Here is a 144,179-nt window from a genome sequence, read left to right as displayed (position 1 = left end):
CAACAATTACTACCACCCAGTTTTTGGCAGACCCATCATTTCAAGGTACCGCGTCAATGCCACGAAGGAGGCACTGAGGACAGGTTCTGGGGTAACCTTTAAAGAGTTCATTCAATATCTTCTTGATGTCCACCGGCCTGTGGGCATGGATATTCACTGGGACCATGTCAACAGGCTCTGCAGTCCGTGCTTGATAGACTATGATTTTATTGGTAAATTTGAAACCATGGAGGAAGATGCTAACTTCTTTTTGCATTTAATAAATGCGCCACAAAATTTGACTTTTCCTAGGTTTAAAGACAGGCATTCTGATGAAGAGAGAACAACCACCCAAATTACACAGCAATATTTCAAACAGCTCTCCCCTTCTCAAAGGCAACGTAGCTACGATTTCTATTACATGGATTATCTGATGTTTAACTACTCAAAGCCTTTTGAAGATCTGTATTGACAGTGGCAGAGGCACTGGGAGCTACTGTTGTGGTTCCTCATATGCAAGTCTGTGTAAAATAAGTTCCAAATAAACTGTACCCATTGGCAAATAAGCTAAGGACATATCTACACCACAGGTACCTACACTGGTCACACAGGGGAACCTGGGAAATGTGTTCAGAGAGGGTGGGAAATAGGGACTGTTGACAGCAGGGACCCCAGACTACAATTCCCAGGATTCTTTGTGGCAGAAGTCAGGGAAGTTAACCTGTTATAACACTAAGACAGGTTTCTAATGTAGAACCACCCTAAATTTACTCCCACATTCAGGACAATCGTTGCTACACTCTGGAAGCACAGCGTGCCCTTATGTTTTTCAAGAATCATCAACCTTGCAGTAATACACCTATCCATGTTGTTGGGTTTTTAAAAAATGATTTTGGAATTAATAAATATAAAGAAAAAGATGTCACCTCCAACTTATTCTTCAGTCTGCAAAGCTTGATGGCACATGCTAGGCAGAGCTATGGAACAATCGCAGCATAAAAAAAGAAAGAACAATAGAACATAGCTAACAATTAGGGAAGGAAGACGAATCAAATTTAAATGGGTTTACACACAGAATTTAGAGGTTCTGATCCGATCAAGATTTGTCCCCCAAACCACCTCTTGCATCAAGCACTCACCTATATCCAAGCCACTAGTGCATTGTTGGGTTGTGGCGTGCATTTTTCATATATATAAAAAAACTCTGGCTAATTATATGCAAAATTATACAGAAAATTATATACATATGGAAGAGTCACATTCCACGTGGTGCTATATTATCTGCAGCATAATTTGATAAGTATCCATACATAAGTATATTTATATAGTAGTATGTTTATGTGCTGGTTGCTATAGGAAATGTGTATATACATATCTTATTATATGTATAATAATGCATATAGAATCATAGAATTGTAGAGTTGGAAGGGACCCTGAGGATCATCTAGTCCAACCCTCTGCAATGCAGGAATATGCAGCTGTCCCATATGGGGATCAAACCTGCTACCTTGGTATTATCAGCACCGCAGCCTAACCAAATGAGCTATCCAGGCTCAGTTTTTTAACCAGTGATCATTGTTCATATCTTTAATGGAACCAGTAAAAGAACTTGTTCGCTTTTCATTGAGATGAAGGAGCGAGACAAAAATTAGAAAAAATATCTGTGGATAAGCTTGATTCAGACATTTTCAAATAATTCCACCCCTGCTTGCAATTGGTTATATATACACCCCTTAATTGTCTCCATCCCATTATAATTTTATCTATTATTTCCCCCTTTGGTATATTTCTACATCCAATGGCAGGGCTTTCGCACATGGGGTTGGGGGGGGGGAGGTTCCAACAAGAGTGTAGGTGTTTGTTTGCATCACACAGATACAGAATGAGAAGGGGAAAGTATAGATGGTTTTGTGATACTCTTTCTTGAGAAGACAGAGAAATAGGATTTTGCAAAAATATGGTTAGTAAAAATTTGCTTTATGGAGCTGTTTTCAGTTGCCTTCTGGGAGTACAGAGGGTGAAGGGAAATCTTTCCATATTAAAGTGTGATTTCAAGGATGCACGAATGGAAGGCAACTAATATTTAATGAACACATGAGTGCAAAATTAAGCCAGATGTTACAATTTGCAGAATATGAATACATTCTCTTCCATCTACAGCTCCCTTATGGCACATTCATCTGCAAGAAAATGAAACACAGCACATTTACATCTTTATGCACACTATTAAAATTCTTTTAATCCTTGGCATTAACATAAATCTTTAGTTTAATCTATGTAGTCTCAGGGAATATCAAATGTTGCCTTTAAAGTAGCAAATAAATTTAGATTCCACTTCCTGCCCATCAGGGTCCTTTATTTTTAATGGTTGCAAACAGTTTATTGCCCCCTTACAAGCCTCAGAGCACAGTTCAAGGTGTCACTTTTGTCTTATAAAGCCGGAAGAGATTTGGCGAAAGCCTCTTAGCACATCTGGGTTGCACACCCACCTAACACCCTGGTTAAATCAAAAGCACGTGATGACTACAGATGGCCGGATCTGTCAATTTTGGTTACTCTCAGTTTCTCATTTTTCCAATCTTCTGTTCAGTTTGCCACATCTATGCAGCGGTTTGCAAGTTAAGAAACAAACAGTCCGCTGACAAAAATTCACCAGCATTTTAGTGTGCCTAACTTCCGAAAAACCATTTTAATGCAAATTTGCCTAATAAACACATTTTTGGCAAGACATTTCCCTAATATAATGCATTTTTAGGAGTTCCTATTTCCAGGTCCCAGATGCTTCTAGACTAATTCTAGACCCTCTTGGACAAAGATGACTTTACCCCTGTATCCCATGTTATAGCTGCCATACGTCCATCACCAGGATTTCAAAGGCAGAATTGACACCTGGGGGGGATTTCCAAAATGTGGAGCTTTGTCCTGTATCTTAGACTACTGCGGTGCCCTCTATGTGGGGCTTCCCTTGGAAACTGTTTGGAAGCAGCTGTTGTTGCCGAATGCAGTAGCCAAGATTTTGACAGGGATGGATGCAAGAATGCATATGACATCTGGACTGAAGAAACTGCACTGGCTGCCTATTAGCTTCCAGTCCTAATTCAAAGTGCTCACATGGATATTGAAAGCCCTTAAAAAATCTGGGCTCCAAATATATGAAAGAGCATCTCCTTCCTTATAGACCAGCCCAGGAATTAAGATCAGTAGAAGAGGACCTCCAGGTGTTTCTGATGTTTTCAAATTTGGGGGGAAGAGTGTTGTGAGGGGGCTTTCTGGGTGATGGCCTCAAAAATGTACATCTGTCACCATCACTTTGCAGCAGGAGCTGGGAACTGGGACCTGGCTTCTTATTTCCACCCCCCACACATGCTAACTTTGACAGGTGGGCAGAGCTGCCCATCCATCAAAATTCAGAAGGGTTTGCTGTAACTGTCAATACAGCAAATTCTTTCTGAAGCCCAGTTACAGGAGCAGTTTGAGTCCCAACCGAGGCTGAAAATCTCTTAATGCTCCTCAAACAATCCAGAGAACGAGAAAGAGAAATGAACCCCTTTAGAAGACGTTTGTTGTTGTTACGAAAAGAAGTTCTCTAATAAAACAGCAACAGGACTGAAGAAAAGAAGTTGTGTTTGAGTAGTGATTTGAGTACTGGGCTGATCCTTCCAGGTGCTGAGTACCTTCAAGTCTCTTCATGTTGGGAAGAGAGAGAAGCTCTGCAACCTGCAGAGCTGGGCCCTCAGGGGAGCAAAGAAACATGAAGATATACAGTGTGGGGGATTTGTTTTAATGGGAAAAGCTTTCATGCAGACGCTGATTCCTACATCCCAAAGTTGTGTTACTTGAAACATAAAAGAGCGCAGGGACCCTCTACTGAAGCAGTAGCCACAATAGTCTTATAAAACAGGATGTTTTATGCATGTGATTATATGTTTTATCCTTTTTTTTTTTTTACCTACTTTAGGAGATTCAGTTAGGATTGCATGAATTTGAACTAAATATATTATGCTGATTGCTGACACTTGTGGAAAGAGATTTCTCTTACTCTTTTTGCTGTGCCAGCTCCAGGTTGGAGCAGCAGAAAGGCCGGGATGTTTGAATACTCCTCCATGGAGTAGATAGGGATGAAGGATCTGGCAATTTCAGATATCTCAGTTTTCCATTTTCCCCAACTTAAATTCCATTCTACACATTTGCTCATTAAAAAAAAAAAACCTCATGAAAATTCATCAGCATTTTTGTGCAAATTTCCCCGAATAAAAGCATTTTTGTATGCAATTTTGTTTCTGCAAGTAATCTATTCTATTACTTTCCTTAATATATTCATTTTATGCACGCTACTCCCTAATATATGCATTTGTGTAAACATTGTGTAAACATTACACAAAACATTGTGTAAACAGCGTATTGAAAAATTTTGATAAGTGCAAATTTCAATCGATTGTTGTGTCTTGGTTCCCACGTTGTTTTGGAAAGTGAGAATTTGATATATTGACTTTTAAATAAGAACTGAATCAAATTTCACCACCATCTCTAACCCTGTATAAATTGAATATAAGCGCACTGGAGGGAGGAATCTAGGGTGCGACCTATTGACTCTCATTTTGTACATGCAGAAAAACAAAAGGGTTTCACACAGACCATTCCTTCCCCCCATCTTTCAAATGGGGCTGCCGTTGCCAGGGCAGCCAGGTTCTGCCACCATTTTGTGCATTCCCTTGGTTGCAAAAATTTCCAAAGGTGAGCAAGGAAGGATCTGCCTCAGCCTTTGCCAAGTACCCAGAGGGTAGTAGGTTGCTGAAGACTGAGCTGGCTGCTGCACAGAGCAAATCTGCTTGTCAGTTCCGCACCGAAATTCTCCACTGACATGGTCAAGAGAACTTCCTGATCAAAATCCCTGAGCTTTCATCATTTCTATTGCCACTGGCACCTGGCCTTGCTTTCTGGAAAGCTGCCTTAACAGCCCTTTCATCTCAAAATATACCTTTCTAACGGCACCTTTTTATCTCTGTGAAAATACATTTCGGTTCCTGGTTCCTGTCCTTGTTCTTGTTCTGAGGTGGTCAATTTATCATAAATGCAAGGGAAACTAAAATGAGCATTAAGATGTTTTTGGCATGATATATTCCACAGTGAAAAATAATGTACACCCAGGACTTACTGAGGCACAGGTCCACACGTTAAAGCAGGGATCGGCAACCTAAGGCCCATGGGCCACAAGCGGTCCATGGGAGTCGTTCAACCGGCCCATGGACCCCTGCCACCTGCTTGGGAACCCCCGCTGCCTGCTCGGTCGGCTCCCATGCGCCACGCAAAACCGGTGCAGAGCAGAGCGGGGACCTCCTTCTGCAATGCTGGCCGGCTTCCCATTGGCTGCAGGAAGCTCCTACAGCCAATGAGAAGCTGCGCGCGCCTCCTCTGTGCCAGAAGGAGTGCTGGAGATAGCATTTGCACATGCATTCGTGCACACACACTCTGGCCCACCGTGGAGTCTGCAGGACCGTGAACCGGCCCAAGCCACAGAAACTTTGCCGACCGCTGCATTAAGGCTTTGCGTCCAAGCATTCTTTTTTTTCCCTTTTGCTGCAGAGCTTTCCACACACAAAACTCACTCTTTAACATGGAGCTTTAAGGCATGGAATGTGCCTGGAAAGCATGGAGGGCAGATAAGTGTGGCTGAGCCCTTGGTGTGTTAGTCCTCAACAGTTTGAAAGAACCAGCAACTGGAGGAGAGAATAATGCAAAGAACTCGCTGCCAGGAGATGTCGTTCCTAAAACTGTTGATCATTAGCCAAACGGCATAGATCAAGATCTTTTTAACCAGCAGCGCTGCAGTAACTGGAGAGGGCGACTAAAGTCAGCGATCACAATTTTTCCTGTAATTACTGCATAATGAAACTAATTTCTTTTCACCCCAGATGCCTTTCACCTCTTGCCAGCAGCACATTCCTGTAGAATATGAATGCTAATAATGAAGTGGCTGGAGACAGGCAGTGCTTTCAGATTGGAGGGCCTGACTTTTTAATAGTGTTCTGAGCATGATGCCAAGAATGCAGGGATCGTGCTACTACTACTGTCCCTCGCAGAATCGTTTGGGGTGGGGAGAAACAGGTCACAAAATGAATTTAGGGCTCTACGGCATGTTTCTATATGTTCCTTTTCATCTCTGATTTTGCACTGCAGCGAAGGAAAGGATAACGTTCGTTCTGAGCCTCCCTATTAGATGTTCTCTCTCTCCTAATTGCCGTGTCTTGGGAACTCCTTTCAATGATGAGCCAGGAGTTCTCTTCAGATGAAATGAATTGAAAATGGGAAGATGTATATCATGCCTCGCTTCTTAAAATCAGAGAACTGTAGAGTTGGAAAAGGTCCCAAGGGTTAGTCCAAACCACTGCAATGCAGGAATCACAGCTCAAAACCCCACCAACAGCTGGCCATCCAATCTCTGTTCAAAAACCTCCTAGGAAGGAGAGTCCACCACCTTCTGCTCCACTGTTGAACAGCTCTTACTGTCAGGCAGTTCTTCCTAATGTTTAGTCAGAATCTCCTTTCTTATCATTTGAACCAATTGGTCTGGGTTCTGCTCTCTGGAGCAGCAGAAAACAAGCTTGCTCCATCTTCCATGGGACAGCCCCTTTAGCTATTTCTTTATTTTTTTAATTTATTATTTATACCCCGCCCATCTGTCTGGGCTTCCCCAGCCACTCTGGGCAGCTTCCCAAAAAATATTAAAATACTGTAATACATCAGACATTAAAAGCTTCCCTAAACAGGGCTGCCTGTAAAAGTCTGGTAGTTGTTGTTCTCTTTGACATCTGGTGGGAGGGGGTTCCACTGGGTGGGTGCCACTACCGGGAAGGCCCTCTGCCTGGTTCCCTGTAACTTGGCTTCTTGCAGTGAGGAAACCACCAGAAGGCCCTCAGTGCTGGACCTCAGTGTCCGGGTAGAACGAAGGGGGTCGAGACACTCCTTCAGGTATACTGGGCCGAGGCCATCACATCATTTCTCAGTCTTCTCTTCTCCAGGCTAAACATACCCAAATCCCTCAACTGTTCTGCATAAGGCTTTCTTTCCAGAACCTTTATCATCCTGGTCACCCTCTACTGCACACATTCCAGCTTGTCAATATCCTTCTTAAATCAGTGGCGATGGATTTTGTTTTCTGCCACCATTCAATATCCCAACATACCCACTGGGACTGACAAGTTTTTACTAAGGAATTCTTTTAAGGTCTGCTGACCCAAATCTAGTGATGCTCAGAGAATTCCCCCCCAGCTCTATTTTTCCACCTAGCCTGAGGTTCTATATGACCTTCTCTTGCTGGTAAATGCACATTGATTCAGCCGTCCAGCAAGTAAGCACTTAGCCCCTCTTCTCTTTCCCAATTTCCTGTCTTCCTTCAGACCAGCCTTTGCTAACCTGATTACCTCCAGATGTTTTGGACTCCAACTCCCACCAGCCCCAGACAGCATGCCCATGCTCCCATCAGACATGCCGGCTGGGGCTCATGGGAGTTGTAGTCCAAATCATCTGGAGGTCACCAAGTTAGTAAAGACTGATACATGTAGATGTTGACACAGCGTTCAGCTTGTGCCTTTTTCTCCATTATTGATACGCAGGAGTGTCAGTGTTGATTGATTAAAATGCCACCGGAAGAGGAATCTTTATGTGTGGGTTTTATTAATAGACTTCTGAAAAGATGCAGCCATTTGTAATTGAGTTTGATCTCTTGCATTGAACGCAAGAAAACTAGGGATTAGCCAAAAGAAATTCAGCGCAAGTTTCTGCTTGAAATTAGTGATTTCATGGTGCTGAGGTGTAACTCCCCCAGGCCCCTAATTTCTACCTTTTTTATGGCTGTTCTCCCATGTTCATAGCCAATTTCCCCCCACCTGGTTCATTCCTCCAGAAGTGATCCCAGCTAATCAGGGATCATATACTGGATGCCATGATATTATGCTTCTGTGCAGTCGGAATAATATTTGACTGTTTCCAGATACCAATAGAAGCAAAATGAGCTTGGGTATATTGAGGACAATGCTGTCCACAAAGGTCACATAAATGATCCTAGCCAATAAAGGATCCCAGAAGAATCGTTTGTGTCCAGCTCTTTCACAAAGATCCCTGAGAAAAAGTAACGACAGGGGAGCCCTTTTTCTATTATTATTCTACTGAAGATTTTTGCGAAATGCCCCCTACTTTGCTCAGCTTTAATAAAATCTTTCCTAAAGCGTTTTGAACCGGTGCATTTCTAATCCCTTTTTAGAGATAAGAATAGTTTACAAAAACTTCTAAGTGGAGTTGAGCCCGCTCCAAAGCAATTATACACATGTTCTAAATATACACTTACAGAGATGGGGCAAATGAATGAAAAAAGTTGATGGGAAACAGCGAAAAAATTAGAAGTAATGAATACTTTAACTGTTTTCAATGTACAAATAGCAGGTTTTTAAAATTTTCAGATCTTATAAAAATAAAATTTAAAACATCCCAAAGTTAGATGGCAATGTATACAATCAAAATAATGTTGTGTTTAATGTAAGGTTGAGATGGATGAGGCCCACCCTAGAGGATGGAGGGACACCATAGCCAAAGGAACGTTCCACTCTGTGGGGCTGGTGGCTAGGCAGACCAGGGTTGGATCTTGGCCAGAAGATGACCCTCCAGCAGGGGCTTCACTGACAAGAGCTCCCTGGGCTGCCTCCCCATTTGTAGCCTGCTTATTGTTCACTCACCTCTCACTCTGGTGTGTGAGTCACTGAGAGGGAGAAGGGGTGTGATTTGGAATACAGTCGTACCTTGGAAGTCAAACAGAATCCGTTCCGGAAGTCCGTTTGACTACCAAAACTTTCGGAAATCAAACCGTGGCTTGTGATTGGCTGCAGGAGCATCCTGCAGCCAATCGGAAGCCGTGGAAGCCACACCGGATGTTCGGCTTCCAAAAATCGTTCGAAAACCGGAACACTCACTTCCGGGTTTCAATTATTCAGGAGCCGATTTGTTTGGGAGCCAAGGGATTTGAGATACAAGGTATGACTGTACTGTGTCCAGTTATGGTCACTTCAAAAAGGATATTTTAAAATTGGGGAAAGGTTCAGAAAAGGGCAACCCAAACAATCAAGGGGATAGAGAGAATCCCTGTGAGGAAAGGTGGGAGTGTTTAGAGAAAAAGGGAGGGCTGTGGCAGCAGCTGAAGCTTTTCCTCCTGCATCCTTCACTAGACTTCCTTGCCTGAGGGAAATGCTGCTCTTGTCTTCTCCCTGTTTCCATGGCAGTGCCAGAGCCTTCCGGCTGAGTCCGTGCTGTGTCTGAGGGGCCTCTCGCAGCTCTCCAGCAGCTTGCCAGGCAGAGCTTTTTGTGCGTCTGTGTGGTTGTTATTGTCCTTCGGTCTCTTCATCTCCCTGTCAACACCTGAAAGAGCACCTGGATTGCTCTGTGTTTCTGACAGCAGCAGCCATAGATCCCCCAGATTAAAACAACAGGGGGCGAGTTGGGTAATGGGAACACGTAATATGATGCGACCATTTCAGAGATCAAAAATGCTGGTGACTGTGAACAGGGAAGAAGACACTCTGTAAGTTGTTGTTATTTCTTGCATTTATATCCCACCTTTTTCTCCAAGGATCTCAAGGTGGTTCTCCCCCTACTCATTGAATCTGCACAATGACCCTGTGTGGTAGGTTAGGCTTAGAGGCAGTGACTGGCTCAAGGTCACCTCATGAGCTACGTGGCTGGGCAGCAATTTGAACCCTGGTCTCCCAGGTCCTAGTCCAACACTCTAACCACTATGCAGCACTGCCTCTCTAGGGATGGGTGAATCTGTTTTGGTTTATCTCCATTTTCCCACTTTATATTTGGTTCACCACATTGTCACATCAGTTGTGAACTTTCAAAAAAAACCTCACAAAAATTCACATGCAATTTTCATGCCAATTTGAGAATCACAGAATCGTAGAGTTGTAGCGCTGGAAGGGGTCTCAGGGGTCATCTAGCCCAACCCCCTGCTTTGCAGGAATCTCATCTACTCGTATTATTTATTTATTCAGTCTTTCATTTTATTTACATCCTGCCCTTCAACCTGGAGGTTCCCATGGCAGCACACAACAATTCATCAAATGCATACATCAATATGAAGACTATGAAGCCAACAACTCAAATAAAACAGAAATTAAAACATTCAAACAGCAAGTCAAAAGGGAATCCAACAACAGCTTAGGGCTCGCACATACTTGCATGCAATTTTGCCTAGCTATGGGGTGCCCCCTGCTCTCTCCACTTGCCATGCCCTCATCCCTCCTCTTCCTCCATTTCATTTCACCCCCACCAATGATATCAGCGCCATCTTTTCTTCCTCCTTTTTCCCTTTGCCCAAGCTTCCCCCAAACCACCTCAGCTCCAAGGGGAAGGAAAAGAAATCACTGCGTCAATTGCTATTTCACAGTTCCTGGGAGAGAGATTTGCTCCGAAACCAGAATTTTCCCTCTTGGGGAAGTGTTGCATGCAAATAAACCACCTGAAGATTGTTTTAGGTCAACCGACACACACCTCCACCACAACTGACTGGATAGTATCTCCTACCAAACACCAAAGAAATCCCTTACTTTGATTTTAGGGGTCAAAAAAGGAAGCAGATTTCTAAGGAAGAAAGGAGTATTAAGACATTCTAGTGTTAAACATGAAGCAATAGTGGCATCCAGTGGCACAGTTTCATTCATAAAACACCACACAAAACACTTGAAATGTTACATTTTATTGCGCCACCTGTTCTGACAAGGCCATTAGTTCATGAGCTGGCCTGGGTACTATTCTCCAGAATCCCTGAAGAAACATTTTGCTTCAACGACTTAACTATTACTGGGTCTCGAAGGGGAGATGTGGGCCTCCTGATAAAGACACAGGTTGTGATGCTCACTGCTTGTGCCACCACAGCTGTTCAGGAATCAAGATAACCACAGCCCACCAGACATACACAGGCCTCGCTGGGTGTTTGGTTATGGTGAACGTTTTCTTTTGCTTCCTTTGCTTGACAGAAATAGGGTGCTGCTTGTCAGGCAAGGCTGGCGTAGGCTGTGCTCAGCTTTCAAGCCCCAGGCCCAGCTGGAGTTCCAATCCAGCTGTTGTTGGACTACAACTCCCATTATTCCCAGCTAGCAGGTCAGGGATGATGGGAGTTGTAGTCCAAGAAAAGCTAAGGACCCATGTTTGAGAACCACTGCTATAAGGCCTATGAGGAGCCACTCCAGATCTTGGCCTGGGAGGAGCTTGTGAGAAAATGATGATGATCATACTTAGTGTGCATTCACATAGCAGTTTATTCTGTTTCCCCAACATTTTCCTAACTGTTAGTTTTCATATCATGTTTCATGCAACATAAAAGCCGCTTCTGGGAATCTAGCAAAATGGAGTGGGCATTCAGCATGAACTTCTGTGTTAATTGCTTCCAGAAATTATTTCCTTATTTTGTAAGATTTAGACACTGCTCAATTGTAAAGAAAAACCATCAAAGCAGTTTACAAATATTTACAATAAAATTATCAATACAAAAAAATTAACAGTAGTTCAAAACTTTTGAAACCTTAAAATAACTGTAGACTAAAAATAGGTTAAAACCTACACCAACATTCTAACCATCTGGACTGGCTTGCTGAAACAAGAATGTTTTTGGCCAGCACCAAAAGAGTGCCGTGAAGACGCATGCCTGACATCAATAGGCAGGGAGTTCCAAAGGGTAGATGCAAAGTGTAGCTGCTACTACACTAAAATGTCGTGTTCAGTGGCACTGATAGCAGTGCTAATTACATTGATTGAAGTGGTCAAGTTGGTGTATATAAAGTGATCTTGTAGGTAAACTAGTCCCAAATTGTTAAGGGCTTTAAATACTAAGCCCAGTAGCAAATGGGCAGCCAGTGCAGAACTCTGGGTGAATGGGTGAATATTTAGCGCAGCCCTACACTGCATGCTTACATTCCTGCCGCTAACGCAGCCACTCCTCTAGATCTCTGCAAATCTGAGCACGTCAGAAAATTAACTTCCGTTGAAACCATGTCTAGCCAGTCTTAATAAAATGTTGGACTTTTCTTTGCCACTAATATCCACAAGATGGCAGCAGATACATTGTCAGTGCTTGTAAGAAGTGGATGGGCAATAGAAGAAAAATGGTCAGGTTAAAAGTACCTCCCTGAATTTTCATGTAGAGGAGGATTTTTTTTTCATTTTTAGATTCAATATCTCTAGTCAGGAAGAACAAGGCTTCCCTTCCTGATATTGCTAAGGAGCTGTCACAGAGGTTGGTTAACCTACATCCATTTCTTGATTGTCACTTAAAGGCATCCAGTCACTGAAATAAAGAAGTAAACATATCTACTCCTAGCTCTTGTAGGAATGGCTTAGGCGTTAAGATTAGGTAGAGAATGGAGGCTTATTGTTGTTACTCTGTAGCTTCTTAAGAAATGTTCCTGTTCCATGCGCTTTCCCTCAAACCAGCTTCTATCCAATTTGAAAATGCAAGGCGCTGTTAATCTGAGGTGTGTACAGTTCAGGCAGTCATCGCACATGCCCAGATAACACTTCAGTTAATTGGAATTTTGCATGGGGAAACCAATCAGGTACAGTAATGGGTGCTGGGCACATTCCAGCAGATTATAAATACAGTGGTACCTCGGGTTACATATGCTTCAGGTTACATACGCTTCAGGTTACAGACTCCGCTAACCCAGAAATAGTGCTTCAGGTTAAGAACTTTGCTTCAGGATAAGAACAGAAATCGGGCTCCGGCGGCGTGGCAGCGGCAGGAGGCCCCGTTAGCTAAAGTGGTGCTTCAGGTTAGGAACAGTTTCAGGTTAAGAATGGACCTTTGGAACGAATTAAGTACTTAGCCTGAGGTACCACTGTAATGCTGAACTCATCCTTGTGATCCACTATAGACCTATAAAAGATTATTGATAAAGAACCAAAATGGACCAAGGATGGAAAGGTCCTTGCTGAAACAACTGCCACGGGATTCAATCTTACTAATTTGGGTGATGGAGTAAAGACCCTCATAGAGGGGAAGCAGAAATACAAGAAGCTAAGGAAGACTAAGGAACAATTAATTCAGAAATAAGTTGGAGTGAAATTGAACATGCAGGTGGTGGTTGTTGTTGTTACTATCACAATCATCTGTAACATGCCACATAACATGTTCTCTGATGGCTTGCAAGAAATGAAAGAACAGAATACAATATTGAAACACAATAACAAAACAAATAAATAGCAACGCAAAAACTTTCAAATCCTGCAATCCTCCAGTCCCTGGGAAGCATATTTTCCTCTCCAAAGGCCAACAGAGAGACCCGATGTGAAACACTGCTCTCCTCACTGCAATGGCAACTACCTGTTCTAAATGGGAGGGGATATAGTAAATAAAATAAGTGCTCTGTGTTATGTTGTGGGTGAACATATCAGACTACACAGCGATTCTTCAAACAGCTCTTGTTTATTCACAGGCCAGAACGGAACGGAACTGAAGGGTTCAGCCAGCCTGCTTATATAGAGCTCCACTAGAATGCAACAGTAACCATTTTCTGTAACTATCCAATCACTGAACGTCACTTGCGATCCATTATTTGCATATGTGGACCTGAACTATCTACAGTATCCCCCTGCTGGCCCAGGGTGAGAACTTCAGTACATAACACTCTGCTCTTACTGCCTCTCTGCCAGCAGCACCCCAACAGGGGATTGGCCAATGAAGTTTCACCACCTTAGGTTCCCCGTCCTCTATTCTTCAGGATTGGATCATAATCCTCAGAGTAAAATACAAAACCAGTTATATATCAGACACATCAAGAGCCCAGGCAGGCACAGGCAAACTTGGGCCTCGAGATGTTTTTGGCCTACAACTCCCATGATCACCATTTAAAAAGAAAACATCCTCCAATTTTTCAACTCCACTTTTTGGAAATTAGTTCAGATTTGGTTGCCCTGTATTTCTGGCCAGCTGTCTCCCAAAATGAGATCACGAAGCTGTGATAAGGCACTTAATGAAGCCAGAATTCTGGCTTAACACTTAGAAAGGCAGCCTCACTTAGTGGATTCCAGGGATTAACTTTTTTAATTCTACAGGATGGGGATGGAAGTGCCACCATTCCTATTTACAAGACGGGAAATGGAAACCACCCTTGTAATGATTCCCCCTTTACTCAAAGGGTAACATAATCCCAAATTGTGCTGAATTCCTACTACACAGAGTAGAAGATTTGAAAGCAATGAAAAGAACAAGTTGGATTTGATGTGGGCTTCTGCATCACAAATAATTGCTTTATTTCGAATCATTTTGTCATCAAATGTTCTGTGCTTCTGTGCTGCCTTTCTAGATCTGAAGGCTGCCTTCAGTTCTGTAAATGAGGAAAGACTGCGCTCCAAGCTTCTAAACACCAACTTGGATACTTGATGTTGGAGCTGACTTTAAACTGCTGCTATTGTGAGGCAGCAAATGGGCTTCACAGGTGGTGAAGTGGGGTGCTTATTTCGCACTCTCAAACTAACAAACCTTTTGGAAGCAAATGTGCCTCCCATTTTAACCCAGAAAATAAGAATAGTCAGCTATCAGAAGTTTGGGAAACATTGCAAAGGTGCTCTGAAAAGCAGCACGACATCTGCTGTGAATACAAACCATATTATAGACTGGGAAGGGAAAAGGTTTAAAGGGCAACCTAATCGCATTCCTTATTTTCAAAGGTATGGAAACAAATGCAAATGAGCCAGATGATCGTGTGCCAATTTGAAAAGTCATCCAAGTTTGCAAGAGAATGGTCTTGAAGATGTCCTCCACTGATTCTCTCTCTCCACCAGATGTCACACTTTTCTTTTTTGCCTTACTTTCAACCTCCATCATTTGCTTTTGCCTGCATATCCCATTCGTAAAAGGAAAGGTACAATCCTTCTGACTCCACCTGATATCTCTTTGCGCCGGCAAGTACTTGAAATCAGCCGTCATTGTGTTCCAGCCTCACATAGCACCCCAAACACCACAAGAGCAATTCGTGCAGGGGAAGGTTTTCCAGCTGAGGAAAAAAAGGGGGGGAGCAAAGGATTGTGCTAAACAATGATCTGGAGAGAGAAAATGAGTGGTGAAACTTCTTAAAAGGCCATCCCCGGAATCTGCCCAATTTCATTACTGCCAGAGAAGCTGTCCAGCAGGGCGGCAGCATCACAAATGCAGGAGGGATTTTGTAACTTCATCCAAGGGAACAAAGAAAGGAACTAATGTGGCATTTTATGAAAGAGGATATTTTGTTCTGATACCTCAAATGAAGCCAAGAAAGGGGGGAGAGTTGGTTTTCTTGAGCTGAAGCCCCTTTCCAGGTGTGGGGTATTTTATTTGCTCCTGACCTGTTTCTGGGCAGTAAAATGAGGATGAGATGAGAGGGGATGCGGTTAAAACCATAGAGACCCAATCCAGAAAAGTTTATTTGTGCACTGACTAAGGGTGGCATTCAGCGCTAGTCCTACTCAGAGGAGACCCACTGAGGTTAATGGCAGTGACTTGTATTAATCTCAGTGGGTTTACTCTGTGTAGGGATTAATTGCATAAGAACAGAAGAAGAACCTGCAGGGCAATGGTCCATCTAGCATCCTGTGCTAACAGTGGCCAACCAGATGCCTCAGTGGGAAATCTGCCATCAAGGCCTGAGCACAAGAGTTCTCTGCCCTCCTGTGGTCTCCAGCAACTGCCGTTGGGCGGCATTAGTGCATCCGACCTTGGAGACAGGACATAGACACTGCAGGTAGCAGCCATCAATAGCTTTATCCTCTGTGTACTTGTCCAGTCCTCTTTTAAAGGCAGCCAAGTTGGTAGCCATCACTGTTTTCTGTGGGAGTCAGTTCCATGGCTTGAACTATGTGCTGCATGTAGAAATACTTTTCCTTATCTGTCTTGAAGACAACCCTTAGTCACAGCTTCCTTAGGAATATTAGGAATCTTGCTGGATTGGACCAAAGGCCTCTTTCCGAGCACAATTCAAAGTGTTGGTGTTGACCTTTAAAGCCCTAAACGGCCTCGGCCCAGTATACCTGAAGGAGCGTCTCCACCCCCATCGTTCTGCCCGGACGCTGAGGTCCAGTGCCGAGGGCCTTCTGGCGGTTCCCTCATTGCGAGAAGCAAAGCTACAGGGAACCAGGCAGAGGGCCTTTTCGGTAGTGGCGCCTGCCCTGTGGAACGCCCTCCCATCAGATGTCAAAACGATAAACAACTACTTGACATTCAGAAGACATCTTAAGGCAGCCCTGTTCAGGGAAGTTTTTAATGTATGATATTTTAGTGTTTTCTGGTTTCTATGGAAGCCGCCCAGAGTGGCTGGGGAAACCCAGCCAGATGGGCGGGGTACAAATAATAAATTATTATTATTATTATTATTATTATTATTATTATTATTATTATTATTATTTAGCCCAGCATCCTGTAAACCACAATAGGCCTACTAGGAGAGAACTGTACACAGTATGACATGAAAATCTCCTCCCATCGGTATTTTTGTGAAGGCTGATGTAAAGTCTCATTGCTTTGGATGGAATGGGATGTCCGTCAATGAACACTGATTCCCTCCCCCTTTGTTCAATGAGGCTTAATCTCCAGTACAGTGGTACCTCTGGATGTGAACGAGATCCGTTCCGGAGCCCTGCTCACATCCTGAGCAGAATGCAACCCACGCCTGCGCGTCTGCACATGCCTGGGTCGCGATTCACCACTTCTGCGCATGCGCTTGATGTCATTTTGAGCATCTACGCTCAACCTGAAGCTTCTTTAACCCAAGGTATGACTGTAGTCCTTTTTAGGACCGGCTCTAGGCAAAGTGTGATCTTATGCAGAGCATTCTCTGTGGTGGCCCCTAAGCTGTGGAACTCCCTTCCCACAGAAGTGCATCTGGCACCTTCAATATACATCTTCCGGATGATTCTGAAGACGTAACTCTTTATACACCTGGCTTTTAACACTAGAGGCGTGTCTTTTTATCACTGTAAGTTGTTTTCAATGGTTTGTAAAGTTGTTTCATTTTGTTGGTTATTTAATAAAATGTAAGGTGGGTTAAAGCACTGAGCCTAGGGCTTGCCAATCAGAGGGTCGGCAGTTCGAATCCCCGTGACGGGGTGAGCTCCCGTTGCTCGGTCCCTGCTCCTGCCAACCTAGCAGTTTGAAAGAACGTCAAAGTGCAAGTAGATAAATAGGTACCGCTCCGGCGGGAAGGTAAACGGCGTTTCCGTGTGCTGCTCTGGTATGCCAGAAGTGGCTTAGGCATGCTGGCCACATGACCCAGAAGCTGTACACTGACTCCCTCAACCAGTAAAGTGAGATGAGCACTGCAACCCAAGAGTCGTCTGCGACTGGACCTAACGGCCAGGGGTCCCTTTACCTTTACCTTTAAGGTAAGGTAAAAGGTAAAGGACCCCTGGACAGTTAAGTCCAGCCAAAGGCGACACTGGGGTTGTGGCGCTCATCTTGCTTTCAAGCCGAGGGAGCTGGCGTTTGTCCACAGACAGCTTTCCAGGTCATGTGGCCAGCACTTCTGACATAATGGAACACCATGACGGAAACCAGAGCGCAGGGAAACGCCATTTACTTTCCTGCCACAGCCGCTTGATTGTATGAGAAACCTCACAGCAGTTTACAAAATGGGTAAAGCAATAGAATTGTCACTAAGAACAACTTACAACAATCATTTAAAACATACAAAAAGTTAAAGCGCCACAATAAACAAACAAACTAAAACTTGCATCAACTTTCTGAACATCTGGGTAGGCTTGTCCGAACAAGAGCATCTTCAGCAGAAGCCAAAAAAGGATACAGCGTAGGTGCCTGCCTGATGTCAACAGGCAGGGAGTTCCAAAGTGTTGGTGCTGCCACAACAAATAAAGTTCTTACAAATGCTATGCAGGTATTATGTGGCCCCTGTAAAAGTGCCAAATCCGCCAATCAAAGTGGTCAAGTGAGTGCATGTGGAGTAAGGTGATCTTGTGGGTCCCAAGACTTTATATACTAATAGTAACACCTTGAACTTGACCCAGCAGCAAACTGGCAACCAGCACAGATCTCTGAGCAGGGGCGTTATATGCTGCCAAGCCCCCACTTCTGCCAGCAATTGTGTTGCAGCATTCTGCACTGTCTGCAGCTTTAATGCTGCAACCTGCCCTGGGACTTTAGGGTGAGGGGCTGAGTCATAAAGTAATCATAATAATCTTTACTCAGAGATGTGGTCCAATCAGCCTAACTCCCAGGTAAAGCTGCATTGGCTTGGGGCCCTTAAGGATGACCTTAAGGCAAGCATGAATAAGACTCTGCTGGTTCCCTCCTCATTTCCTGGTTTCTAACTTCACATGCTTCCCTTCCCAGTTATCTGACAATGACCTATTTTTAGACACACATCACCATGACTGGGAATGTCACTTGATAGAATACCATCCTGAAGATTCAAGTCTGTCACAGATAAACACGCACAGCAGACTGGTACGCGGTAGTTGCCTCTGAGACCTGCTTCCCTGTCCGTTCCAGGATGCAGGAGATGAAAATCATTTCAAATGAACAGCGACTGGTCCCTGTCATGTCTCTTGAGTGAAGACTGAACATTATATTTAAAAAAAAAAACCAAGAAAAAGAAAATATGAGCTTTTTTCAAACTGACAGTCTAAGGAAGGTAGCCGAGGAGCAGGAGAAAGGCAGACCTTTTTCTCAACGTGGCTTGATACTGATGCTTTCCTCTGCCTCCGTCCTCCAGTCCTTGCAAGCTGCAGGTCACCAGAATGTGTGAAATGCCATCAGATTCATCTAAAACAGACACACTGATACACACACACACACACACACAGAGAGAGAGAGAGAGAGAGAGAGAGAGAGAGAGATTCCATTTTAAAATATGTTAAATATGTTAGTATTTTACATGGAGATTGTCTTTTTCTGCAGAATCAGTGTCCTTCTGTAGCAATAGTGAGTCCTACAATGGACAAATTGCTTTATCACGTACAGAGCAAGATCTGGCTGTTTGCTACCATTAAGAGTTTTCCCTGTCTCTCTACTTTGTCACTTGCCATCCAAGGCCAGCTTGCCAGAGGCTCTGGTGGTTCTGACCTCAACAAGGCAATTTTCTCACTGTCTGCTTCAAAACATTACTCTCCCCCTTCCCCTCTCACACACAAATATTGAAAGCTTTGATATATCTGCAAGTTCCATCTCTCTAAATATGATGCGTTTGCCATCAAGGAGGAGATTTCCCCCCCCCATTCGCCTTGCCCCACCCTCCAGCCTGAAGCGAGTTGCTATATATATATATATATATATATATATATATATATATGACATAAATGTTTATGCATGTTAAACGAACTGTTCGTTGCTGATCATCTTTTTATTTTAGTTTATTTTGCCGTGATATTATATGACTTACAATGTAGTGCTACTGCATTATTGTAATTTCGCAGACTTCGTGTGCATCACTTTGAGCACAGTTTTACTTGTGGGAAATGAGGTATGTTGATAAATTAACCATTTATCTAGTTATTTCATCACATTTACACCCCACATTTTACTCCAAAGAGCTCAAGGGCATACATGGTTCTCCCCATCTTCACAACAACCCTGTGAGGTAGGTTAGGCTGAGAAGCAGTGACTAGCCCAAGGTCTCCCAGTCAACTTCATGGCCAAGTGAGGATTTGAACCCTGGTCTCCGAGTGCATGGTCCAACACTCTAACCACTACACCACAGTGATTCTCAGTGACAAAAAAAGTGTGCGGCAGATCAGGATGTGGCTACCAAGGAACCTTTGAGAGCTTAAAGGTAGCTCCCAATTGTTCCATTCCAAGCCGGGTTTACTGGCAGCAAGTCCTGCTGAGATCAGCCAAGCACTTTTGGTTGCTAGAAAAGCTGGCAGACAGTTAAGGCCTATAGCAGGGATGAGCAAGCAGTGAGCAGATGTTCCCTCACTGTGAGGTTTCAGGGAACCAGGCAGAGGGCCTTCTCGGTAGTGGCACTCGCCCTGTGGAACGCCCTCCGATCAGATGTCAAGGAAATAAATAACTACCTGACTTTTAGAAAACATCCGAAGGCAGCCCTGTTTATGGAAGTTTAAATGTCTGATGCTTTACTGTGCTTTTAATATTCTGTTGGGAGCTGCCCAGAGTGGCTGGGGAAACCCAGCCAGATGGGTGGGGGAAGAAGAAGAAGAAGAAGAAGAAGAAGAAGAAGAAGAAGAAGAAGAAGAAGAAGAAGAAGAAGAAGAAGAAGAAGAAGAAGAAGTTGCTGTTGTTGTTGTTGTTGTTGCTGCTGCTGTTGTTGCTGCTGCATGTCGCCATTGACCAAATTTCATGTGGGTGGCCAGGGTGCAAGAACAGCATAAAAGGAGTGGCGGAAAGAGAAAAGTCCATATGTTGCATTTTGAACACTAGATGTCTTTCATTAAATCTTTCTTTCTTTCTTTCTTCTTTCTTCTTTCTTTCTTTCTTTCTTTCTTTCTTTCTTTCTTTCTTTCTTTCTTTGTTCCTTTCTTTATGAAGAATAGCTTAGTTGGTTAGAGTGTTGGCTAGCCAGTGCTTTTTTTCTGGGGTGACACCGGGGTACGCATATCCCCCCCAAAACATTTTGTGAATCTTTGTACTTTTCTCCATTTACTGTTTTTATTTTTCCCAATTTGAATTATAAAATGGTGATTTTCTTGAGTCAAAATGAGAGTACCCCCCGAAAACCTCTTTTTTTAAAAAAAAAGCACTGGGGGTAGCTGTATATTCCTGCATTCCAGAGGGTTGAGCTGGATGATCTTCAGGGGCCCTTCTAACTCTACAGTTCTATGGTTCCATGAGCCTATCTTCTGGAGCCATACCCGGCTTGCTCTTTTATCAGTTCCACGTGTTAAAGCATCTTAAACAGATGGAGAGGGAGGGAGAAATGCAAACAACTTCACAATTCACAATTGTGGTGGCTGAGGACAGAGCATCTATTTCTGGGAAGCCAAGTGTCAGTACAGCTCGAGCAGCCCTCCCGAGAAATTCAACAGTTGAAAGAGGTTCAGTGCACTTTGCAATGCAGCGTGAAAACCCAGAGCTGGCTGCTGTGGTGTATTCAGCCTTTTTTACAGGCTTCATTTGGGTCCTGAGGTCTCTTCACTGTTTCCCTGCTTCCGTGGAGATCAGAGGAGAAGGAAAAGAGAGCTTTCTATTAATTACAAAATGGAGAGTTTCTAAAATTAATTTTATAAAAAAAAATGTTTTAATGAGCAACGCATTCTACATAGCTAGCAAGTCATTGTCACTCAGTAAAAGCCCCTCTCATTCTAAGCAATGGAGAGCGCTTATAAATAACCCCTTGAACGCGTGTTGAGGGAGGGGCTATTTTTGAAAAGCAGCACAAAACTGATATACAGGAAAATAATAAGACTCCAGATTAGCTGAATGTTGGGAGATTCAGGACAGACAAAGGCGGAAATGCTTCTTCATATGGCACTTAGTCAAAATATGGAATTCGCTCCCACGATATACAGTGATGGCTCCCACATTGGACTGCTTTAAAAGGGAATTAAACAAATTTGTAGATGAGGAGGCAATCAATGGTTACTAGGCTGTAATTTCTGCATTTCAGAAGGTTAGACTAGATGGCCCTTGGGGTTCCTTCCAACTGTACAATTGTATGATGGGTATATATAGTCTCCGGTATCAGAGGTCTCTGAACACCAGTTGTGGGGGACCACAAGTGGAAGAGGGCTATTCCATTCATGCCCTGTTTGTGGGCTACCCAAAGGCATTTGAGTAGCTAATGTGACAGCAGAATGCTGGACTTGGGTTATGGTTTTCATGATCACATTTCTCTTTCTTGCAAGGAGCTCAAGCTTGGCATACATCTGGCTTAGGCTGTGAGACGATGACTGACCAAAGGTCTCTTCAGAAGGCTCTGGTTCCTGAAGATTCAGGAAGTTGATATGCTTTCACCTGGTGTCTGGGGCCCAAGTACCACTTATTGTATGGTCCTAGCAGTGTGTGTGTCACCAGCCTGAGATGGATGGGCCAGTTGTATCAGTGACGTTGTGTTTGGGAGGGATTGGATTCCTCTAGAATGGGTCACCAAAACCCAAGCACATGTCGTGTGAATGTGGTGTCGTGCTTAGAGTGTTGGATTGGAGCATGGTTCAAATCCCCACTCACAGAGCTATGGCTCCCCAGGCTGTTTAATGGTCAATCCCAAGGAAAGGTAGATCTGTGAAGGGACTAGGAACCTCTGAACAACTCTCAGCACCCTTAACAGAAACACAGGTCTCATAATTCTTTGAGAGGTGTGATACTGCTTTCAATATATAGAGCAGATGAGGTTCTAGGTGGCAGACTGAACAGGCAAACAGGTCACCTGGGCTCAGTTTTCTCCACAAAGATCAGCTTTTTATTTAAATTATAGCGATGATTTCCAAATTTGCAACTAACTCTGTAGATAAATTGGCATATGCATGTTCCATGCATTCTTGGGGGCAATGAGGAAGCTGCTACCCTGACAGTTTCTGAATGATGAAATTGTCAAGCACACTTGCTTTTCTGGTATAGACATCGCTAGCTATAACGGAGGAGGGGTTGTGTTGTCCCCTCCTTTCCTTCCTCGAGTGCTTTCTAATTAATGAAACCCAACAATAGAGCTTTTGCTGTATATTTTAATGAGAGGTCACAGGCAGATGACCCATTCTGCTGCGGAACAACTGCACTTATCAATTAAAAATAACAAAAAAGAAAGATTCCTTCCTATCCCCCGGAGGCTGGTGCCTTGATCAGAAGGAAGATAGTGGCAAGGGGCGAAACAGCAGGAGACCCTCGTTCTCAGCCGGAGCCGAACCGTCGTAGTGCCATCTCGGGCACAATTACTGCCACCATCAGGTATAACTGCTAAAGTATTCCTCCCTGAGCAGGTAATTTAATCTAAGCAAAGCAGCTTGACCTACAAGTGACCCCTGGATTCTGACTCTCCACACTGCTCCTGTCCGCAAAAGCTAAGTTTCTGAGTTAGGAGAGACACCCACTAAGGCTTTGTTGTGGCCTCAAAAGGTGGACTCGGGGCTTGATTTCAGTCCAGGCTGGCCCACAAGGGAATGGACCCATTTTTGCTATTCTTGAAATACCAGGGTTCTCTCTCAAATACATGGAATAAATTGTTGTTTCATTGGGACAGTAGGCCATTTCAGCACTGGCTTCTTTTGGATGAGAGACAATGGTGGTCTCACCATGGGTGAGGTCCTCTCAGCTCAAATGAGGTCTCAGTCCCAGTCACCCACATCCAGTGATTCAGTGGCCCATTCAGAAGTGCAGAGTCTTTTCACGATAGTCACAACTATACCTCCTCACAACCACACACCCCTTCCAAGATTATGCTGTACTGTATTAATAATTGGGGACATGCTGCAGTGATCAGTGCAGACGTCAATCTGTTGCCTTCCAGCAAGATCTACTATTTTCTGTACCTGGGCAGATGATTCAGAGTGCTGTAATACCTTCTTCTGGAGTGACTTAAATTGTGCTTTCCTTGAAGCTCCATTACAAATAACAGAATTTGCATGCCATTCTTTCGAAACCGAAGCACCTTGTCTCCCGAGTGTTCCCATATGCTTAGCTTTGGCGCATACAAAACCATTCCTCATTGTTGTTCTTCCTGAGTCCCTTTTCAAGGGTGACCCTAAGAGCCAATCCTCCGTGACTGATTCACCTCCACTCACTCTGATTGGCTCTCAACAGTGTAAAGGGTGGGAAGACTTCTTCTTGGTGACTTTTAATGCTGCCTTGGTTGGCTCTAGGACACTGAAGACGGGGACCCTGCTACAGAAATAGTTATAGGACCTTGGCCCCCTGTAGACCAGACCACTACGCTTCTGCCTCCACCTTCAAGGGCCTGATTTGGCCCATAAGGTTGGGGGAGGGGGAGGGACATAACTCGATGGTAGAGCCCCAGCTTTGAATACAGACAGTCCCAGGTTCAATCTTTGGCAACTCCAGGTAGGACTGCGAATGTCCCTTGCCCGAAATCCTGGTGAGTCACAGCTAGGGATAGGGGAAGAAATTTTATTCAGTTCACATTTATAAGTGAGTGCACATTCTCACCTATAGCACATACTGAAACAACATGCATAGTGAAACACAAGCATCCTTAAAAATGGGCACATTTCTGAATTTTGCAATGCCGTTCTTCAGCCAGGTAACATATACAAAAATGTATCCACTGTGGTAGAATGTGCATAAGAATGCTTACATTAGTGAGACTAACAGACAAAAATGCCTTATATTAAAGGAATTGCTTTTCAAAAGTGTATATATTAAGAGAAGTTAGCACTGAAATTCTGTTGCATTTTCATGTGAACTTTAAAAAAAAAAAATCACAAACCAATGTGGAATTGTGGAGAACCAAATTTACGATTCAAAAATGATAAATGGAGAGAAACCAAAATTGGCATATCCTCTCATCCCTAGCCACTGCCATTGAGTATAGACAATGTAGTTTCAATTCAGACTCAAGTGAATTGAGTTGAATTTCTTGATGAATTGCAATTCTAATGTTTCACACTGGCGCTTCCATTTTAAATTCTAAGCAAAGCTTCCTTCAGATCAGTGGTAAAGTGTCTGGGAAGACTGAAATGTTCTCTTACTGGTTTATTAATATTGCCATTTCCTGGTGTCCAGTAAGAAGGAAAATGGAACCTCCATTCATCAATTCGTTCATTCATTCATTCGTTCGTTCGTTCGTTCATTCATTCATTCGTTCATTCATTCATAATTACAACCCCAGACCCTCCAAGTGCCCCTATTTTTCAGGGACAGTCCCAGATTTACAGAAGCTATCTCAGTTTCTGATTTAACCCCAGAATGTCCGGCTTTTCCTTAGGGCAACCCTATTTTCATTGGAGAAATGTTGGAGGGTATGGAGTTATGCAACCCCCGAAACAAGGAGATAAGTAACCATAACAACTTTAGAAGACATCTGAAGGCAGCCCTGTATAGGGAATTTTTTTTCATGCTTAATGTTTTATTATGTTTTTATATATGTTGGAAGCCACCCAGAGTGGCTGGGGCAACCCAGTCGGATGGGTGGGCTATAAATAATAAAATTATTATTGTGGTTATTATGGAATAGGGCATCCCTATTTACATTGGAGAAATGTTGGAGGGTATGCCCAACTTTTCACCAGCAGGTCCCAGGGCGCTTTGCAACAATTTAAAATTAAAGCAGATCATAATCACGGGAACAGGGTGGGTCTTATCAACAAAGGAACCCTGACTCCAGCCTGTTCACCCCTGGGCAGCTCCAAGCGTCTGTCAGCAAGGAACATACAACAACACCGCGAGATGACTGTCTTGGCACAACTGCAAAGAAAATAAGGCGTTATTGATGGAAAACAGACAACATTCTAATGCGATACTTGCTCATTTTAAACGTGCCTTATACATAAAGGAAGCTCTTTGTGTCAGAAAATCAATTTCCATTCGTATCCAACAGGAAGTCGAAGGAGCAGAATGTTAAACTGAGTAATAGTTCACCGCATATTAAGTTTTGCCTCCGCCACAGAGAAGGTAACTAGTATAATGTTGCTAAAATGGACATAAACATTAACGGGTAATTGTTACCATAAACTTTGTTTAATAAGCAGGCTGTATTGCACCCAGTAGCACCAAATCATTTTTATTTCAAGCTAAATTTACCTGCTCTGTTTATAGACTATTACTGAGCTCCACATTTCAAGCATTGATTACCGAGTTAATGCAGAATATTAAAATGGTTTCTTGTTTGAATAACCTTCCAGGTAGATGGCTTTGATTGACAAGAATGCCCAGACAGTGACATGAGAGTAAATATATATGTATATAAAGGGCTAGAAATAAAGCTAAGAAAGCAGGCAAGGGGGGGCAGGGGGAGGCAGACTACTCGTCTGCAAGACATGATGACCTTTATGTTTTTTTCTCTCCCTGTGCTTGGCTCCCAAAGAACGCTAAATAAAACCAGGTACATGGAGCCAGGTAAGAAATCCATGTGCATATTTACAAATACATGCAGGCAAGAGAAAATGAAGAGTTTGCTCTCAGATGCATACATATTAACAAACAATAGATACTTACATGTCTTGTGTGCAAAAAATAAAAATCGTGTGCATTTTTGGGAATATTTATTAAACGACAGCATGAACAGAGTCTGATGCTTACAAGCCTTGTTTTGCTCTAGAGCGGTGGCTCCCAAAGTGGGCGACGCTGCCCCCTAGGGGCTGGATGGGATTACCTAGGGGTCGTGCTAAGAGGTGAGTGGGAGGCAGGGGGGCAGTGAAGGTGTAAATGACTATCAGACTTTGAAAAGCTGGCAGCACTGGATCAAGTTCATTCATTCTGCTGAATTAATTAAACGAAATAGCTTTAGTTGAAATTTGAATAAATGGGCAACTAATTGTTAACTGTTGTATTCTTTATTTATTTTTATTTATTAGATTTACCATATATACCACCCTTCAGCATAAGATCTCAGGGCAGTTCACAGAGTAAAATACAGGATGAAAACATGACTAACTGGTTTTCGTGTGGGCACAGCTGAACCCTGATGCCTACAGACACAAAAACACTGGCCTGAAGTTTATGAGTGTGCACTCAGTTTGGACACTGCATGCCCTCTTCTAGTTTGCATTGGCTTCTTTGCGATGTTTAGATGTTTGCTATCCATCGCAGAGGTGACTTTGGCTGTTCTGAAGTGTGGCAGATGTTGTCAGGGGTTGGTTCTCTAAAGCATGATGCCACACTTTGCAGCGTTGATGTAGCCTGCAACATACATACTTTTATTTTCTTATCAGTAGTCAATTTCTATACTGCCTTTCCTCTGAGGATAACAGGGCAGTTTACAATATAAAACACAAATACTGTATACCGGTATATCACATAGTAACAAAAAAAGATACCCGCCCCCTTCAGTTTAAAAGGCCATGGATTGTTTAATTAGCAAAAGGCCTGGGAGAAGAACGTTTTTGCCTGGCGCCTAAAGATGTGTAACAAAGGCACCAGGTGAGCCTCCCTGGGGGAGAGCATTCCACAAGCAGGGAGCCACTGCAGAAAAGCCCCTTCTCACTGGTTTCCCCAATATCTCGACTATTTTCATGAATATATCCTTTGAAAACTTGTGAAGAATCTTATTAGGCATGTTAATATTTTCATCACCTCCACTTTGGTTCTGGTAGTCTTTTTGTTACTTAAATTGGTTGTACTGTTCTCCATTTTTTACAATGTGCTTTATTCCTTCTAATCTATACTCATTTTTTTAATAAAAAAAAGTCTAGATCTTATTTTGCTACTGATAAAATATTTTGCAGCTGAGAAATGTTTAAAACAAGCAAACGCCACTCCTAGCTGCCTGTTCTGTAATATTCAGAGCATCCTCTGCCAGCAACCCATCTACAAATTTCTTTTGTCTGCTGGGGCAGATTGATAGGAGTTATAGTCCAAGACATCTGGGAAAAGCTACACTAGTCCCAAATCTTCAGCAGGAACGGCCAATTCTAAGCTTTCAAAGTGGAAAGGGAACCCACTTTTGCAGAAGTTCTTAACAAGTAACACAGAGGGATTCGTTTTCCTTTTTTTGGTCCTTCTGCTATGTCTTCTTTCAGATCTTTGCAAGAAGAAGCAAAGCATACAACTCACTTCAGATGTGAATCCAGCAGGGAACCAGCGTCTGCCTACATGGGATTTTACACATAATTTGGCTAAGTCAGCAATCCAGCTGCAGACTCAGGCTTCGAAGGAAACCATGTCGATTTGTGAGAATCCCTGGAGGACACAAGTGTCTACAGCAGAGCAATGACTAGATCACACCCTCCGTGTTTGCACTTATTTGATTGTGAAGATGTGTGTATGTTGTGCAAGTATATTTGTCTATAATCACATATGTTTTTAATTATCACAACTCTTCATTTGATTAACACAGGACTCAGGCGAGGCTCCCATTAAAAGTCACTCATAGGAATAGAAACTTTGGGGCTGCATTAACAATTGCAGATCAAAGAACATGGAGCAGTTTCAAGTCAGTACAAGGCCAGGAGCAGCCAAGATCACGGCCACTAAAGTACAATGCCCAGTAGAATAACAGAATTGCAGAGTTGGAAGAGACCCCAAGGGTCATCTAGTCCAACCCGCTGCATTGCAGGAATCACAGCTCAATAATCCCTAAAGGATGGTCATCTGACCTCTGTTCAAAAACCTCCAAGGAATGAGAATTCAACCACTTTCTGAGGCAGGTCATTCCATTGTCAAACAGCTCTTACCATCCGAAAGTTATTCCTAATATCTAATATTTAGCCAGAATCTCCTTGTTATTTGAATTCATGGTCCAGGTCCTACCCACTGGAGCAACAGAAGTCAAGTTTGCTCCCTCTTCCATGGGACTGGAGGGCTGGAGCAGATCCATGTGAGGATGAAAAGAGAGGCAGAAGCTGAGCCTCTGATGGGGACCAGATGCAGAAGTGGACAGGTGTAGTACCTTTTGTACAGTAGGTTACATTCCAGCTATGCAGAGGTTTCTACATTTAACCACCTCTCTCCAACCTTCATCCACCCAAAGAAGAGGCATCATCATCACAGTTCAAGGACACTTTCCAGCCAAGGAAAAGCATGTGAGGAGGGCGTGGAGCAGGGCCCTTAAGGGGGCATAGACTGGAAAGGGGTGCAGCATGGCAAGAGTTGCCAAGGGCCCCATCCGTGTAGAGTTGTGGTTAAAAGGTAAAGGTAAAGGTACCCCTGCCCGTACGGGCCAGTCTTGACAGACTCTGGGGTTGTGCGCCCATCTCACTTAAGAGGCCAGGGGCCAGCGCTGTCCGGAGACACTTCCGGGTCACGTGGCCAGCGTGACATCGCTGCTCTGGCGAGCCAGAGCCGCACACGGAAACGCCGTTTACCTTCCCGCTGGTAAGCGGTCCCTATTTATCTACTTGCACCCGGAGGTGCTTTCGAACTGCTAGGTTGGCAGGCGCTGGGACCGAGCAGCGGGAGCGCACCCCGCCGCAGGGATTCGAACCGCCGACCTTTCGATCGGCAAGTCCTAGGCACCGAGGCTTTAACCCACAGCGCCACCTGCGTCCCATAGAGTTGTGGTTACTCCATCTCAAAAAAAAAAAAAAAAAAAAAGATGGCACGGAGGCAGACAAAAAATGCAGGAAGAAAAAAGCAATCAAAATGGTCAGGGTTCAGAGCACCTTTTTTTTACTAGAAGGGATGAATGATCAGTCTGTTTCTGGTCCATGCAGACTTGCATGAGGCCATTCATAACTCCATTCCAACCCATGTCCATATGAAGTTCAGCTTTATTTTTAAAAAGCCATATGGATGTTCCTATGCATTAATATCCATATGAATTAGTGTATGCTTGCTTATTTGTTTATTTCCCCATTTGCTGCGTTTTTGAGCTGAGAACTCAGAGGAAACTGAAAATTCAGAGAAGGGCAAAATCCAAAGGATAATTGCGTTTTGATCGGTGTATTAGTCCAGAAGGTGCATATTAGGTCTACTGCGCACAAGGAAAGCCTAAAGGATTTGGGGCTTTCTAGTTCGTTGTTGTTTTTTTAGAATGAGAACTACGAGGGCAGAATAGAAATCTGTGAAATTTTGGGTCATAGTATGGAGCAGACAGGATAATAACACTATAGTTTTGGGATCAGCCAATAAAACAGATTAGTGGTACTTCACACAAGAATTCATGGCACAAGATGTGATGACGGCCATTAGCTTAGATCAGGGGTGCCTAAGCTGCAGCCCTCTGTATGTTGTTGGACTCCAACTCCCATCAGCATGGCTCAGTGGTCAGGGATGAAGTGAGATGTAGCCTAACAACATCAGAGGCTGCAGGTTTCCCACATGCAGTTCAGGTGCCTTTGAGGAAGCGATGAGGCACATTTGCAGAAAGGGAGATCTGTCAAAGGTCATTAGCCATGCCGTCTAGAGAGATTCTCTACTGTTAGAGGCCTTAGACCTCTGGCTCCCAGGTACTGGGGACAAATGCCAGAGGAAAGCTCTCATCACTGCTTTCCCTTACATAATTTAATGGGCATCTGAGTGGCTGCTCCTGGAAAGAGAATTTATTTATAAAAATATTTGTACTGTGCTATTCATAAAATAAAATAAAAAGCAAAGTGGTTTACAAACATGTATACACAATATAAAAACCATGCAAACATTTAAGATCAGAGTGCAACTAACTATTACATATACCTATACTGGCCTCATCCTGTCCTTAAAGTCAAACCTTACATTACACTGAAATAACTTATTTACAGCAATTCCACATACAAGTGCAAAAAACTTTGGAAGGGGAGGAAAAACATTTACACTGAAAGATGTTCCTATGATAACATCTTTCATGGTGATATTCTGCTGCTAAGATCACAAGTTTCAAGTCATTGTGAATTTGCATGTATTTTCTAAAGGACATAACAGTTCTGCTCGGAAGTAACGCTTCCTTTTAAAATGGTTTCTTTTTTCATGGTTGCGACACAATATTTAATATTTTTCCTTTGTACAGTTTTTAAATAGTTGGGCTTTAAATTAAACTCCGGTAGAGGGGGAGGGGGGAACCTACAGCACTTTGAGAAAGATTTTATTTTTCAGGGTCACAAGTACCACAGTGCGATTTCTTTCTTAAAACAATGACACTTTAGTATCTCTGTAGTTCTATGAATACTTTTGAAGTGTCATATTAAAACCAATCTCTTGGCCTTCAGGCAAAGAGAAGCAATTAGTCTTCGAGTTGTGAATAAATAAAAATCCATTTATATACCCGTCCTTGACATGTACCTTGCAAATCTTAGAAACTTCATCTAGTGGGAAAAGAAAATGTTACCGACAGAAAACAGCAATACTGAATCACATTGCAACGCTGCTTCCTGGTCTCATTTAGTTTGTATTGCGTCTTTTAAGTCTTAATTCATATGTATGTATTCGCACGTACTGGAACCCAGCCACAGAAAGACCCAGACAGACTCAGAAGAAAGGAAAATCACAGAATAATATATAGGCTTGTATTGCAGGAAAATATGCATCATCAGATCATAGGAAGCTGCCTTCTACTGAGCCAGACCATGGTCCATCTAGCCCAGTGCTGTCTACACTGGCCGCCAGCAGCTCTGCAGGGCTTGAGGCAGAGGTCATTCCCAGCCCTGCCTTCAGATGCCATCAGAGAATGGACCTAGGACTTGATTCAAGCAGAGCTGGCAAACTACCATTTTCTCTGAGCAACTTTCTTTTTCTTTTTCAAAAAACCCCCACTCCTTTATTGTGTATCTGGTTTATTGCAAATACCTAAGTAATTTTGCATAACACATATTTTTCAAAACCAACTGCTCCTGTGTCCAAAAGCTGTTTATGTTCACTTGATTCTAAGTGAGATCAACTCGCCCAGAGGGTTAAAATACTGTTTTATTACTAGTTTGTACGACAGAGGCAAATGTAATTTTTGGAAGTGGCATATATAGGCAGAGACGTGTCATCGGAAGCAAATCTCTTTTCCATCGCTGCCTCCTTTTTTTGTGCCGATGGCGACCGCTTGTAAAGTTTAAATCTCAGTGTGGCTTTTTGGTAGCCGCCCTTTCAATCTGGATGTTCAGATAAGTAGCCTGAAGTAGAAGCCAAACTGGCCCAAGGCCATTTTCTCTATGTTACCCATAGGTATAAAGGGAACTTACCTTAGAGTGAATCACATGGGGCAATCCAGCTCAATAGTTTTTACACCAGCCTTGGCCAATCCAGAACACTCCAGATATATTGGAATACAGCTCATGCTGGGGCAGGGGCTGATGGGAGTTGTAGTCCAAAACATCTGGAGGGTGCCAGGGGTGGCTAAGGCTGGTCTCCAATGATTAGCAGAGGCTTTCCAGGATTTCATAGAAGGAACATCCCCACCCCCACCCTGGGGATCAAGCCTGGGACCATCCAAAGCAGATGTTCCTCTACCACTGAGCTTTGCCATCTCAAACTTAGAAAAGACCCAGAAAGGCCTAATTGCACCAATAATCTGCTGGCATGCAGGATGCTGTTCAGAATGCAGTTCATGTTTCAGATCGGATCCTGCCTTCGAGTGCTGCATTTTTTTTTTTAAGTCATGCCTCTAGGGCAGGAATGGGGAACCTTTGGCCTGCCAGATGTTGTTGGACTTCAACTCCCATCAGTCCCAGCCAGTATGGTCGGTGTGCAGGGATGATGGGAGTTGTAGTCCAACCATCTGGAGGGCGAGGCCACCGGTCCTCTTCATAAGGTCAGTGGGCAGCTGATGACCACTGACTGTCTCCCTGAGCTGGTTGGGACGGACAAAGCAGAACCAAACTGGGAAATCTTGAGCTGGATGCAAATCTCTCCACTGACCTAGTTCTCTTTTTTTTCTTTTCTTTTCTTCTTCCCCCCCATTTCAGAAGCTGAACTAAAAAAAAATCCATAAATTAAGGAAATTAACTGATGGAGCCTCCGGCATCTTTGTAAGCTATTTAAATCTTTAAATTTACAACATCTTCTGCATATATCAAGTAATTGAACTAACTGCAGGGATGTAACTTTAATGAGAAAATTTCCCTCTTCTCCTGTAGTTTGTACTTGGGAAATAAATAAATAAATAAATAAATCCCCCTTAGGAAAAAAAAACTTTCTGTTTATCCTTGTTACAGAAGATAACTTTTAAAAAAACAACAACACAAAAACCACAAAAACCCTGAACCCTCAGTTTTAAAGAGGCTTTGCGTCTTTTCCTTTGTATCCCTTGGTAATGAGGAGAAGCATCAGGAAAACCAAGAGTGGGTAGACCAAAATTATGTGGCCTTGACTTTTGTTGGAAAAGTTAGAAACAGGAAAGGTGATTCTCATTTTCCTTAGCCGTTTCAGAACAAAAGCAATGATGGCGGGGGGGGGGGGGAGAGAGATTGCGTAGTTTTTCTGCAGTTGCTCCTCCTTGTGGCTAGTAGGCGCTAAAGTTTAAACTTAGTTTAAATCCAACAGACATATTTCTTAAAATTTATTTATAAAAGTATTTGTATACCGCGATGTAATAAAAAATAAAAAGGTTTACAGCGATAAAAACATTAAACCATACAATAAAACCATAAAAAATTAAAAGCAGACATCAATTAACCATTGTGGAAGAATGTGTTCTTAATTGCCTGCACAGGCCTGGCAGAATAGGCCCAGCAGGCATTTAAAAGTTGGCACAGAAGGTGCCTGCCAAATCTCTAGTGGCAGGGTGTTCCACAGGACTGGGCTGATGACACTAAAGGCTAAGTTTCTCATTGTTGTCAAGTCAGCCTTGCCAACTCAGACCCTCCGGCAGATGATCTCAGTGATCGAGCAGGGATAAAAGGGATCAGGCGATCTCTGAGGTACCCAGGACCCAAGTTGTTTGGGGCTTTGTAAATTAATACAAGAACCTTAGACTCTGAACATACAGTAAGGTTGAAATTCCATGTGTTTAACTTGTGCATATTCAGCTTTACGCGCCTGCCAAAAAATTAAAAAGGGGGTGGAAAGGGGGCAGAGTTCCAGAAAAAATTACTTTTGGCAATCCACGCACCATTGATCCTGACAATACACAAGTTTGGCTTTAGGCATGATCCCTAGAATATAAACCCTGTGTAAATTGAGGGCTTACTATACTGTGGTACCTCTGGTTACGAACTTAATTCGTTCCAGAGCTCAGTTCTTAAGCTGAAACCATTGTTATCCTGAGGCGCACTTTCACTAATGGGGCCTCCCGCTGTGCGTGCACCTCCGGTGCGCGATTTCCATTCACATCCTGGGGCAAAGTTCACAACTGGGAGGAGCTACTTCTGGGTTAGTGGAGCTTGTAACCTGAAGCATTCGTAAGCAGAAGCGTTCGTACCCAGAAGCGTTCGTAACCAGAGGTACCACTGTACTCAAAAAAAGATTTGGAAAGTGAGGATAAAATTTGGAAAGTAAGACTGGGGAAGGTGGTGGCAGTCAGTAATATAAAATCTCAAGAGAAGGAATAGTTTCCTTGGGATCAACATCCCAGGTAAGAACTGCTACAGAACTCCCTGGAATTGCAGAGAGGAACACAGGTGAGACTTAACTTACTTGAAGGTGGAGGCGATGCAATGTGCTCCAATAGACCAGAACTGTTTCCAAGCTTTGTCCTCCAGATGTTTTGGACCACAATTCCCATCAGCCTCAAAAACATCAGGTTGGGGAAACCAGGGTCAGATGAATGAATGAATGTCAGATGTCAGAATGAATGGCACACACACACACAAACAAACAAATGGATATTTTTCTTAAAGTTCTCTGCCCCCATATTTTAATTACTATAAGTGAATAATTGAGGTCTCCTAGTTATGTCTGTCAATTTCTTGAACTGCTGTATTCTAACACTGACACACATTTTAATGTCCTTAGTGCAGATTTTACAATAAAGCTAAAAAGGATATTCTGGAGAAATTGTACTAATAATGGAGGCTTGCAGTTAACCATTGTAATCTGAGAGGGCAACGGAGGGTGGGGACGCACGTCTCCCATCAGTTCGGCTTGGTCTAATTGGAATGTGTGCGCATGGAAAAGTGGTTAATGGGAACTTCTGGAGGGGGGGCGGGGCAGTGGGGAATGATGTGCGTTTTAGTTTGGATGATTGGCCGACAGGGATCCTATTTGTTCCTTCCAGGAGAGGAAATAAACGTCTGCAGTTGCAACTGATCACTGGCAAGAAAGGCTGGAGGGATGGCGCTCGTATCTGTGAAATTGACAACGTACAGGCTGTCAAATAGGAACTTCCCAGGCCAACCCCCTCTATCAAGAAATGCCTCTCCAATAATTTGAAAGGGGGGAGAAGCCCGGGGTAAGATTAGTCTTTTTGCCTGGCTTGAGTGCAATCCCGCGCACGTCGAAGCCGATGGAGAGTCCATTCTTTCCTTCCTCGGGAGCACATTGAGGAGTTTGGGAGGCCATGAATGTTAGGAAGAAAGCAAGGCAGGCAGGCAGGCAGAAAGTTGCTCCTGCCAGCCAAGGGGAGGCAAGCGCGCTCCTCATTGGGGCGCCGAGGGCTGGAGGCGGTTTCCCCCGGAGGGAGCGCGCTGCACAAACGCTTGGCCCGCAATCCGACCTGCTTTTGTTCAAAGTTTATGGCGAAGGCTGGAGGCGCAGGGAGGAGGCGGGGAGAGAAAGCTTCCAGCAGGCGGGGGGGGGGGGCAGAGGGAGGAGGCCCGGCCAGGCTGCTGCGGCCGGGCCGGAGGAAGCAGGAGCGCCCCTGGAGCTGCTCGCCTGCCTGGGCAAAGCCTCGGTGGCGGCGGCGGCGGCAGACATCTCCATCTCTCGCCGTGCGCCATCAATGGAAATGGCGCATTTGGCCCGAGGCGGCCTGCCAGGGCGCTTTTCTCCCGCCGCACAATGCCTGGCCGCGGACGTCATTCGCTTCCAGTGGCCTGCGGGGCATTGGGGGAGCGTTTGCAAGCCGAGGCGCGGGGGGGGGGGGTCGGGGAGGAGAGAATAAAACTAAATCGGATCCCCAAAGAAGAGCAGAGAGGAGTCATCGAAAAGGGAAGGGAAGGGTTATTCTGCTGGCTCTCCGTTTGAGCCCCTCGATCGCTGAGCTCGTCTTGTAATTAAAAGAAGGGGGGAGAACCCGTCTCCAAAACTTGCTCCAGTTTATCAACAAGTGCAGCAGCGGCCCGGGTGCTCCCCTCGTTGTAACGAGGGAGGACTCCAACGATGTGCAAAACGTGCCCTGCCTGACTTATTTGGGAGCTGCAAATTTATGCCTAGTTGGGAAATGCCCCGGGAAATATTACATCAGACCAAATGACAGTGATTAAAATCAGCTTTGCGCTCCCCCTCGCGCGCGCTCCCTCCCTTTCGCGCCCCCACCCCCACCTCCCTTTTGCACTAAAGTCTCTCTGGAAGGGACGTGGCCCTGAGGACTCCGGCGGCGCCAAACCGTTATCCTCCCCCCCCCCCACCCCCAGCCAAGAAAGACGAAGAGGCAGGACCGTTAGCAAAAAAAGGCGAGATTTCGACACAGGACCCAAAGCTTGGTGCTCGCGAGGAGAAGGGGGGGAAGCGATTTTGCAGGGGGAAGTCGGTGCGACGGGGAGGAGGCAGATTTGCAACAGGATTTTTTTTTTCTTTTTAAAAATTAAAGCAAGACACAGAAAGAGTTAATTTAGAAAAATAAATAACAACAACAATTCCGGCGGTGGGGAGGGCAGATTTTGCAGAAGGTTGGGGCCAAGATCGGCTTTTCCTGCGAAACTAGCCCAGGCGAGAGGAGAGCGAAAAGGGCTGAGCTAATTGCAGCCTAACGTGGCGGCGGAGCCGGAGGCGTTTTTTCAGAGCCCAGAGCGAGAAGCCGCTGCTGCCGCCGTCTCCCTTTCGCGGTTTCCTTTCTCTCTCTCTCTCCCCCTTCTTTTTTCCCTCCCTTTCCCCCCTCCTCTCCCCGCGTTATTTAGAGAGGAGATTATTGCCTTTCTTCTCCCGAGCAGCCTCGGCTCCTCTGTTTTAAGGCTCTTCTCTCCCCGATCCCCCCTCCTCCTCCGCCACCCCGCTTTCCTCCCCTCCCCGCGCAGACGAGGCAAAACAAACAGAAAAGAAGAAAAGAGAGAGAGCGGAGAAGAAGAAGCCTGGGCAAATAGATCTACAATAATATTGCATCGCGGCGGCGGCGGCGGCAGCAGGGTCGGAGGCAGCTCAGCCAGAGGAACCTACAAAGGCGCCCCGAGCTCCCTCCGCCTCGCCAAGCGAGCGGCGCGCAGCGCGGAGGACAGGGGGCTTGGCCCAGCTCGTCGGCGTTTCTTCTTCGCCGCCTGCGCTCAAGGTAAGGCGGGCGACCCGGGCTGGCGGGGGAAGGCGGGCGGGCGAGCGGGCTCCTCCTGCTTGCCTCTCTCTCTCCCTCTCTCTGCTTCCTCCTTTGGTTTGCACCGTGCGCGCCTTCCAAAGCAGGGGATCCCCCCTCCCCAAGTGGTTCTTGCAACTCAACTCGGATCTTGGGTCTTGTGTGTGCAGCTGCCTTTTTTAAAGCTACAGTGACACTTCCAGCCAAACCCTTCCTTTGCACCGTGTGTGTGTGTGTGCACGCGTGTGCACGCATGGCTCCGTGCGCGCGCTTGTTCCGCGCGGCCGCGCGTATGTGTGTAGCTTTGCCTTTTATTATTTTTTTTCCTCCCGTTTAAAAAAAAAGACAAAAAAGGCAGGAGGCAGCAGCGAGAATGGCCAGCTTGGCCGGAGCCCCCTTGCCCGAGGCTCCTCGCCTCTCGCTGCTGCCCTCCTAGCATCAAGCTGGAGAAGCGGGGAGAGGGGTGGAAAGGGGGAGGGGGAGGTGGAAAGGATCCGGGCCAAGGGAGCTGCGGCTGGCGTGGAGGGAAGCGCGCGGCGCTCGCTGGGGCCCCCGCGGCGTTTGAATGGTACATGCACGAGCGAGCGCGCCTTGACAGCCGCCGCGGCTTTGGAAGGGGGGGGGTCGGTGGTTGGGGTGACGATGAGGGGCGCCAGAAAGGGCTGCCGGCTGCTTTGGGGCTGAGTGCCGTGCGGGGCGGGGGGCAACATTGGCGCTCCTAGTGCTTTCCGTTTTCTCCTCGGCTGGGGGGAAAGGGGGGGGCGTCCCTTCTTTAGGAAGCCCCCTTCCCCGAGGGCTGGTTCTGCACAAAAGGCCAAAGAAATGGTGAGGAGGATGAAGGAAAAGCGCTTGGAGGGAACGGGTGAGAGGGGGAGCCAAAGCCCCAGGCAGGCGGGCTGTGAATGAAAGTCTGGCGCCAGCGATTAGGAGAGGGCGGCGAGCCGAGCCGGCTTGGCCCAGGACTGCCGGCGATCGTCGGTTTGCGCTGTCGGTACACGCCGCGCGCGGGGCTCCCCAAGCCCTGCTCTAGGGCTGGAGCTCCCCTTTCTAGAGGGGGGGGACACTACTCTCCCTTTTCCATCTGCCTCTTTGCTGCTTCTGTGAAAGAAGAAAAGGCGCCATGTTGCTCTTTTAATTTAATTTTATTCTTTGATTTTTGTTTGTTTGCTTCCCGCTACTGCTGGGAGCTTTTCTTTGGCAAAGCCAAAAGTTTGGAGCGAGCCTCCCTGAATGTTGTTTAGAGGATGACCAGCGCTCAAAAAGGAGACCGGCGCGGGGTGTTTGGATGTGTTGGGCCACTTGCACGCTGGCGAGTAGATGGGGATGCCTGCTTGAGTTTGTGCGGAGATTTAGTCTTAAAGACCCCCAGGCTGCTCTCTGATACAGAACTTAACTTGGGGCCCATTCAACATAATGGGATGGCCCTCCACGTGAGCCTACAGAAGACTGCACTTTTCAATACAGAGGGAAGTTTCAGCTGGGACCCGTGCAACTTCTTCCTGCGGAGGAAATTGCAGGCTTGTGTGTTGTATTTGTTTGTGTGCACACATAGGATGGAGGGACAGAAAGCACCTTTCCGACCAAGTTCTGTGCTTAAGTGAGTTGGGACATTTTAAGGGAAGCCACTTCCTAGCAATAGCTCTGGCTGAACTCTCCATCCACTCCCATAGAAAAAACCGAGGCAGATATTGACAGGAGGCCATGAACTTGCACCCTTCCACACTCCTAATGACCAGATTACACCTCAGCTGTCAACTCCCTGGTTGTGCACTTGTTCCACCCCCTGCATCCCTGGGTTTTTAAAGGCTACCAGCTGTGGAGAGCTGAGCATCTTTTGCACAGACAAAGGTGTCCAGGCCTTCTATGTCTTAACCCATGGGCACATTTTCTACGGAAAGGTTAAAAGACATTTGCAAAAGGGAGGGGAGCACTAATATTCTCCAAAGGCTCTTGAGGACAAGGACTTTGGGGGGCAGAAAAGGTGCTGTGAAAAATGCTTATATCCAGATGCTGCCCTAGACCTGCCTTTGACCAAGAGAGCCCAACAAAGGGATGGTCCAGAGAGCAGGTTTTAGATTTGATCTGATATAGGCAGGGGGTGCAGCCCAGGAAGGTCTCCTGCACAAGCTCCCTTGAAAGTGGGGTGGAGGTGGGAAGGGAAGCTGTGCCAGGCCCCCCTTCATTCCAGGGGGACTCCTGCAGACATTCCTGCTGGACTCTAGTCCTTAGCCACAGAGTACTTTGGATGCACTTGAAGCTTTTGATAAGCGGCTGGCTGGCTGAAAGGAAGATGTCCCTTTTGCATCCCAGAGAAGAGCGGGGGGGGGGGGGAGGGAGTATATTGCACTGTTTCAAGGCATCTCTTAAAAACCCGCAGTTTTCATTTCATCTCTTAAATGGGCATGAAGGAATTAAACTGCATGAGTGAATAACAGCATTAGTTTCAATTAATTTTTTTTTTATCCTGGCAACAATAAACTTTAGAAACAAAAGCGTTTTTACATCCTTAATTAGTCTGGCTTCCCATCTGTAGGCTTTTAAGTGTCTGTGTGCCTTGATTTAAACTTTGTCCCTCTTTTGGAGCTCCTTTCTTTGCCTGCTTTCCCCCTTTTTTGTTTTGTTTTTAATCCCTGCATACCATTTGCTGTAGTTTCCTATTGTTTGCAACCTCTCACCTTCTCTCCCTTGGCCTTTGCCTGCTTTGCCTTTTAGTTTCTGCAGTTGCTTTCAGGTATACAGATATATATATTTCTCCCTTTCCCCTCCAAAAAAACACAATCCCACCTCATCATCAGCAGTATTGGTTACTATGGCCCCCCAGGGTGTGTATGTACAAAAAAGGGGAAGTTTTATCCATCCCAAACTTATTTTGCACTTTTGAAGTCTTTTTTTTTTTTTTTTAGGAGGATTTCAAATTGTAGCATCTAGAGTGTATATTAAATGAATAATATTCCTGTAGGCTTGTGTGTGTGAGAGAGAGAATGAAGACAGAGGCAACACCCTGGAAATTTCTGCAGTCTTTCAGCATTCTCTGCCCCAGGGTGATAGCCCTGGGCATGGAGTTGAATGGAGCTCTTACAACTGCCTTCTGTTTACCTTTTATGGTTAAAATAACAGCTTAGCAAAGAAGCAACTTCATGGGGAAGCGATTCGGTGAAATCATTGCAAGCTGTAGCAGCCTAGCTAGTTTAATCACCCCTAGAGAGCGGAACAACTGTGAGCTCAATGGGACACAAAATCATTTTGTGTGTAAATGAGCATAGGATGGTGGTTATTTCACTTTCCACGGGCAAATAGTTTTTACAAGCAGCACTTAGGCAGTTAGCACAGGAAGGCGGGAAGAAATAAGCTGCCTTTTGGAAGATCCTGGTGAGAGATGCTAGAAAGCTACTCTGCACACCAACATGAAGGCAGTTTGGGTATCAGGTCTGTTGGTTGTTGGCATCATCCAATGAGATTTCTTTTGAATGAGAGCATTGCAAGACTGCCCATTCATTTCGAGCAGGGCTGGCGCAGGAGAATTTCCCAGTGAATCAGTGTCTCTGCCTTCAGCAAACTCCCAGAGATCCTCTTCCTGTGTAGACAAACCACACAGGGATAATTTGAACTAATACAGTGTGCTTAGTTTACACACACACACACAATTCTTAATTACTCTGTAAAAACTTTCACTTGAGACTGCCTCAGAATATGTCAAAAGTTCATTTCAGAAGCAGTAAACCAAAAGACAGTTTGATTCTTTCAGTGCATTCTTTAGATACAAATACAAAAATATTTACCTTTTCTCTGAATACTTTTTGATGGTGTAGATACAGTGCTTGAGAAAAATGTCATCTTAAGTGAATGAGAGCAAAAGAGTCAGTTGCACGTTTACAGTTCAGCTCATAATATCCATCTTCTGTGACAAAAACAAACAAACAAACACCTGGGTGGTGTTTTTGTAATCTGCGTACCCATCTTTCTAGTCCACTCTGAATTCAGATCTGGGTCCCCATTAGATTTAGATTAGCATCTGCTCAATTTTGTGGACTGCAGACTTGAATAAATTTTTTTCTGCATCTAACAAGTGAGAGACAGCAACAGTGCACAGAGGTAATTCAAAAAGCCATGCAAGGGAATAGTATAAATTGCTAGATTGCGCAGTTGACATCCAGGATGAGAAATTAATGTTGTAGCCCTATGCAAAATTGCTGGAAAGTGAGCCCCATTGGAAACAGATGGACTTACTTCTGAGTAAAAGTGCTTGTGATGGAGCTGTGAGCCTGCGGTCCTAATCACTCTTACCAGGGTTATGCCTCATAGAGTGGAACTTGATTCCAAGGAGACATATTTTGTATGAGGGACCCTTAGACAGAGATGTTGCTGTTGTAGGTTAGCTAGAACACTTGGACTCCACTCTTGTTTCTGTAAATTCAATGGGAACCCTGCTTCTGCAAATCGGAACAGCCTGCGCCTTCTGCCTTTATCTAGCGGCTGTCATTTCTTGCCAGAAGTCTCTATTGCAAGATAAAACCATTGCAAAGTAAGAATTGAAGGGCTTTCTCTGTTGCTAAGATTTCATTCTGAAGGAGGAAGAAGGCAGAACGGTGATTATTCACGAGGGAAATTGCTGCCTTTAGTTATAGGGACTTCCTAGGCAGCTCCTGTAACATTATTATTATGGGATAATAGGCTAGCTGGAGTCAGAACAAAGACAGGCAGCGGTGACAATCAAGCTTCTAGCTGGAGACCCCCAAAAATTTAAACCCAGGAATCTAGTATGTATAAGAGCTTATTGTGTTCTTTGGTGTTGGGATAATTTGTAGGCATCTGGGAAGATGGGGCATCTACAAGCAGGAAGAAATGGCAGAAGACAATGGGGCTGACACTCTTAAATTATTTGTTGAAAGCAAGTAGTTCCGTTGATGATGTGAAGTATTTGCTTAAGATGGCTCAGGGCAAGAACCAAGAGTCATTTGCTCTTTTAAAGAATTCAGCCCCTCTCCTTGAAGGTGGTGCTATTGTCAAAATGCTAATTTCCTGCCAACTGGCTGAAGTTTCTGGGACAGCACAAATCTTTGGGGTAGCGCTCAGGTTAGATGTCCATTCTGCACTTCTGCGTGTCAAGACAGAAAAGGATGTGGATCCGTAATGGGGTGATGTATTTCTGGTGGCAGAGTGGCAAAACAGTCAATTAAACGTGGAGTTTATATTCTTTGTACCGATGTCCCAAAATTACTTTTCAGCCAGTTTCTATGCAATTCGGAAAAGCAAATGTTTTCTGCCTGTTGGGGTGATTTTGTCCAAGCTAGTCGTATTGTTGCGATGATGTTAAAAAGGGAGACTTTGGATTCTGAGAAGTACGGTCAAAGGAGTCTGTAAGAAATGGAAATTCACTGTGAAATATTGCATAGGGTGTGCCTGTCGGATGTTAACAGAATATAGATGCTCTGTGTTGTGACTGCAAATAAAAATACCAAGTCAATTAAATTATTCTCTGAAATGTTTCATAGCTGTAATATTTGGAATATTTTGCTGTAATGAGTGGGTGGGGGTGTGTGTTTAGAAATGAAGTTTATAGGCTGTGCCACTTGGAATGTCTTGCAAGATTTTGTGTTGGTTGCCTGTATGTGCGACAGTATTGTTTTATCCAGATTATTATTTATTAATTTATATACCACTTACGTGTCGGAATAGCTTCTAAGCATTAAAGCAAACTGAAGTACCTACTGTCTGTCAAAGTTTAAAATCTGATTGTTATTCTCTCGAAGGCTGAGGGCAATCAAATTTCTTGACATTTTCATAGAAATCTGAATTTTAGTGAATAAATTTATGGAAAGAAAGTCTTTTGAGTTTAAACTCCTTTTTTAAAAAAAGAAAGAAAGAACTGACTATAAACATTATTGTTGTCTGTATGTCTAGATAGCTCTGTAATATATGACTTCAGCTGAGAACACAAGATATTTGGAAATGGTATACGGAGGGTAACAGTGGTCACTTTTTAAATGGTGATTTTTGTTCTAGCCTGCTCTTCAGCTAGGCGGCTTTTCCTCTAGATAAAAAATAGGTATTAGTAGTTGTGTTGTGTAGGTAGTTTTTTTTAAAAAAATGTTCTATGTTTGATGCGAATTTTACTACATGTCTAAATGAAATGCCTTAGGTACTGAGGAAGTCACTAATTTAGAGGTGTCTCGTTACTGAGACAAACTTGCAAAAACCCCTGAATCCCAATTCACAAATTGGTTATTCGTTTGTCAGGGGATATTTCACATCTAACACATAAGCCCGCGACCTTTAATTAGAATTTTGCAGTTTGTTTTATGCCCCTTGAGGCTGACACCTTGAAAAAGATCCCCCCACCCCGCTTGATTTCTTATTGCTAATAAGCATCTTTTCTCTTTGCCCGCTGGTCCTTTGAAGAGTATGATGCAAATACACTTAATTACGAAGGTGGCAATAATTTGTTAGCTGAATATGTGATCAGGCAGATGCAAAAATGATCTTATTAGATCTGTGATCTCATTGGAATCAAGGTAAAGCACAGCTGTGCTTAAGAGGATTTTTCTTCTTCTCTTTTTTCTGTTGGGGGCTTCTAGGAGGAAGGCAGAGCGATGTCCCGGCTGTCTTTAACACGGTCTCCGGTTTCTCCATTGGCTGCCCAAGGAATCCCTCTCCCAGCTCAGCTCACCAAATCCAACGCCCCTGTGCACATTGATGTAGGAGGACACATGTACACCAGTAGCCTGGCCACCTTGACAAAGTACCCAGATTCCAGGTAAGGTCAACACTTTTCCTGGCAGCGTCCAACGCATGGAACTTAACGCTCTTTGATAGCAGGAATTCAGCCGAGTAGAGTCAGAAACTGCGAAATGCTTGTGCTGTTTTCAGATTGAACCCTCCGATGCATTCCCCGCCTTCTGTCTTGCAACGTTGTGTTTGAAGCACCTGTTGCGATTGCTGTCCGCCTTTGCCAGTGCCCCTGCTTTGTAGCTAAATAAATGTGCCCGTTGAAAGGTGATTTTAACCCAGGTGTGTGCACACTCTTGGCAGCCCCAAAGAGAGTTCGCAAAGAGTTTTCCAGTTGTTCCCTTTCAGTGAATTTGTCACCGGTGGGAATTTGCTCGCTTGTTCTCCAGTCACTTTTGTTTTGAAATTGTTTCGATGGAGCTTAATTTGCAAGTCTGTTTCATCTGCAGTAATCCTGAGCTCAGAAACAGAAAAAAGGAAGTGCAGCTGAAAGAAATTGTATTCATACGTGAATTAATGTGCTCAAGGTTGACTTGAGAGACAGTAATTTGTTGACGATTCTCCACTGCATTGTCATTTCTTGGTTCTTCCAGTTTATTTGGAAATAAGTCCCATTTAGGTGCAATCTTTGCCTCTAAGCACTTTCTTACAGACACACAAGTCCGAAAGAAATTAATAAGCAAACATGCAGCATTGTAGTGTTTGCTGGTGGCTTTCAGGGCAAACATCTTCTTCGAAGCTGCGCATAAGTTTGTTGCTGCACATATCTGAGTTGTGTACCATTCTAGTGGTTAGATGCTAAAGACCCATCTATCTTGTAAAGCTTGTCGTCAAGATGCTGAGTTTCTGGGGAAGAGGCTGTCCTGGGAAGGTGTTTGAATAAAGTTTTAGGGGTCCCCCCAAAAAAACTGAATGATGGATGGGATTTAATTTTTATGTGCATCAGAATATGTCAGCGTCAGATAGATGGGGGTGGGTTGCAATTCCCTGGTCCAGTTGTGTGATGTAATGGCAATTAACAGAGGCTTGGTTCATACTTTATAATGATTCAGAGACTCACAGTTGAAAAGAGAGGAAGCTACATATGCAAAACTTTCAAAGCTCTCATTAAAAGAAGATCCTTCAGGTCTCAGAATTGGTACCAGGTCTGCAGACGGAGGGATAAATCTGTTAGAAAGATTCCTACAGAAGCCCAGTGCATGGTTTCTGTGCCGTTGAGAAAATCCTTAATTGCTTTTTGTAGGTTCATTGTGCAAGAACTTTCCAGTGAATGTCTTCCTGGGTCTGTTGATCTGACTCCATGTTTGCCTCGGCTGTCAGAGGTTCTGCTTCACACATTATAAGTGTGCACCTAAACATGCAGCGTATGGGTGAGACAGGCACATGATTGCTCATGTAGATCACATAGGTTCACTGCTCAGAGGGCCAGGATTGTCTGCAGCTTCCCTGTCACTGTCAAGAGTACACTTGGTAGCAAACCTGGGTTTGTTTTGGTGCGTAATGTATTGGAGCCCCTCAGTGCAGGTCTTGCTGGGCTACAACTCCCATCATCTGTGGCTATTGGCCATGCTGGCCGGGGCTGATGGAAACTGGAGTCCCAACAACATTTGAAGGGGCACAGGTACCCCCTCTCTGCCTAAGCAGCTAAAGGTTGGCTGTGAGATAATACATGTATGATACATGACCTTTACTTCTACAATATGGAAATATGATTTCTTCTCAGAAGGATAAAGTGTTTGCTGAAAGCTCAATTTTTTTGTGCAATTTCTTTTTGAATTTGAGTTTTTTGCATTGATTCTGGCAAACCTCTAAACCCAAAGTAGAGATATCCTGCACTATGGCTGTGATTTCGTTCCGGGGTAGATGGAGTGGAATACTTTAATGACCTGTAGGAAAGAATCATGGCCTGAAATATTTATCATTTAAACTACGAAGATGATTAATTACGCTCCCCTGCTGTCTGATTTCTAAGGGGATGTTTATTTGAAGGTGCTGATTTGAAGTTTATTACGACTGCATCAGCCCAGTGCATAAATATTCTTAATATAACAATGCAAGTGAGAGATTTGGGTTGTGAGGCTTTCAAACTGGGTTCTTCAAAAACTCTTCTGTGTGGGGGTAGCAGACCCACAGGTCATATCTGCCCCCTACAAACGTGCCTCCCACATTTGCCTTTTTTGCAAAGAAAAGAATTTTATTTTTGTTGTTGATCTGTGTTCAGCTTGCTCCTCTTCCTCATCCTTTGCTAGCTGCTGTTGGTCTTTCCTGGGTGTCCAAAACACCTCATGTCTCTAAATCAGTTGCTTCTTTTTACCTTTCAAGGGGGCCTTTTTCTCCCTCTGGGGTGCTGCTATTGTAGGAAGGTCTTAGGAAGAAGGGCTCCTTTCTGTTTCCCAAGATGGTGGAGCCTCAGAAGAGGGAGGAAAGGTAAAGCAAGGACTTCCTTCCACCCCTGAACTCCATTCTGCTTCTTTGCTAATTAGCAAAAGAGTGCTGGGGTCTGAATATTGTGTGTTTGTCTGAATGTGTGTATGCACATCTGTGCGAAGGAGGCATATAGCCCTCACGGTTGGCCAGTCCTCGTTGTGGTCCTTGGGTCAGTAAAGGTTGGCCACTCCTGATATAAGTGGCCACATTCACATAATACACTCAAAGTGCTGTGATATCACTTTAAACTGTCACGGCTTCCCCCAGAGAATTCTGGGAGCTACAGTTTGTTAAGGGTGCTGAGAGTTGTTAGGAGACCCCTATACCCCCCACAGAGCTACAGTTCCCAGAATGGCTTAACAATCAGGCCCTCTTCCCAGGGAACTCTGGGGATTTTAGCTCTGAGAGAAGGAATAGGTGGCCTCCCAACAACTCTCAGCCACCTTAACAAACTACAGCTCCCAGGATCCTTTGGGGGGAAGCCATTGCTCTTTAAAGTGATAGGACACTGTTTGAAATGTATAGTGCATTTCAGTGGGGCCTCATAGGGCAGCCTTTGTCAACCTGACACCCTCCAGATGCCTTGGACCACAACTCCCATCATTCCCAGCCATGAGGAGACCAGGAAGATAGAAGGGAGCTTGGCCCATGTCGACTATGGTTGGTCTCCTACGAAGTCATACTGAGGGTAGTGGGGATGTGGGGTGGATTGCAGGACATGCTTTTAATTCATGGTGCTAGTAAGGGCCAACTGTGTCCTGCCTGAACTCTACATGTGCTCTGGAACACTTCTGTAGCTCCATGGAAGCACATGCCTCACCTAAAAAAGGGATATTGCAGAGTTGAAAAAGGTTCAAAGGGCAACCCAAATGATGAAGGTGAATGAATGAAAAAAATAAAATAAAGGTGATGGAGTAACTCCCTTATAAAGATAGGTTGCAGCATTTGGGACTTTTTAGTTTAGAGAAAAGGCGAGGAAGAGGCGACCTGGTAGACGGTTATGAAATTGTGTATGGCACTGAGAAAGTGGATAGAGAAAAGTTCTTCTCCCTCATAACACAAGGACTTGTGGACATCCAATGAAGGTGAATGTTGGAAGATAAAGGACAGAGAAAAGAAAGTACTACTTCACACTGCGCAAACTATGGAACTGGCTCCCTCGGGAGGCAGTGGCAGTGGCCACCATCTTGGATGGCTTTAAACAGGATTAGACAAATGCATGGAAGATGGGGCCACCAGTGGCTACTAGCCATGATGGTTATGCTCTACCTCTGCAGTTGGAGACATCAATGCTTCTGAATACCAGTAGCTGGAAACCGCAGGAGGAGAAAGGGATCTTGTTCTCAGGTCCTGTTTGTGGGTTTCCCTCAGGCATCTGGTTGGCCACTATAAGAACAGGATGCTGGACTAGAGTAGATAGGCCATTGGCCTGATCAGCAGGAAGGTTATTGTGTTCTTATGCTTGGTTGTAGAGAAGGTCCGAGGTTCAGCCTCCATCATCTCCCTATAGAGCTGGAGAAGGCATTTTCCTGGAGGGCGGCTGCTTGTCAGTGCGGTCAGTCCTGAGCCAAATGGGCCCATGGTCTGATTTAGTGTAAGGCAGCCTCCGGGATTCCCATAATCCCCGGCAGAATGCAGTCCATGTCCATTAGCTGAAAAGCCAATGTGGGAAGAATTGCTTGAAGGCAGAAGGTTTGGAAGCCGCTGATATTATGTACGCAGACGTTCAGAGAAAGTGCTGCAGCCCCAAACATCTGTTTCATGATTAAAGGGAAAAGCGGGAGTGGGGAGAAAGAAGAAAAAAGGAGGGAAAATAACAACTGGAAATATTTAAAGTATTATCCACACTGGAGTTGTTGAAGAGAAACGAGTATGAAACATGGAAAAATGAGACTTGAGGAAAATTAATTCCTAAGTTTAATTTAGGTGTGGTGAATCATAGAATTGTAGAGTTGGAAGGGAATCCCAAGGATCATCTGGTCCAACCTCTTGCAATGAAAGAATCACAACTAATAAGTTTACAGTACAAACCTCTGGGGGAGGACCACTCAAAGAGGATGATCTGTTTGTCTGAATATCACAGTCAGACAAATGGCAACAGGGAGCGGGACCTAGGGCATGCTGAATTTTTCAACTTTCAAACTCCAAAAACGGGTTCTAAGAAGTTGTAATATGACTTAGGAATTCAAAAGATATTTTGATTACATTAATTTTAATGTAGCTTTGCTTGATAAGTAAAATGTGTGTAAAATTGCATAGAAATAATTAAAAATGATAGCCAAGAACTTGCAATTTGTTTTATATTATTATTATATTATATTATATTATATTATATTATATTATATTATAATAATTATTTAGCATTACCTGAAATTTTCAAAAGGTATCATGAAAATGCTTTGGTTTTCCAAGAGCAGTTATTATGCTTTTCAATCCAACATAGATTTACCAAACTAAATGTTGTCCAATCACAAAAATAATAGCAGATTTGAATAGCCAGACTCCTCACTGAGGAAATTTGCAAAAATAAAATTTCATCCCCTAAAATGACACGCCCTAACAGGACCCTGTATCTTAATATTCATGGATAGCAGCAGGAAGGGCATTTGCAGGGCCAAATTGGTGGTGGCAGTGCAAGGGGAGCTTAACCCTTCCACTGATTCTTCCCTAGAGGCTCCCCCTTTTTTTTCTTGGTTCCAAAGTGGGAACTGGGCCCAGTTTTTGAGTAGAGGGAGGGAGGTTTAGGAGGAATCACAGGGCACTGATACTCCCTTCCTTAACTGACAGACTTACTGACAATGTAATTTGATGTTTGCACTAAGTGTAGCACCTATGACATCGCCTTACCCCATATGTTCCCAATTAACCTCTTCAAGCAGTTGTACTGGAACTGATATAGGTGCCACAAAATACCCATTATGCATTTGTAAAAACTTTGGAACTCCCTGCCTAGTGACATCAAGCAAGTGCTTTAATGTACTCTTGTCATGACCTGCTAAAAGCTTTTTCATTTAGAGAAGCCTATGGAGGTGTTGAGAAAGTTGATGCAAGCGCCAGTCTTTTTAAGGCTGTTGTAATCTTAACTTCTTGAAAGTTTTTAGTTACTGCTGTTAGTTTTTTCCTATTGATTATTTTATTGTTTTATCTTTTTTTTGTAAGCTGCTGCTTTGATGGTTAACTACCACCCCCTCCATTAAGCAGTGTATAATTTTTTATGAAATAAATAAATAAATAAAATAACCTCTTAGGATGTTTGTGAGATAACGTTATCTCAGGAAACAAACCTTCAAGGCAGGTCAGACTTCTTATGCTTGTGTCGGGTTGGATGTGGGCTTGTCCCAGCGAGCTCTGCATTCAAATCCATCCTTGGGCAAGCCACACTCTCTCACCCTAGCCTACCTCGCAGGGTTGCTGTGAGGAGAAAATGAGATCCCTCCAGCAATCCAGATCTTGCTGGATTCCCAAGCCCCACCATCCCTGACCATTGACCACGATGGCTGGAACGTATGAGAGTTAGAATCCAACAACATTGGGAGGGTCACAGGTTCCCCACCCCTGGTATAAAGCACCTTCTCAGTGGTGACTCCCCTCTTGTAGAATGTTTTCCCCAAGGATGCTCTCCTGGTGCCCTCTTTGTCTAGTTTAGGCACCAGGCAAAAGCTTCCCTGTTTACCTGGGCGTTTGTTTTGGCACTTAGGTGAAGGGGCTTTGATGTGAATGTGGTCTTTTTTGGTGGGACTGGATCTTCTAGACCTGCCTTTTATTTGTATAGATGTGTCCGTTTAGATTTTTTAGGCTTTTGTCGATTGCATTTATTGCAATTGCTTTTAATATTTCTGTTGTGATTGTAAGTTGCTTTGAGTCGTTTTGGAGTAATGCAACGAAAAGATATTCTTAATGATGATCATAACAACAACCAATGCAATAAAAATAGTAACGCATACAGAGCATTGAACCCAATTGGCAGCTCTGCTGTTAAAACTCAAGAGGCAGGGGTGCTTGAAGTTAAGAAGCAAAAGGTGAGAGAGAAAGAATGGGGAAGGAGCAGCGATTTGAGGATAATTCAAAAGGAGAGAGCAGTGACCCTTTAGCCAAATAAGGAAGAGGAGGGGAAATGTACAGTGGACATAAAAGCCAGCAAATTGGAGAAGTAAAAACGTTCTAGGTGCAAAGTACCATCTAACCAGGGTAGCGTGGGAAATCTCACTAGTGAGGTAGACTGAGAGGTAAAGAATGGGTTAGCAGCAGGTGAGAGAGGAAGAGCCAGAGATTTTGCCTATTCCAGAGGGGAACATATGTTTGTATCCTCTTTCAGTGGCTCTTAGAGGCATTGATATACTTCCCAGATGCAAGGGTAACAAGAGGAACCACTTAGCAGTCTCCCTTAGAATTAGGTAGCCGAAATACACTAGGATTTTCTTGACTTCTCGCCCTGATCATCTAAAGGTGAAAGCCAACTTGGACTTCAAGGCAAAGGAATCTCCTCTGTGACAGGGAGCTGAGGGGAACCTATTCTTTACTGGGTCCCCTTGAGCCTTAACTGATTAAGTATAAAATTGATAAGCACTGATGGGGGCAAAGGAGAATTAGGGGTGCCGGGACGTGGAGCAAAGCCAGTATGGTGTAGTGGTTAGAGTGTGGGACTAGGAAGACCAGGGTTCAAATCCCCACTCAGCTATGAAGCTCACTGGGCTGACCTTGGGCCAGTCACTGTCTCTCAGCTTGACCTAGCTCACAGGGTTGCTGTGGGGATTAAATGAGGAGGAGGAGAATATTGTACACTACCCTGCACACTTTGGAGGGGGAAAGGTGACACATAAATGCAGTACAGTGGTACCTCGGGTTACAGACGCTTCAGGTTACAGACTCCGCTAACCCAGAAATAGTACCTCTGGTTAAGAATTTTGCTTCAGGATGAGAACAGTAATCGCGCAGTGGCAGCAGCAGAAGGCCCCATTAGCTAAAGTGGTGCTTCAGGTTAAGATCAGACCCCCAATACAAATTAAGTTCTTAACCTGAGGTACCACTGTAAACAAACAAACAAACTGCTTGCGGTCTAGAAGGGTTCAACATGGTTTTAAGTTTGGGGTTTGGTCCTCCGGAGTTCGGAAATACGAGAGAAGGGGTTTTCCTAGAACAGGGGTGGAGAGGGAAAGGACTTGCAGGACTTCAGGCTTCTCATGGGTGGTGATCACAAAGGTGTGTGGTATGCAAATAGGGTCTTCAGGCAAGCATCTTCTCTTAGGAAGCAACAATTCTCCTGAATACCAGTTGCTGGAAACCACAGGACTGGGGGGGGGGGGGAGGTTTCTTGAGCTTGAATCCTTTCACATTCCTCACAGGTTGGCCACTGTGAGAACAGGATGGTGGAATAGATGGGGCATTGGGCTGACCCAGCAGGCTCTTCTTCTGTTCTCCGCCAGTGCTCTATGACAGCCAATTAGCAGATACACACTTTGGCTGGCTTTGTATCAGGAACCAGGGTGGGTGGGAGACCTCAGCTTATCCTGAGGTTTTCCCATACCTCTTGGCACAACAGACGAGAGTCACTCCTGTTAACAACGCAGAACCTTTGGACCTCCAGATGTTGTTGGACTACAACTCCCATCATCCTTGGCTGTTCTTGCTGAGGTTGATGGGCATTGTAGTTCAGTAACAGCAAGAGGACCAGTGGCTCCCCACACCCACTCTAAAGAATGGTCTTGCCTGCGTCCCCTAAACCTTGGCTTGGTTCACCTTCCTACATAAATATGTAGTTGTTAGAGAATATTTACAATGTCACTGATACTAAGCTTCTTAGCAACACCTTTCATGACCAAGATGGAAGCCAACTCATTTTTATTGAGACCTACAGTGGGTTTAAATGACAAGAAAGGAGATTTTTTTGCTAAAGTGTAGGAAGAACTTTCTGGCCGTCAGAGCTGTTCAACAGTGGATCGGACTCCTTCAGAAGGCAATGGACTCTCCTTCATCGGAGGTTTTTAAGCAGAGGTTGGGTGGCCGTCTGTCGGGGAATCTTCAGGTGTGATTCCTGCATTGCAGGGGGTTGGACTAGATGACCCAGGAGGTCCCTTCTCCCTCTACGATTCAGTGATTCTGTCACCAGCTTTTGCAGACTGAAAGAAAGGTAACAATGCTTAAGGTTCCTATGTGGTTGGTGAAGGCGTCTGTTTGAAGAAATAAGGTGGGAGGGATTCTCCTTACTTTTTTAAGTTCTTACGCACATGCACTTAATTGGGCAATAAGGAAAAAGCCCTCTGGGAAGTAAAACTGGAATACATGCAGGTCTTGATCCATGTCCAGGGCACTTAACTTTCCTCCCGCATCCCCACCTACATTGCTCGCCATCTCCATTATAACCTAAATTTCAGTTAGAGTGTCTTGACAGTTAAAAATATCCAGCCTGAACTACTTGTAATTAAGCCCTGCTGAGTTGAGTGGGATTTTTATTTTCCCCACTGGGGACAGATGCATTGCCTGTAGCTGCAGTCCTTATATATACTCATCCAGGAATAACTCTTACTGAGCTCCTTGGGTCTTACTTACAAGTAAACTTGCATAGGACAGGAAATTATCCTTCCAGTAAAGTCCCAAGTAAATCTTGGGTTTTGGGATTTATCAAAATCTTGAAAGGTGTTTTACGTCCAATAATTTTATTTAGTATTTAATATTTTTTAAGCATGTGTAACTGAAATAATTGCCCACCCTTGCCTTCATTACCTCTGTCTCCACCTCTCTCCCTTTTCTCTATGGTTTCCCTTGTGTCAAATTTTAGATTGTAGGCCCCTTGGTCTACAGTCATTACCTAATCCCTCTAAATGGCAAACTCATGAAATTCTATTTTTAAAGAATTCATCAGCCTGAAAGCGAACAGTGAGCTAAGATAGTATTAATTAATTAATAAAAAATATTGTTTTAAAGAACAATAACTGTTAACAACAACATTAAATCTTACATGTATTACCTTTCGTACAAAGACAGCCTTTTTACGTCACAGTAAACAATGGTTAGTAGTTTACCATCAGAGCAAAAGACTATGACTCCTGGCTTAGCATTACATCTGAACCAGGGGTTGTGCTTTGTTTTTCTTCGGCCAAACCACAACATTAAGCCAAGGTTTATACTTGGCTTGCCAGTCATGATTTATCTGAGCAAACAGTTAGTTGCTCTCGGAAAGGATCTCTGTGTTTGGTGTATCCCATTGACCACAGTTTACTGTGATGGGCACCTATCCTGTAATGGTTACCCAGCCCCAGTGTGACCCTATGCATGTTTACTTAAAAGTAACTCCCACTCTGTGCAGAGTAGCTTATTTCCAGGAGTGTGCATGCTGGATTGCAGCAAGAAATTGGACTTCCTTCTCACATCTGCTTCGTTCTGTTTTCTGTGTCTTCTGCCTCTCATAATGATTTATAAAGCACAGGCAATTGGCCCCTTATACTTTATTGATCCATTCATAATGCCTTCAGAGATGTTAGTTAGTCCATAATCTCAATGTTATTATTGTTGCAAATCTCAATGTTATTGTCAGATGTTTGCTGGAAATATAATATTTAGAGTGCTGAGGGCCTTTCTCCATTTTACCTGATTTCTGTTAATCAGATCTTCCAGTTGTTACCTGTTATTAGATCATACAGCATAAAGGCACTACCACTTGGCATATCAGGATGAAATTCCCCTAACCAACCTCACATATTTAGTCCATCATACCCTGAAAATTAACCCAATCTTCTGGGATTTGGAGGTGAAGGGGAGGAGGAGTCAAATTTCTGAAAATATATGGAAATAGAACTACAATTCAGTAAAACAGAGCAATTAATAAATAGGCAGTAAAGAGCAAAAACAGCAGTCTCCAGTTATGAACTGCTTTGAGATCTTCACATGAGGGGAGGTATATAAATTAATTAAATAAAATCATGTTCCCAAACAGGTTTTTGCTAATTTCCTCAAACTTGAGTGTGAGCTACTGTAGAGGAAGAGGGTGTACTGCCTGGTAACCCATAATTGATGGCTCTGGAATATTCAAAACACACTTTGGATGTGAATGAACAGGTCCATCCCTCAGTCTCTTCCCCATAACGTACCATCTTTGTCAGGCTGTTTTGCCAAAACACGCCAGGTTGGCTTATCATACTTCGCCAGGAATGAATTAATTGTGTCACAATCAAAGCACAGTTTGGCAGGTTTGACCAGATTTTTAAAGAAGCTAGTTCCATTGCATTAATAGCAAGTGAAGCTACTTTTCATGTCAAGAATGCCAAGCGTACCATCGTAAGGGACCACTGGCCCTCCAGATGTTGTTAGACTCCATCTGGCCACTGCTCAGCACGAACAACAACTGGGGGCCCACAAGTTTAAACCTCTGGTCCAAGCCATTGCTTCTTCCGATTCAGCCGCATGTGGGTGTCAGAACACCAGAAACTAAGAATCTGGTGGAAGATTCAGGGCAGATGAAAGAAAGTACTACTTCATTCAATGAAGAGTTAAAACTACGGAACTGCCTCCCACAGGAGGCAGTGCTGGCCACCAATTTAGGGGAGGAGGAGGCTATCAACAGCTACTAGCCACGATAGCTGTGCTCTGTCTCCACAGCCTGAGGCAGTAAATGCTTCTGAAAACCTGTTGCTGGAAACTACAGGAAGGGGAAGTACTATTGTGCTCACATCCTGCTTGTGGGCTTCCCTCAGTGATCTGGTTGGCCACTGTGAGAACAGGATGCTGGACTAGATGGGCCACTGGCCTAATCTGGCAGGCTCCTCCCTACGATCTTATCCATCAGTCAACATTCTGGCCTATTTCACACATCACGTTAAACCATGGTTTAAAACAAGCTATGATTTAATGTGAAGGGGTAGCGTACTGATATGCGCTGCTCAGAAGCTCCCACAGCACGTCTCCCCAGTTGCTGCTGTGCGGTGGATGAAACAAGCCACAATCTGGCATGTTGTGTCATCCAGGCTTGTGGTTTGTGTCACTCCAAATAAACCACAGAGTTCGTTCTCAGCTTGCTGTTCATTGTTTCATCCAAGCAAAGCACAAGCCCGGGTTTGGACAGCAGAATAAGGTTTGTTTTGTCTGTGGTATGGCTGCGGCGGCAGGGGAGCAGCACTGTGGGAACTTTTGAGCAGCCTGCACCAGCGCACTGCTCATTCACGATCAACTAATAGTTTGTTTTCAGCTGTGGTTTAATGTGAAATTCCCAAGGTGATCTTAGTTGAGCCATAGCTAAATCTACCCCCATCTCCAAGGTGGAGATGATAATACGGATCTGCCTTACAAGACTGTTTTAAAGTTTTACCTAGATAAAGGGCATGAACCAGCTTGAGCTCTCAAAAGTTCCATGTAAAGATTGTAATTTACTACATTGGTTATTCCTTTATGCTACAACTCTGTATTACTTTTTCCTCTGTTACATTTTTTGGGTGTCTTTGTGTTTTATTATTATTATTATTATTATTATTATTATTATTATTATTACTATTATTATTACGTGCTACAGAAATAATAATAATTGTAACATAAAGCACCAGAGCTGAAATTTCAACATTTCTGCTTTTCTCATTTAAAGTGGTGGCTATCAAAGTTTCTACCTTTGGGAAACATTTCTCCATTTACCTGTCAGCCATGGTCTACTAGGTGTGACTCTAGTAGACCATCCTCAGCAGCTGACGCATCTCCTTTCACCTTGAGTGCCTCCAATAAGCACAAAGGGTGAGAACAGTTCTTCGTGGCGAAAAAGTTCCCCTTTCATGCTGATTGGTGGCTCTAGGATGCTGGAGACAGGGAGCCTGCTGCAGAAACACACACACACCCCGACCTGGGCAACTGTACCTCTGGAGCCATGTTGTCTTTCTCTAAATCCAGCTACCTCTATTCTAGAACACACATTTGGTTTACACAAGGTATCATGTTCCCCAGTCTGAACTGAAGGTGCGTCAACATTCTGCAAATCTTCTGCAACTGTAGAATCCAGGAGACCCTCAAGTTTCTGAGGAACCCCAGAGTCCCCCTGCCACACCGTACTATGGTTTGAAGACCTTTGCTTTAAAAAGCAGTATCACATCGGGGGAGAGGGAGGTCACCATGCTTTCCATAAGGATCTAGTTAAAATGAATGAACTCCATTCCGCTTGAGGCATCATCCAGGCCACCAGGTGCCCACATCTAAGCAAACCCCATGGAAATGAGCGGTTACTTGGGGAAGGGCTATAGCTTAGTGGTAGAGCAGCTGCTTTGCATTCAGAATGTCTCAGGTCCAGCCTCTGGCAGCATCTCTAGGTATGGCTGGGAAGGCTTCTTTTTCTGTACCACCGGAGAGCTGCTGCCCACCTGTGCAGACAACGCTGAGCTGGGAGGGCCAAGCATCAGGCTCCTTTTAAGGCAACTTCCTATGTTCGCAAGAGGGTGCCCATTCATTCCCCCCTTGCTAAACTTGTTCACAATCATTATCCAGGCACCATTCATTTCAGTGGTGCGCACAAAGAGTTCTGGCCTCTCTCTGAGCTCAACTCTCCCAAGAGTGTCGTTCTAGAGTTGCCAGGCTAATGCTGTGTTTTACAAGGCAACACATCAGAGCGTTGGTGTCTCGGAGCCGTCTCCTCTGGGTTTCTCATTCATGTTTTCACCCTTCCTAACACAAAAGAGGCCATATTACACATTGACACCTGGGTGGAGATTTACATGACAGACTGTGATTGCTCTGAGAGAGAAAAAACCTGCGAAGGCTCTAGCAGCATCAAAGGCGACATTTTTAAATAAAAAAACCCAAACCCCACAAACAACTCAGTGTATATTACGAACACACTCTCACACATATGATAATTTATCTAGGTGGATAAATTCACTGGTGGCAGTTGCTAAATAATTGCAGACATGCTCTGTGTTTGTGTTGCTGTTTTATTATCACATATTCCTAATGTTTTTTAAACCAATCTGTAGCCTGCAAATGGGACGGAAGGGACTTGGAAACCTCGGCAGCCAGCTTTCCAAGTCTTGATTGCAGTGCGGTGTAACAAGTTTAAGTTGAAAGGCTTTATTTTTCATTTTTAAATCGTGATGCATCTCTCACACATGCACGCACAACTCCCGTTTCTTACAATGTGCTTTTCTTGAGGAAGCCATGTTCTGTTTCAATAGAGAAGGGGCTGCGGAGGACTCGATCCAATTCAAGTTGAGGGAGAAAGCCTTTAGGGAGTTCTCATGTAAAGGTCAGCGATGTAAAGAGTTTCCTAGAGGACAATAGGAACAAAACATGGAAGGGGTGGGCAGGCAGTTAGGCAAAAGGGTAGAACGGGAAATACAGAAAACCTCAATTTTTTTAATTAAAACAAACACACATTCCATTTCAGTTGCTTAGTAGCATCACCTGGAAATACTTAGGTAACATATATACCTTGTGCAATTAGTATCTGAGAACTCCAGAAATATGAAGACAAATTAAATGACAAAAAACCCACCCTGTTAAGTGCAGAGTTAAAAGCATGAGATTAGGACAATTTGAGTGCTGCAAAGGCAGGCTGTGCTGAATGGAGCAATTCCTGCCCCTGGGGCCAAAGATGGCCGCCCTTGCTCCGTGCTGCAACACAAGGAAATGAGTGGAATGAGGGCCTCTGGAGAAGCAAGGAGAGACCAGCTTAGCCATCATAACAAACATGTGATTTCACACACACCATTTGTTTAAACCCAGTTGGCGGGGGGGGGGGGGAGCAAACACACAGGCACATCACAGTGCATTGGATTTTGAGTTTCTGCTGTTCAAAGGTCAGAGAAAGGTAACGTGGCTCAGTTTCAGATTTATATTATTTTGGCAATAAGGTCGCACTGTCAGACTCGTGCGTTTCATTGTGGAACTGGTTTTCTAGACTGCAGATCTGTTAATTTTAGGTCTGGGATTGTGGTTTTTAAGGCAGCCTTGCAAATCAGACTTCCCCAACCTGGTGCCCTCCACATAGCCAGAGGGCACCAGGTTGTGACAGCTGCTGTACATAAGCCCACAAAAATGGCTAGCATCAATTGCAGACAATTAACTCAGAAGGGAATTCCATTGTATTCAGCAGGACTTGAGCACTGGGGATGGGGGACGCTTCCCTCTCCCTTTCTCTGGCAGATGGGCAAGGGCTTGCAGGAAGAGAGGGGCTGATGCTGCTTAGTCAACTGGTCCTTCGTTCCTGATGCGTCGTCATCCTGGCCCAGGAGGCTGGTGCCTGTGGCTGGAAGTTTCTAGCAGTCTGCACTACGGCCATGTCCATTCCTGTTTGCTGCCCTTCTGGGCCTCCTGAGCCTTGTAGGCAGCAGGAGGTAGCCACTGTCAATGGGACCAACTTTTCTTTGCCTCTGCAGCTCCTCCTGGATTTCAAAGGGCAGCTTTTGCTGTGCCAACCCCACTACCCCCAGGCTGAGGCCTTTGAGTGGTGCATGTGCATCTGCTTCTGCCTGCCTTGTTGTCTCCCATGTCCATCTAGGCATCCCAGTCAATGCTCACCACCACCATCAAATTCCTCACCTGCCCTTCATGCCAAGCCAAGGCAGCTTTCAACAAGCACAACTTTAAGAACAGTGGGTCTCAAAATGGGCAGTGGGATTACCCAGGGCTGCTGGGTAGCGAACCAGTATGATCCCCAATCTGTCCCGATTACCCAATGCCACTCCACATCCCCACTGTGTTCCAGCATCTCACCTGAACAGAAAATGCCATCCTGTGCAGGAGCCACAATTGGCACTCACCAGCCCTGCTTGCTTAGTTTCCCACCATCCCTTATTGAGCATGAAAGTGCTAAAGGGGCTTTAGCTTGTGTTCAAGTGAATGTGTGGCAAAGTCAATGGGGTGATGTACACCAAGTTAGCGAAATGAATATATATGTATAAGTTGTTGGGGGATTGTCCTTCCATGTATGGCCCCATGCTTGATGATTTGTGTCTTCAGGTAACCACCAGAAAGCATCTACGCTGTGCAGGGTGGATAAAAATCAGTGTTTTAAAAATAAATTTTAAAAATTGGATTTTTTAATTATGTAAATCTGATAAATCAGATTTTTTAAATTTAAATCGGATTTTTAAAATAAAATGCTTTTAGAGGAAAAATCTTTCTAAAGATAGCAGTTTTCTATTTAAGTTACATTATAGTCCAAAGGCTATTCATCAGGAAATAAGGATTTGTTTAATTTTTTTCATGTGTGCTAAAACTCAGTTGGTAAGTTTTTGGTTTTTTAAAAAACATTTAACTACATCAGTTAACAAACATGGATACATATGCTATAATGTTATTGTTTTAGTTAAATAAATTGTTTAAATTGGTATTAAGGAAATGATTGTTTTTCTCCTTCCAATAAAGAACAGCTGAAAAATTGTCCAAATATAAACAATAATTTCATATTTACCTGTCTTTGTATTTCTGATAGTATAACCAAATCAGTAATTTTTGATATACCAGAAGTGAGTGTTCTGGTTTTCGAACGTTATTTTGGAAGCCGAACGTCCAGTGGGGCTTCTGCAACTTCTGATTGGCTGCAGAAGCATCAAACGTTATGGAAGTTGAACGGACTTCCGGAACGGATTCCATTCAACTTCCAAGGTATGACTGTGTTCAGGCTTTGACATGGCAGAATGTTGTTTGATGTCGCCAACCTACCTATACAGGCTCTGTCCTTGTCTCAGTGATAAAAGCCAAATCCCTAACAGTCCGTCACACTCTAAGCCAGGTGACCAAGCTATGGAACCTTGGTCCTGTTATGCAGATGAGGGGGTGGGGCTATGCAGATAGGTCGTGTCTCGCTTCTCAAAAGGTTTCCACCAAAGCCCCTTTCCTCCCCTCTTGCCACTGCTGCCTGTTCTCCTCTCCAAGGGTGTGAGCAATGTTGAGAATCAGAGGAAGGATAATCCTGCTCCCGCCCTTGGTTTCCATTGACGTCTCCTCTTGTGCAGTGCTGGGGATTGGGTGCATAGTGAAGGGGACAGTGAATGGGCAGTGGTGGAAGTGGCAAGGAATGCAGGGTGGTGCTTGCCCAAGAGCCCTGCTTCCCTCCCCACCCCCAAAACAATCTGGAACTGATGCTTCTGGTGGAAGCAGATCGGGGTTTTTTGTATAGCAGGCAAAGCCAGCTGAAAGTGTTTTGTCGGTGTGTTCGCTTACAACATTCAGTTTCTGCTCAAAAGGAAAGGGCTTCTCCCTTATTGATTTTTTTGTTTTAATCCTTGCATCTGGCAGTCTCCTGGAGGAGGTATAAAGAGAGAGAAAGATAAGGTGCACTTTGCTGGAAATCATGTCCCGAGGTCACTGTAAAAATGCAAGAGACGCAGCGTTAGCTCTTGATAGTTGGGCTTTGAATGTGTTTTGCAGCAAGACTGTCTCCTCCACAAGTTGGGTTTTTGATAATGCACAGAGCCCTTCCGAGTGCAAAGTGTGGGTGGGGACTGTGAAACAGAAAGCGGTGCAGACTCTTGCAGCGTTTGTGGGACATGAACGTCTGGGTGCTTGATGTGAGATGACGCAAATAAACCCATGCCGGTCCAGACCGTGGGTCTGCCTGTTCCAGCACTCTGCTTTCAGGCAGAGCAGGCCAGATGTCTCTGGGGGCCCCAGCTACACTATACATTTAAAGCAGCATGACACCGCTTTAAACAGTCATGGCTTCCCCCAAAGAATCCTGGGAGCTGTAGTTCATTAAGGGTGCTGAGAGTTGTGAGGTAATCCCTGTTCACCCATTCTTCATACAGAGCTGCATTTCCCAAAGTTGTATAAAAGCAAGTATCTCTTCCTAGGCAATTGTAACTCTGTGAGGGGAATAAAGGTAAAGGTACCCCTGCCTGTACGGGCCAGTCATGACAGACTCTGGGGTTGTGCGCCCATCTCACTTAAGAGGCCAGGGGCCAGCGCTGTCCAGAGACACTTCCGGGTCACGTGGCCAGCGTGACAAAGCTGCATCTGGCAAGCCAGAGCCGCACACGGAAACGCCGTTTACCTTCCCGCTGGTAAGCGGTCCCTATTTATCTACTTGCACCCGGAGGTGCTTTCGAACTGCTAGGTTGGCAGGCGCTGGGACCGAGCAGCGGGAGCGCACCCCGCCGCAGGGATTCGAACCGCCGACCTTTCGATCGGCAAGTCCTAGGCGCTGAGGCTTTAACCCACAGCGCCAACTGCGTCCCCATGTGAGGGGAATAGGTGTCCCCTAATGAGTCTCAGTACCCTTCGCAAACTACAAGATTCCTTGAAGGAAGCCATGTAAATTTATTAGCAATGATTTTATTGTTTTATTTTTTATTTTTTTGTAATCTGCTTTGAGTTTTTCAGGTGGTATGTACATTTTAATAAATAAATAAATAAATGCCTTGTTTAACGTGGTGTGATACTGCTTTCAATGTGCGATGCAGACCAGGGCTGGGAATTGCACAGAGAGGCAGCGTATGAGTTCAACCGTCTTCCCCTGTTATTTGAGGTAGCCTTTCTGCCCAGTAGCCCTTGAAAGCTTGAATTTGCCTAATCTCCCTTTAAAACAATTGAGCTTGACAGCCATTGCTACCAAAATGCTTTAGCCCAGGAATGAAAGAGCCTTTTCTACCCTGGGGGCGACATATCTAAGCTGGGCATGTCCAAGAAGAAGTGAACATGGCTATACTCTCAAGCCATGTTCGTGTGGACATACAGTTCATATACATACACATTCAGATGATACCTATATACACAGTCTTGCTCACATACAATCTCCTCCCTCCGCCCAGCCAAAAAGAACCTTCACTTTCTTTTCAACCCTGGTTGCTTGAGAGGGAAGGGGCAGTCATAACTTGGTGACAGAGCATCTGGCTGGGAATAATGGGAGCCGTTGTCCAATGACAAGACTGCCATGGAGACATAGAGGAAAGTAGAATGTTTTAGAGGTGCAATGTAGAACTTCTGTCCTACTGCTTCAAAAGAGGGAAAATCTGAAGAGAGAGCAATGAAATAGCAATGGGATTGAAGCAAGAAGGGGGACTGTTTGAGTTACGATTTTCAAACGGATGAATAGTGTGGGCTGATCCTTCCAGGTGCTGAGTGCCTTCAAGTCTCTTCATACCGGGAAGAGAGAGGAGCTCTTCCCCCTGCAGAGCTAGGCCCTTAGGGGAGCCAAGGAACACGAAGATGTTGGTTGAGGGATTTGTTTTAATGGGAAGAGCTTTCGCTCAGACACCAGTTTCTACATCCCAAATTTGTGTTACTTGAAACATAAAAGAGCGCAGGGACCCTCTGCAGCAGCAGCAGCCACAATAGTCTTATGAAACAGGATGTTTTATAGATGTGATTATATATTTTTTAATCTTTTACCTGCTTATGTGATATTCAAATAGGACTGAGTAAATCCTCATGGAAACAGGCGTACTTGTGCACAGGGCCCTCATGTCTACGTGCGGTTTCTGCTCATCTAAAGGCAGCTTCCGTGCCACTGTGTGGGGTGAAAAGATGGGCCCAGACGGAGCTGTGATGGCTAAGGCAACATGCATAGGTGGCATCAACCTTTTGGGATGGAGGGAACAAGCCTGGGATACTGAGCATTCAGTTGGCAATCCCTGGCCACAGAAGGGATGACTCATTTTATTTATGAACATAAGGAGAGCCTGCTGGATCAGGTCAGTGGCCCACCTAGTCCAACATCTTGTTATCACAGTGGCCAGCCAGACGCCTGTGGGAAACCCACAAGTAGGAGCAGAGCCCAAGAGAAATCTCCCCACCTGTGGTTTCCATCAAGTGGTGTTCAGAAGCATTGCCATCTCCAACCATGAAGGCAGAGCATAGCTAGTAGCTGTTGATAGCCTCCTCCATGAATTTGGCCTATCCTCCTCCCAAGCCCTCCAAGTTGGTGGCTATCGCTGCCTCCAGAGAGAATAATTTCCGTAGTTTGCCATGCATCATTTTATAAACTTCTATCATTTCACCTCTTGTTCACCTTTTCTCTAAATTCAGGAAGTGTGTGGTGCAGGCCCAGTGAGCGGTGTGTCCTGGGGAGAATCCAGATACAGAGGCCTAGAGGGCCTGAGGTTCCCCAGTCCTGTTTTGCCCCCTTCTGACCTGCTACCCAATCATCATCCTATCTGTCTCTCACATTCCAGATCCCCTCCTTGGAGTTTTGTTACCATCTGCAGTACATGTGTTTTGAGTAGGGATAGGTGGATCAGTTTGTTTGTGATCTGTGCTCGGTTTTGCACCTGCTCATCCATAAGTCCCGCATTAATCTTCAAAGGAACCCACATGATGATGTGTATTAAAATACACATTTTAGCTCCATGCATATGTTTTTGAATGTATTTTATTCTAAAACTACACAGTTCAGCGCTTTTATGAACAAAGAACTGTATTGCAAAATTCAGAGGAGTGTGAAAATCTGAAGAATAATGAATTGGATCAGCTTCCGTTGGAATTTCTCAAGCATTCTGTTTTGGCATGTGGCTTTCTTTCTTGAACATATGAAACTGCCCTGCTGAGTTACACTAGCCCAGGTACTCTTATCCAAACCTGCATTGTTTAAGGAAACACAGCTTTCTGCAGCTCTCAGCCAGGGGGTTTCTTTCGTAGCCCTACCTGGATTGAACTCAGAGCAAAGCCTATTCTCTAGCACTTGAACTTTGCCATATTAGATGCTTCAATAAATGTGGTAAGTGTCCATTTTGCAGATAGAAGTGGTTAAGCGGGCATATATTGAGAAAGGCAATCCCACATGAAACTGTATTGATAAAATGTGTTCTGAGCATGAACATGTGATGTTTCTGTTGCCATTGAGTAGCCAGAGCCTATGCCAGCCTTCCCAGCCTGATGCCCTCCAGATGTTTTGGACTGCATCTCCCATCAGCCCATCAGCCCCTGCCTGCACGGCTGTGTGATGCTGAGGGTTGATGAGAGAGCCCCAAAGGCTGTGTCTTCCCCAGGTTTGGGGCCTGAGTCCTGACCCTTCTTATTAGATAAATCAAGCTCTCTTTATGACGCATGCATACATCTGTCTCCTTTCCCTCAAAGGAATGGCCTCTCAAAAGTGGCCTATTACGAATGGTTAGTATGTTTGATGGTTCCCATCTGTTGTCCACTGTCTCCGTGCTGCTAGAATTGTGGGATATTTTTCTGCTATTTATTTATCAAAACGTTTCTCAACCTCTGCATGTCAAGTTTTAAGGATTGTGTTCAGTAACTCTAAGCAATTTAAAATTCAATAAAGGTTTTTTAAAAACATAGCTGTTGACCCATAGCAGAATTAAGGTCACAACAGCCCACTAAAATTAAGCACTCTCAAAGGCCCTGGAAACATAAATATGTTCTTAAGAGGCACAGCATTGCCATCAGTGTTTCAGTTTATTAGAATGCCACCTCCCCACCCACCCAAAAATGTGGTCAGAGTATCTCACAGTTTATCAAATGAACTATCTGTATAACAATTCAAAGCACATTAGGAAAAACTATAAATAAGTACCAAAAATAATAATCCATAGTGTTGTGTAAAACAATACAGGTAAGCTAAGCTAACTGAATAGCTTAAATACAAAGAAGCCAATGTAACTAAATAACTGAAGCTAAACAGAACATGAAAAAGGAAGCCTAGCATAGGATGCTCCACTCTGTTCCAGATGCTGCACCAGTATCAAGTGGTTTGGTTCCAAGAATCCTCATATTCAGTATCCAAAGACCTCACCCCATCTTCCACCCGGGGTAGTGCAGACACACACACACCCTGGCTTTTACCATGCAGCAGCCAGCAACTTTCCTTCCACACTCTCCCACCAAGCAACACACATCAAACCAAGCTGGGGGTTGTCATGGGTCTCAAGGTGTCTCCTGGCTCAGGAGTGGAGTGCCATGCAGTGACGGGTATGGAGGGGTAACTGGAAGATGACGTGGGAGGGGCTGAGAGTGGGGTACAAAGGCTGGAGGAGGTGGATACTGTCCCCTCTCAGGATGTGGCTACCCCTGCTGGGGAAGCAGGACTCCCATCTCCCCTCTTCTGTCCTGGAGAGCACTAATAGAATCCAAGGGGCAGTGGGAGGCATCAGTCCACCACTAGGGATGGAGAGTCAGAAGAGAGGGGCACACCCTGGTCACCCAGGACCCAGCTGTACCCCCATTGCTGTGAACAGGCACATCCCCCCTGATGCAATGAGCACCTGCGCATGCGCAATCTCACAAGGCCTAAGAGTCTTGTGAGTAAGCACAGCTTGGCTTGGTTTTCAAAGATTGGCAGGTGGGTGTGTCAACCCATTGGAACAGCTTCATTGCTTCTGTGCTGTTCTCAACTCCTTGACCTGATCTTAAATTTAGACCGCTGCTGCTTGTCCAGCTAGCCTCACCTCTGCCTGTTGTCGAGGCCGAGCATACCGGCTGCTGTGACCCATTGCCCATTGCTGAGCCGAGATGTCTTCTCTGCGTCTATCGAGATCTCTCCCCTTTTCTCAAGTCAGTGCTTCTGTCATCTTGGTGGGAGCTAGGACAAGGGCTGTGAAAATGGGCTCAGGGTAGTGCCTCACTCTAATGGCGACCCCGAAGTGGCAACCTCAGAATGGCATTTCACAGCAGGGATTCTCCACCCACCTACCCACAAGCCAACCACTGCCTGTACTGTGCAGCTGGAGCTTGTAAGAAGAAGACTCACCAGGATGCAACAAGGGGGGCATACAGATGTGGGGAATCTTGTGTTAGTTTTCCCGGTTATAATGCTAGTGCTTCTGTCCCATTTTCTAATGTCCTTTTCACACTGCCGTACCTGTTGTGTTATGGAACTGTGGCTTTTCGAACGCTATACCAGCATGTCATGCTAAATTTCATCCACACCAGTGGCTGTGATGTGACACAACAATGAGCATCACTGAACTGCATCACTATTCTCCCACCCCTTCCGTACAGGCCTGCTGCATGATTTCCCCCATGAAAACAGCAGGACAGAACTGCCTCTCTGATATACTGCCCCAAATTTTGTCACTTTAACTCCTGCGATTTTCTGCGTAAAGGGAGCTGCAAACAGGTATTTTGTCTTCCTTTCTGGAATAAAATATCATGGGAATGAGCACGAAACAAGCACTGTATTCCGTTAATTTTCCAGAAGTGGCTTTTGCATCGTGCGAGAGCTCGGCTGTGATATGGAAGTGAACAGTTAGGGAAACATTGGGGAAATGGAATAAACGGTTGTGTGAATGCAGCCGCGGTGTCTTCCAGCAGGGCTGGTGCACTCTGCCTTGTAAGTTCTTTCATTGCAGGGCCTGCTCACCCCAAGCCAAGCCCCACCTCTGCCATCCAAAAGTACTTTAATAGCAGAGGCCTGCCCTGTTTGATAGCTGGCAGACGTTTTTGTCCAAATTTCCCACTTGATTTGAGTTGGATCAGCATTTGTATCAGTCATGGAAAAAACCCTAATTGGATTCATTATTCAAATTCAGGAGCGCACTGCGTATACTTCTCAATTCTCTTTCATCCCCTCATCCGTTGTTCCTGGAAGTTTGACACACACACACACACATATGCATGGGGAACTTTAAAAGAGATTTCTCAGCGCAGCCTCTCTTTGGTAGATTGACTTTTAAAAATATGTCTTGATTGCGTACAGCCAGCTCCCATCTTTGGCAAAAAAATAAAAAATTCTCATCTGCACCGAAAAATATAAAAGTATTAAATCTCGGCAGTGGAAATAGATCCAGTCATTCCTCCAGGTGCTTAATAGTTAGTGGATGTAATATCCATCAAAAGCGCTGAAGAAGTAACATGCTCCTGTGGCACTCCAGCATCAAAGTCAAAAGGTAGGAACACAGTGTTATTACAGAAATTAGAGATGGAGAAAGCCTATTATCTTGTGGGACCAGTCAGGATTGCGGTGGCTCTTAGAACGTAGTCTCTGCTCCTCTGCATCAGCCCACGCTGTCATATCTGACTCCACGCGTTCCAAAGTCTTGGGTAAGAGGACTTTCACCTTCCCAGTCCCCTTCTGCCTCTAGATATGTGCGAAAAAGAAGTAAGCAACCCCTTTATGCAAGGGCAGCCGACATGGTGCCCACCAGATGTTGGGGGAAGCCATTGCTGTTCAAAGTGGAACGATACTGGTTTAAATGTGTGGGGCGGATGAGGACTTTCTCTTAGGTATAAGTGCAAGGAAAGGGAATTTTCGACTGTCAGGGTGAAAGCAAGGCGTAATTTATTCAGTGGGAGAAAGCCCCATTAAGTGCAGAGTTTGTGCATAAGGTTGGGATAATTTTAAAGTTCCTAAAGCAAGGAAATGCAAATTGAAACCATTCCTGCCCTTGGGGGGCGGGGGGCAACCAGAGAAGCCTTAACCTTACACGGTGACACACAGGAGTGAAAGAATCCAGAGCACTTTATATCCTACCATTAATTGGATCACTACAATTAAAGGTCACAAATCAGGAAATAAGGTCATGGTTTGAAAGTAGGCAAGCCCCACGCTATTACTGCCTGATAATTTCAGCCGAAGCACACATGGCACACTCACATATTCATGTTTGTTTGACATCTGCCCTTAATTTTATCAAGGGGTCCTTTTATTTATGTAAGCAATTTGTATTCCACTCCTCTTCAGCAGACCTCAGTGCAGATGAGCAGGGTTTGGAATACAAAAAAAAACCCCACATAAAATCTAAGCATAAAATCACAATATAGCAATCAGTCTAAATAACTCTAGTGCTCTGCATATAGCCAGCGATATCTAGGGTGGGGAAAACTCCACTTGCATTTCCTGGCCTTCAAGAGAATAAGTGATCAGGGGCCACTTTTTGTGGCTCCGATGTCTGGGGAGGTGGGGAGCACGTAGCAGGTACACAATCCAAACCTGAGCCCTTTGCCAAAGAGGAAGGCGAGATACATCACTTTAAAATGTTAAGGTTACACCTGGCAAAAGTTACGCGCAAAATAGACTCATAGAATTTGATGGATAGGACTATGCCACATCCATAGCATATGCTTAAAGTTCTATGATACCAGAGTTTCACCTCTCCCCCACAGCCCCCAATACAGTGGTGCCTCGCAAGACGATAAGAATCCGTTCCACTCAGACTCTTCGTCTTGCAGTTTTTTCGTCTTGCGAAGCAAGCCCATTAGTGGATTAGCGCTACTGGCGGCTTAGCGGATCAGTTGATAAGCGGCTTAGTGGATCAGCTGTTAAGCGGCTAAGCGGATCAGCTGATAAGCAGCATAGCGGCTTGGGGAAAAGGGGGGGAAGGGAAAAAAACCCGCAGGAACTCGCAAGACATTTTTGTCTTGCGAAGCAAGCCCATAGGAAATTCGTTTTGCGAAGCACCTCCAAAACGGAAAACCCTTTCGTCTAGTGGGTTTTCCGTCTTGCGAGGCATTCGTCTTGCGGGGCACCACTGTAATTCTGTGTGGGAATGTTCAGGGCGGCAGGAGAGGATATGCTGTTTATTAATATCCTTCCTAACCTGCGCTAGCAAGTTCCTTTACTTAGCAGAGTTTACATTCCCCTTCTCGTGCACAGCAGAAAACTAGTTGCAAACCCGTGTGAGTTTCTTAAGACAATACGCAATTCAATCTGGCTTGTCCAGATTGAAATGTGTTCTAATATTTTCCTGGTAAGACCCCTTGAATCCCTCCTAAAAGAATAAAAACACCACAGTCTTATTCATAAGCAATAAAAAGAAAGTTTACTCACAATCAGGCAGAGCACAGTATGATCCCTGAAGGCAGGCTTTAGGCTTAAAGTTACAAACTTATACAAACAGGTTTATCCCATAAGGGAGATGACCTGAGGGACTGCTTGGCTGGCAGCCAGCAGTTCATTCCAGGAAGTTCACAGGACAAAAAGATGGAAAAGAGAGAGGGTGGCAGCATGTCTTGGCCTTTTACCAGGTCTGGAAAGGTCACGCCCACCCACTAGTCACATGCAAGGAAGGATGCTCCAGCCCAGAAGGAACAGGAAGTTTTGACTGGCTGGACCAAACATCCCCTTGCATGTCCACTCTAGGAAAACAAGGAATGTTGTATTTGACTGCTCCCAGTGGATTGCATCCCACATTCTGTAGTTCATTAAGGGTGCTGAGAGTTGCTTTTGAGACCCCTACTCCCCACAGAACTACAGTTCTCAAGAACAGTTTAACAATCAGTCCTTTTCCCAAGGAACTTGTAAGGCTTTTTCAACGTATGGTGCCAGTGTGACCTAACTCAGGTCCATTCATTTCAATGGCTCTGCTGTGAATATAATTTAGGTGGCTACAGCCCTGCAAATCTGACTAAGTATTTGGGGAAGGGCTGCAGCTCAGTGGTAGAGCACCTGCATTGCATGCAGAAAGTCCCAGGTTCAATCCCCAATGGCATCTCCTGATAGGCTGGAAGAGACCCCTGTCTGAAACCCAGGAGAGCCTTTGCCAGTCTGTGTACACCATGAGTAGGCAACCTAAGGCCCGTGGGCCGGATGCGGCCCAATTGCCTTCTCAATCCGGCCTGCGGACGGTCCAGGAATCAGTGTGTTCTTACATGAGTAGAATGTCTGCTTTTATTTAAAATGCATCTCTGGGTTATTTGTGGGGCCTGCCTGGTGTTTTTAGATGAGTAGAATGTGTCCTTTTATTTAAAATGCATCTCTTGGTTATTTCTGAGGCATAGGAATTTGTTCACGCACACCCCAAATATAGTCTGGCCCACCACATGGTCTGAAGGACGGTGGACCGGCCCAAGGCTGAAAAAGGTTGCTGACCCCTGGTGTAGACAATACTGAGCTAGATGGACATATAGTCTGAGTCACTATAAGGCAGCTTCCTACATTCCTAAGAGCAGGCAGCTGGGTCTGGATTGCTTCTGGGTGCAAGCAGACTCATCATTCCCACAGTCGCTGGTCCTTAAATCTGATGGAATCGTGCACCCCCTTCATTTATTTTGTTGGTTAGGCATGCCTCATACTTAACGATTTGCAGCCTGTGGTAAGATTCAGAAAAGAATATTTCATGCAAGCAGTTTGGAGCACCTTTCTTGGCCCCAGGAAAGCCCTGTGGCAATTTCTTCGGCGTAGCTGGGAGCAGGCATTGTTGGGAAAGTCTCGATAACTGATAAAACTGCTGCTGCTTCCTCGCTGGTCTCCTTGAGGCAATTCGCCTACCCTTGATCAGCACCAGGTTTGGGTTGGTTTTTTTAGTTTTTTTGTTTTTTACTGAGCAACTCGAGGTTTCAGAGATATGAATGAGAGACTTGGGGATTTGAGAGAAGAAGGCCAGGGGCGGAACCGCTGCTTCTGTCATTCCAGTTCCACCACCTTATGAAAGTTGGGTTAACCGTTTTTGGAGACAGAGAGCTGAGGCCCAAACCATTTCTCATGCAGCCTGGTGTTGTTGTTGTCGTCATTATTATTGTTGTTGTTGTTGTTGTTGTTGTTGTTGTTGTTGTTGTCGTCATCATTTGCCCACCTAAGGTCCCAAAACAGGTTGCAGCCATTATAACACAATTACAATTACTGGGTTGCAAAAATACACATCTGAGGCATCAAATTATTATTCTTTATTTACTTATATCCCACCTTTTTCCCAGATGAGGACTCTGGGCTGTTTTGCCACTTCAAAATCCCTGCAAGAGTTTAGGGAAGCTTTTAATGTTTAATAGGTTATTGTATTTTAGTGTTTTGTTGGAAGCTGCCCAGAGTGGCTGGGGAAACCCAGCCAGATGGGTGGGGTATAAATAAATTATTATTATTATTATTATTATTATTATTATTATTATTATTATTCTAGTTCTTGGGGCACATCTCTCCAACAATACTGTGCTGCTGACCTGACTTTGCAGGTTCATTCACAGGCTGTGGTGTTTCCCCACTTCCATCAAGCCTTTGAGGAGAGCTTTCAAAGGCCGTGAAGCTCTTTATTTGTTGGGAAGGGAACAATGGAACTCATTCCTGCATTGCTTAGAACACACTATTTTTCTCCCTCTCCTCACACACTCTGCTGTGGAATCTCTCAGCACAGCGCTGGAAGATAAGAGGAAATAATGCTACATTGCTCAAGCAGTCTTCTGCGGCTGTGAAATTTGTGACCGGCCACAAAGGACAGAATGAGACGATCGGGTCGAGTGGAGGAGCATTTGTTTCAACAGTCCTACAATATTTGGTCCATCCCTTGCTGGTGTGAGAGGCAGTGTGGCATATAGAAGGCTAGAGTCTCAGGCTTGGACCTTGGAAGGCAGAGTTGAAATCTCCACTTGGCTGTGAACCTCCCTGGGTAGCCTTGGACCAGTCACCATCTCTCAGCCTAAGCTACCTCACAAAGTTGTTGTGAAAAATGGAGGTGGGGGGACCACATATGCCTCCATTTTCAGCTTCTTGGAGGAAAGATGGGATAGAAATGTAATAACAACAACAACAATAATAATAAGCATGATATAGCTGTTGGGCCAGCCTTGTGTGGCTCTCAGACGACAATGGAAAAAAGCCCCCTGCGTTTCTTTTCCCTGGCTTGAGGGGGGGCGCTTTTCCTCCCACTGAGATCTTCTTTCCAGCTTGGTGATGTCCTGATTTCCTACCTCTGCCGCTTGAGCTCCACGTCTGAGCCGAAGAGCAAAGCACAATTGACAGACTCCATATCAAGTGCCGAGAAGGCCTCAGAGATCTTGTCAACTTCGCTTTGCCCTTCCTGTTGTGTCTGGGATCAAACAGCCAGAGTGTGGAGAAAAGCACCGCGGAGCAGGGGGAAAGTGGAGCGACAGAGCCATGCGAGAGCCCTGCGCTCGGGGCGCCCAGACAAATAAGAATCCAAAAGGACACCTTTCAGGGCATATTTTCCATAAATGCACAATTACGAAACAATTTGACACGGGGCAAGGGAACTGTCTACAGCATCCATTTTTAATGAGTGTAAACAGATAAATTATAAATAGCACAAATATTACGGAACAGTTAAATATTAATTGCCAAAATTAATGTTCTCGGTGCTTTCTTCTCCAGATGCCGACTTAAACACTGCTGCCATTCCAGCAAACTGAGAAGCTGCTAGTAAAAGTGAGCAATGTGAGCAGGCTATTGGGGTGGGGGCATGAGTGGAGGACCAGGAAGGAATGGGGTTTAGGGTTGCCTTTTCCTGACACATCAGGGACAGCTGAAACATTTCCAACCCCCCTCCCCCCCCCCCACAGAGCTGGTGCTGGAGTTTAGGAATTCAAAGATAATATTTGCCCTACGCTTTGTCTGGCAAGTAAAATTGTGATGTCCTCAAGGGATTTTCTTGTTATAATTCTGGTATAGATAAAAGAACCTAAGAAAAGCCTGCTGGATAAGGCCAATGGGCGATCTCATCCAGCATCCATGTTTCACAAGAGCACTGACTCCTCCTGCAATTTCCAGCAGCTGATATTCTGAAGCATCCCCTGTCTTTGACTGTGGAGGCTAGTAGCCATTGGTAGCCATAAATGTCGAAGTGGTGCAACTGCACAGCCAGCACAAAATATTTTTCCACCCTCAATATAGCATGACTTTAGAGGTGTGACACAACAGCCTCAGGGCTATATCAGATTGGGGGGGGGCGGGGTATATACCTGTCTGAGCACACACTGATTCATTGCTCGGCACCCTTAAAACAGTCACCAGCTAACTGCTTGAACATAAGAAGAGTTTGCATTACTTCTGAGTAAGGCCTGCCCCAAATGCAAATCAGCTTCCAGAGACACTTATCAAGTAATAAAACTTCACCTCCCTCTCTTTCGTTATGTGGTGCTGTTAATATGGCTATTCACATAACTGCTGAGATCACATTGTAATGAGTGGGATATAAATTCCCAAAATAAACAACATAAAATTAAAACCTTTGCACACTGGCAAGTCAAGTTGAAGACATGTGTGCAATCTCTCTGTTTGGCATAATTGCTCTGCAGTTATTGTCTACTTAATTTATCCCAAATTTGTTAGTCCGGCAGGGACCTGGGGGCTAGGCCATGAATTCTTGCCCCCAGTCACTAGAAATCTTTTTCAGGCCCATCTCTGGCTCCACAGGTTCCAAGCAAGCATTGACCCCACATTTTAAATTAACACCTTCACAACTGTAAGGGCTTAAGACTTTGGATTTAAACATCAAAAGCGATATTGGATTCTACTCTGTTCTTGGCCAGTTGTTCTGTTCTACACTGTTCTTGACATTATATAGCCATGATCAGATAAATTGAGCTTCAGGAAATAGGGTTTATTGTGTGTGTTTTACCCATTGCTAGTTAGAGAACAGGGGCTGTATCATCCAACCCTTTCAGATCAAACAGTCATGTAAAGATTCCCTTTTCCTACTAACTATCTCCATAGCATTGAAGGCATACAATTCCACACGGCCACATGTGGTTTTCCTAAATCTTACACTCTATAGCTACAGTAAGTTGCTTTTTTGGCAGCTGAGGCTGTCTGGATTTGATTTTACATCTATATTCTGCTGGCTACTTTGCAGTTGCAAGCGTTATCGTATATTCCAACAATCTGCAACCTAGTTTACACAGACAAAATGTTTGCCATAAATAATAAAGTCCATTGTTTGTGGCAGAATTTAAACCCATCAAATAACTTGCAATTTTGTATCCGAAATACTTTGCCTCTTCAATCATCCCACTCAAGAAGTGCATATTAAGAAAGGGAATACTTTGTCCTCTGTTCTAGTCATTTGCAAACTGCTTCCACTTTTCATAATGGTTGCTTATTATGTTTGCCGTTTTATATCCTGGATGGAATTTGGCCAAAGGTGTCTATTTAAACACCAAAAGGAGCATGCCCAGCCAATCTACTGAATAGGAATGTACAACATTTCCCCATATGTTCGTTAACTCAACTTCGGCTGTAATTATTGGTCACATTTTTTTTTTTTTTTGGATGACCTCTCTATGGAGAAGCACAAACCTGATTGGCAACTGAGGCAATATGAGAAAGAAGAGAAGTCCCTGATGGATCCTGCCAGTTTATTTTGTTATAAAAACCCATGATTAGTGGTAAAAGTTCAAACGTGGCTCTCTTTTGTCTTCAGATATTCAGGAGGACAGGAAGAAATAAGGGGCTCCAGGGGTGACTGCAGAATCTGCAGTGCAAGATAGAACCACAGCGTCTCTCACCAATGCTTGTCAGAATACCTTCAGTAGGATGCTGACTACCACTGAAGGCAAATCTGTTCCACTCCTAAACAGCTCTTACCATAGCATTGACGTTTCACCAAAATTCGCTTCTCTCAAAATTATTTCTACTGGCAGTCCTGCCCTGCAGAGCAAGACAAGACTGCTGGATCAGGCAAAAGGGTTATCTAGTCCAGCATCCTGTTCTTGCAGTGTCCGCCTAGATGCCCAGGGGAAACCTCGAGGTTTCAAGCCCAAGGGCCCTCCTGCCATTTCCAGCAACTGGTATTCAGAAGCGTTGCTGCTTCCAGCCATGGAGGCAGAGCATAACCATTGTGGCTGAAAGCCATTGATAACATTCTCCTCCATATATTTGTCCAATTCTGCCTTTAGTTGGGAGTGGCTGGGTGGGGAAGCCCATCCAGATGGGCAGGGTATAAATTAATTAATTAATTAATTAATTAATAATTTATAGCAGCCAGGACCCACCATTGGGCTTTGGGCCACCTTCAATTGGGCCTCAGTGCTCCTGCCTGCCCAAGGCCTGCTCCTCACTTGCCTGCCCTTTAGCTGCACCAGATGGGACCAGTTCCAGGAAAGGTATCGCCTTGTATGCTGAGCAAAGGTGGCCAGGAGAAACATAAATATTTTGGGAGGGAGGGGGTGAGAAGGGAAAGAAGGTCTTCCCCAGGAGAAAGGGCTGGAGGATGTATTGGAAAAAAATAGAAAGTGAGCCAGAAGGATATTATTTAATAATTACTAATACTATGCAGTTGAGTTTGACCAAACTGTGGGAGGCAGGGGGAGACAGGAGTGCCTGGCGTGCTCTGGTCCATGGGGTCACGAAGAGTCGAATATGACTAAACGCCCAACAAAAACAATACTATATAGTAATAAAAAGCTGATATTTAAAAATATAATAAACAAATTGGGAAGAGGAAGAAGGAAGGGGATAAAAGAAGAATGCTCTTGTAGGAGAAAGAAGTGAATGTAAAAGAAGGAGGGATGCAAGAAGCTTAATAAGTTTCTTTCATAAGGGAATAGGTTGTCTGTTGAGTGTGAAAAGGAGAAGGGGAGAAGAAATTACAGGCAATGGGGAAAAATACTTTGGAGAGACGTGGAGCTGGGAAGGGGAAAGTATGATTTAACAATTTCCAAAGGTGGATAGGATACCAAATGAAAATGGTGTCAGTCAGTGACAGCTGATTGTGCCCAACGCTGCCTCCACCTGCCGCCATTTTGAAACTGCGTCTTCCTCAACCTTTATGATAGGCGGGCCTCAAGTGGGTGGAGAAGCTCTCTTTCAATGGTATTGGATACCCTGGGCAGTTTGTGTCATCCGTCAATTTGGAAAACATTCCCCGTGCATTCCCTGTGCTGTCAGGTGGGAGCTCACGGGACACAGTGCGCTTTCATAGCAAAAGAATGAACCATATCTCCACACAGGGAACACACAGCATTTCAAAGAGAAGGCTAGACCAGAAGAATCTGTGGCACCTCCTTTTCTCGGAATCCTCCCTCTCACCTGGAACAGTGCAATGCGGGCACAAACAAGGCTGCTGTGTTTGCTGATGATGGGGAAGGGTTTGTGGGAAGTGCATCGGCTCTAGTACGTTGCAGGTGACAAAAACAGGTGCCCTTGTGTGTTTGCAGTAACTCTTTACTCTCACACAATGTGACTCATTGCCTAACACTTCCCATGCCAACTAGGAAGAGCCTCACATCCAGATTACCATGCTCACTTGTTGCTGATACTTGACAGGTTTTTCCTAGTTTCTTATTGTAATGGTGTTCACATAGATGTTCTTGGGGGACGCAGGGTGGGTGAGTTATTGGGAATTAGCTTCTGATCACCTCACCTCCAAGCAGATACTGCAGGACTGGAAAAGGTTGAAAAAAGGGCAACCAACATGATCAAGTGGGTGAGGGGCAACTGCCCCACAAGGAAATATTTCTGTTTTGGGACTTTTTGCTTTAGAGAGAAGGCAAGTAAGAAGTTTGTAAAATTAGACATGGCATGGAGAAAGTGGATATAGATTCCGCCCCCCTTGCAGAGGGCATGTACTGAAGCTGAATATTGGAAGATTCAGGACAGGAAAAGTTCTCTTTTTTTCACTCAGTGCACAGTTAAACTATGGAACTCACTCCTGCAGGAGGCATTAATAGACACCAGCTTGAATGGGTTTAAGAGGGTGGAACAAATTCATGGAGGAAAGGACTATCTATGCCTACTAACTTGTAACTGAGGATCATTAAAGGTTTTTGGAAATAACTGATCACAGATATGGGGGTTGAAGTGAGGATGACTGAGCTCACCTGCATGGAATCTCTGGGCATCCGTGGCTTTAATACTGAGTTAGCAGGGCATTCTCAGTGGTGGTGCTGTATCGTTAGACTTCCCCTTCCATCTTTGTGGTGGGCTTCATTTCTACTTAGGTTGTGTTTCGATCAACCCTAACTTTCTTGTTCCACTGCCAAGCTTTGGCTTGATTTTTTTTTCTTCTGGTTCTTCTGTGTTTTGAGATTATTTTGATTGCAATGTTCTTAATCCTAATTTACTTTGAAAGTCGCCGGGTGAGAGCTCAGCCCTAAAAGGCAGGACTAAAAATAATAATAATTTAGAAATAAGTAGACAGAATACTTTTGTTTTACTCAGTTCTAGCTAAGCAGGTCTGGATGTGGTCAGTGCCTGGGTGGGAGACTGCCTGAGAACCCCCTGGGGTCCATGCTGGAAGAAAGGTAGGAAAGTGTAAGAAAACATAAGAAAATAACTAAGTAAAAAAATAAGTTTCCTGTCCACCCAATAATGAATTGACTGGAAAGCTTTCAGCCATTAGTCCTTGCAGAAGGTAAATCTTGTCACTTTCTGAGTGTCTTTGGCCATGGTTTTGGGGGGGCAGGAGTTCGACAGAACTGAGTTCCTTTACCCTTTTTAATTAAATGATAATTATTATTATTTTGTCTGGGGAGCTAGAACAGATATAAATCCAGTGCCTGAGCAAAAATCCACCTATAGTCGTAATCAATAAAGTTGTGGCTATTTCTAAAGCAGATCATTGTCTGCTTGAGTTTATTAATCACATCTTACATTTAGCCACTGCCCAGCAGGTGGGGAGTGGCACTGCGACTGGGCCCGCAATAAACAAGCAAACTTGATGGTGAGTTTCCCCCACCTTTTTTTCCAGAAAAAAACAACAACAACACTGGCCTTGCCCCATTTCAGGCTGTGTGCAGTCAGTCGGTAGGTTGCCTTGAAGAAAAATCAGGAGGAAGGAAACATCTGGAGATGCATGGCAAAAAGAGGCAGGAAAAGGCAGGCACAGAACACCAGCAAAACAGCTCGCCCACATTCATAATTAAAGTCGTAACTTTATGGGAGTCCCAGCAAACATCTAATCTACTTTCATCACTACTGTAAATGTTCTTGAAAGCTACAGCATTGCTCAATTAATTCAGTACAAGATTGAGCACAAGCCTTATCAGTGTATCCCCCACTAATTGATTCCAGTTTTAACCAAAAGGAAGAAAGAGTCAGTGTAATTCCAGTTCCAGTCATGCACCGAGTGCCCAGATGCAGTTAACCCTTTCCTGACTCCCAAGATCTAAGGCAGTTGTTCTCAAACTTTTTTCTCTGGGCTACACTTTCAAAATAAAGAATTACTTGCACCACACTTTTTTTTTATTGGTAAGAAATACATTGGAAAACAAAAAGCAACAACTCATAGTAGTTGCTTGATTTATAACATAGAAAGTAGAAAACAATGGACACGAATCACGCTCAAAATATAATTATAAACGAGCCTCTGACATGCATACCTTTACGTATGTATATAAATTCAGTGCAAGATATGAGGTTCCACACTGAAATGTTTAAATGTTTCTTTGATTGTCTTTGAATCTTCCCTCCACGCTTGCCATCCTCTTTTGCCACACCCTTTGAGAACCACGGATCTAAGAGGAGGCTGGAGTTCTGTCTTCAGGTTGCTAAAATAACAGAGAAGAGTCTTTGGGGATGCAGAGTACCGTATTTTTCGCTCTATAAGACACACCAGACCACAAGACGCACCTAGTTTTTGGAGGAGGAAAACAAGAAAAAAAATATTTTGAATCTCAGAAGCCAGAACAGCAAGAGGGATTGTTGCGCAGTGAAAGCAGCAATCCCTCTTGCTGTTCTGGCTTCTGGGATAGCTGTGCAGCCTGCATTCGCTCCATAAGATGCAGACACATTTCCCCTTTCTTTTTAGGAGGGAAAAAGTCTTATATTGCAAAAAATAGGTACTTCTCGGATATTTCTGAATGTGAAGATCATTTGTTGGTTAAGTTCTTTACCTAAAAAATAATGCTGTTGTTTGGTTTGGTTTGGTTTGGTTTGGTTTGGTTTGGTTTGGTTTGGTTTTGACAATGTCATCCCAAGTCAGCAGAGCAATAGACCTATGGCCTAAGGGCTTCCCCTGAGCTGAGAATCAGACAGAAAGCAAACGATCTTGAGAAAATAAGGATGACTCCAGAAACATTCTCCATAGGCAGCACATCAAGCACTGGTGACATAATCCTCGTCTTGAAACCTGCTTGCGCATGCTGGGAACTCCAACGTTCCCAGGGTTGTGAGTGCAAGTCACAGGCAAGCCATCCACACAAGCTGTTGTGACGGAAGGCCGCCTTGCCAAGTGTGGAGCTGCCCACATTCCAGGGTGCCATAGCAATTGCTGACGCCGGCTTGTGTAAGAAGAGAAATTGCCACCGAGCTGCGGAATGGCTGTAGCTCAGTGGCAGAGCAACCGCTTTGTATGCAGAACGTTCCAGGTTCAATCCCCGACATCTTCAGGTAGGGCTGGGAGAGAATCTAATCTGGGACTCTGGAGAACCACAATTCTGAGCTGGGCGAACTCGTACCTGTGTTCCGTGTAGCATGTGAATGTGCCTGACATTCTATACAGGTGGCAAACATTTTCTGTGCGGGTTCCACCCCTGGCTACCATGCACATAAACCTGCCCCATTCTGCCCTCTTCCAGGTCCAAAAGTACCTATGCATTTGCGGTCACACATCAATTAGGAACAAAATAGTCACTACCTGTATTCCTAAACTGAGTTGCTTTATTTGATACCATTTCATAATAGCTGTGGCTTAGTGGTTGTGGTGGTGAGGAGAGGGAAGGGGAGCAGGAGAGAAACAGACTGTGCACTGGGATTTACAAATACATATTGGACAAGTATCTAATTAATTCAAATGCAAAACAATTCCATGTATGTGTCACCTGCCTCGGTTCTGAGGTGGTGGATCCGTAAACAAGACAGGGAGTGACCAGCCACAAAGGGTGGGTTCCAGAGAAGGGTGGGACCTTCCGTTGGCGTTCAGCAGGGAATTGTGTGAGCTCCAGCAACTTCAGCTATCTCTGTAATTAATCCAGAAGAGAGTAGATGGCACACTAATGAAATCTGCAGATGATTACTAAATTAGAAGGAACTGGAAACACCAGATTTAGGAGCGATAGTGGAAAGAAAATTATACATGAAGTGGGAGACCAGCGCAACATCAAAAAGAGCCTTTTCCGATCTGGGCCATGCAGGGAGGCAGGCAGCTGCCTGTCCCCAAACTACCCGAGTGGAAAAATCACACCCAAACTCTAGCGATTCTGGTGGGACCTTTGTGGTTCCTGAGAGATGCAAACAAATTAGGAGGGGAAAGAGAAGGAGCTAGAGGGATTCCTTCTGCAAGGAAGGCAGTGTAGTCTGAGAAGAGGGCTCTTTTTAGGATTCAAAGCACGCTTTGCAACAGCGCGACTGACAGGAGAGGATGACAGATTCTTTGAGGGTGTGCTTTTGCAAAAGTGAATACTTTGGGGCTGTTTGGGTCATGGCTGTGGTGCAGAATTCGGCGGCCAGGTTGCTCACTGGGACATGACAGATTGAGCATATTGTGCTGATCCTGACCCAACTGCTCTGGCTGCCAGTTAGTTTCTGGGCCTAATTCAAAGTGCTGGTTTTTACCTATAAAGCCTTAAACAGCTCAGGAGCTCAATACCTCAAGGACCGCCTCTCTCCATATGAACTGCCCTACACTCTGTGATCATCATCTGAGACTCTTCTTTGGGTGCCTCTCTCACGAGAGGTCTGGAGGGTGGCAGGCCATTTCTGCAGTGGCTCCCCATTTGTGGAATGTTTTCCCCAGGAAGGCTCTCCTGGCACCTTCATTACATATCTCTAGGCGCCAGGCAAAAACATTTCTCTTCAACCAGGCATTTGGCTGATTTAATATTCTGTGGTGTTTTAAATGTGTCTGTGGAAGGGGGTTGTAATGGGAATTGGGGTTGCTTGTGCGTAAATTCCAAATTGCTCCGAGCTGGCTACGTAGCTGGACCTTTTTCCCGGTTTGACAGCCCTAAAACGCGACTGTCTCAATCACTGGCAGAATCCGTCAGTGGCCGTTTCCTAAACTTCCTCCAACATAAGAATTTCTTAACAGCTAATCTCCTCCTCCCTTCCCTGCGCGGAAGCCTTCTGCGCAGAGTGGGTGTGCCAAGGGGTGGTCCTGCACTCTCCTCACTGACCTCACTGGAAGAGTCTCGGAGCCTCCCCTCCGACGTACTCTCAGTCTCTCCTTTCTTCCTGGTGTCACCTCGGTTTCCTTCCCCAGCAGAAGCTCTCCCTCTCTCCTTGCTGGTTCCCTCTCCGGCATCATTAGGGAGCCTTACCACTCCACTCGGCTTTGATGTCAGTTCCCTGACAGGGGTATTGTTTTATTTTTGTTTTATTATAATATTTTATGGTTTTAATTTGTATTTTTATATCGTGAATTGCCCTGTGATCTTACTACCACCACTAGGTAAAGATAAGGGACCCCTGACCATTAGGTCCAGTCATGGACGACTCTGGGGTTGTGGCGCTCATCTCGCTTTACTGGCCGAGGGTGCCGGCGTTTGTCCACAGACAGTTTTCAGGTCATGTGGCCAGCATGACTAAGCTGCTTCTGGCGAAACCAGAGCAGTGTACGGAAATACCATTTACCTTCTTGCCACAGCATACTACTACTAAAAATAATAATCATAATTTTGTGGGTAATGGGTGGCCTTCCCCTTGTGGGAAATTTGGGTTAATCTTTGGGGTTACCCTAATAATGAACTCACCATAATAAAGATAGTGTTGGTTAAATGGGGGAGTGTGCTATACACAGTTTACTGTGCATGGTGAACTCTATTTCTGTCAGCTCCTGTCTTGGAGTTTGAGGTTGGACTAAGCCACCCTTGGCTAACCTAGTGCCCCTCAGGCATTTTGGACTATAATTCTCATCAGGTCCAGCATCCAAAATATCTGAAAGGAACCCTGATGGCAAAGGGTGGGCCAGGTGACCATAAAAGAGCCTTCTGAGATTCAGCAACAGATCTGCTAAACTACTGTCTTAAGATTCTGTGATTCTCGCAAGATCATGTGACCTTCTACTCCCATTTTGTGCCCACCCCTTTTCCTTTTTCTCCCCCTCCCAGAATAAGCCGTCTGTTTAATGGCACGGAACCTATTGTGTTGGACAGTTTAAAACAACATTATTTCATTGATCGAGATGGTGAAATTTTCAGATACATCTTAAGCTTCTTAAGAACGTCGAAACTGCTGCTCCCAGAAGACTTTAAGGTAAGACAGGCCAGAAACCTGTAATCAGTTTGTTCTCTTATTAAGCCATTTATTTCAGAGTGAGTTTGTATTCTCTGGTGTACTTTCCCCCACTATGCTGAGGCTGGAAAAATGCTGCCTGCATGGGTCTGTGGTCTCCTCCCCTTTCCATCCCTTTCAGTTTTGGGAACTAACTGTGGTTTACTCTCGGTATGCACCAATGTTTAGGTTAGCCGTAGTTAGCTGTAAACCAGATTAGAACAGGGTTTCCAAACATAGTTAGGAAACTCTGGGGTTTTGTCTGCGCATGACCCAGATGTTGCTGGTGTTATTGTTAAAGGGACTGCTTTGCCGAGCCTGACTTCTGTTCGGTTTCCTTGGGTCAGATGTTGTTGGAGCAACAGGAACTTGCATGCTCTGGCAGAGGGTGCCCTTTCTGTTCTTTAAGGTGCTTGTCGGATGCTAGGCTGCAGATGCAACAGCTTAAGAAACAGGCCCACTAGTTCTCATAGATACCAGAAAGGGAAAGGGAAGAGGACTGGCAAAGCCCCAGGCAGGATCAGTTTTTCTAAGCCAATTTTACTTCCTCATTTTTAGCTTATTTATCAGGATCTAACAACAATTAAGAAGCATCAGAAGCTGGCCATATACTACCTTTTTGTAGTGGTTTTGCTTTGATGGAATTCAGAATGTGCATAGCCTGATCTAGAACCAACTTCAAATCAGCTAGAAAGGTCTTGGTGATTAATGCCTCTGTGTAAAAAAAACAACCCAGTGAATTGATATTACATCTGGATTTTTCTGTTTGACAAGTGCCACCAAGCCTCTCACATTCCCTGTCACACACAGTGCTCCATCCATACAAATTCCAGTACAAGAATCCCATGAAATCTTTTTTTTTCTTTCCCCCAAATACTCAGACAAGGGTTGGAAAATATATTGTCCTCTGCTATGTTTTGCTAGCTCGTTGCAAAGCAGGAACTGTGTAATTATTTCATCATTGTGAATGAATCTGACAGAGGCAAGCAATTGTGCTTTTCCAATTGTGCCAGTAGATTCATAAACGTGAATGGCAAATTCAGAATTCCTCATACTTTTGGAAATACACTTCTCAACATTAGCAGACATATCAACTATTCTTCTGCAAATTGTCTCGTCAGACAAAAGGAATTTCCATAACTTGTCATTCAGCATCATCACCAAACAATTTTTTCCACAATCAAGCTGCAGGCAGGCTTAATCAATTTTTCAGCTATTATGTTATGTAGTTTTGTCTGTTGAGCAATCAAGTCAGCCACTTGGTACGATATAATTTACATCTTATCTGAGACTTTTACTCATTTTTAATAATAATAATAATAATAATAATAATAATATGGTCGTTGGCATTTCTGCTGTTCCAAAGGCCTTTCAAACTATTGATGAAATATTTGCCAGATTTCCATGTTTTAACAACAGATGTATTTTCATGTTGTTTGGGGCCATATTGGAATTGGAAAGCTTCTCACCACAGATCAAACACATAGGCTGAGGGACATTTTCATGTGAAACTGGGACTCAGATAGCTCTCCACATATTGTCGACCAACTTTTTGGGGGGAGGTTTGCTTGGGCCTGCTACTGGTGTTGAATTAAACGAGTCTTCTCCAGCACTCTGTTTGAACGGCAGTACTGGATCACAACTAGGGTTGTCCTCAGTATCACTTGATGTTCTTGCTCTCATTTTGAAAAGGTACATATCCATATTCTGCAAATAATTTTTTCCCCTTTTGATACTGTACTATCTTATGCTACGCTATGCTACACTGAAATGTTTAAATGTTTCCTTGATTGTCCTTGAATCTTCCTGCCCCAACAATGTGACATACGGCACCCTTTGAGAACCACTGTCCTAGAGAGATGGTATCTGCAGTAGGATCATGCAGAAAGCAGTTACCCATTGGATATATAAGGAGTGAGGCAATCGTTGAGGCATCAAGGTCCCAGTCTATGCCAGCACTTTGAATCCAGCCCAGTAGCTAATTGGCAGCCAGTAGTTTCTGAAACATTAGAGAGTTAAACAATACAAAAAGAGAACATGCGGTTATACCTTAGAAGTGGTGGAAAGTTTATATCCAGCTAGTCAGGCCAATAATACTCCCCCTCCAGCACCCTGGACAGCTTTCCCAAGAACACTGGGAGAGGGGGAGAATGAGAGACCTTCCTCCTTGCCTCTTAACTGCAGAGTGACCTGAGGGCTGCTACTGCTGCTCCCACCACCAGCCCAGATGGGTAAGGGGCTTTTACAGAGGAGAGGCTTTGTGGGGAATCGGAGGAGCTGAGGTTGCTGAAAGGGAGAAGAAGCTGAGTGTGGGACTTCCAAAGTCAGATAAGTCCCCCCTCCCCATAAAAAAAACTCAGCTATTTTTCATTGTTTTGGAAGTCACCTGTCTCCACACAGTATTGGGTTGCCCCAGGCAGGGAGCCAAGCTGCACGGTTATGTGCTGGTTCCCTGTGGCTCCGATGATCCATATGAGTTTGTTTGTTTGTTTGTTTGTTTGTTTGTTGCATTTATACCCCACCTTTTTCTCCAAGGAGTGCAAGGTGGCTTACATGCTTCATCAGAAACATACCCCAATTAATCCTCACAACGATCCTGTGAGGTAGTTTAGACTGAGAAGTGGCAACTGCCCCCCAAGGTCACCCCTTGACCTTCATAGCCGAATGGGGATTTGAACCCTGGTCTCCAAGATCCTAGTCTGGCACTCTTAACCACTACACCACACTGGCTCTATTTTAGAAATCTGCCTGCACTTAGAAGTTCAGGAGAGAATTAAAAAAACGCTGAGACCAGAGGGCTGCAGAAGTATTTTTGTGCTGGCTGGGAGGCAGAACGGTGCAAACCACACAGGAAGTTGTCGATCCTCAGATTTCGGCGGGACCGCTTCCAAATATATACTTTGAGAATTTCTGCCTCTGAGGATTGCAATTTTTAAGTGTTGTTTTCAGGCTGAGCTACGGAGGCAGCTGCATATGTGTTCCTAGCTAGCGAGTCTCTATTATCGCATCTGACTGGTGTGTTTACAGTGAATATTAACTACAGTTCCAGTTGCTAATAAGATGAGACTTGAAAGTGCTCTACCTTTGACAGCCTCCCCCCACCCCTTGAGAGCACCTTTCCCTAATATCTAATACAGTTTTCATGGGCTTGTGAATTGTAAATACAGCAGCAATTACTGGCTCAGGGGTCCTTCCTGTCGCTCACTGCTGTCGCTCCATTGAGTCAGAGGAGTGCAAAGTTGTTTCATGTAGCAAGCAGAAGGTATGGGATGCAGGCTTGGCTCTACAGGCTCCCTCTGTCCCCCACCCCCTGCAATTCACCTAGCATGTGTCAGTCACTCTATATGTTCTGAGACCCAGGCACAAGTACCTGCCTGCCTGTGCAGAAAGAGTATTGTTAAGTGCCATCCCAACCACCAAGTTGTAAGAGGCTACAGGAGTTCCAAGCACTTTCCCCAGGGGTTGGTTTCCTTGGAACGAAGGTCAGTGGAGACTGTGGTTTCTTTAGGATGCATGGTTTTATTTCCACATATATATATAACCTATGCATTGGATGGAGAGGCTGACATCATTGAAACCCCAACAGATCTTGCTTCTCCATTTGATTTCCAGAGAAGCCCCAAAGCTCAGCTTAGGCCTACCACAGAGCAGGACATGTCTCTGTGCCTCCAGCATCCAGCTTTCTACTCTCACACACAACAACTTATCTAGCTATTGTTCTTCTACAGGCCAGCCGGGTGGGGAAGGCCCAACCCTTTATTTCTCTGACAACAGAACTCACTTAAGATGCAGAAGTTGGGTACTTAGCTTGACATAAGAAGAGCCTGCTGGATTAGGCCAACGGCCCATCTAGTCTAGCATCCTGTTCTCACAGTGACCAATTAGATGACTGTGGGAAACCTACAATTAGGACCGGAGCGCAAGAGCACTCTCCTTTCCTGTGGTTTCCAGCAACTGGTATTCAGAAGCATTGCTGCCTCCAACCGTGGAGGCAGAGCATAGCCATCATGGGGGGTAGCCACTGATAGCCTTCTCCATGAATTTGTCTAATCCTCTTTTAATGCCATCTAGGTTGGTGGCCATCGCTGCCTCCTGGGGGAAATGAGTTCCACAGCTTAGCTATTCACTGCATGAAGAAATAGACGGGTTTGACCAGTCCAACAGGTTCCCTCTTATACATTCTAGCCTCAGAGATACAGGATTGCAGGTTTGGAAGGGACCCAGGGTTTCATCCAGGCTGATCCCCCACCCCAATTGATAATGTCTACTCTGAAGAAGAAGGTCTGTCCCGGACCTACAAATGCCCACAGAACAACAGCTTCCCTGTAGAGATTGCATGATGCCTCCAAGTACATTTGCCCTCACACATGGACATCCTAGGAGTCCCAAGACAAATGAATATGGGGCTGCCATACTCTTGTGGGGCTTCCATTCATTTCAGAGAACATACTGGTGCATCCAGCCCCATTGGACCACCCTTAGTAGCCCCCATTATCTATTGCTCAAAGCAGGTGTTTTTCTTAGCCTCCTGAACAGGGATGTCTCTGGGCAGGTAGCCCAATCCCAAGAGCAACCTAGAGCCACAGGAGTCCCATAGCCCATGCTAAGGGCTGGTGGCTGTCTGCATATTACAGTGGCCAAATCTGCCTGGCCACCCTCTTGTATTCAAGATTCAGTCATTTTTAATGTAACTGATGGAGCAAGCCTGGGCATCTGTTTCTTACACAAGATCCATTCAGGTTTTCATCTGTACATGAGAGGGCTTAAATTTGGGGCAGGGGGAGGTGGCAGCCAATGTCTCCAGGTGCCTTGATATTTGTGCCTGTTGAGTGTGAAGGAATATCTTTGCAGGGTTCCTTAGTTGAACTAAGAAACCCTGCACAGACCTTCGTGCTAAACAGAGGAAGGTGTAAAGCAAGAACATCTCTCGGCCAAGAGCCATATTCAGGGGAGCACCATTGGCACTGCTGAGAAGGCTGGAATGGAGGGGCTCCGGATGCCTGTAGCAGCTGATAGAGCTACTACAGCCAAGCAGAGGCTTCTGTGAATGTATGCCTCGTATGCAGACTCCTGAACCAGAGAATTGTTAATGTTAGCAGCCACTGAACACATCTCAGCCAGCTGGACTCTGTTAGTCGATGGAGTCTGTGGGTTGCCATTTGCCCCTTGCAGAGAGCTGCAAAGAAGGTGCTTCAGGTTTCCTTGCCATTTCTTTCCATGTCAGCACTTTTCCAGGCTGGAGTCTGTCATTTTCTGCCCTAAGTCATCAGAACAAAGTGGGAGTGAAATCATGCCTGTATCAGATGAGCAGCATCAGATTAGCAGGGGTGTTAGCAAACTCCCGGGTGCAGCAAGGCTGGGAACAAAATCTCACACCTGCCTTTCAAGGCTGTTTTGGGAGCTGCCCTGTCAACATGGACAAAAGGCCCTTCTCTTGGGTGAAAGGACAAAATTAAAAGTCACTGGTGTGATAATCAGGCATCCGGCTCGTTTTCTGAACAGTGGGTGCGGCATTAGGCAACTGGTCCTCAATGGGCCCGTCACTAGGGAATGTGGGGCTCCTTAAGGGAGGGTGTAAAGTTCCAGGCCCTCTGTCCCACCCCACCATCCTTCAAACCTCAGAGTAATGGGGCATTTGAAGAAGGGTCTGCTCAAAGGACCTAGCTACAGCTAGGTACATATGGAGAAAGGGAATCCTTCAGGAACCAAGGTCTCTGTGGGTCAAAGCAAGTTCTTTGAAAAGGGGCCAGAAACAAATTGGGAGCAGCTTTGAAAACTTTGCATTACTGGGAAAGGATGCAACTCTTTTGCGTGATCAGTAGGTGAAAACTTTTGAAGGTATACTGAAGGGGTTTGTGGGGGTGGGGATGAATTGGCAGACTATGCAACCAAGAAACACCACCTTCAAGGAAAGCATCTATATGTTCTCAAAAGGAATGTTGAAAAAGATCAAAATGAGAAAGTCATAGAATTGTAGAGTTGGAAGGGACCCCAAGGTCCAACCCCCTGCATTGCAGGAATCCCAGCTAAAGCTTCCATGACAGATGGCCAGTCAACCTCTGCTTTAAAACCTCCAGTGAAGGAGAGTCCACAGCCTCCTGAGGGAGGCTGTTCCACTGTCAAAATCTCTTGCTATCAGAAAGTTCTTCCTGATGTTTAGTTGGTATCCCCTTTCTTTTCATTGGTTCGAGTCCTGCCCTCCAGAGCAGGAGAAAACAAGCTTGCTCCCTCTTCCATGGCTGTCATATCTCTTCTCAGTCTCCTCTTTTCCAGACGAAACATACCCAGCTCCTTCAACCACTCCTCATTAGGCTTGGTTTCCAGACCCTTGGTCATCTTGGTTGCCATCCTCTGATTTTCCAGCTTGTCAATATCCTTATTAAATTGTGATAACTCAGAACAGGACACAGTATTCCATGTATGGTCTGACCAAGGCAGAATAGATTGGTACTATGGATTCCCTTGATCTGGACACTATACTTCTGTTGATGTAGCCTAGAATAGCATTAGCATTTTTGCTTCTGCATCACACTGTTGACTCATGCTAAGCTGGTGATCCACCAAGACCCCTAGATCCTTTCACCTATACTACTAGTAAACCAGGTGTCTCCCATCTTATATTTGTGCAGCTGGTTCTTCCTGCCTAAGTGCAGAACCTTCCTTCCTTCTCATTTTCTACCAGGACCTTAAGACTGGCAGGGTCTTAACAGGATACCAGAATGTAATATATCTGATGCAAAAAGAAAAGCTACCAGAAATAATTTGCATATTTTTCTTCCCCCCAGAGAATGAAGGAAAAGCCAAGTTTTAAGACAGGCTTCTGCTAACTTGAAGCAGGCTTCTCTCAACCCACTCAAAAGGAAATTGGATGCTACATTGGACTAATGATAAGAGTTGCAGTCCAAAACTTCTGGAGGGGTTAAAAGAAGGCCCAGTGAGCCCCAGTGAGATCTTTGGCTTTGCAACTGACTCTTATCATTGTAGATATTAAGATGAGACTTCCTGTACTCTGTGGGTGTGGTTAAGTCAAGCTCCATTCAAGTTCTTGTCGTGCCGTAGGGCTGGCTGCCAAGTATTTGAGGAACATTGTGAAATGCTTTGCCTGAACACTGTCCTGTAGTGGGGAATTCCAAAGGATTGCTTTTTTTTTTTTTTTGCAGTCAGCTTGCTTGCCAGATTTCCATGGGCGGATGAGTGTTCTTTTTCCATGAGAGTTCATTTAGCATAGTAACCAAAACACACACAGCTAAGAACCAGGAAGTTTCAAATCACACCTCTACGATGAACCTCCTTTCAGCAGCTTCCCTTTCCCCCAGCCTCAGCCCCCAACGTTAAGGTCATAGTAACATTAGTAACATCTTCCCCTAGGGGGATTGTAAAAAGATCTTGAGAGAAACTGTATTGAATTGTGCTTGTAGCAGTGAAGACTGTGACATGAAATCATCAGTTGTTCAGGGAATGATTGTTGTCCATCTTCTGTGAGGAAAGGAGAGTTACCAGTTTGGTTGGGATTGAAATATTTTACTATGCACAGAACTGAAAAGAGGTCCCCCTGGGAACCAAGGAATCGAAAGGATGGCTCTCAGAGGCAAGGAAGTACAGTACTTATGGTCAAGAGGGGGTGTGTATGTTGTTGAGGGAAGGAGAGGGGGAGTGCTGGGGAAGTTGGTCAAGAGAAAGGGTGGCTCAGGAGAGTGGGGCAATTTAGGAAGGGGCCTGAGGACACAAGAGATGGTGGAAACTTGGAGTTTTTGAAAGGAGAAGCCAAGGTGCAAATTGAACAGGAGACTATTAGGGAGCTGTGTGTTGTTGCCAGGAAAGATGCAGGCAGGCAGGGGGGAACTAAGGGGGCTTAGGGTGGCTGGGTTTGGAGTCTAGATCCTGAATTCCACATGTTGACTTGAACTGAGCAGCCAGCTCCTTGGCTTCAGACATCCAGTGTGTTGCATTGGAATAATCTTTATTAAGCACTGTTATTTCTGCTGCGGGTACAGTAGTCCCTTAAGGTCCTCCCATTTCCATGGTTTTCAGAGCTGTGGTGTGCATTCAAGCAGGGGCACCATCCAGCTCAAATGGTTACAGAAAGGCATGGGGCAAGGATAGCCCTCAGGCAGGCTGTTTCAAGCAGGGGTGTGCTTACCTCAACCCTCTCCTCCACCTCAAAGCCCAGGTACTTCCCTTGGAGCACAAGAAGAAGGCAGCTCCTCCCTGGTGGAAACGATGCATTTCCCATCACTTTTTCCTGTGTGGGTAACCCTTCCTGGTGAACTTTTCCTTCCACTAAAATCCCCACAATGAGGGATTCCATGCTGTGATTGAGCTTTTACCTCAGTTTACTAGCAGCATGGTGGAGGGGGGCTGTTTCTGTCAGGTTTGTAGAATGGGACGGGTCACATTTTTCTTCTCCCTGCAGTCCCCCTTGTGCTGCTCAGCTGACTGAGGAACAACTGAGAGTGGTGGGAAAAGGCTGGACTGCCAGAAAATACCATTTTCTGGAAAAACCGCCCCTTCTTCTCGCTGCTTGGCTGATCTGTGAAGAGGGTATTGTGATCCCTGTAAGATCAGGAAGTGGACAGAAGCAGCCTGCAGGATGCAGATTGCACAGTTCTGAACTAGAGATGGAGGGAAGGCATTTTTTTTTTTTTTTTGAGACTGTGCACATTGACCAGAGAATGTACAAAATTCAGTTGAGATATGCACATTCCCCAAAGCCTGTTGGAGATTACATGCATAATTTCCTCTTCACGGACAGATTATGTGTATAGACGGGGTCAGCAAACTTTTTCAGCAGGGGGCAGGTCCACTTCCCCTCAGACCTTGTGGGGGGCTGGACTATATTATTTGGGGGGTGGGGAATGAACAAATTCCTATGTCCCGCAAATAACCCAGAGATGCATTTCAAATAAAAGGACACATTCTACTCATGTAAAAACATGCTGATTCCTGGACTGTCCGCGGGCCGGATTTAGAAGGCGATTGGGCCAGATCTCGCCCCCGGGCCTTAGTTTGCCTACCCATGTGTATAGATATAGATACAGCTGTACCTTGGATCCTGAACACCCTGGTACTCAGACGTTTTGGCTCCCAAACGCAGAAACCTGGAAGTGAGCGTTCTGGTTTGTGAATGTTCTTTTGGAAGCCGAACGTTCGACAGGGCTTCCGCAGCTTCTGATTGGCTGCAGGAGCTTCCTGCAGCCAATCAGAAGTCATGATTTGGTTTTTGAACATTTTGGAAGTCAAACGGACTTCTGGAACGGATTCCGTTCGACTTCCAAGGTACGACTGTATAGATTTGGATTTAGATTTAGATATATGAAATCCATAAGTGCTGAGATACATAAGCTCTCTTTCTCTCCTTTTTTAAAAGGATTTTAATCTTTTATACGAAGAGGCCAAGTACTACCAGCTGCAGCCGATGATCAAGGAGCTGGAGCGATGGAAGCAGGAGAAAGAACAAAGGAAGCACTTCCAGCCCTGTGACTGCTTGGTTGTAAGGGTGACTCCGGATCTTGGGGAAAGGATTGCGCTGAGCGGAGAGAAGGCCTTGATCGAGGAGATCTTCCCAGAGACAGGGGACGTCATGTGCAACTCGGTCAATGCGGGCTGGAACCAAGACCCCACCCACGTCATTAGGTTTCCTTTGAACGGATACTGTCGGTTGAATTCGGTGCAGGTAATGGGCCTCATCCATTCTAGCGTTTTCTTTCCGTGTTCAGTACTAAGCAGATGAGTCCCTTCTGCCCAATTGCCTCTGTGTCACTGGAAGGAGGAGGCATTTTTTGCCTGGTGAGATAATGGGCGTTTTCCCTCTCTCTCCCCCTTTCCCTTTTCCCTTAAGTCTAAGTTGTTGGTGGGGGAGAGAAAGAGAGATTTAGATTTTTGTGTGTGTTAGCACCATGCTGATCTCATAATGGCGTTAGGCTGACAAATGCTAATTTTTTTTCATCAGCTCATACCCCGCAGTCCTTTCTTCCCTCCAAAATGCCCCTAGGAAGAAAAAAGAGTGTACCAAAACTACAAAAAAAAGAAGAAGAAGAGGGGAAAGGAGGAAAGGAAGGAGGGGGAGCCGCTTCTCCATGCCACTTTATAGAAAACGCAACAATGTGTAAATGCATAATTTATGTCCCACTCATAATTAAATGATAGAGCCTCCGGGATGGACTTAAAAAAATGATCTCTGCACTTTTTTTCCCCTCCAAGAGGATGTTCTATAAAAATTGCCCAGAGTATTTTAAACAAAATGTGTTCCACTTTATACTCAAAGGTTTTTATGGGGGTTTGATTGAGTTAGTTATTTTTCCCCCTTTCCTTTCTTTTTATTTTTTATTTAAGATTTTAAAATTAACATATGAAACAAGGAAAGACGGATAGGTAGGATGCGGGAAATGTAAGTTTGTGATTTGGCAAACCCCTCTGAGTGACTTTCTCCGCCCCCTGCCCCAAATAGGGGAGCTTGCCCATGGGAGGGCTACCCTACAGCAGACCTTGGCACTGAGCAGCCTTGATGGTTTGACACTCATTAGCGAGGACCAGAGCAATAAGGGCATTTTCATTAGGAGCGTTGAGCATCCAGCTGCCTGTCTCAGGATGTTTGGCAGGGCGCACGGGCAGGGGGGAGCGGAGCATAGAAAGGCCTCCATTGGCAGAGGATGTTTTGGGCAGAGCACATGGGCTTCAGGCTACAGCGAGAAACCAAGAGAAGTCAGTTGCAAAACATGTCACTGTGGCACTTTGGGTGGTTGGAATTTTATTGCTCTAAATACCTGGCCCAGGTGAAGAGCAGTATGCAGTTCAAAAGGCTGGCTTATGGCCTTTAAAAAATAAAAAAAAACATTGTGGTTGTGTCAACCCAAACAAGGCAAATCATTTCCCCAGTCTGTTATCCTATATGGAAGAGCAGGGAATGGCAACATGGCACCCACAGAAGCCTTCACTGGCACCCATAGGGCCCCCTCCCCCCACAGAAAATACTTTTGAAAGAAGTGTTTTATTGCAGCCAATAGAATAGGTGGGTGGGGATGGTGCCCACAACAGCTTCTCCAGCTTACAGCTGTACCCACATGCCCCAAAAGGTTTGCAACCTCTTGGGCTAGACCATGATAGTGAGGTCTCTCTTCAACAAGTTGTAGGGCAGAGCTTGTTGTTTTATACCCCGGGGTTGTTCCCTGCCCCATCTAAATCTAAATGGCTTAAAATTCATTTCAGGTTAACAAACATCCCAGCCCTCCACAGCGACAGTGTTAAACTCTGGCTTGCTGATATTCACTCCTATTTTGATGGTTAGGCAGGGGATTTGAAACTGTGACAGCAATCTGTCCTCGAGGTTCAGGGCAGCCTTTGCCCACACAGTGCCCTCCAGATGTTTCGGGTTGCAATTTGGCTGACAGAAGTTGCTGTCGAAAACATCTGGAAGGTGCCAGGTGTTGGCAAAGGCTGGCTTAGAATTCTGAAGGTCCACATTCTGCATCTGGATACTCGTTTAATTCTGAACTCCATTTTACGTTTTTTAATTGGGGGGACGGTAACCAGACAGGCTTGAATTCATAACTGGAGAGAGAGGACTCACCCCACATCCTAGTCACAAATGCTTTCTCAGAAAATGGAATCGTTAAGCCCTGTACAACCTTTTTAAAATGCACGGCTCTTGAACGAGAAGAGAGGATGGAGTTTGTTCTGTTCTGTTTAATGAAGACGCACAACACCCTCTGCTATGTATAGACTCTTTCTCGACGACACCTGCAAATTTTGTCTGCTGCAAACATCAGGTGTTGCAAATTGTGGTGTCGCAGAAGCAGGTGCTTGTGAGCTTGCTGTCCATTTTAGCTGAAAAATAATTCAGGATATATGTTACATTATCCCGTGATGCATTTCAAAGACTATTTTCAGTGGCAAAGTGGCAGGCACGCCTTACAGAACATTGCAGGGCAGTGAACTAGAAAGCAGGCATTTTCTGCCATTTGCCCTTCCCTGTAGGATGCCCTTCCTTCTGATGGAGGCAGTGTCCATCGGTTGTGTCCCACATCATGTGAAGACATATCTCTTGGCACAGACTTTCCCTGGCCAATGAGATTCAACCTTGTTATTTGTGAATTCCTATTTTTACGTCTTTTTTATAACAGAAAATAGAAGTGCTTTTAAGTAAATGAATAAAACCAACAAGTTTTGCGACAAGGTTGATGAGGTAAACTTACCACAGCAAAGGTCGGTCCAGGTATTAGACCAGGGGGACATTTTGAAAGAGTGCTGTAGGCGCCAGTCACAAAATGGCTGCCGTGGGGGACATGGCATAACACAAAACCTGAGAAATTGTATTTCTGTGCTAGAAAAGACTTAACCTGAAGGGTTTTATATTCCACCTCTTTCTCCAAGGAGCGCAAGGTGACGTACACAATTCTGACTCTCCTCATTTAATCTGCACAACAACACTGTGAGGTGAGCTATGCTGAGAGGCAGTGACTGGTCCAAAATCATCCAGTGGCTGAGTAGGAATTTGAACCCCAGGTCCTAGTCTGAGATTCTAACCACTATACTACACTGGCTCTTAAGAATTATGGGTTCAGGGCTTCACATTTTTGTTGCTAATTCATGACTTATTGTCCTGAACATTGCTAATGTTAATGGCTGGAAAGGACCCTTTTTCCTTTTTTGGTGCAACATGCATCCCTCCCATTGTAGGTTTTCTTTTAAAATCACAGATACCAGAAATGCCATTTTTCCTTCCGAAAACATAATGACCATAAGCATCGTTACAACAGATAGCAAATTCAGCCATATAACACTGTGGTTGAAAAGGCCAAGGCCTCCCCCAGTTTATGACAAGAGATGTTCTGTTTCCAAAACTTGGGAAATCATGCTCTGCTCGCCACAGAGATGATCTCTTTTAGAGTGTTTCCTTCTGGGTAGCAGCACACTTCAAGAAGGCTTTGAACAAATTGGGAGAGGAGAGCTATGAGAATGATTCTAAAGGGATCTGTCTTGAAGGCAGTTTCCGGGAGGGAAGACTGGCAGAATTGGAGATGTTTAGCCCCAGAGAAACAACAGGAGACGTCTCAGTTCTGAACACTGTGAACTTGGAAATTGCTCCCATTGATTTCAGTGAAACATGCGTCAAGGGGAAGCGTGCTCTGGGTTGCTTGCAGCCTAAAAGTGTGGCAAGGGAAGGGCACATAAGAAGAGGCCCCTGCAGTTGAGCATCCTGTTCTCACATTGCCCAACCAGATGCTTCTTCTGGGAAACCCACAAGCAGGACCCAATCAGAAGAGCACTGTCCACTCCTGTGGTTTGCAGCCGCTCGTATTCAGAAGCATATCTGCCTGTCTGTGGTCACAAAACATGAATTAAAGTATTCAAATGCCCCGAGTTGATGAATCAGCCAGATTCATTCCTAGGCCACGGTGGGGTTGGGGGAGGTCCTCAACCATGTTCCTTCTTGCTTACAAATGAAATAAAATCAGACCAAACAGTTACGGAATCATTCTTCCTTCTTTCACATCTAAGGACTCTCAGCTTATTCATTAGTTTTTCCAGCATGTACCAAGTAGTAAGGTGGGCCACGTCTAATTTTCTCCAAAACTGTGTGATGGTCATTCCAGGTGCCCTGTTATCTCTTCCCCCCCACCCCTCCTTTCATTCTTTTTTTTATCTTTACCCAAAAAAGGGTATTTTTTCTTTGTAGGCCTTTTGCTCGTTCTCCCTCGGGTCCTTTCACGTTCTTGCATTGCGAAGTGATACAAGATCAGGGCAGAAGTCAGGGGAACGAGGCTGATGTTTGCCTCCTCGAACACCAAGCCAGTGTGCCTGTCCCAGGGCCAGTCAATGCTCGCAGGGTTCAAGAGAAGCCATGAGAAGAGATCAAAGCTCAGCTTTGCCTTGCATGACTTGGGAAGTCCAGGTGGCTGGCAGAAAGGAGGCCTGTCTGTTGCCTACCAAAAGAAAGTGAAACGGAGACTTTAGAATTGAAAGCAGGAGGGAGAAAGGAAAGGATGGAGGAGTTCACCGAAATATTTATAATCACCTCAAGCAAACCATATAATCTGTGCTCTGTAAGGGGATTCGGTAGGTCTAGGATTCTGGGGAGAGCACTGAACCTATGAATTTAAGAAGAGTCCTGCTGGATCAGGCCAATGGCCAATCTAATCCAGCACCCTGTTCCCTCAGCGGTCAGCCAAATGCCTGTAGGAAACTTGCAAGCAGTCACTTTTCATTGCCAGCCCTCAACTGCAATAAGGTTCCCAGCCTTCCTGCTTTAGTATATTGGCTAAATATACTAAGCAGTATATATACTGCTTTAGTATATTAGTTGGGGAGGCATGGAATGAGGTGTATCGCTTTTGACACAACGACAGCTTGTATTATTTGATAATCCCCTTGTCATGTGTCGCTACGTTGCTTATGAATTTTGTATTCTGGAGTAACTGAATTGCCTCCTTTGTTCTTAAGTTGTTGAACCAAGCATTTGTTTATAAGCCTGTTGTAGCATTTTACTGTCAGAGAATGTTCATCTTGCTTGGCTGTCCTTTGAAACAGTGACATTTGCGCTTCGTATTATATTTCTTCATTCAGTGCATAGTTTAACGATGGGACCCACTGGAGGGAGCAATGGCCACCAAAAGAGGGTTAGATGAATCCATGGAGGAGAGGGCTATTGATATCTACTAGCCACGATTGATATCTACTGCCTCCATGGTCAGAGGCAGAAATGTTTGTGAATACCAGTCACTGGGGACCACAAGAGGGGAGAGGGCTCTTGTGCTGGGGTTCTGTTTGTGGGATTCCCAATGGGGCACCTGGTTGGCCACTGTGAGAACAGGATCCTGAACTAGATGGGCCTTTGGCCTGATCCAGCAGGCTCTTCTCATGGATGCAGGGGGGAAACACCCGGTTTGGAGGCAAGTAGGAGCTTGCAGTTCTGCTGGGCCATGGAGGTGTCCTTGAACCCCTTCAAAGCTCAGGTTGATATCACAAACCAGGTGGCATCCCAGAGGTGGAGTGCTGAGCAGCCATTCTGACTGGCTGCCCAGTTGAGATTAGCGGTGAGGACTTTAGGTGGCTGAAGGGCACAGGCAGGAATAAAAACACAGGCCCATTAACAGCACACATACACCCTGAATACCCCAACCTGTTTGGTAGGAAAATCCCTTAGCGGCCAGAATGGTTACACCAGTAAAGAAGATGCTCATAACAGCCTGCTGCTTTTTCTCCCCCCATCTAGCACAGCATATTAATGATGAGTTATGGCCTCATTTTATGATGACTGAAGCCCCAACGTTGCTTTTCCTTAAGAGGTAGCATCAATATCACTACCAGCCAGTATTTTACTCCATAATGTACTGAACTGCCCTGCAGAGTGCTTGTTTGTTTGATTAATATTTGGGTTTTTCTGCAGAGGTTTGCTGTAAGCAAGACTTTAATCACGCTGCAGTCATTTAGGAATAAGTTATAGAATTATCGCTGCATAATATGCTGGGAGATCCTGAAAAGACCAGAAATGTATCATGCAGAGTCTAGCTGGCTCTCGGGGGCCCTTTTCACCACCTCTGGACCACGAGACCAAAATACTTTGCAGGGCAACACGCACAAATGAAATAGTCCAGATAGCATCCATCTGCAGGAAGCTGAGATGGCTTTGAAAAAGGAAAGCCAGTGAGTAGGGCTGGATACAGAAGGCATGAACTCAAGTGTATCTTCAGCTGTGGACAAAATGGATAGCAATTTATAAGTCAGACTCCATCCCTGAGCATCACTTTCCTCCTAAAGTTGGCCTGTTTCACAGGGTTGTCGTCTGGCTGGACAAGGAAACATTGTGCGTAGAAGGCCATGGGGAGATCAACCGGGCCCCACTCATTAGCCAGTGGAGCTCCAAGGCTGCTTTCCTCCTCCCACCCCATTCCTATTTCCTTTTATGTCGAGTCTCTTAGATTGTGAGTCTGTAGCCAGTGACAGCATTTGGAAGAAATTCAGGTAATTTCTTCAAAGTTAGGTAATAATACAAACCTTTAGCCACAGGGGGGAAAGTTGAGCTACAAATCGCCTTCGTCTAACATTTTACTCCAGTGACAACTTTACTGTATAATGTGGGGCTTTCCTAAGGGTGAAATTAGATGTGATGTGGAAGCTCCAAACATGGAGCTTTCAAAAAGCAGCTGCGCAGAGTGTTGCATCCAAATTAACTCACCCCTTCCCCAAAACTGCTATTAGCCACAGGCTTCTTCTTTTCAATGTGTGAACTGCCCCATCTAGTCTAGAGGGAGCACCCAGGGCAATTTTGATCAGGGCCACAGTGCAGCAAGAAACCCCCTTTTTGGACATGCTGCACCCCTGATCTAATCCCTAACCCAAGGCTGCTGTTTTGGGGGAAAGAAAAAGAGTGTTCGTTATATCACCCTTATGTCATCTCTGCTTTGATCCTTACCCTGAGTCAGACTGCTGGTCCATCTTATTTAATATAGGTTGTGACTGTCACTAGCTCTCTAAAGCAGGCTTTCCCAACCTGGTGCCCCCTGGATCTTTTAGGCTACAATTCCCATCAGCCTCAGCCATTGCAGCTGTTTGCCTTGGGCTGGCTGACCATTTTCTGTTTTCAGAGTCTAAGGCTGCATTCACATGGCAGTTTATACCATTTCCTCACCGTTTCCCTAACCGTTAATTTCTGAATTATATTTGCACTTTCACACAGCAATACAAGCTTAGCACTCATTTCCATGTTACTTGATTCCTTAAAAAAAATTATATGCTTGGAGGCCCTTTAACCCAGAATATCATGGGAGTAAAGTGATGAAATTTAGGGCCGTATAGCGGCATACAGTTTTCCTCCCTGCTGCTTTAATGGGGGAAGAGAAGCACACGGAAAGAGTTGGGGGAGCAGCAACATTATCCAATGTGGTTTGCTGTTGTGCCCCCCCCCCACACACACACGCCCACTGATGTGAATGAAATTTACCTCAACCTGCTGGTGTATCGGTAAAAAAATAATCATAACACAATTCACAATTTCAAAACACACCAAGTACTGCGGTGTGAAAGGACCACAGGACCGAAGCACTAGCATATTAATCAGGAAAACGAATGCAATGTTCCCCATGCCTGAAATGCACCCCTAGTTGACACGTGCAGAGTCCTCTATGTGGGGCTGCACAGAGACTTCAGCAAAGAAATAACTGTGCGTTAGCTTTGCACTGTCGCCCATTAACCTCATTGCGTGTCCTGGCTCCCACGGGTGGATATAGGACTCGTACTTTCAGTTCAGTTCAGTGGGATTCTCTTGGTCCTTTCAGAATCATGAGCACATTTGATACGGAGCCTTCTCCAATATTAACTGGTGCTTTCCCCCTCAGGTGCTTGAACGGTTGTTCCAGAAGGGCTTCAACGTGGCGGCGTCCTGCGGTGGAGGCGTGGATTCCTCTCAGTTCAGCGAATATGTACTATGTCGTGAGGACAGAAGACTGCAGCCCAACACCACAATCAGGATAAAGCAAGAGCCCCTGGACTAAAGACACCCCCCTTCCCCCCTTCCTTTGTGAACGTAGAAGTGTTTTTAATAGTCTTGTGTGGAAACACTAAGGATTTGCAAGACAGTATTAACCTGGGCGATGTTGCCCGAGTGGTAACTCTCTGAAACTACCTGTCACCATTGCCAGCCATGAACTCTCTATCTGGAAGCGAAAAGACAGCATACAAAATAATAATAATGATAATGATAATAATAATTTCATTTGTTTTATTAGTCAACTGCTGGGCGGCATGCCCAGCGTCGTGAAGTTTTGTGGGATTGTCCACTCGGCAGGAAAGCGTGTGGAATGGAGACAAAGCTTCAGTGAAGAACTGGCCTTTGATTGGACTTTGGCAGAAGGACCAATTTAACGCAGTTCGAATATGCCCATTGAAGGAGTGCACCATCTGACTTTCTGGAGGACCTTCTCCTCCTCCCTTGGTGGGATCAAGGACATGGGAGCTGCCCAAAGGGAGACGGTATCGTGCCAAGTGTCTTCCCCGCCCCCCTGCCCCCGATGAATCCCATGTCCTTTCCTGTCTGACAGGCTTTTGCATCTCCATTTGTCCACCCCCGTTACCCTTCTGTGGTTGCCTTTGCGCATTGTATCAAATGGCTTATTTTTCTACGACGCTTCCAGTTGTCTGTGTACAGAAGCCACCCCAAACAGGGACCAATTTGTATTCTTCTGGTGCTGAATGAACTCTTTGCAAATTCTTTTCAGTCCCGCACAACCCACCTTTGAGATAAATGCAGTGGTTTGACGTTGGCTGCCTTGTCTGCCCACAACCGATGAGATTGAATTGCAGCAAAACATTTGCAAAAAACAAACAAACCGGAAATGGAGACTCAAAGCAAGTTCCTAAATAAGATTGTTCAGCATTAAACAGGCACTGCCATGGAACTTGAGTTAAGGTTGTGGCGTTCTTTCATTCATCTCAGATTTTAAGTTTGGGGGTCATCCAGAAAGTGGAAATGGGCCATGCAGCTGCTACGACCTTTCTTTCCTCACTTAAAACCCAATGTTATTGTTGCTTTAAGAATATATCGGACACAAACAGAACACCTTTTCTGCCTGATTGAATCAGAGCATTGTCTCATGAGCTCATTTCTCTGTGTGATGCATTGCAGCAGTCTTCACCAATCTGGTAGCCTTCAGATGCCAGCCATCCAGCAATGTTGATGGGAGTTGTTACCCAAAGGATGGGGAACCTAGTAACCTCCAAATGTCGTTGGACTTCAACTCCCAGCATCCCTGATGTTGGAGGTACTGGCTGGGGCTCATGCGGTTGGAGTCCAAAAACAGTTGGCAAGGGAGGACAGCTTTTCTGTTCCTGCATTATAATAAATGTTTTAAAAACTAATGTTGTTTGGGACTCCAGGTTCAGAAGATGTTAGCTTTCCATCACTCAGCAGAAATTGCATTTCAGCATTGCAGATCTGATGACAGAAGCATGACAAATGAATGTGCAATCAGCATCTGGGTGAGGAAAGCAGGATCACACCCATTGGCCCCACCCCTGACTTCCACTCACTGATTATGGCTCATGAGGACTGTATATCATGCATAGGCTTAGTTTAAAAGACAGCAGGCGGATCCCACAGCTGTGATCCTATTGATCGCATTCTGATTGCACAGGGCTCTATAATGGCAGGATTGGCGGTGCACTGGCAGATTAACTTAAAAAAGTAATTGGAATTGCAGCACCCATTGAAACATTATAGGAGCTCCAGTGTCAGCAGGACAACAGGAGGGTGACTGGGTCCAAAGCCCTCCCAGTCCCACAAGGTTATAGAGATATTTAGTCACACTCTTGACTTATGGGAGGAAGGGTGAAAGATGAAGATAGCAATGTGAAGCATTTTTCTGCTTGAACCTGGCAGAGCATTGGATAAGGTGGTGGAACCACCTTGGCATCTCATCCGTACGCCTTAGGATTGCACAGCAAGTGACATTGTTCATAGGCCACATTCAAACCACGTGTTCAAAGCAGTATGATGCTACTTTAAACCATCACGGCTTCCCCAAATAAGTATGGGAGCTTTGGTTTGTTAAGGGTGCTGAGAGTTGCAGGGAGACCCCTATTCCCGTCTCAGAGCTACAATTCTGGGAGTTCCCTATGAAGATGGATGGATGTTTAAGCCACTCTGGGAACTGTAACCTTCTGAGGGAAATAGGGGTTTGCTAACAACTCTAAGCCACCCTTACCAAATTATAACTCTCGGAATTCATGATTGTTTAAAGTGGCATCACAGTGCTTTAAATCTATGCTGTGAATGTGGCCATAGAGTGAATTGGGGACTGAGAATTGCCTGCTCAAGGCCCCCTAACCTCTTCCCTTCCCAGAACTACAGATCCCAGGATTACCTGCTGAGAGGAAGCAGCCGTTTAACCTTTCGCAGCTTGTAGCACAAATGTACCCTGCCTATGATAGGCTGATTCCATTAAGAAGAAAATACAAAAGTACTGATTAGTCACAAATATCAAATTACTTCTTTTCTGTAATATGCACAGAAAAAAGTGTTCTGATGCAGTAGGCAGGGCTGTAGCCAACCAAATTCTACTCACTGATGAGCCTAAGTTAGTCATGTCAATCACTTTCAATGAGTCTACAGTGGTACCTCTGGTTATGAACTTAATTCGTTCCGGAGGTCCGTTCTTAAGCTGAAACCATTCTTATTCTGAAGTGTGCTTTTGCTAATGGGGCCTCCCGCTGCCTGCACACCTCTGGTGAGCAATTTCTGTTCGCATCCTGGGGCAAAGTTCACAACCAGGAGCAGCTACTTCCGGGTTAGCGGCGTTCGTAACGTAAGGTTACCAGACGTCCCCGTTTCCCAGGGACAGTCCCCGGATTTACAAATCAGTCCCCATACAAAATCCATTGAAGTTGAAAAGTGTCCCCAGATTCATTGAAAAAAATCTGGTAACCTTATCGTAACCTGAGGTGTTCGTAACTAGAAGCGTTTGTAACCAGAGGTACCACTGAAGTCTGAAGAGTATTAATATTTGATACACCCCTGATTGTTATGATTCTGTCCTTGGAAGTTGAAGGATATGTTGTAACAAGCTACCAGGAACCTACTCAGGACTCACTGGAATAAACAGGCATTGCTCCAGAGCTCAGTTGAGCTCTTAGATAACACCCTCCTGTTGATTTCAGGGATGCTTCTACAGAACTGCAGCAAGGAGGTGCCAGTTCTTTGTACAACATTGGGTTGCCAGCTGCACTTTTAAGAGCAGTAGTTATATCAATGTCTCTATCTCCATCCTGTGAAAAGTCTCACCTGTTAACTTCTGTGGATCCAGTAGTTGTTAAAAGACACAAGAACAGAACAAACCTGGGGGTGGGAGTGGGGTAGGTCAGTTGACAACTGTAGGTGGGTATTCTGAACACCAAGTCTTATTGATGCAGCTAAAGTTGAGTCTCCAGATCCAGTCATCTCCTTTTCCCAAATCTCCCCAAAAGCTATTATTGGTCTACGTTACCTATGCAGAACAATTGCTGCACCTGCAGAGAAACCTGCCACTGTAAAATGCATTTAATTAACATCTTTTCTACTTTTATGGCACTCTGAATAAAAAAAGACTACATCCTAAGGCCATCATTTTTGTATGTAAGATGCCTGTTGAATTGTATAGTACTGTATACACTTAATATTGTATAACTTCCCCTGCCCTTGCCTCAAGATTTTTGCAAAACTGAAGATCATTCTGTGAGTTTATAAACAATTTCTTTGCTGTTTATTATGTCACAGACATTCCTATAAAGTCAAAGATCAAATATGCAGAAATCTTATTTTACTTTTACACATTTGTCAGCAAACCAGGAATTCAGCTTCTTTTACCTCGGTACCATCTGCTGAAAGTTTCCCTCCCTGGAAACGAGAAGAGTAACTGCTGTTGCACATTCCCTGTTCATTTCCAGTGATCCTTGAGTAAGAGAATCTGGGGGATCATCCCCTCATGTCTTCGTACAAAACTGAGGAAAGCTTCAACTGTCAGTAACACTTTCCTCAGAAAATTACATTTGTTCATTTTTTAATGGCAGGTTCCTCAATTTGAGGGGTTTTTTTCCTTCAGATACATTTCTGAAGAATGTATCCTGTTTGGGAAACTAAAAAGTTGTAGAAGCTACATGATTTATGTCCCTCAACGCAGAAATTTGGGACATCTGGGGGGGGGGTTAACAAAAGGATATGTACTCAAAACTTCCAGAGAAGTTGCCCTTGCAGCAAAACAACAACAGAGAGTCTTGTGGCATCTTAAAGATGGTATGAGCTGTTGTTGCTTTTAGTTATTACATTTGTGTCCCACTTTTCCAATAAGGATCTTCCCCCTCCCCATTTTTATCACAACAGCCCTGTGAGGTCAGACCAAGTCACCCAGTGGTCTTGTGCCAGACAGGATTTGAACCCTGGACTCCCAGATGCTAACCCAGCATTCTAACCACTACACCACAGTGGCGTAGTGGATCAGAGTCCACTTCAGACTCAAGGTAATACCCCATGCATCTAATAAAGCGGACTCTGGTCCACAAAAAGCTTTAGGCCAACAGAAATTTGTCTGAATAATCCTTACTGAATATGTGAGGGTTTTCGTTGAGGAACTTTCTTTGCATCTACAGGTGACTTTCTGTCAAGACTAGTATGCAATTTGTACAGCAGTGATGGTGGTGGGGAGTCAGAACTGTTGCACTATATTCCGTTCAAGTCCTGGGCACAAACTCCTGTGAAAATGTTGAGGCAGCAGTAAAAAAAAGATGAAGTATGACATGGGGGCGTGGGAGAGAGAGACCAAGTGGGATGGATCCTGTCAGCTGAGCCAGAAGCAGAACTAAGGCTGGAAAATCATAACCTGCCCAACAAGCCCATACTTTATTTGGTTACTTAGGCCAGCTCCATATGATCTCCCAAACAGGCACGGGATCCATCAGAATCTTGCAGAATCTTAGCTCTGTATTTGCTTATAGATGCAACAGGGAAGATACGTATGACCATGTGTGAAGATCTGTTTTTCTGGGTGTACAAGCGCTGAGAATCTGTTCCCAATTAGAGCTCCCAATATGAAATGCGCATCCAACATCGTCATGCGATACCTTCCCTTTCTCACCATTTACGTAAAACGTCATGTGTGAAGTGGCCCCAAGCCTTCATATTTTTCTCAGAAGCCCCTTGGAAAATATTTGCAGCCCTACTTTATTCCATTTTGATGTCCGCAGGGTTTTTTGGGGGTGTTTTTTTTTAAAAAAAAGTATTTCCATGAATCAGCTTCAGTTACTTGTTCAGTTTGGGGAAGGTGGCACCATAAATGGTTCCAGCCGATGGAAAAGTTTGAGCCATGACATCATGGCACTTACTTGCAAAACAGCAGTTTAAAAGGGGGAGACGCCATGTGGAAGCAATCACTGCGCTGGGAGACGGAGGCCCTCCCTGGAAAAGAAAACTTAACATTGGGACGTCTTTTTTCACTTAGAGATTTCAGGTTGCCGAATTGAAGTTTGTTTCAGTTGCATGTGATTTTTTTTTTTTAAAGTGCATTTTAGAACAGCAATATCAGTGGCAGCTGCCCCCGTCCTTTTCTTCCTCACCATTGTTACACCACAGCAGACTGCGCCCTAAAAAACAAAGAGAACCGCCAGGCTGCATCTCTAGCCCAACTGGTGCTCAGAGAGCAGAGGCATCTGAGTTTGAAGGCAAACAAAGAGTAATTGAATCCGACTTGAACCATGCAGATTAGATGCCTTTTTTTGCTGAGCACGAGGTCCGAAAAACAGGTATTCCACCTCCGCTTCCCTAGGTCCTGTTCTTCAAGCTGTTGCAACAGAATGAGCACTTCGAATGAGCACTTTGGGTGGCATACCAGTGATGTGCTTTATTGTTCGAGAGGAACGGTCCCTCGCAATGTTGTGACGGATGTTGGACACTGCTTTCTCCATATGCACAGAATCATAGCCAGCTCCTGTCTCGAGGGGGGGTGTCTTTGGGGAAGACACCCTCCACGGATGCCCTTCCCTCAACAAGGTCTGCCTCCTCACTGCCATGATCATTCTCTGTTGCTGCCCCTCCTCTTGCTCATTGCTACTGCCAGCTTTCTGGCTGGGCAGAGAGCTAGTGAACAGGGCAGGGTGCGGCCTCCACTCCTCCCTCCCAGCGCCAAGCCTTATCTGAGCCAGAGCGAGAGGCAGGTGAACAAGCAAGTAGGTTGCAGTGGTGAAGAAAAGGAGCAGAACCAGGTGGGCAGTGGGAGTTTTCTCAGTGGTCCAGCTGCCAGGGTGAGCCACCAACCCCCCACCCAGCCTGACTATGTTACCCCTGCATAGCCCTCTTGGGCAAGAGCATCACTCTTCCCCATTCCCCTCCTCTTAAGATAAAGGAAAAGGAAACATTTTGCTGGGCATCTTGGGGAAATCTGCTTTAAGCCAGAAACGGCGGGAGTTAATTGGCTGCGTAAACAGCATCCATGTTTGTTGACAGCTTTACGGCATGTTTGGCGAGAGCAATGGCAGAACGTTCAGAGCTCCGAGTTATTAATACATCTTTGTGGGTATTCTGTTAATATTTTAACACGAAATGTTTTTGATCATTGCTTATGACTACACGACAATGTGAAGCGAGTCACTTCCGATGAATTATTTGTCACTCCAGTGTGTTCTTTCAGTAAACTGTTTTATTTCTTTGCCAAACATGTACAGACAAGGCGTTTTAAGTTTAGTCCAAATGGAGGCATTTCCAGTAATGTAAAGAAAAAAAACATCAAGACAACTTAAAACTAATAAACAGAAGGAGTTTGTAAACGCTATGTACAAACATAGGAGAATTTTGTATCATAGGAAGCGTCATTTGGGCAAATAGACGTTTCTTCTATTTTTCCCTTTTTTGTTGCTTGTCATCTGTTTGTTTCAAGCTGTAACAAAAAAAAAACCTTTCTCCACAGCCCTCCTGAAAATTAATAATGATGGAGGCTGGTGCACCTCGCTATGGAGGGCATCCCACAACCTGGGAACCACAATCAAAAAGGCCCTGTGAACCATCAGTATTATCCAGCAGGGCTCTTTCTATGCTTTTTAGTAGTTAATAATATTATTTTTAATTTATTCATTACCTGCTCTTCACCCAAAGGTCCCAGAGCACACTACAGCATTAAAACACAATGTTAAAAGCAATTTACAACCATCAAAATAAGGTGCATCCTAAAAACATACACCTCAAGTGTCAAAAGCCAGGGTAAAGAAGTGCAGCTTCAGCATCCTTCAGAAGCTGTACCACGAAGGTGTTGGTCGCAGCTCTGTGGGGAGGGAGTTCCACAGCTTAGGAGCCACCACAGAGAAGGCCCTTTCCCAGGAGACCACCCACCATGCCTATGAGGGCAGAGGAACTACTCCTGCGGATTTCAGCACATGAGAGTGTCTGCAGGGAGTAAGGAGTTATTTGAGGTTCTGCAGAACTATCAGCCCTGTGCCACAGCCCCCTGAAATGTTCTCTCCCCCCCCAATCGTTTATCTTTCAGTCATAGTCCCCCAAGATTCTGGTCATTCTTAGCCAGCCAGCAAGGGGCTGGGTTGGTGCTGCTCTCAGTACGTTACCAGCCAAAGCTCTGCACAAGATGGAGCTTTGTGGGCTGGGCTGGCTTCAAACATGCCCTCCAAGATTCCCCTGATGAAAAGCAGTATGCACATCTTTTGATGCCACACTGTCACACAAGTCAGCTGACTCGTGCGAGAGCACAGCACCACTGCAAGCGTATCCCCAGGACATTGCAGGATCAAATCAGAACTCTGGGTGGCTTCTGTAATTCTGGGAATGTCCCCCGAAAATAGAGATGGTTGGAGGGTATGGCTGCACAACCCTCATTGGCCGCATCCTAGCAAACCGCATCCAGTTTTTGGGCAACACAGCCTCGCCCCTCTTCTTCTCACTTGAGGAGGTGAAAAACCAGTTGCATTGTGTCCAGTGGAAAAACGATGGCTGCAGTTTGGAAGGAAAGGTGAGTGGAGCTCTATTGGCCTTCAGAGGGGCTCCACTATCAACAGTTAGTTAATGAATAATAGAAATTCTGCACACAACAAATGCTGATCTCTGTAGCTTCCAGTTGCTGGAAATCCCTGTGCCTCCTGTGATTTCACCCGATAAAAAACACATGTTTTCAAGCTTATATCTGCAGGACCAGAAGAAGAAGAAGAAGGAGAAGAAGAAGGAGGAGGAGGAGGAGGAGGAGGAGGAGGAGATTCTTGGGAAACTGAAATCTGTGATTAATGACAGGTTTTGGCTACCTGCATAGTTGTATCTCTCACCAACATAGCCATCCCTCCCGGTGGTTGTTTGCCCCAGCATTCTCTGAGCTGCTAGCCCTGGAATTTAATGGAGGGTCCACCCTAGATTACTGGCTATGGGGAGCATTCCCACAAATTAATCTGCATGAGCCATCCACGCACACTTTAGGTTAATCAGGTGTGCCCTGGCTTTCTGCTTTTAAAAGCAGATCTCAATACTGCAGCTTGGAAGATTCCAGCCTTCTTCAGGCATTCAAAAAAGAACACCAGAGCTCAAACTGTCAGGGGTGCACACATTGACTGTGCATGTCCAATGTGCGTGAACATTATGAAGAGGGGCATCCACATCCACTCCTCCTTCTCAGTTTGAGCATTAGAGAGCTTCTGAAACCCCTCCTTCCTTCTGTTGCCTTGTTCTCCATAGATCCCAATTGTGTTGCTGCTTTCAGAAGACACAGCACCAGGGAATAATACTATTTTTAAAAATCCTATTCATTTGACTAACCAGCTGCTCCAAATGTGCAAAAGGCTGAGTAGCTTTAGAGAACAATTGGTCACGACTCAAGGTAATTCAGCTGGGACGCGGAAGCACACATTTCATGCGCTTAGGATTTCATTCGGCATATGAGCACCAAGCTGCGCCTGCAGAAGTCCCCAGTGGAAATCCCCTGTTGTGGGACCTCCCTTGACTCTCCGGAAGAAAAAGAAGAATCAAGGAGAGGATGCTTATCAGAAATCATATCAGCTATGAAAATAGACTTCATTCCGGCTAAGTGTCAAATTGGATAGCGATAAATAGATACTTTAATTTATATGCAGCTCTTGGAGATAATTTATTTCAGTGGTTTTTTTAAATGCATTTTTTATTATTATTTGCAATTGTAACTTTTTAAACTGTTTTAAAAGATGCATTCTAATGTAATGTGCCCATAACCTTAGGTTGAAAGGCAGGAAATACATACATACATACATACATACATACATACCAGAATAAAACCACACAAGAATGAAATACCGCATTGGCCCGAATATAAGCCACACTTCCCCCAACCCCAAATTCCAACCGTGAAAAGTTAAAGTGTGGCTGTCAGGGGTTCAGGAGCAGAGACACAGGAGGGGGAGCAAATGGAGAGCGAGGAGGAGGAATCCGAGGGGGGAGTAGGCAGTGACAGTGGTCAGAGAGATTCCTCGAGTCTCACCAGCGAATCGGAAGAAGGTGAGCGCCCGTGGCCAGGGCGAGGGGGGTGCCAAAGGGGAAGCCCCAGAAACAAGGGGCCAGCGGGGACTCATTGAGCAGCAGCTGGAAATCAGGACCAGCTTCCCCACCAGAGCAGAGTAGGGGGGAGGAGTCCCAGGAATCGGGAACAGTGTTCTCGCCACCAGCGAGAGGAGATGAGTCAGGGGTGACCACGCCCACATCGGAGAGCGGGGGAACAGTCAGGAGGAAGGTTACCGGCTGGGCGCGTGCGCCAAGTTCAAATGTACAGGCGAGCGGCACAGCAGGTAGCCCGGATGAGGAGCCAGGTCCTAAAGCCCGCCAGAAGGAAGGGCAAGACTCAGGAGGGTCAGCGTCAGAAGAGTCCAGGAAGGAGGAAACCCCAGGGGGCAGAAGGACCCAGCGAAGAAAGGAACAGCGCAGGAGGTGGAGCCGGGCTAGGATCTTAAACTGGTGCGGAAGGGGTAGTGAGTCAGAGGGGACTTCGCCGGTCTGAAGTCAAGACGTAGGATTGCACGCTCTGGGGTTTGAAATGGAAACTAAGCTTCAATAAAGACTTTTGTACATTAAATCAACTGGGCGTTGGTCCTCTGTGAGCTGGGACCTGGAGGCAGTCCTGACAGTGGCTTATATTCACGACCTTACGGTATGCAGCCAGGAGCAGCGAGGAAGGGAGCGGCTTATATTCAGCCCCCCCCTCCCATTTTAAAGGTGCGGCTTATATCTGGGAGCAGATGATATTTGGGCCAATACAGTAGCTGGATAAAATGAAACATTAAAAACGTCTCGTGTGAGGGGAAAGCCAGAAGTGAGCAGATGAAGCTCCCAGATCAGACCACTGGTCCACCTAACTGAGTGATGCCTGGAGACTTTGAGGAAGGACCAGAGGTCAGTTTGTGGAGCATCTGCCGTGCGTGCAGATGGTCCCAGGTTGAGCCTCCGGCATCTCCAAGGAGAGCTGGGACGCCCCCCCCCATCCATAAGCCCAGAGATCCACCACCAGTCAGCTTCTGATGTCCCTCTTGACACTGACTGGCCAGCGCCTCTCCAGGGTTTCAGGCATGGAGATGTCAGGGATGGAATCTGTAACCTAAGATCTTTGCCTGGCACCCAAAAGTACATCAGCATGTGTCAGGTGGGCCTCTCCTGAGTCCCTGGCCTAACACTATAACCACTAAGCAGCACTGCCTCACTGTCGAGCTTGTCACAGTGGAAAAAAATCATGGTTTGCATAAAGCACTGAAAACTGCTGCTGCTGGGTTAGTGCAACAAAGCCCCCCCCCCCCCGGAAAGGATTAGAGCACAATCCACATCCTGATTTTATAGGCTAGTGGGGGCAGGGGGGATGGGGAGGGAGAGAAGGTGCTGTACATAAATGAAGAGGTTTTGATTGCGGTTGTCGTAATAGCTTGGCTGGATGGGTTTATGAGTCCAGAAGAAAGCCTGACTTCACCCTCGGGGCTTTGGAGACAAAGGCCTAATGCAGTGCCAGATTAAAGCAATCTAGCTGGAGGCCACGCAACAATCCACAGCTGGTAGATGGACAGAAAAGAGGGGGGAGAGAGAGAGAGAATATGAATCAGGCATGGGTGGAATCGCCCAGCACTCCTCCAACATTATCCTCTGAAGCTAAACAATGCTTCTGTGCATCGGGTTGGCCCTTCACAGAAAGGAATTTTGCTTTTTATCCTGGTATTATTTTATTATTGCATTTATATCCCACTTTTCCACCACAGAGACCAAGGTGGGAAACACCTCTCCAACAACGCTGCAAGGTAGGTTAGGCTGAGATATGGTGACTGGCCCAAAGCCCCCCAGTTTGCTTCATGGCTACATGGGGATTTGATCCCTGATCTCCCAGGATCTTGTCCCAACACTCTAACCACTACCCCACCACCCTCTAAGACTGTCTCAGGGTCAGGGTAACACCCAGTTACATTAAAATCAGTGCAACCGGCAGCATTGGAAGTGGTCCAAGGAGATTTCGTGTGGTCTGAACACTCATTTATTTTACTTTATTTTTTATAACAAAACATACATGAACAAGCATTCAATATATAATTAGGGGTGGAAGGATATGCAGTTTGTGTTCTCTTAGTTTCCCAATCTTAAATTCAGTTCTCCACATTTTGCAGCAATCTTGAATTTGTTTTTTAGAAAATGGTCCTCATAAAAATTCATCAGCACCTTAGTGCAAATTTCTACTAATAAACACATTTTTGTGTGCAGTTTTGAATAATGTACACATTTTTGCAAGCAATTTCCCCTAATGCAATGCGTTTCTGTGCATTATTTGTGCCATTATAGTCGTTTTTATGTACACTTTCTTTACTACATGCCTTTTTGTAGGCATTATACGGCTGGAGAACTGCATCGCAAAATTTAGATAAGTGCCAGTTTCGAAGGAAGTTTGCGTTTCAGTTCTCATCTTGCTTTGGAAAGTGGAAATTTATTAGATATGGCTTCAAATGAGACCTGAATCGAATTCCTCCTCCATCTATCCATTCAATACAGTTGTCATATTTGAAAACAAAAAAACCCACCTATATCATTAGTTCCCTTTAGTTCTATATGCATAAATGTATATGAAATCTATTATAAAGTTCCTTTTATCACACCCATTTCTCTCCTTTATCACAGCTCATCGAACAGGTTTCGCAGGGTTCTGGGGATGGTACAAAAACCTGCAGAACCTATTTCCCACAGCGGCCAAGAGCAAGAAGTGGACATCCCATAAGCAACTTGCTTTCAACTCTATTGGTGGTGAGGAAATGGCTCCCTCTTTTTCATTTTGCCTCCAAATCCAGAAGAAAGCAGGTTGCTCCATTCTTGGATCTTCATGAATGAGGGTAATTATTGGCTCAAGGATCTGCACACAGAACAGGGTCCTGTCTGGCCGGGCAGCCTGAAAGAGAGCAAAACTATTTTAATGCATAGTTGCATATTTTCATCCAGTTTTTAATGTAGTGTTACATTGATATTTTACATTGCATTACTTGTACACCAATCTGGGACCCAATAGGATGGACAGCCTAAAAGTATAGTGAGTTAATTTATAGATTGGATGGAGCAGGCTGTTGTCCATGATAACAAATAGACTTTCTTTAGTCTTTCAGGTGCTTGAGACTCTGTGTAGTCTTCTTTTAATTCTCAAAGGTTTAATAACATACGAAGAGCCTTTTGTATCAGGCCAATGTCCCATCTAGTCCAGCGTGCAGCTCTCCCAGTGGCCAACCTGATGCCTCTTCTGGGAAGCCCATGATAGCATTAAAAAAAGAAAAGGGAAACACCAGCCAACTTCTTTTGAACCATGTATTTGCCCCTGGAATGAATTCCTTGCAATCTTCTATATTGTAAGCAATTGCTCTACGCAGGGCTGGCCTGAGGCTGGCCTGGAAGGTGCAGCTAGTACAAAATGTGACAGCTCAACTGCTCACTGGGGCAGAATGTTGTGATCAAGTTGCTCGGCCACTGAAAGAATTAAACAGGCTGGCAGTTAGATACCAGGATATGCTCAAGATGCTGGTATTGGCATGCAAAGCCCCACACAGCTTGGGACCAGATTACCTAATCGATCATCACACACCCCTTATATACCCAACTGATCACTGTGTGCTGCTAGAGAGGGCTTCCTGCAGATACCATCTCATCAGAAGGTCCATTCTGTGCAATACAGGAATCTGGACATAAGAACATAAGAAGAACTTACTGGATCAGGCCATCTTGTCTAGCATCCTACTCCCACAGTGGACAACTAGTTGCCTTTTTGGGGAGACCCACAAACCGAACTCTGTGGTTTCCAGCAGCTGGTATTCAGAAGCATTGTTGCCTCTGACCACAGAGGTAGAGCAGAGTTATCACAGGCATCATCACAAGTATGGAGGCACCAACTGCCCACTGGAATGTCCTCTTCTTACATATCATACATGCTCTGTTTCGATTATATTTCTACCTATTGAAGATCTTCTGTTTCCAGCATGCCTTTTAAGTGGAGAATTGTGAATCCAAGTCCATATACAGTGGTACCTCTGGTTACAAACTTAATTCGTTCCGGAGGTCTGTTCTTAACCTGAACCTGTTCTTAACCTGAGGTATCACTTTAGCTAATGGGGCCTCCCGCTGCCGCTGTGCCACCAGTGAGTGATTTTTGTTCTCATCCTGGGGCAAAGTTCTTAACCTGAGGTACTACTTCCAGGTTAGTGGAGTCTGTAACCCAAAGTGTTTGTAACCCAAGGTGTTTGTAACCCGAGGTACCACTGTATGTACTGTTTCTATGTATGTTTTTATGGTCAGTGGCTTTTTTTAATTGTTAAATTGCTTTGTGACATTTTATGGGAAGCAGTTTATATATGAAATAAATGAATTGAAATGAACTAATATAATTTTAACGATCCAGAAAAAAAAAACCTAGTTTTAAAACTGTCAAGAAAAGCAAGCTAAAGCAATGGTTTGTGAAAATACATACATGCATGTGTATCCATTTTTCATTAAATGCATGTCACTGGTTTTTTTCCTGTTACCATAGCAAGTAATAAGAGCAAAAATATATATTGAAAGCAAATGACTGTAAACTGTTTACGTTCCATTATTTCATGCCCTGCTGCTGTGCTGAGTGTTTGATGGAATCAGATGTGGAGAATATACCCCACCCTTTCTTTAAAACCTCAGTGGAACCTTGAGAGACAGGACTTGATCCTGAGTGGCCACCATCTCGGCCACTATGGCACAATTTTCTCACAAATTCCCTTTCATTTCAGTGGGGTCTCCACCAAAAAACTTCCCTGCTGACTGCATACTCCAAGGAAAGGAAAAGAAAGGAAAAGGAAACCTCTCAAAATCGGCAAGCTGGGGAGCAGAACATTTTTGGTGAAAGTAGACTTTCTCTGTGACTGATAGAAATGATAAAGACTTGATCAAAATTTCATGGGCATTAGTATGGTGCCCTGCATCTCTGCTGAAGCCAAGAGTTTGGCTCTGAGAATGTGTTAGATGAATGGAATAAGTGTCACATTTCGACTGGCAAGGTAAAAAAACTTAACCTGAAACTTAGCCTTAACAATGGTCAAAATGTGCGTTTCTCCTTTTAGGAAGCCAAATTACCTCTAACTGTTCCATGGTTGCAAAGTATTTTGATTATTCCAGAACGGCTGGACTCTTTTCATATGGTTAAATGAATGTGCATTACTTTCACTTTCCACCTCTGAGAAGAAAGGGAGAAAAATCTATGGTTTAAAAAATAATAAATTAGAGAACTGTGGAAATATGCTGCAAGATTCTTCTTTCAGGAAAAACAAAAGGCGAGGGCAAACAGGAGGCTGCAGTTAATATTTTATCCATCCTTCCTTTACCAGAAAGAAAGTCAGTCTTGACATCTATCCTTTGAACACAATCTTGAACTGAGGCTATTGCTTCTCTGTGACCCAGAGAGACAAGGCAATAATGATAAAACAGACTGGCTTGTTTCTTTCCAAGCTGCGTGGCCCATTCTCATGGCAGATTTACCACTTCCAGCAAGAGCCCAAAAGCAAGAAGCGTGCAGCCAAGATGCAGAGATACCTCCCTGGATCTTGGTTGTCATGTAGCGGTTGAAGTTCAGCCCTGCCTAGCCGCATACAGAATGTAGTATTGGCAGGAGGGGTGAGCGAGAGAGGAAGGGAGGGAGACGGAGAGAAGGTAAGTATTCCTGACATATGGAGGCCATGAGGGGAAAGGTAGATGGCAGAAAGTTACAGAGAGCATTATCACTTCATCTTCCCATACGCCCAGGTGGAAGGAGGGCAGGCCAGTGGGATTGCTTGTCTGGACCCATCAAAGATGCAAAGGTACAGGGAAGACAGATGAAAGCTCACACAAGTTCAAGGGGCCTCCAGTCTGCAGATCCACAAACAAAAAAGACAATAGGACGTCAGGTGGGGGAAATGTAAGAAGAGCCTGTTGGGTCAGGCCAATGATCCATCAGGTCCAGCATCCTGTTTCCACAGTAGCCAAGCAGGACCCGGCCACTGTGGTGTCCAGCAACTGGGATTCAGACGCATTTATTGTGTGCTCGCTTTGGCAGCATATATACTAAAATTGGAACGATACAGAGAAGATTAGCATGGCCCCTGCGCAAGGATGACATGCAAATTCATAAAGCGTTCCATATTTTTGCTCAGAAATAAACAAGCAGATACTGTCTTTTTCAGTAGAATCTTTATTAAAAGTTTTTTGTGGGTTGTTTTTTTTAAAGAAGCATTTATTGCCTCTGACTATGGAAGGAAGCAGAGCATAACCCTTGTGGCTAGTAGCAGATTCAACTGCGTAATGAATATCTCATTTGCACATTCAGGGCTCGTCCACACTTCCGCTTGTCCTGCTGCTTTTCTCCAGGAAAAATCTGCTCTTTACTGCTGAATTGGAGCAAACATCAGTAGGGTTTTATGCGGAGTGACGTTTGCTCCAATTCAGCAATAAAGAGTGGGGGGGTTGCCAGGGAAAGTGGTGGGGCAAATGGAAAACCACTCAGACCTGTGCCTAGAAAGGATGGGACAAGTGGGACCCATGTTTTCTAGGCAGAGGACAAGCAGAAGTATGGATGAGCCTTTAGTTTGTGATTCAGAAGTTCCGTGAATGTCTTCCACATTATCAGATTAGTGTGACTTTTTAGGACAATTCAGATAAGGCCTAGGACTTTTATCAATCAGAATAAGAAGCAATCTTGGCTCCAGGCTTGGGGGAGGGTTGTTGGGCGAGGCACCTTCCATGGGTCGCCTTGCCTCACTGAATCTGCCTGCTCACAGCAGTAGGCCCAGGGAGCTCTTCATGTGAGGCTATCCTTGACAACGGTGTGGAAACTTCAGGATGAATCTAAGCCGTGCTCACAGCCAGCTCCTTCAATTTCAGTGGGTCCGCTCTGAGTATGACTTAATTGGATACAAACTTTCAAAGAGGGCAGCACACAGCAGCCCAATTATTAGGCCAGTGGTCAGGAGCTCATGGCTCCCATGAGCCCATGTTGCAGGACTGGCACTCCTTGCCCACCTGTTTGCGGTCTCAGTTTGAGGTGCTGGTTTTTTGCTTTTAAAAGCGTAAGCAGCTTGAGGTTCTTTTCACTTAAGGGATGAGCTCCCCCCAGGCAATCCACCTTAGATCAGGGATGAGGGTTGTGGGGCATGCATGATTATTATTATACATTTATTTATACCCCACCTTTTTCTCTGATAGGGACTCAAGGCAGCTTGCAGATAAAATAGGAACGGCTAAAAACATGGGGGTGGGGTGGGAAACAACCATCAAAAAAACATTTAAGAATTTATAGAATTAAAACTATATCTATCTATCATCTATCTATCTATCATCTATCTATCTATCTATCTATCTATCTATCTATCTATCATCTATCTATCTCTATATGAGATCTATTAAAAAACATGCAGGTAATTACAATATAAACAGCATGGCACCAGCCCTTTAATTAAAAGCAGTCAGTTCCCAAAGCTTGTAGGAATAAGAAGGCCAGCAGAAGGACAGCAAGGAGGGAGCTACTCTAACTTCTCTAGGGAGGGAGTTCCAAAGCCTGGGAGCAAATACCAGGAAGAAACTTAATGGGTCCAAACCAAAGATGGAAACACTTCTCTTTTGGGATGCATTTGCAGCAGTGTAAGATCAGTTTTAAGCTACGTTGTTTATGGGATTTAGGGTATTGCTTGAACTTAATTTTTTATTATTATTATTATTATTATTATTATTATTATTATTATTTCATTTTTTACTTATTCCCAACCTTTTTTAAAAAGGCAGACTAGAAATGGAAGTTAATTATGACTGAAAGCACTTTGACAGTGTGATTGAGGCGTGTCTACTTTAGAAGTAATTCCTAGGGTAACTCCCAGACAAGTGTGCCTAGGATTGCAACCCCAGTAACTTCAGAGAGGTAGTGCCCAGATTGCAAAATGCTCAGCTCATAAAAGAAATAACAATTGGAAGAACGCAGGGTATGGTATGTTAATTAGCAGATTCTACAGACAACGGAGATGATTCCAGGTGATATTTTTGTAACATTCTCTTTTGAATGGAAAAAAAATGCAAATCTCGGTTAGCAGTACTTACGTACAAAACTGGTTCAGTGTGCAAGCCTGTCCTTTCCTGTTGCATTGACTCCTCTACTGTGAGCAACTGCTCCTAAAGACTCTATTTTGGCACACGCTCTCTTACTACACCCTCTTGGATGCAAATCCACCTTGCTTCCTCTAGGCATAGGAACACACCCATCGCCCTGCAGTCAAATGATCATGGGGGGGGGGAACTGATTTGCACGAGTATTTACAAGTGCCTTAAATACCAACACCGTTGCAACATTTCACAGATGTGCTGCATTCATTTTTAATGTTATGGAATGTGGAGAAGGCTAGGCGTACTGGAGCCACAAATGCACACAAAGAAAGAGAGAAATCCCTCATTAAATTTGTTCTGGAACACTTTTCCGTTCATATCACATGATGCAGCTCCGCAGGAGTTGATGCAGCGAGAGAGCGTATTCCAGAGTGTTGCTTGCATGTGAAAGACAGATGCGAAGTCTGACTACAACAGAGGCAATGTGTTTCACAAAGCAACTTCAGCCCAATGAACCTTCACCTGGAAGGATGTGCTCTATTGTGTCTTAAAAAATCATTGCCAAAATCGCCTGCAGGGCCCAGAAAAAAAAGCGAAAACCAGCTGATGAGCTGAACTCTAAAGGAACACTAGCAGGACTAAAATCCTGAATTTCTTTGAGGCAGGGGCAAGTCCAAATCCAAATCCAAATCTCATTTCACTTACAGTCCACCAACCAGAAACAAAATGTAATAGTTACAAAATATTGAAAAGTACATTAAAAGGCAGGAGGAATTAAAAAGCAAATTGTCAAAGTGAAATTGCTGCATTTAGGAATTTTTGCAGCTTGCTATGCAATTTAAAAAATAAATAAATACAGCTTTTCTAAGATAACCTTCGTCAAAACTCCGGAAGCTTTCTTATTGGGTATTGTAGGTCAAGATTTACCAAAAGACAAGAATCTACATGCAACAGCAGCCAGAATGCTACTAGCTCAAAGATGGAATAGCGACGAAATACCAACGGAAGAACAATGGCAAGAAAAGTTAATGGAATACGCAGAAATGGCGAAGTTAACTGACAGACTTAAAGATAAAGACAATAATGACTTTAAAAAGGATTGGGAACCTTTTAAGATATATATACAGAAGCAATGCATTGAAATCAGCTCACTTGCAGGATTTGAGTAATACACTCACAATGAGCAAATACAAACAGTAAACACAAATAGGGACTAAGAGGTTAAGAATACATTAGGAAATAAACTTACTTTAGCATAGAAGGTACACAAAATTATATGCAGAACAGAAATTATATACTCTAAACCAGAAAGGGAAGTCGGAGAAAGTTGGGGGGGGGGAGGTAAATTGAAAATGTAGAATGTAATCTGAATTTTCTGAATATGTTAAAATTTGATGAAAAATCTCAATAAAAATTATTTACAAAAAAAGAAAAAGAAATAAAATTACAGATTTTCTCTAAGATGGGAGAATCTGTCAATTTCTGTTTCTCATTTTTCCAATATTAAGTTCAGTTCTCCACATTTCCACATCTTTTTTTTTAAAAAGTGCTCTTGAAAATCCATCAGCATTTTAGTGCAAATTTCTACTAATATGCACATTTTTGTATGCAATTTTGCCTAAATTACACATTTTTGCAAAGCATTCATTTGCAAGGCAGTTATACGGCAATATGCATTCATCCCTATTTGCTTGTGCAGTGTTTATGCATCTTCATGTTAATCATTTATTAATCCCACACTTTCTAGTACTCATCGCCATCACTTTCTAACCACAAAAACTATGTGTTTTCCCCTGAACATGAAGATTTGTTGCACTAAGGGATACATCTGCTTTAATCCGTTTTAATTGTGCAAACCTAAATTTTAGTTTGCCATTGAATCCCTCCTGCAAAACACTGGCAGCTGTAGGCACCCTGGCACCAGTATCATCTGAATCACCATAGGTTCCCTACCCTTGTGGGAAATCATTTGTTAAATATTTATTTTACTACTTAAATCATTTAAGAGATTAAATAACATCAAGGCTTAGATGTATCAAATTATTTTGAATTGCTCCCCAATGACATGTATTATTTTTTTCTGATTTATTTGTCACTTGCTCCATAAGGAGTAAGCGACTAAAATGCATGGCACTTTAGCTGAAGAATGCAACACTCTTGTTCCATATTTCTGCATTTCTCTCATCACTACTGAGCCATTTGTTCTCTGCTTTCTCAGGATGTAGCATCCATTGGATGACTACAATTTTGGCTACCAAGGGCAGAAACTGATTGTTGTTGTTGTTGTTGTTGTTGTTGTTGTATTTATTTATTTTTACCTCACCCATCTGATTCAGGAAATCATGCCCTTGAAAATATAACTTTGAAATACTTAGGTCTCACTTTCAGAACAACAGTTAATACATTTGATACCATTTAATTGTTGTGTGTGTTTTAGCACAAGTGTGCTGCCTAGACAAACAGCTATATCCTTCCAGATGAGTTGTGTTATTCTAGAGCGAACATGAAGACAATTGGAGGTGTTCCTTCTCCCTTTCCACAAAGACCTTCTAACACCATTAACAGGAAAGGAACATCATTCTCAGAACTGTATTAACTAGGGACAGCCCCCTTTTCTGGATTAAGAGGGTCAAGTCACTTTAAAATACTTAGGTGTAGGTAGGTATGAAGCTCAACTGAGAAAAGGGACCACTTGGGCCAAGTGTATGCCAGCATGCTTGATGAGCAGTAAGAAGCTATGAGAGATAAGAAGGCTTCTTTTAAAAAGTGGAAATTCACATTTAAAATCAAATCTATCAAATCCACACCGGGTGGGGGGGCATCCTGTTTCACCACCTAAGGCAAAATGGGAATTTTTGACTCCCACCCTCCCAAAACTAATGGATTTCCATTTTCCGAAACAATGTGAAAATTCAAACACAAACAACCTACGAAATTTGCACTTCCGAATTTTGTGATGCAGTTCTTCAACCAAATAATTTTTTACAAAAAATCATATTTTAGTGGAAAGTGTGCATAAGAAAGAATATATAAGTGAAAATAACTTACAAAAATGCATTATATTAGGAGAAATTGCTTGCAAAAATATATAGATTATTCAAAACTGCAGACAAAAACATGTTTATTAGGAATAATTTCCAATAAAACGCTGAAGAATTTTTATGATTATTTTTTTAAAAAAATGAAAATTGTCGCAGAAATGTGGAGAACAGAATTTCAGGTTGGAAAAAATGTGAATCTGTAAGAACCAAAACAGACAGATCTTTCCATCCCTAGTTGCTGTTATGCACAGTGGAAACTGTACAACACTGAATTTCCCTGGATCGTTCCCTGAAGGAAGTTTTCAACATTCTCAATCAGATCTTGAAACTAGACATTGGAGTTATTTTCAGATCTGCACCTGTTTGTTTGTTTGTTTGTTTGTTTGTTTGTTTGCTTGCTTGCTTCTAAACCCGATATCCCACCCATTGTCACAAGACCCCCAAGGGAGGTTACAACAAATAATACATGATAAAACACGCAATTAACAAAAGAAATGAAAATCTGCTGGTTTCCCACCACCCAGACCAAACTTAGTGTTAAAAAGGCTAAACAGAAAGGTAGGCTTAAATTTAAATTGATTTCTTTATGTCTCCATTCGCTGGCGCAATTTCAAGTGTGCTTGTGCTCCAAGATTTGCCCTTTGCAAACCTCCATTCATACATCTGCACAATATAAATCTCACATTGTTGCAGTCATATTTCACCTGGCAGACAGCTGCAAACTCTTCAAGTATTAATGAGGCTCTACTCATTTTGGAGTGCTGATCATGCCAAAAAAATTACATTTAATCTTACTGGATTGTGCTAATCAATCTACACTTTTCTCTTTTTCAACGCTATTTTCTTGCCCACTTTAATCCTGTTCAGGCACGCTGCACAGTGATGCTTATCTCCCCAGCCACCCATGGGCATAATCCAACAGAGTTAAGTGTGTGAAAAAGCCCACTGGGTTTCCGTGAGCTAAAGCCCATTTACCTCTATGTTGGATTGCAGTGAATGAGTCCAGTGTTCCCCACCACTATGACTCTCATTGGGTTGTTCCACCTTGGAATATTTCCCTGTGGAATTGTGGGCACTCAATGAAGCTGAAGCTAAGGGACATGGGGGGGCGCTGTGGGTTAAACCACAGAGCCTAGGACTTGCTGATCAGAAGGTTGGCGGTTCAAATCCCTGCAACGGGGTGAACTCCCATTGCTTGGTCCCTGCTCTTGCCAACCTAGCAGTTCGAAAGCACGTCAAAGTGCAAGTAGGTAAATAGGTACCGCTCCAGCAGGAAGGTAAACAGTGTTTCCGTGTGCTGCTCTGGTTTGGCAGAAGTGGCTTAGTCATGCTGGCCACATGACCCGGAAGCTGTACGCTGGCTCCCTCGGCCAGTAAAGCGAGATGAGTGCCGCAACCCCAAAGTCGGTCACGACTGGACCTAATGGTCAGGGGTCCCTTTACCTTTACCTTTAATGAAGCTGAATGTTGGAAGATTCAGGGCGGATCAAAAAAGTCCTAGTTAGTTAACCTATGGAACTTGCTCCCACAGGAAAAAGTGATGGCCACCAACTCAGATGTCTTTAAAAAGAGGACTGGGTAAATGCATGGAAAAGTAAGCTATCAACTAGCCATGATGGCTATGCTCTGTCTCCACTGCCAGAGAAGACCAGTTGTTGGGAATCGCAGGAGGCAGAGGCTGCTCTTGCACTCAAGTCCTGCTTGAGGGTTTTCCACAAGCAACTGGTTGACCACAGTGTGAACAGGATGCTGGACTAGATGGACCTGATCTAGCAGGCTCAGCTCATGTCCAAAGGTCCACAGGCCATCTCCTGCAAACTAACTGCTTTTCTGCTTGATGAAAGAGTTTGGTGAGCAGATTTCCAAGGGTACCATTGGCACTTCATCCACCACAGCAACTGATACTGTATATCCTGATATCTGCAGCCCCGGGAGGCTCTTGGGGGCAGCTTCTGCAGAGCCCTTTGACTGCCTTTGAAAGGAACCTTCGAAGGAGACATTGAGCTGCTAATGAAAGGGCTGCTTCTAGTCGCTGTCTCTCTCGCTCATGGAGGTTTCTCTGAAAGCAAGACAAATGAAGAGCATCACGGCTCCAAAGCCTGCAGGCAAAAGGAAAGAAGACGGACTACTCTGGGCTTTCAAATTTCCAGATTTCTATGCTCATCTCATGATTTAAAAGGGTTCACTCAGAAACACACGGGAGCCATAAGGCTCTCCCTCATCCAGCCTAGGTCTAACAGCCAGCCTTCCTTGGCAGGAACTTACAGCTGGTGGCAGATGGGCAAAACCAGCTCTTAAAAAGCAAAGAGGAGAAAAGAACTGAAATTATTGGGATGGTAAACTATCCATCTTTTTTTATTTAAAAAAAATCACTGCCAAAGCATGGCAACATTCAGCAAGGAGTGCTGCCTCTTCCATGGAACACCAGCATGTGGGGTTCTTCTGGAGTGTGGGGTTAGCCTTGTTCCAGGGGGGCTATGGGCAAAACTTTGAAGGGATCTCATCCTTCAGTGGGGGTTAAGCCTTCTCTGGATGATAGCTCCACCAGCTCCAGAAAGAAGAGCCCCCAGATCTGAGCCAAAGGGGAGCCACCAAACTATCTTCTGCATGAGGGAGAAGCTCTGGAGCAGTGAGCATGTATCCTATGGAGCAGGAAACTCAATCTTCCAGAGTCTGCCACCTTCTATGAGATTGGCTTCAGAATTAGAGGTGGGCAGTTTCCATTAAAAGGGCAGAACATCAAGAAAGAAGCCCACTGTGGTTTTAACCAGTGAGGTGATGAATGTCAGCCACCTGGCCAACCTATGCACTGCACACTTCATTTCTATCCTAAGGGAGGGAAAACAACAATACTTGCAATAAGCTACCTGCTCCAGAAAGACAACCAACAGTTCTTCCTCCTGCTTCCTTCTCTTTTAGTAAGAACTTGTTGGTAAAATAAATCACTTCCTTCCAGGCTTCCTTCCTTCCTGCTTCTTCTCCCAGTTCAGGCAGTATATGCTAGTGTTAACTTCTCAGCCTCATCTTGGCCACATGTAAAACCTAGGCTTAGACTGGCTTTGTTTGCCATGACTAATAAACCTGACGTTATCTTTATCCCTCCAACCAGCAGTTTTACCAGACTCTTTCTTTCTGCACACTGCTGCAGAATATAGTTACTAAACACCAACAGGAATGAACAGCAGTCAAAGACACTCCCTTACACAAGGAAAGGGGATAAATTGGTGCTGTTCTTGTTTTAATACAAACCTACCCACGTTGGACTACAAGAATCAATATTTGCACCAAGAGGTAGCTATCCTTTGAAATCTGCACTTTTCTAAATTTTGTGATGCAGTTTTCCAACCCAAAATTGCATTATATGGGTGGAATTTACACACACACACACATTAGGTGAAATAAAATATTAAAAATGCATTGCATGAGAGGAACCCCCTCATCTCGCAGCTGTCACTCACCTGCCTGGAATTCCTGGTCACCTTTGGCAACCAGGCAAGTAGTTAAATCCAAGGCTGGTCTAGACAAGAGACAGACAACTCTGTTGCTTTCTATGGCTATCTTTATACCCTTTTCACAAAAATTCTGCGCTTATGGCGTCTGAAGGAAAAGAGTTAAATTTTCACCAGTGTGTGAAGACATCAGCTCATGAACTACAATTCTAGTTTTTCACACACGAATTGTTTAAATATGTTATTCAGTGTTATCTTGAGGCACCGACATAAAGTGTGTAGATAAGAACACTTGGAAATGGAGCCCAAAATAGAGGATGTTCTCAAGTGATTTTGTTTAAGATGCAAATGGCATATGGAAGTCTGTGACTTGTACAAGTAAATGCCTATAATGCAGGTTGCCAAGTTTATATGATGAAGCCTTTCCCCACCTGAAATCCTCCATATGTTTTGGACTGAAACTCTCATCAGACCCACCCAGCACAGCCAGGACGGAAGTCTAAGGATGGGTCACAGCTCAGCAGTGTTATTTGTCCATATATATATATCCTACCCTTCCACAGGCGGCAAGGGTGGCACTGAAGAAGTGACAAAACAATAAAAACATCTTGAAAACAATTCCAGTACAGATGCAGAGTGGGATAAGGGTCCCAGCTTAAAAATATGGTTGGAAGAGGGCAGTCAGTGCAGACAATACCAAACTAGATGGGCCAGTGGTCTGACTTAGTAGAAGGCAGTTTCCTATATTCCTACAAGAGCCAGTGTGGTGTAGTGGTTATAGTGCCAGGCAGATGACCTGAGAAACCAGTGTCCAAATCCCTGTTCATCCATGAAGCTTGCTTGGTGACCTAGGGGACCAGCCACTGCCTCTCAGCCTAACCTACCTCACAGGGTTGTTGTGAGGATAAAATTGGGTGGTGGAGATGTACACCACCTTGCATTTTGGGGAGCAAAGGTGGGATATAAATGTAGCTAATTAATGAATGAATAAATGTGTTGCAAAGGTTGAGCTTGTGGGATGTATTTCATTTCATCAGCTCTTGAGCCTGGGTAATCCAACAGGTGCTATATCCACATTTCTCTAAGATGAAAGGGTCATTCAAAGAGCTAACTCAGTGATAGCACTAGTCATCTGTTTGGGGTCAAGATGGAGGGGAGGACACAATCTATCGTGTGTGTGTGTGTGTGTTTAATATGTCCCAACTTAAAACAAAAACCAACACACACACACACACCAATTTCCTTCCACACTTCCTCATCTCCACACGCCGAATAAATTATTTGGTGCTATGGAAAAGCACTTGATCAGGGCAGTGTTTACACAGCTTTGGATTCTGGACTGTTTTTGTTTTTCCAGTTCTGGAAGAACATTTATGCTGCACCCTTTCAAAGGCACAATCAGGAATGACAATCTGCAGCAGTAGGATGGTGAATGAACCGTAGGAAATATCACGCATATCCCATTGCCTCTGGCTCCCCCAGCCTCTGGTACAAGCAAGCTGTGACTTATTTCAACCAGACACACTATTAATTGCTTGCTTTATGTCTACTTACCTGCATGTGAAGAAGAAAAGGAAGAGGAGGGGAGGGGTTAAAGGATATTGTAGTTGGGAAAGGATCAGAAAAGGCCAAACAAAACGATCAACAGGATGGAAAGGCTGCAGTGTTTGGGAATTTGGGAACTGGCAAGTAAAAGGCAACATGATGGAAGTTTATAAAATTATGCATGGCTTGGAGAAAGTGGAGAGAAAAGAGCTTTCCTCACACTCTCATAACACCAGAACCTATGGACATCCAGTGAAGCAGAACAATGGAATATTAAGAACAGATAAAATAAAGTCCTTCTTCACACTGTGCATAGTTAAACTATGGAACTCGCTCCCACAGGAGGCAGTGATGGCCACCAACCTAGATGGTTTCGAAAGAGGATTAGACAAATCCACGGAGGACAAGGTTGGCTACTAGCCAAGATGACTATGTTCTACTTCCATCCACTGTCACAGGCATCTGGTCAGCCACTGTGAGAAAAGGATGCTGGATGAGATGGTCCTGATCTAGCAAGCTCATCTTGTGTTCTTAAAGGAGGAAGAAGTGGCATTGCTCTTTGAACTCACCCCCAACCTATTCCCCTTGTTGCTTGAGGGTGGTTCTCTGCTGCACCAACCTGTATCCTCTAGGTATGCATGAGCTGAAGAGGAAGATGTTGGTTTCCAGAAGTACCAAAATAAACAACCCATGCACTCAGAGCACCAGCAAGTTCTCTTCATTCCAATGGGCTTCGGAGGTGTCCAGCAGTTCAGAGGCAAGAAGTAGTTATTACTTTGGAGGGGGAACAGACATGAAAATCCTTCTTCCAATATTTAACGTGATGACAAGCTTAATGAATAACAGATATGATGCATACCTCACTGTACAGGTAAAGGGAACTTCAGTTTTTCATTTTCTGCAAGTTCGCCCCACCAAGTAAACATTCTTCACCCTCGATTAAAATTACTCATAGTGCAGTTCTACAGGCTCTTCTAGATTGGCACCCCGGAGCTGAATCCTGATTCACAAACAAAACAAAGCATCTAATTACTGGAGCTTCATCATTCTACTACTGCTAGCCTTTATTGGCATAAGTGAAAACAGTAAAAACATAAAATCATCCAAAGTCATCCAAATTTGAAGTGGATACATTGATAATCCAAACACATACAATATATAAAAGACTAGATAGCCACCATTAAATAAATTAGGCAACTTTAGATTTAGCTTTAAAGATCTTGGCTAAGTACCCCGAAACAATCTTGGTAGTTTCGGGAGTATCATTCCTCAACAAATACTGGATTACAGGCTTGTCTTCTGAGGGAGGGAAGTAGACATTTACCAAAATTACTTGTTGGTTATTCATAGTTAAAAGGTAAGCCTGGGCTAATAGAGGATAAGTGCCAAGAGGAGTTGTTTCAAATGGCAGAGCAGATCTGATTAAGATCAATAGGACAGCTTTGTGGCGGCCTTTGGAGAATTGTCTATGAGCGGGTAAGTTATATGAAGAAAACCCCAAAATGGTTTCCTCAGTTGCTAACCAGGTTTCTTGAAGTAATATACAATAAAAGCTTTTAAGATATTCTGTGAAGTCTGGGTCACTGGCTTTCTGCCCCTCATCCAGCAATGTTCCAGGAGATGAGGCAAAAAAAATCCCAGTATGGGCACCTGCTTATTGCCAATCAGGTTCTACAGTTTGATCCAAAGGTCTATGACCATCCAAAGGGACATAGTCTTTTATCTGAGGGGCACCAGGGAGGGTTGGGGTAAGTTCCATATCCTTTGAATTCAGGTCTATCAGTGGGGTTTGAAATTTCCAGTTCAGTTGCAGGGATTCTTGGTTTTCAAGGAATAAAAACTTGGCACCATTGCTTTCACCAGTTTGATTTCCCTCAATTATTGAGGGTATTAAGTTAAGTGTATTATCTTTAGATCTGAGAAAGATGTTGTTCTCAGTTTGAAGGGCACTGCTAAGATGTTCTGTTTAATATTTGAGTCACAGATTGATCAAATCATAGATGGCTTTAGAGGGTTTGTAGATTTTTCTTTACTCATGGGTAGGCTTTCCTTTAACAGGTCATGTTTTGCTATAATTCTCGGCTGTTCCTGCTCAGAAAGGGTCTGTGAAGGTTCTTGGAGATTTTCTTCCAGGGTCTCATGTTCCATAGGTATGTTTATCCCCAGGCTTGGGTCATCTGGTTGACCTGCCCAGGGAGCATCATCCTTTTGGACAATTTTTATAGCACTCACCTTATCCCCGTTAGTAGTTTCTGGAGGGTCATCTTTGTTCCTTTCAGATAGAATCACAAAGCGGTTGGAAATAGAAGTCTGTGGTGGGTAAAAGTCTTCAATTCTTAGCTGTTTAGCAGCAGGAAGGATGTAATCATCACAAACTTTCAGGCGTTTTAATTTAGCTTTAGTTTTGCAATGATTTAATCCATGTCAGTCCCAGGGCAATGCATTTTTAAGGTTTGCCCGTTTTTGTTGCAGCTCAATGTCATTATTTTTTGCAGTTTCATTACTCGAGGTAGTATCTGGATATCCAATGGTTTCAGTCATTGGGTATATTATATTCACATTTGTAATCACTGGGCCCCTCCTATCTAAATTGGCCACCAGAGTAATTTCCTTTTGTGTTGATCCAAATTCCTCCTCATCTAGGTATCTCATTTCTGTCCGGAGCTCAGGATTTGTCATCTGCTGAATTGTTTATGTTGCAGGAGGAAGTACGTTTTCCTATTTTTTACTTCATACATTATTTTTTGATAAAAGATTTATCTTTGCCATAACCCTTTGCTGTGCTGGGTCATTTTGAGGAATGATCTGGCCATTCACTGTACCATCATCCATCTCATCTCTGGGTTTGACTTTCCTGGGACTTGTTCTCCCTTTTCCATTTTTTATCTCCTTTATCACTTGTAACTTAAATTCCTTTAATTTTAATTTTAAGCCCATTTCTTCTTCTGCACTGCACAAATTAAGTTATGTTAAACAGCTTCTCGAATGGGTGAGCTCCTGTTGCTCTGTCCCAGCTTCTGCCAACCTAGCAGTTCAAAAGCAGACCACTGCAAGTAGATAAATAGGTACCACTGTGGCAGGAAGGTAAACAGCGTTTCCATGCACTCTGGCACTCATCACAGTCCTTTGTGCACCAGTAGCAGTTTAGTCATGCTGGCCACATGACCTGGAAAACTCTCTGTGGCCAAATCCGGCTCCCTCGGCCTTAAAGCAAGATGAGCGTCATAACGCCATAGTAACCTTTGAATGGACATAACTGTCCAGAGGTCCTTTACAGAGTCCTGTTAAATAGCTTCTCAATAAGTCTAGCCTTTCCAGGATTTCTATTTGGGCCATGGTTGGCAAAATCCAATATTGACACATTAAGGCTTTCTCTTCTGAAGTAATTTTTTCTATCCACTTGATAGCTGAGTATTGTGGGCTGTGTGTAGGTGGTATCTTCCATTCTGGTTTTGATGTCTCTTGGGCAAGGATTCTTGGGTCCAATTCAAATCTATAAGGTTTTCCTCACTTTGGTTTGGAAAAATCTTTATCTTTGCACTCGACAGCCACATCACCGCTGACATGGGCACTGATCTAGCAGACTTCACCAACCTGGTGCCCTCCAGATGTTTTGGACCACAGCTCCCTTTGGCCCCCAACCTGTATGACCAGGTTGGCTAAGGCTGTGCTGTAGTATGATGAAGAAGGGTCTTTGATGTGAGAACAGAAGGATGCTCTGGGCCAGCCAGACTGCCTCAAAGGAGACAGACACCTGTCCCTAATATAAGAGGAGAGTATCCACTCAAAAGTTTCTCAGATTGATTCTCCCTTTAAGGAGGCCTGGTGTCCCAGCCCATACATGAGTAGCCACTTGACTCTACATCTCCAGTCAGAAAAATCACCATGGCTGACCATGAGCTTGCTGGTGCCCTTCAAGAGAAAGGCCATAGCTGAGTGGTAGAGCATCTGCATTGCATGCAGAAGATCCCAGGTTCAATTCCCAATGGCATTTCCAGGTCGGGCCATCAGAGAACCCTTCTTGAAACCCTGGAAAGCTGCTGCCAGCCAGTGTAGGCAAGACTAAGGTAGATGGACCCAATTGTCTAACTTGGTTATAAGGCAGCTTACTATGCTCCCACTGTCCAGCTCTGCCTCCCCGCCCGACACTTCAGCAGACGACAACAATTCTCACACAACACAGCAGCCCAGAGCAGCTGAGTTTCTCAAGTATGAAAAATCCATGCCAGACATGGTCACTGCAGACAGAGGGAGAAAATGTCACCGTTAATCATTAAGAATAATGCCCTCCTCGAGCTCCCCACATCTCCTGAGGCAGTGGCTTCGTTGTTTGTCATCTTGCCAAGGTGCTGGGGGGCTGGCAGGACCGTTTGTGCAGAAGGACGCTTGCCACAGCCGGCTCTAAATGGAGGCCATCTGACTGCCAAACAGGGATGAAGAAATCTGCCCGTCCCAATTTTTCATTTTGCCAAACTTATGTTCAGTTCGCCACAATTCTGCAGCATTTTATTGTCTTCCTTTTTAAAAGGTTCCAAAAAAAATTTAAAAATCCCCAGTATTTTAGTATTCTTTCTCACTTATAACACTGGAACTCGTGGACATCCAATGAAGCTGAACATTGGAAGATCCAGGACAGATAAAAGAAAGCCCTTGTTTACACAGAGCATCATTAACCTGTGGAACTCACTCCCACAGGAGGCAGTGAGGGCCACCAAGTTGGATGGTTTTAAAAGAGGGCTGCACACATTCATGGGGGATAAGACAACCTTCTGTTTCTGATTACCAGTTGCTGGAAACCACAGGAGGGGAGAGGGCTCTTGTGCTAGAGTCCTGCTTGTGGACTCCTCGTTGGTTTCAGGAGTTCAGCCTACACTGAAGTAGGACCCTGGCAGAGACACATGCCCGACTGGCATGTTCCCTCCTTCCTGGTCGATCGTTCAGGAGCTTCATAAGCTTTCTTCTGCCTGAACATCCCAGCGACTGATGCCTACCGACACCAGCACACTTAGGGATCCGCAGAGTTTGCGCATCATGCGTGTGACAGACCTCAGCAACTCAGCATTTTGGCTAATCTACTTTATTTACATATAAACACACACAGAGCACTGCAACATGGCTCCCTCTCTCTCTAGCATCAGACAGCAAAGAGAAAAGAACAAAAGACAATAGTCCCACTTCACGGAACACAGTAACACAAACATCCTGTCTCCTTCACTTCCCACTTTGTGGAGTCAAAACACATACTGTCATGTGAAAGACAAAAATCCCATGACTGCAATCAAAGATCAGGAATTCTAACAGTTGAGGCATCTGGTCGACCACTGTGAGAACAGGATGCTGAACTGGATGGGCCCCCTTTGGCCTCATCCAGCAGACTGTTCCTGGGTGCTTTTCCTAATGCACACATCTTTGTAAGCAATCCCCCTAATATAACGTATTTGTGTGTGTTATTTTCACTAACAATACAAAACACACCACTAACAAGGTATGCACCTTTTCCCCCCGACCACCCTAATATATACATTTTGTGCACATTTTTTAGGTTGGAGAATTGCAGGTTTTGAAGGCTTCCTGCATTTCAGTTCATGTATTGGTTCCAGAAGTGCAAAGTTCACAATAAAATGTGAACTCAACTGAATCGCCCCCCCCCCCCCATCCCTATTGGTGAGTACTAAATATGAGACTTCCTCAGTGAACGCTGAGGCTTATCCACACTTATCCTTTGCCCCACCCTTTCTAGGCGAAGAAGCCCCATGTCCAAGTGTTCTTTCTTGTGCCCCAGCGCTATCCATGCAAAAACTCGCTGTTTAAAGGTAAAGCAAAACAAATGGCGTTTCAGGTGTTCCACGGATTGCTGCTTGTTCCAACTGAGCTTTAAAGAGCAGGTTTTTGCAAGAAAAGCTCCAGAGCAAGGGGGGAGGCAGGGAGGATGCTCCAACATGGAAGTTTAAAACTTGGACCATGCCTGGAAAGAGCAAAGGAAAGCTAAGTGTGGCAAGCCCTGAAAAATGTCTATTCCCAACAACGGAGGCACCAGACAGTCTGCAAAGCTAAACCGTGTTTGTTTGGCGAAGTGGCTGAGCATCTGCTTTGTGTGTAGAAGGTCCTGGGTTCTGTCCCTGGCAGCATCACCTGGTAGGTCTAGGAATGCCCCGTTTGTAACCCTGAAGAGTAAATGTCTGCCAGTAAACATTGACTGTAGAATGTCCATTGGGTAGCTAAGTCAGCTTTCTGTGTTGGATGTTTCAAGAAGGCCTCGGCCGGATGTTTCAAATCATAAAGATGAATTGGCTGCACAGTAAAGATTGTGATTCAGTCTTTCCAATAAAATAGAATAAAATAAAAATCAGACAGAATCTAAAAGGGGGAGAAAAGGAGCAATGGCAGGTTTAATCATTTCTCTCTGCCTCAGATCTTCTTCACATGTAAAGGGCAAGTATTAATTAGTTGTCTGTGACAAGTTGTTAATGCTGCTCTCCTTTTAAGTGCTGGTGTTAGAATCCCAGATCTGTAATAACTATGGGTTTGACCCGGGTTATCCCATTGTATGGCTCATGCGGTAGAGCAGGTAATGGTGACTGGCTCCATCTAATGCTGTGACTGACTGGTGGACATTATTATTATTATTATTATTATTATTATTATTATTCTGCTCAAGGCAGCTTATACAGATTAAAATGACATAGATAAAATACAAAAAGCTAAAAACATATAAAAGATAATAGTTAAAACACAATTAAACTTTAATAGAAGTACAACAATGTAAAAAAAAATCTATTGAAAATACTGATAGTAAAAACAGCACAGTACTATTAAAAACTCTTTCCTTAAAAAACACACACAAAAAAACCACATGTTCAGTTCCCAAAGGCGTGTCAGAATAAAGCAGCCTTCACCTGCCAGCAAGACAACAAGCAAGTATGGCTGTTCTGGCGGGGACTGATGGAGCTTCTGGTTCAAAACATGTGGATGGAACCAGGTTGGCAAAGGCTGATTTAGATGCTGCAGAAATATAGTTATCAACAATTCTCCACTTATCCCCCAAAATGTTAAGATGCACATACAGTTCTTTCCCATTAAATAACAACAATAACAACAAACAGAACATCCTTACAATGATTGGCCTGCACAGGCAATCACGGAGGCTGCTACTTCTATTTAAAACCAGGCACAATTGTATTGCACCAACTTACCAAAGTATATAAAAATGATTTCCATTTAAGAATAACAGACTGAGAGGTTTGGCAAGCGAATCGAGGACAGGCAGAAGATTTAGACAAAACCAGATTCGCCTTCCTGAGGACATCTCCACGGCTATTTCATATACTTCAAGTAGTAATTAACAACAGAAAGGTTTGGAACCCAAGACTGAGGCTCGGGCGTTTGAGAAAGAGCTAACAGATGTCCTTCAGAATTCCTCCTGGCCCTAAGAGCAGAGCTGCAGTAATTTACTTGATGTGGTGTTTATTTAGCTGCTGCAGACATATAGAGTTATCATAATCATGAACAGGCTGTATTAGGCATAAGAAATGCTGGGCAGACCATTGTCCAAACGGTATCATGTAAGGAATGCATTAAGGCAAGCATCTGTAGAAGATCTCTCCAATACCTACCTGAAACACACACAGAGAAAAAGGGGGGGGAGGAAACACAGATATAATGTGCCACAGATAATTTGAATGATTTGGGGATATTTTTTAAAAGAATAATTGTGTCTCAATTTGTGTGTGTGTGTGTGTGTGTGTGTGTGAGAGAGAGAGAGAGAGAGAGAGAGAGAGAGAGAGAGAGAGAGAGAGAGAGAGATTCGAATCAAATCACTAAATCCTGGCATAGCTCAGTAAGCTCTCAGTGCAGCATAGCTGCCTCCCCACCACCTTTGAAAAATGAAAGAATTAGATTCAAAAACAAACAACTTCAATTTAACACCAAACTACAGGATCACCAATCTTAAAAATGTCAGATTGTAATGGATCTTAATACCCATATAAAACACAGGCGTGCTCACACGCAGGAAGGGGGAAAAGCAGCCACATTGTTCCTTTGGTAATCTATAGCAACCTCACAGAATTTCAGTGAAGGGGAAAGCAGGGAAAAAACACCTTATTACTTCTAACTCCTGCGAGCCATTTTGGTCTCCAAAGGTTTTAGACAGCCGGAGGCCATGTGTCTGCAGTGTTTCGGGAAATGACTTGCCTTCGCACGAACACTGCTCTGTTCTGAAGCACTCCTGCCCCCCAGCCATCCCCCGCTCTGCTCCCGGTTAACTCTTCCTTACCTGCATCGCATCATCATGCCAGCTGCCTTGTTGGTTTTGTAGGATTTCAACATGGTTTAACATGGAGAGAAAGGCAGCCCTCCCTCATTCTTTCTCTCGCTCTTCCCATTCCTATTTCAGAGATACAAATCAACACAGAGGATGCACCTCTCAGGGAAATGCCCCTCCAATATTTTGACTATACTAACAAAGTTTCTTGGAAGTGACCAGGTTGTGGGGTTTTTTAAAAAAAATCTAAGTAGAAATTGGGGGCGGGGCTGTAATTAAGTTCAGTGGTACCTCAGGTTACAGATGCTTCAGGTTACACGATTTTGGGTTGCGCACCGCTCCAAACCCGGAAGTACCATAACGGCTTACTTCTGGGTTTCAGCGCGCATGCATGCGCAGAAGCACTAAATTGCACTTTGCGCATGTGCAGAGGCACCGAATTGTGACCTGCACGTGCGCAGACGTGGCGCTGTGGGTTGAGAATGGTGCAGGTTGCGAACGTGCCTCTCGCACAGATCACGTTCGCAACCCGAGCTTCCACTGTAGAAGCATTATCACCAGGCAGATGAGGAAGGGGGAAAGCGACAGATTTCTAGAGGGAAATGTATTCAACAATATTTTGTCTAGTTCTTTCATTAAATGATAGTGTTTTAGGAGACTGAGCTATGAACTGGCAAACCTCTCTACCTCCCTCTCTGTCATCTGCAGGGTTGTTGTAAGGATACGTGAGATGTGTAAAGCACTTTTTATAGAACTTTGATTAAATTTTTCACATTTGACTATAGTCCAGTTCCAAAATAACATCCCCATATTGCTTAAATGCGGGGAGAAGTGGACATCCCACAGCAAGAGATGTAGGAAATCTAGAGAATGCAGGAAGGGAAACAGCTTATTCAGAGGCGGATTTGGGGAGTGCAACTGGTTCAGCCGCAATGGGCATGGAGTCTCGGGGGCACCGCAGGGGGTGCTGCAACTATGATGTAGAATGGAAGTTGAGAGGCAGGGGGCACCAAATGTTGGTGTCACTCAGTACGCCACTGAAATTTGAGACCCTGAGGTCCACCACTGGCTTACTTCTCCTTTATTGTTCCCCTTTCAAAGAAGATAGCGAAGAGGGCTTATCTAGGGACTCATCCACACTGTTGTTTAATGTGGATAGGGAGCTTCCTGTACTTCTATTAATTCTCTGTTGTCCACATTACATTCTTCCTCCATATCACTGCCATCCCACATTTTCCCCTTCATCAATCTGGGTTGCCTCATACTCTCTTATTGTTAGAGTATCCCTGGTACGAGTAAATCCAGACTGAGGGAGGGGAGAGTGTGAGAATGTAGTGATTTGGAGGAAAACGTTGTATGGGCAATGGAAAATTAATGGCGGTACAGGGAGATCCCTATCCACATTAAATGAAATTGTGGATGAGCCTGAAGGCTGGTCAAAGTGCACAAGAGATACAGGCAGTCTCTTTGGCAGTGACCATAGCACTAGGCTCACCAGTGAAGAAGTGTCCGATCCATTTTAGGATCCAGTGCTATGTTGGAATGCTGGGCATGCAGATGAAAACACATTCTGCAACATGAAAAGGCATCCTTCCTGGGCACCCTCTCAGTTGTTTGAAGCAACAAAATGTCCCCAAAACAGCCCCAAGAACAGATACAGTATCCTCACTTTCTCTCCCCAACTGTGTGTGGGTGTGTGGGTGTGTGGGTGTTCAGATACTGTATCAGTTTCACAGCTCTTTAAAACATCTGGAAAATTCTAAGTCAAGGTCACAGCCAACAGACTAAAAGATGTGTGTGACAGGCCACAATGTTTCTTGGTGTCAAAGCAAACAGCACTAAGACAGGTAGAAATAAAACCCAGCACTTCTGAATGAGAAGAACTGAGGAAAAAACAGAGAAATGAGTTTAGCGGCTAAGTGGTTAATGCAATTCCTAAGTGTTCAACAATCATTGCAATTTAGTGCCATTTCGATTATTACACAATAAACAGACCATGTTGTCTGGAAGCAAATTTTTATGAGAATAGCTGAAGGGCCTGCAACTTATTTAGCTGCTGAAACTCCAAAGGAAGCAACAATTCTGGATGCTAAGACTACAGATCAAAAATGCCCAGGTACAAGAGAGAGGTGACTGTGGGGTCAGTACTATGGTAACCAGCCATCCAAAACCTTTAAAAAATAATAATTAAGTGAGTAGTTAAGATGCTCTTTGCATTCAGCCATTTTGACAAATGAAGTTACACATTCTGTACCACAAAATACGTTGCAAAGCTGTAAGTTTTTGACAAGAACATCACATACATGGTACATTGAACCTGTGAAAACATGTAAACAATTTTAAAGTTCTGATTTAATAACAAAAAATGTGCATTTCATTAAGGAGCACTGGTAACCAGCTAAGAATTCCTAAATGTGATGGATGGAGTTTTAGGATAATTCCATTCCATTTATTTTATAAGCAAATGCATAGTCCAGTACGCAGGCAGATGACAAATAAGAGAAAACAATGCCAACACATAGCCAAACTTGTGTGTATGCTGCAAGTCTGTATAACCCAAATGTGAGTATGAGATGTAACAGCAATTGGGTTCTGCAGCAGATGTAGTATGTCTACCATCAAAATTCTTTAAGGCAAAGAATGGGGGTGGGATTGGGATTGGAAGATTAGAACATAAGATGAGCTCTGCTGGATCAGGACAATCAGGCCCATCTAGTTCTCACAGTGGCCAGCCAGATGCCCCAACGAGGAGCCCACAAGCAGGACTCTAGCATAAGAGCCCTCTCCCCTCCTGCGGTTTCCAGCAACTGGTATTCAGAAACATTTCTGCCTCCAGCTATGGAGGCAGGGCACAGCCATCACGGCTATCAGCCATCAATAGCCTTCCTTCTCCTCTATGAATTTCTCTCATCTTCCATTATAGCTATCCAGCTTGGTGGCCATCACTGCAAAGGCAGTTTTAGGGTGGTGCACCTGTTGCAACTGAGTGCCTTGCTGCAGGGGGCACCACAATAATGCAGTAGAACGGAGTGAGAGAGGTGGGGAGGCTACCAAATTTTAGCTTTGCGCAGGGCACCGCTGAAATCTGAGAGCCCAAAGCCCACCACTGATCACTGCCTCCTGTGGGAGCAAGTTTCATAGTTTAATGATGCGCTGCATGAAGAAGGGCTTTCTATTTGACTGTCCTGAATCGTCCAACATTCAGCTTCATTGAATGTCCGTGAGTTTTAATGTTATCAGGAGGGGGGGAAACACTCTCTCCACTTTCTCCATGCCGTGCATCATTTTATAAACTTCTATCATGTCACCTATAATGAATGACAGGGTAATGAAAAGAGGTCATGGGCTCATTCCAATGAAGGAAAGCCTGCAGCAACACTCTTTTTGTGATTTCACCCAACCATCATTTACCCTACTTGACAATACCTGCAACCTCCCAAGCTGCAGGTCTGAAGGCCATGCGATAGAGGCTTACTGAAGCTAAGCAGGTCTGCGTCTGGTCAGTGCCAAAACAGGAGATCACCTGGGGCCCCTTGCCTCCATTCCCACTCTATACTGCCTGGAGTTTCATCAAGGAAGGAAAATGGGATAGAAATGTAACAAATCGTAAATACATAGCTTGTTTTGGGAATGGCTTAGAAGGCGAAATGACAAAAAGCCAATTCGTGCCTTCAATAGCAATCACCTAATAGAAAACACCCAGGCCGTAATACGCTCCTCTAGTTCTAGAATGGCTCTCAAGATTAGGTAAGTGCCTTAGGTCATGAGAGGCAGTGAGCCATTAGGACCAATGAGAGCAATTTCAAATTATTATGTGATAACTGCAATTATCATGTGAATACCATAACATATCTATTAGCAACGTGAAATCTCCTTAAATCAAGATGGCATTTAAGAAACCCGGTTATTTTCTGCAGGTCCAGATGCTATTAAAAGTATGGCACCCCAGGAAACCAGACGTGAAGATTTTTTAAAAGACGGTTCGATGGGCACATGTGCCATAGGGCTTTCCCCAAACAAACGAAAGCAAGGTTCTGTCCAATAGACATGCAACTGTTAATCATTTGCTGCTTGCCACAAATCAGTCTTCCTCGGCCTGCTGATATTTTGGACTACAATTACCAACAGCCCCAGGAAACATGGTTTGTATAATGCTGGAGCTGATGGGAGTTGTAGTGCAGAACATCGGGATTGTTCCGGGATTGTTGGGACAGGCAGCTAGCAAGGCAGAATCCTTCCTCAAAGTGATGCTTCTGTTGCAATATCTTGGCCTTCTCCCAGAACTCAAGACGTAATATTTTGTGGCCAGGAACACTTTCCTAACGGGCAAACCTAATGATACTTGGAGTGGTGGTGGGTAGGTGGAATACCATGATTGCCTGTTGTCACAGGACAATTATGAGTTATGAATATAGGAGCAACCTTGCTGGATCAAACCAAAGGCCTATCTAGCCCAGTATCCTGACTCTCACTCCATGGTGGCATACCAAACACTTCTGGGAAGCTATTCATATTATAGAATCATAATATTATAGCTCCTGTTGGGAGGATGGAGCTGTGCTCACCACTCAGCCTGACCTGGGACCCTAAACTCTCCTGCTGCAATGGAGGATGTGACCAGTGCTGAGGTCACGTTCAACCACCAGTCCAGTCATCTTCTGCATACGGAGTGGGGAGGAGGGCACCATCTTGTCCTCTGGCTTGAGCACAAAATATCACAGACCAGACCTGCCCACTGTGACACCATCCTCTGTGAAACTTGGTAAAATACATAATAAGTAAAAAGACCATTGGTCCATCTACTACAGGACTCTAGAGTATGAATTCATATTTGAGAGGAAAATAAGTCAAAATGCATGTTTTAAATATGGGTTTCCTTGCAGATTTCTTTTTTTAAAATTCATGGATTAATGTGGATCCAGAAGAGACGTATGTATGAGCACACGTGAATGGAAGCCCAGTGACCTCCTGCCCATCATTCTGCTCATGGAGCGGGTGGCTAAAGGGTCAACAGCTTAGAAAGCCATATCACAGAATGGGGCTCTGCTCACAGGCAAATTCTTCCATCAGCACTTCAGTTTTTCCAAGCTGAACTTTACCAGCTAATCATCACCTTTGCTAACTGAACAGAGAAAATCATTTACTTTGGTTCAATTTGCTTGTTTCAATTTTTCCTTTGAAAATTAATCCAACTCCTACACATCACCTGCATCATATTGAATGCAACTTCTTGAATGCCAAGAGTGTAAAATAAAAGAACTGGAGCCTTCGCTGTTTTGAAAACCTCCAGTCTACAAATTAGTTTACATTTAATTAGATAGCAGTGAACAGCGCTCTCTCTCTCTCTCTCTCTCTCTCTCTCTCTCTCTCTCTCTCTCTCTATATATATATATATATATATATAAATTACTAACAGAAACAAAATGGCATTACAACATAAAACAAATATATTTGTACACTGCTATCAGCATCCCTTAATAATTCAATTTTTCTATTCTGAAAGTTTGCTAATATGCAGAGGATCACACCATTCATTCTTCATGTCGAAGAAAGATTTGGACTTGCATTTTTGGATTCTGTGGTCTCCCAAGGTGCATGGCAAACCACTTTTGAAACTGAAGGGTTCCTAAAGGCAGTTTGCAGAGCAGCAGAGCAATCAGTTGTTCAAAGACAAAAGGTCAAAAGTACTCCTGCACTCAACAGGAGGGACAGTTGCTCAGTGGGAGAGCACATGCTTGCTGTGCAGGTGGTCCCAGGTGGTCTCTATGGCAGGGAACATGCCCACTTAAAGGACCTTACACAGTGGACAGAAAGAGGCCTTCTGCCTGGGACCAGCTAGAGAGTCACTCCCAGCTTTTTAGAGAGCACACGGTCTAGGCACACCAATGGTTGGAGCTCCATATAAAGAAACCCTGCTCAAAGAATGCACGAGAGCAGCAAGTGAGGCAGGGGACAAGAGGTACATGTGCTGGTCCCACCCCAGAATCATCCCAGTTCTTAGCCGCTCCACCTTCTGGTCTTCCCTTACTGAGCAGGAAGATCTGAAGGGTCTCTAAGCTAGTGAAACCATCTAGGCATCACACACCCAAACACCTTGCAAAAAAAAAATTAGGGCAAAGAGGGCACAGTTTTTCATAACGCATATCCTGGTTTATATGTCTAGGTGATGTACACAACATGCATTTTAAGCAAGCACCTGCAAAAAAAGAACTGCAGTTCACCACACATGGAGCTATAGTTCCCAGCACCCTTATTAAACTACAGTTCCCAATGTTCTTTCTTGGGGGAGGGGTTCACATCTGCTTTAAATGCATGGTGAGTACACACCCTTAGAAATAATGTATCTGTATAAATAATGTAATACTTTCCTGCCCCACCCCTGCAGTGCGGGAGGTTGTGGCCTGGTAACTTGCTGTGTTCCTGTTCAGTCTGCTCTCCTGGTGCTCCTTGCTGAAAGGCAGCTTCCAGGCCACCCCTGTAGGTCCTGCTCCTTGGGGTTCTTTAAACTAGACTTGGACCAGACAGTCCTGCAAACAGAGGGTGGCTTCAAAGAGAGATCTGTGATACGGGACATTTGGCCCCGTAGTTGTAAGGCACGCTTGACAGAAGTCACTTCAAGTCTTCCTACAATCAGGAAGAAAGCATAGAATCCTAGAATTGTAATGTTGGGAGGGATCGCAACAGTAATCTAGTCCAACCCCCTGTAATGCAGGAATCACAGCTGAAAGAACCCCTGACAGAGAGCCATCCAATCTCTGTTGAAAGATCTCCAAGGAAGGGGAGTCCACCACCTTCCAAGGTCATCTGTTCCCCTGTTGAACAGCTCTTATCACCTGAAAGTTCTTCTTAATGATCACAGTGGTGTTGCTAAGCAAATTCAGGAGACAGGCCCCTCTGGACCTATTTGTTTTATGCCAGGTAGCTAACATGGCTGCCTCCAGATGTTGTGGGGCTCCAACTCCCACCAGCCCCAGCCAGTATGGCCAAAGGTCGATGGGAGCTGTAGCCCAACAACAAACAAATGGAGGGCACAGAGTTGGCCGTGACTCCTTTAAGCAGCCATCCATTCTTTGAATGCTTAAACATGGATTAAGGTGGCTTCATATGTTCATGAGTGAGTTTCTAGATACATGAAGACTGTCTTTGGATACCATTCTCTGTGAAACCTTGCAAAATGATAAGAACATAGAAACACAGAAAGCTGCCTTACACCGAGTTAAACCATTGGTCCATCTAGTACTGTCTACACTGACTGTCAACAACCGATGTCAAGATGGCTGCCACCCTAAGTTTTGATCCTCTGCTCGCGCTTTTCAGAACTGCTTCCCTCCATACACGTTGGTTCCTGCTATCATTAAATCAGTCTTTTTGGTCTCTTCTCTGATAATAGAATAAGTGGGCATTCAAAATTGAGGTTACCTAAGAAGGTTTGGACATAATTATTTCCTTTTCTGGGTTCAAATGGGTTTGTTTTTTTCAAACAAACTGGATCACTTTTAAATACTTCATAAAGCTATCACCAGCCAAATCATTTTATAGAAGCCAACAAATAAGGGTTTTTTTTAATCACCTTCAAAAGAATTAGAATGTAATCATTTAACGTGTTCCTGTCATACAGCCTTGTCCAATGAAGAGGAAAAAATATATCAGGAGAAGCAGCAGTTGCAAGATGGGCTTCCTAGTAATTAAAAAATCTGCGAGTAAAATAGAAAATATTCACTGTAAAATATAATTTCTACTTCCTGTAATAAGGTGTAAGAAAAATTAAAATGCTCTGATCATTAAAATAGATACAGAAACAGATTTCAACACACACACACACCCAAAGCTGGGCATAGATCTCTTTTAATGCAATAAAACAGCATTGCAAATCATAAAACCTAAAAAGGATTGTCAAATGCACAAACTTTTTTTAAAAATGTATGTTTTTTATTTTATTTTATTATTAGATGTTATTCTTAACTTGTTAAGATTGATCAAATAGAAAGCTCCGAATAGAGGGGGGGAAATTAAGCCAACTAGAAAAGTGTGACTTGGGTTTAATATTTTATAATTGCCAAGGGACATACTGAGATCAATGAATTTTTGCCCAAGATGAACGTCAGAAAGAGATGTACTTCAGTCTTTTAGGGAACATTGGTCTATTTAATTCTTCTGTCTGATGCATGTGAAATATGCGTGCCTTGGCCTTATTTTGGCCCTCGAGGCTACGCCTGAGGTAAGCATTACCACTTTTAATAGGCCGCCATCTGAGGGAATGGCAAGGGATCCAATAACCCATCGACTCTAATGGATTTTCCTGTTTATTCACTTCCACCTTTCCCCCCCCTTTGCAGCTAATTTTAGTTTTGCATGCTGAGTTGCTTCACTTTAAATTAAATGAATAGAAACAAAGGGGGAAAGACTGTGCAGCTAATAAACCATGATTATTTGTGAAGTTCTTCTCAACAGGATCCCCCATATACCAAGGTATATCATTTGTGAATAGAGCCACTGCTGTGCTTTTCCACTTGTTGTCAAAATTAACCGAGCTGCTTTCAAATCGAGTGCAGAAAAGTAGGTTATGGTAAACTCTCGTTTATATTGTGCTGCAATTAGCTTCTAAGAGAGGACCAAGAAATCCATAATATTTTTAGGCCCCCGAAAAGAGAGGCAGGGGGGAAAGACCACAAACTATTTCAACATATACTATCACACATATACATGTATGCATCCAGGTCCATGTACATGTCAGTGAGTATAAACATCACATTTATAGTCCAAGACGAAACGTTGCTTGATGAAGAAAAACAAACAATGTTGATTAGATAAGACACAGTTAACGCTTGGGGGGAAAACAGATTTCCAGGAATTAAGATATTCTGAATCATGGATTGAGGCAGATATAACCATGGTTAGTATTCCTTGGCCATGGTTAGCCGATCAGGCCTTCCTCTCCCACAACCTCTCCTCTCTGCCATACAAATTCGCTTTACCAGCTTAACCATGCTCAGTTGTTACATCTGCACAGACATTGGCTTGAAGTGGATTCAACACTGCCCTTTCTCCTTATGTGTGCTTAGAAAATCAGGAAGGCCAGACAAGCTGGAGGCTTCTAACTATGGTTGAAAACTATGGTTTGGTGCTAGATGTAGTTAGCAGAAGCAGCATCAACTATACTTAGCTCCAAAAAAGAAAGGAGGAATTCTCACACTAAAGAGAGAAGGTACACATAAGTCAGCAAGGCACTCCTGATCACTGAATCATATTCAGGAAATCATGGGTACATTTGCAATGAACCATTAATCATAGAATTGTAGAGCTGGAAGGGTACCCCATGAGTCATCTACTCCAACCCCCTACAATGCCAGAATCACACCTAAATAATCCCTGACAGGTGGCAATCCAACTTCTGTTTAAAAACCTCCACTGAAGAAGAGTCCATCCCACTGTTCAACAGCTCTTACCACTAGAAAATTCTTCCTAAAATTTATTTGGAGTATTCTTTCTTGTCATTTGAAACCATTGGCTCTGGTCCTACCCTTTGGAGCAGCAGAAAACAAGCTTTCTGCTTGTAGTCTCCCATGCTACAGCCCTTCAGATAAATAAAGATAGCTCTCATATCACCTCTCCGTCTCCTCTTCTCCTGGCTAAACACCGCCTCTCTCCATACCTACCTAGACCCTGAGATCACCTTCTGAGGCCCTTCTTCATGTGCCTCTTCCACAACAGGTCCAGAGGGTGGCAAAACAAAAATGGATCTTTTCTGCAGCAGCTCCCCATTTGTAGAATGCTCTCCTCCGGGAGGTTTGGCTGGTGCCTTCATTATACACCTTTAGGTGCCTTGAGAAAGCATTCCTTTTTAACCAGGCCTTTGGCTGGTTGATATCTAATGAACTTTAAAAATGTGTTGTGGAAGGGGGGGAATAATTGAGTTGGTTTTGGTTTTATTTATTATGAATTTTGTGGGGGGTTTTATATTGTAATTCTGTGTTGTGAACTGCCCTGAGATCTATGGGTATAGGGTGGTTTAGAAATTTAATAAATAATAACATAATAATATTACTTTTTCAATAATATATATCATCTCTGCATGATATGTAGGGATGCTGACGTTCAGGAATGCATTCATGATTTGGTCCTTGAAACGATATTCCTGATAGCAACTTACATATTGGTGTTGAACAGTAGGTGCCCTTGGTCACTAGGTCTCAAGCAACTGCTGTTTTTCCAAGCTGATAACTTATATTGACCTTGGGTCTCATTACAACAATGCTTCCATCTTAAGCTTCAGATGTCATTGCTTGCGTGGGGTGATTCCCGCCTGAGACAAGAGGAAAGATTTAAACTTACTGCTTACTTACAGCCACCCACGTATCAAAAAAAATATGTCAGCTTGTGCCTGAGAAGGCAGCCATGTCGTAATGAGACTCAGGGTAAAAATAAGTCATCTGCTGAAGGTTACAGTTACAAATCCATTTTTTAAAAATCAAAATTGAAACTCTTGGGCATTTCAATTCAGAGCAAGGGATACCTGCATGGGTGAAAACTGGCTTCCTCTTGCAAAGGCTGGGTGACAGAGCCGGCGGTGTAGATTTCACTCTGAGAATGACCAAGTACTGCATAACTGCACCTTCCATGTGGCAATAAAGGCAGTGAAGAAGTCTTAGTTTGCTGTTTCTATTGCATCCTCAAGGAATAATCTGGCAGTTTTTTGGGTTGTCTGCAACCTGTTCTCTCCCTGGAGGTAACAGAAGGATGCTGTGACCATCTAGCTCATCATTTTGAAAATAAAGTCACTCAACTCCACAGCGATTTTGATGCTTCCATTATGGCTATAGTCCCAAATGAGGTGTCCAGTGTTACCTTTCTGATTTTTTGTGGGATCACTTTCCATTTATGCAGCCTGTTGACATGGAGAAGGTGCTTGTGTGGATGTGCCTGACTACTTGCCTTCTTGATTTCTGCCCATCATGGTTGGTGAAATTGAGCCAGAGGGGGTTCAGGGTGACCAGGTGGGTTCAGGGTGAGGGAATGTGCCTTTCTGTGAGCAGGTGGTGCCTGACACCTTAAAGGTGGTGATGGTGTGGGCACTTTGAGGGGGGGGGGGAGGCAGCCCTGGACTCACCTTCCTGGGGAAGGTGATTGTGAGGGTAGTGGTAGAGCTGTTGCAGATATTCCTGGATGAAACTGATTATCTAGATCCATTTCAGTCTGGCTCCAGGCCTACATTTGGA

The 144,179-nt window shown here is 44.3% G+C and overlaps 2 protein-coding genes across 5 annotated transcripts in view; both read left to right on the top strand.

Moving 5' to 3' along the window:
• The window catches only part of CHST8 (carbohydrate sulfotransferase 8), a 243,811-nt gene extending 239,591 nt beyond the window's left edge, over nt 1-4,220 (top strand). Inside the window, exon 4 of the mRNA XM_081922792.1 lies at nt 1-4,220. This exon is cut by the window's left edge and continues 698 nt beyond it. Coding sequence (XP_081778918.1) covers nt 1-451 — 451 coding nt within the window. The 3' untranslated portion in view covers nt 452-4,220.
• Nucleotides 4,221-35,437: 31,217 nt separating this feature from the next.
• On the top strand, nt 35,438-99,997 carry KCTD15 (potassium channel tetramerization domain containing 15). 4 transcript variants are annotated; one of them, XM_081922796.1, is made up of 5 exons: nt 35,438-36,770; nt 43,364-43,542; nt 81,438-81,582; nt 90,968-91,273; nt 98,934-99,997. In XM_081922796.1, exons 2-5 carry the CDS (start codon nt 43,379-43,381, stop codon nt 99,087-99,089), a joined length of 771 nt encoding a protein of 256 aa, XP_081778922.1. In that variant the 5' UTR covers nt 35,438-36,770; nt 43,364-43,378; the 3' UTR covers nt 99,090-99,997. The 4 variants fall into 4 exon arrangements, with proteins under 4 accessions (XP_081778922.1, XP_081778921.1, XP_081778923.1 ...); XM_081922795.1 differs by lacking the exon at nt 35,438-36,770 and adding an exon at nt 37,296-37,356; XM_081922797.1 differs by lacking the exon at nt 35,438-36,770 and adding an exon at nt 37,486-37,613.
• The last annotated feature ends 44,182 nt before the right edge of the window (nt 99,998-144,179 follow it).

Source organism: Podarcis melisellensis (assembly GCF_964234715.1).
Source record: "Podarcis melisellensis genome assembly, chromosome: 8".
Lineage (NCBI taxonomy): Eukaryota > Metazoa > Chordata > Lepidosauria > Squamata > Lacertidae > Podarcis > Podarcis melisellensis.
The sequence above is the reverse complement of the archived record's forward strand: the minus strand, read 5'-3'. Positions and strand labels throughout refer to the sequence as shown.

What these genes read in the sequence shown, in the direction of transcription:
- KCTD15 (XM_081922794.1), top strand. Translation starts at nt 41,867, where the DNA reads ATGTCCATTCTGCACTTCTGCGTGTCAAGACAGAAAAGGATGTGGATC. An exon ending in GGATGTGGATCCGTAATGGG is followed by an intron (nt 41,924 to 43,363) that starts GTGATGTATTTC and finishes GGGGGCTTCTAG; the next exon opens with GAGGAAGGCAGAGCGATGTC. An exon ending in TGCTCCCAGAAGACTTTAAG is followed by an intron (nt 81,583 to 90,967) that starts GTAAGACAGGCC and finishes CTTTTTTAAAAG; the next exon opens with GATTTTAATCTTTTATACGA.